This window comes from Eubalaena glacialis, chromosome 15 (genome assembly GCF_028564815.1).
Source record: "Eubalaena glacialis isolate mEubGla1 chromosome 15, mEubGla1.1.hap2.+ XY, whole genome shotgun sequence".
NCBI lineage: Eukaryota > Metazoa > Chordata > Mammalia > Artiodactyla > Balaenidae > Eubalaena > Eubalaena glacialis.
Window position 1 is genome coordinate 67,165,413 of NC_083730.1, and position 136,075 is coordinate 67,301,487.

The window sequence follows — 136,075 nt, forward strand, 5'->3', positions numbered from 1 at the left end:
CCTCCCGACCCCACTTCCCTCCTGCAGCAATGTACCCCACCTGCTGCTTCCCAAGCCCTGTGGGCTTCATTCATTCCTTGTCACAAGGGTTGCATGGCACATGGTACGCACAGGGGAGAGAGTGGCACTGCAGCAACTTGGCGTTCAGGCTGCCCAACAGGGAAGCAGAATTTCTCTTGCAAGAGCAGCAGCCCCACCCGAATTTGAGCTGCTGATATTGGCTGCCAACATTGGTTCCTCACTCTAGGGACAGGCAAGCACTTCACACACATGGGCTTGCTACTCTTCAACACCACATCTGAGAGGGGGGTGTTACTACCCCATTTTATAGATGAGAAAACTGAGGCTCAAAGAGGTTAAGGTCACCTGCCCAAGGTTACACAGCAGAGCTTGACCCAGGCCCCCCGACAGGCAAGAGCTCGGTGCAGCCTCTTGAAACAGCCAGCATCTGAAGAAAGGCCCCTGACGTGCACATTCTCTCCAGTTAAGGCCCTGCCTTGTGACAGGGCCCTTCCCTCACTAGCCCCCTCCCCTCACTTTGTAATCCCACAGCCCCAGGCAGAGCCAGGCACCCTGAGCCCAAAAGAGGCCACAACCCCTGATGGTCATTCAAGCCACAGTTGCCGACACTGAGGAGGAAGGAGATGGGCACAGGCTAGTGAACAGCACACAGGGGGCCCAGCAGACCAAGGTCAAGGGGGGAGATGAGAGAATGCTCACAGCAGGGCTGGACAGGGCTGGGAGCGGTGCAGGCTGCTTCAAGAGGTCCTGCCCTGGCTGGCGGGGCCACGCGGTGCCCTCTGCCTGGCACGCCATTCCTCAGCATCATCAGCTCCAGCGCCTCTCCAGGCCCGGCCGTTTTTCACTCATTTTTCTCACTCCCTGTTTCCCTCTCCATCCCTGCACCATCCGTGATGACCCTATTGATCATCCACGGTTCACTGCTGCAGCTGGTGCCTAGGACTGTGATCAGTAGCGATTTGGTTCACGTGTGAATTAATAGCTGAGACCCAAAGGCCAGACTTTGGGTGGGAGGCAGGGTGAGGCCAGGCAGGGGAGCAGCAGGTACAAACTCCTGAAGGGAGAGAAGGCTTTTTGAGGCACCCAGAGGAGGCTGGCAGGGCAGGTGCCAAGCACAGGGGACTGTGGGGGCGTGATGAGAGTCAAGAGGTGGGGAACGTCGCCAGCCCAGGCCAGCTTCCAGGGTCTTGAACAAATTTGTGCGGGAGACGTGCAGAGGAGCCCAGTCCACCGATCACCCAGGGGAGGCAAGACAGCCCTGGAGCCCAGCTGAAGGTGTGGCACTGTCCCTAGGCAGACAGGCCAGGAGGGGTGAAAGGTTTACTGTTACATTGGCCAAGACATTCTTCTAAGTGGGAGAAGCAAGATCCAGAACAGTGTGGACGATGTAATCACATTTCTGGTTTTCAGAAATTATATATGTGTTTCCATTCCTATATGTGGTTGTTAAATTCCTAAAGAAAGCCAGGGCAAGAGACCCATGGGAGGAGGAGGTGGGGAGGGGTGGGGAGTGAGTCTTCACATTTAACTCAAGGTGCTCCTGTATTGTTGGAATTGTTACATCACGTCTATGTATTATTTTTATTTTTTAGAAAAATAGGGAATTCCCCGGTGGTCCAATGGTTAAGACTCTGAGCTTCCACTGAAGGGGGCGTGGGTTCGATCCCTGGTTGGGGAACTAAGATCCCACATGCCGCGTGGCACGGCCAAAAAAAATTAATAAAAAAAAGGAAAGAAAGAAAGAAAAATAATCAGGAATTAAAGAAAAAAAAAATCTCAGTGAAGCCTCCCTTTCTTGGGAAGCTTTGCCTGCCCCCTACTTGCTTGCAAACTCCCCCAGGCCTGGGCCTCCCGCTCCTGATCACCCCCCACCTTGCTCTTCAGTTTCCTGGTTGCCTCCACCATTAGACTGGCAGGGTCTGTTGTGGGGTCTGTCTGCAGGAAGCTGCGGCCCCTGCACCTGGCCCAGGGGAATGGACGGATGAAGGAGGGGGCCCTTTTGTCACTCTGAGTTGGGGAGGGTGTAAACCAAGGCTGGCAGGTCTGTTTCTGGGGGAAGCCCATAGGGAGGCAATTGACCAGGATCCAAATCCTGGCCGTGCCACTGACCAGCTGGCTGTCCTAGAACTGATATCCATCAGCCTTAGTTTTCCCACCTGTGAAATGGCGCTGATAGCAGTGTCTACTCACTTGGCTTGGGTGGGCAAGCAGAAGCCCAGCAGAACCTCCAACCAAGGAGTGGGAAGAGGTGGGCAGAAGGAGGAGGGGGCAGGAGTGGAGAAGGCCGGCCCCTCCTGAATCCCAGCTGGGGGCAGTGTCCTGGGGGCTCTGCTGGGTCACCAGAGGGATGGTGGTAGACCAAGGCTGCACAGGGTGGGGAGCGCTTGGAATTTCCAAATTCCAGCTTTGCAGTTTTCTTTGGGGAGCCTCCTCCCTCACCAGGGCCTAGTGGGGCTTCCTGTGCAGTAGGGGAGGGGCCACCTCCCTCGTGGCCTGGATACCAGGAAGCCCCTGGGCTGGGGCAGCAGGCTCTGGTCACAGTCACGAGGGAGGCTGGGCCCAACGGCCCTTATCTTGCCTGACCTTGTGGGGCTGACCACTCCCTCCATCTGGAAAATGTGGCCCCCTGCCCTCTCGGAGGCCTCTTTCTCCTTAAATCCCAATGATCCTGGGGTGGGGCCTCAGCGCCCAATTCTACCCCTTGGCCCACCACCCTGGGGTGCCTTCACTGGCCCCAGCCCGCGCCACCTGCCAGACGCCTCCCCCTGGAGACCCTGGGGCATCTCTGACTCAGCAGAGTCTGTACCTGCCCAGCTGCCCCCCCTCCCCCGGCGTCCCGCACACAGAGGGCCCTGTTGCCCAAGCCCTAACTGCTGGCCACTCCCAGGCACTCCAGCCCTCCCCCACCAGCTCTACCAATTTGAATTCCTGACTATCCCTCCCTCTGGCCTCCTCCCTAGACCCAGGCCCTGCCCCCAGGCTGGGGGAAGGAATCCTCCAGATAGATAAGGGCAAGGGGCAAAGGGACACACCTGGGCTCAGACCCCCTGCTCTGCCACCAACTTGCTGAACGACCTTGATGAATGACCTCCCATCTCTGAGCCCGAGTTTCTCCATCTGTAAAAAGGGGAAATAATTATACCCCCTGGATAAGGTGGCCTCGAGCATACATAAGCTGAGGCACATGGTGAGGGCTCCATACAGGCCAGTTCTCATTGGGAAGTGCGGCCACCAGGAGCCCCAGGCCAACCCTTTCTTAAGGCGGCGTCCAGTTTGATGTCTGCTCCACGCCATGTCGCCAGGTCGGGATGCCTGCATGGAGGGCTCGAGGAGGACCCAGTCTAATAGGGGAAGCAGCAGAGTTAATGAGTAATTCCAGGCCATGCGGACTGTGCCTGGAGGCTGTCCATGCACCTGGGAGGGGCAGCCGAATCCAGTGGGGGCAGGTGGGATGGGGAAGGTGGGGAAGATGGCCCCAAGACGCAATGGAGGGCGCTTGTGAAGGACATCTGGAGTGAGCTGGCTGAAGGGGCCGGGCAGCTTGGAAGGCCCATTTTAGAAAAGAGAAAACTGAGCAGGAGGGTCCAAGCCTCCAGGTGAGCCCCCTCTGACCAAAGCACCCTGACCAAGGGGATGTGGCCCATGGGGTCCCTCAGGCTGAGGTCAGTGTCCTGGATGTCCAGCCAGGCAGGCACAGCACATCAGGTGGTCAGTTACCAGAGGATCAAAAGGGAATTTCCCTGAGGGCCCAGAGCACAATGGGGCCCGTAGCCAGGTATCAGAGGCCAGGGCTTTTGAGAGAGGGGGAGCCTCTGTTCTGTTCATGGGTCCCAGAACAGACGCATGACAGACCCCCCCCAGCCACCGGAACTGGGACAGACTGGTGGGGTCTGCCATGGATCCGTTCCTGTGGGACTAGCTGGGGTGTCCCTGGTGTCACCACAGTCCCAGGAACCCTCCGTGCCCAGGGTCTGGAGCCAGCCTCACCTGGCGATATTGTCGGTTTCACAAGACCTGAGTTGGCCCAGCGGGATCTGCCTTAGGGGGAACCCCTGACCCCCCGCCAGCCCCAACCCTGCTTCCAAATCCGACCTCCAGGGGGTGAGACAGGGAGACAGGGTGTTGACCAAAAGGTGAAATGAGCTTCAAATGGGCCTCGGAGGTGTCTCTGAGTTTTTATGTTGTGACCTCCATGCTGTGTTGCTCTTATGAACACAGATTTCATATAAGGACTCTGGAATTGATCAGTTAACATTATGTTTTTTGTTTTTTTAATTATTCTGAACATAATAATTTAATATTTTCTTGAGAAGTCAGAATTGACATTTTGGATATCAACTTTTTTTTTTTTTATTTTTAGCATCTTTATTGGAGTATAATTGCTTTACAATGGTGTGTTAGTTTCTGCTTTATAACAAAGTGAATCAGCTATACATACACATATATCCCCATATCTCTTCCCTCCTGCATCTCCCTCCCTCCTACCCTAACATTATGTTTTGAATATGCACATTGGCAGAGGGCAGTCACTGAGAGAAAGAGAGAGAGGATGGGCTGGTCCCAGGGGCCCTCAGCAGGATGGGGTTCTCCACAGCAGGTGAGCCTCCGGAAGGGCTGGAGGAGCCACACGGCCATCTTCAGGCTGGTTTGTGGGTGCAGCTCTTGTCTACTTGTCGGTGAAGGGGGGTAAATCAGGCCGACATTGTGGGGAGCGAGAATGGGACATGAGGTCCCTGACGAGAAATGACTGGGGGGAGGGCTGGCGAGGTGCTGGGCCCTGGCCAGAGGCCCCCAGGCAGAAGTGGCTGGCGCCAGGACAGGCTCAGTGACCCTCGCTCCAGAACTCTCCGGACTCTCCGGATACTGCCCGTTTGCCCACTCCATAGCTCCCTCTGCCCTCTGGCCAGCTGAGCTTCCATCCTTCCATTCCCCATCCCTTCCTGGGCAGGCCTGGACAGGCTTTGGGCCTCCAGGTCGTCTGGTCAGTCGGGAGGGGCCCCGGCCAGGCATCTGCTCTTCTTCAGCTGCTCACCTTGCTGCACCTGTGTGGCCTCCCCCTGCCCCTGCTCAAAGCCTTCAGGACCTCAGGGCCCCAGGGGGAAGAGAGGTGGGCCCAGAACTATCTGCCCTGCTACCGACCCACACCCCCATCACCTGTGCCCTCACCAGCTTCTTTGGTCTTCCTTTGGGTCCTGACTCTGGGCCACGTGCTCAGTACATATGACCTGCTCAAATCAACCCTCCTGCCCCAGCCCTGCCACAGATGAGGAAACTGAGGCTCAGAGAGGCCTCCCAGCTGTCCACTGGCAGGCTAGGGTTCAGACCCAGGTGGCTGCTCAGTGGCCTCCCCCAGCCTGCCAAGCCCTGCGTTTCTTTACTCATTCACTGACACTTCCCATGGCCTTGGGGACACTGGGGTTGGCCAGTCTCCCCAAGGATGGAAGAAGGATGGCTCCTGTGGGTACATGGGGGACCCCCCAGGGTGCTCTGGGGAGAGGGCAGGGAGAGAACAGGGCTGGGCGGGGCCTGAGTCCCAAGCCTACAGCGTCAGAGACTTTTCCTGCTGCCCTGACCCAGGGGCGCAGTCCCTGCGGAGCAGCCCTCGGTGCGCGCAGGCTGCCCCCTGGTGGCGGCGTGAGAAAGCGCCCGGGGACTGACTTTGAAACCCTTCCAGGAGAGGGGGCCCTCGCCAGCAGGTGGGCACCTGTCCCCATCCCCTCCTCCCCAGCCCGTGCCACTGCTCCCTGAGTTTCCCCAAATGTCCAATCGCTCATTATTCCCATGAGTCGGGGCCTTTGCTGTTCCCTCCGCCTAGGATGACTCCCTCCTCACCTGCCCCAGTGCCCGCGATCAGAATTAGAGCCTTCCTCTGCTTCCCGGGGTCCATGTCTGACTCTATTCCAGGGGGTGGGGAGGCCCAGTACGTGATGTGAACCCCCGGAGCCCTGCACAGGAGCCACACACAGAGGATGATGAAAAATTGCTAGCTCTGGGCTTCCCTGGTGGCGCGGTGGTTAAGAATCTGCCTGCCAATGCAGGGGACACAGGTTCGAGCCCTGGTCTGGGAAGATCCCACGTGCCGCAGAGCAACTAAGCCGTGAGCCACAACTACTGAGCCTGCCCTCTAGAGCCCGAGAGCCACAACTACTGAAGCCCACGCACCTGGAGCCTGTGCTCCGCAACAAGAGAAACCACTGCAATGAGAAGCCGGCTCACTGCAACGAAGAGTAGCCCCCGCTCTCCACAACTAGAGAAAGTGTATTTATTGAGGATCTGCTATGTGCCGAGCAATGAACAAGCCAAAGAGCTCCCTGCCTTTATGGGGCTTACATTCCAGCTGGGGTGGGGTGGCTGTAGGGATGGAACACGGACAGTGGAAAAACCACAGGTGACATACCAGGTGTGGCTAAGGGCAACGGAGAAAAACAGGCAGGGTGGGGCAGGAGGGAGGGGTGGGGTGTCACTTCCTGGCCATGACACAGACTACTCTGCAGCTATCAGAAAAAAGGTGAGAGATGCTGGCCAATGGTCAGGAGAGGAGGTTAAGTAAAAACTGATGGGACAATATGGCTAGCATAATTCTCCTTGGGTTACATTTGTGGTTCCCGTGGAATGACAGCTACTGTGTTTAATTTTGAAAGTGCTGGATTAAGTTTCTATCCTCTTGCTAAACACTCGTTGCTCTTCCAGTAGGTGGGGACCATACTTGTGCCCCCCCTAAGACTGTGGGAAGCCCACTGAGCCCCCAACCTGAGCCCAGGCCCCGGGAGGGGCTGGGTAGTTCTCTCTTGCAAAAACAGCTTTCTTGTTCCTCATGGGCCTCAGGTTGTATTCTGGGTTGTGAGCTCACAAAGATCTGATGATGTGAAAGATTGTGAAAGCTGAGAGACGTTTGCACACCCGTGTTCACAGCACCATAATTCACAAGGGCCCAAAAAGTGGAAGCAACCCCGATGTATGAATGGATAAACAAAATGTGGTCCATCTATACAATGGAATGATTCAGCCTTAAGAAGGAACAAAACTGTGACACCTACTACAACATGGATGAAACTTGAGGACATTATGCTCAGTGAAATAAGCCAGACACCAAAAGACAATTTACTGTGCAAGTCCACTTACACAACCTCCCTGGAGTAGTCAAATTCATACAGACAGAAAGTAGATTAGAGGTTACCGGGGGCTGAGGGAGGGGGTGGGAAGCTGTCGTGTAGTGGGTGCAGAGTTTCAGTTTTGCAAGATGAAAAGACATTCTGGAGATGGGTTGCACAACACTGTGAATGTACTTAGCATTACGGAACCATACACTTAAAAATGGTCGAGATGGTAAATTTGATGGTATGTATATTTCATCCCAATTTTAAAAAAAAGAAATTGTGAGCCAGTCTGGGTTGCCCCTCCAGCCAGCCGAGGAGACTCTGTGCCAGCCTTCTCACTGGAAAGCCAGGTGGTTGTGCGGGAGAGGGGGTGGTCATGGCCCTCAGTGGACAGTTTCCTCCCAGGCTGAGACCTGAAGCTTCCGCTCACAAGTGGTGAGTGTGTGCATGCACCACATGGCCTCCACGCTGGTTCCTGTGTTCTCTGAGGATAAGGCAGGTTGGGTTGAGGCATCCCCTGGGCCTGCCCCTCCCTGTTCCCACCTCAGCCCGGGGGACAGCACAGTGGAAACTTCTGGACCCGATTCACCAACTCCCCAGAGAACCTGCTCTTGGCTCCAATCCTTCTGGCCGGATGCTTCCAATCGGTTCCCACTGCCCCCAGGGAAGGTCGTGCCCTTTCTTTGACAGCAGTGGGGACATGGGGAAAAGTGGAGCATCAAATAGAAGCAGAGAAGAATGAAGACCACCCTTGGTCCCCACCTTCTGGAGTGGGAGCCCCCAGAGGACCATGGGAGGAAGCAGCTCGTCAGCCCTGTGACCTGAGACAAGGGGACCCTCTGAGTCTCAGTGACTCTTCTGTAAATGGGGTGAATGTGGACACGCCCTCCCAGGGAGGCCCCTTAGAAGTGAGAAGCGCTGGGGAAAGATACAGAGGGGGACCTCCAGCTGGGAGGCATTGACCCCACCCTCCACAAAGGGCTGACCCCAGGGACACAGTCCGCCTGCAGGGACACCCTGTGGGGCCCTGCTTCTCAGCCCTGGCTCTTCGCTGGACCCTCTGCGGCCCTGCCAGCCGACACTGAGCTGAGCCTCCCTAAAGGGTTTGCACCCTCCCCCACCAGCCAGGGAAACATGTCTGCAGAGAGGGAGGAGAGGCGGGCTTGGTTCCTTCATTTTGCTTTCACTTCTAAAATATCCTTTTTCTTTTTTCTATGAACATTTTAATGAGGAGTTGAACGAAAGATGGAAAAAATAACATTCTGATCGCTTTTTTTTTTTTTTTTTTTTTAAGAGGCAGGCTTTTCTTGAGACTTTCATACAAGGCAATGGGTGAGTAAGGCTAAACTCCTAAAGAAAACGCGTACTGATGATGGAGCAGAAGAAGGCACTTCTCCAAAAACCTGCTGGTTACCAGCCTGTCAGCCTCTTGGGGGCTACTTGCTCTGCTTTCTTTTGGAAACAGGTCCATTCAGACCTAAGCCCTGCTGCCCTTGAGGCCAGGAGGACTGGGACGGCCGAGTGTTCCGAGCATTGGTGCATGGAGCAGGCGCTGTGCACAAAGTGAGGAGGGCTTGGTGGTGGGTCCGCATGTGGGGCGCAGGCGGCCAGAGGCCACCACCCCAGCGGGGAGCTGCACTCACTCTCCCTGGAGGGACATGTGATCCAGCAGGTGGACTGGGACCAGGCCTCTGTGGCCACCCGACTCCCCATAGTAGAATCCCTTGTCATCCACAGGCCCATAGACAGTGACCACATCCCCCACCCTCAGTGACAGCTTGGCCTTCACCAGGCCCCCTGCCAGCCCATCCCTGGGGTCATAGTCCAGAGCCGCCACCATGGTCTTTGGAGTCCACAGTGAGGGCCTTCTGGGACTCCCCTGCGGCAGGGGGAAGGAGCTCTGGGGGCCTCCAAGCCCCCCAAAGTCATCAAGGTGGACCACGGAGGGCAGGTACCCTTGCCCTGGCAAATGCCACCTCCGACCAGTCCACTCCGTGCCCGTGTCCACCTTGGCCACCAGGTGCCCGGGGATGTTGCCCACTTGCCCATTGTGTTCGCCACGATAGAAGCCGTGGGGGTCCTGAGAGCCCCACGCTCTCAGCAACTGCCCTTTCCGGAAGGCCAGCTCCTCCTCTGCAGCCTCGGGGGTGGCAGACATCACCAGGGGGACGTAATCGGAGAGGGCCACAAAGACCTTGGCTGGAGGGTCCACCCTCGTTCCCAGCGGTGGGGCGCCACCCCTGGACATCCTGATGATCCTGCTGGACGGAGCGGGACACAGCGCCAAGCCGGGCTCCTGGAACCAGCCCTCTCTCTTGCCCCCCAGAGTCTGACCTGGCCCGCTCTGTCTCCTGAGCTCCTTCCTCTGCTCTCGCCCCTCTGTGCCCCATAGACTGAAGCGCCCTGCCTCCTCCTGCAGAATGTCACAGAAGTCAGACACGTGTCGCTGGCTGGTACCCAGCTGGGGAGGGGTGAATGCTGGGGCATCTTGCTTTTGTCTGAGGACCTTCTCAAGGGCAGCCTTCTCCTGACACGGCTCTTTCCTGGGTCCACACTCAGGGGATGGACAGATGACTCCTGCAGCAGGGCTTTGGCTGGTGTCCACGTGCCGGTACTGGTTCTCTTCCCCCCGAGACTGGCCCTGGGGCAGAGGCGGCCTGTGGTTCCGGGGACTCTTCTGGAAGAGCTGGTCCTTTCTGGAGAGCTCCCGGGCCTCTGTGGGCCTCTGGGCTTGGCTGCCTGACCCTGCACTTGGAAATTCTCCGTCTGAACTCAGTCTGGGCGTCGGGGACTGCCTCCTTGGGGGTTCTTCAGGGAATGCTTCTAGAAACTTGGCCTGGGGCTCCCCGCAGCTTCCGGGGCTGTGGGGACTGGCCTTGGCCCTCGGGGGAGCCAGCACCAGCCTCTGAGGGCAGGTGGGGAAGGTCACTCTGCCGGTGGACGGGTCCCCGCAGGTGCAGCTAAAGGGAGACATCTCTGGCAATCGGAGACAGGTGACGCAGTTGTGAGGGATCTGAGCTGGCACCGAATCCAGGGATTCTCCACAGAACGACATGGTTCTTACCGAGATCTTCTGGCACATCAGTGGCAGCTGGAGCTGGGAAAATTCCAACAGGATGCTCCCGGCGGTGGCATCGGCCACCTCTGCCACCTTGAGCCCGTCGGCATACACAGCATAGCCGGTGACCTGAACTCCGTTGGAGGACCCAGCTGAGTCGATGGTCACGGGGAGCCAGCTGACCACCAGGAGGCCCGTTGAGGCGTGGCGCTCCACCAGCACGTCCAGCGGAGGGTCAGGGGGGCCCGCCAAGGGTGTGTTGAAGGTGATGGTGGAGGACATTGTTTCCCAGCGCACCGGCAGCGAGTCCCACGGTGGGTGCACCTCCACCCTCGCCTGGTACCTCGTGCCGGGATGCAGGTGGTGGAAGGTGTAGCAGCTCACGCCCGCTAGGGTCAGGGCACGCTCCAGGTCATCCAGGTACACCATGTGGGGGTGGCTGCTGCCAACCCAGGTGATCTCGGCTGACGTGGCTGCAACACTCTTCAGGTAAAGTTGCGTAGGGGCCACACAAAAGACACTGTTGGTCCCCAGAAGAGGTCTGGAGAAGCCCCGCTTGCCCATGCTCTGCTGAGAGCCCAGCTGCCCATCTTCCATCTTGGCATTTGAGATTCCTATTGCCACTTCGGGCTTGAAGCCCACCCTCACGGTCACGTGTGGCCCCCTGTCCACTGTCCCCTGGGCTTTCCCAGGTACTAAGCTGTGACCAGTGTCTTCCTTTGAATCTTTGCCCTGCCCAGCCGGGAGTCGAGTGGGGCCAAGGTCAGGGAACTCATGGGGCAGGCAGCCCAGGACGTCACTATCTGGAATCTGCTCCACCAGGTTGGACGGCACCAGCCCCTGCCGGCCGTCCTCAAGCTCCCCTTTGTAGAAGCCGTCCTCATCCATGTCCCCAAAGACATACACGTAATCCCCAGCTGTGAGCAGCAGTTCGCTCTCGGGGTGCTCGTTGGGCCCTTCAAATGGGTTGTAGCTATACCGAGCCAGGAAGACCTTGAACATGGGAGTGGTGGGGGCCTCCGAACCCCCCACTTCCAGGGTCGAGGACACGTTATAGGGCTCCAGATCCTCCACCTCGCTGGCTGTGTCCACGTCCAAGGTAGGGCAGGATGGCACAGGGGCCCACATGGACTCCACCTCAGAGGAGGAGTTCGACTGGGAGCTGATTTTCTTGGCCTGGGGCCTGGAGTCCAGAGGTCGGCTGCTTGGGACTCTATCTGGCACTTTGGGGGCACTGGCTGCCTCCCCGAGGGCAACTGGGTTCTCCAGCAGGGAGTCTTCCTTCTTCTCCTGTTTGGCTCTGCTAGGCTGAGATGATGCTTGGTCCTCAGGCCCTAGCTGCAACTTGGTTCTTCCACTGCTTCTCACTTGGGACTCCGGGGCTGGCGGGGCCTCCCAGGGTTCCTGGGGAGGGTGACCAGGCTGACACTGCAGTGCCCGCCTCTCCTCCCAGGCCGTCTGGAGATCACACAGGGCCTTCTGCTGGTCGTGCTGCAGCTGTTGCTGCCTGTCCTGCCCTCGTGCCGCCTGCTGCAACAGCTGCCCCGCCAGCAAGCCGGCGACGTTGCGCTCCCGGCACGCGAGGCCCAGCTGCCCGCGCACGTCTTTGTTCTCGGCCGCCACCTTTCCCGTCCAGTCGGCCTGGGCCTGCAGCCGCGCGTTCTCCTTCGCCAGCCAGGCGCCCTCGCGGAGCGCCGCCTGCAGCCTCGCCTCGGCCTCCTCGCCGCGTCGCCGCGCCGCCGCCGCCTGCGCGCCCAGCTCCGCGCACTCTCGCCGCTGCGCGCTCAGCTCGCGCTCCAGCGCCTGTACTTGGCTCCGCGCCTCCTCGCATGGCGCGCTCTGCCCGCCCGCCTCCGCCCGGGCGCTGCTGGTGGCCTGCTGCAGGGTCAACTGCCTCTGCAGGCGCAGCGCCTCCCGCTGGGACTCGCGTTGCAGCCGGTCCAGGTCGCTGATGTTGAGCCACTGGGCGCAGGCGGCGCCCCCCGCAGCGAGCGGGGCGCTGCCGAGGCCCGAGGCGATGCGCGCCTGCAGCAGGTGGCACTCCTGCCGCAGCTCTTCGATCTGCTTGTCCTTGGCCAGCAGCACGCTAGCCTGCTCCGACAAGTCCCGCGCACGCTGGCGGGCGAAGGCCTGGCACAGCTCCAGGCCCGCGCGGCTCTCGCCGGGCACAGGCGCGCTCACAGCACGCTGGTTGGTCTCCTGCAGCTTGCGGGCCCGGTCCTCCAGGCGCCGCGCGAGGCCAGTCAGCTCGGCGTGCTTCACCTTGAGCCGCTTCACCTTCTCGTCCGCCTTGTCGGAGAAGCCCGCGCGCCGCAGCTGCAGGTTCTCTTCGCGCAGGCCGGAGCAGCGGCGCGCCAGCACCTGCAGCGCCTCGGACAGCTCCGAGTTCTGCTTCAGCAGCTCGCGGTAGTCCGGGCCCGGCGGCAGGGGGTTCAGGGCTTCGCAGGGCTGACTCCCGGACTCTTCCCCTCCTCGCGGGTCGCTAGGTCTCCTGCGCTCCGATAGTGGCGGCGGGGGGCTCAGGGACCCCGGGATGGAGGCGTCTGGAGAGGAGGATTCAGGGGCCTTGGGGCGACTCAGGGTGCTGTCGAGCGAGAGGGAACGCGCTGGTGCCAAGGAATCGAGGGAGCTGGCGCGCGCGGGGAGCACGCTGTCCGGGGAGTTGGAGCACGCCGCGGGCACCCGGTCGAGGGAGCGGGAGCGCGCGCGGGCGCCCGCGCTCAGGCCGTCAAGGGGTTCTAGTCGACATGAGGACTTGGCGGCGGCCTCAGGGGGTGGCTCTTCTGAAGAATGTGCGGCCTGGGGGTCGGGGATGCCGGACAAGGCGGGGTGCCAGCGGAAGTGCTCCAGAATGTACTTGAGGAAGAGCTGGCGCTCCACGTCGAGTGCCGCCTGCAGGTGGCGGATGCGCGAGGCCTGCTCTCCGTCCGTTTCCCAGCGGAGCTGCGCCAGCACTTCCTGCAGGCGACAGCGGCACTGTGCTGCGGCGTCTTCGGGCGCCCCCGCGCGGCCGCAGTAGCCGCGGTTCACCAGCTCCTCTGCCAGCTGGCGCTGCAGCTCCCGGGCCTCGCGCACCACGCCATCGCGCTCGCGATGCAGCAGCTGCTGCAGCTGCCGCATCTCGGCCTCCTTCCAGCGCAGCAGCTGCCGGATCTCGGCCTCGCGCTCCCGCAGCACCTCCTCCTGCAGCTGCCGCAGCTCCCGGCTGCGCTGCGCCTCCCACTTGGAGCGCAGGTGATCAACCAGCTGTTGCCGCTCCTGCTCGGCCTCCTCCCGCAGCTGTCGCGCTTGGGCAGCGAAGCGCCGCCGCTCCTCCCGCCCGCGCGCCCGCTCCGCCTCCAGCTCGGCCCGTAGCTTCTCCAGCTCCCGCCTCTGCTCCTCCAGCGCCGCCGCCGCCGGGCCCGGAGTAGCCGGCTTCTTGGGTGTCACGCGGCCGCCTCCAGAAGGGCTGGGCGAGTCCTTGGTCATGGTGGTCGCGGCCGGGCAAGACGCCTGACCTCGCCTGGCCCAGGCCGCCGCTCGCCAACGGCTGCTGCCTTGGCCGCGGCCAACCGTCCCACGCGCCCCTTCCGGGGTCCCTGAGGGTTCCGCGCGCCCCTTCCGCCTCTGGGCGCGTTCTCCCACCCTCTGCAGTGGGCGCGGCTAGCCCGTGCTCCTCTCCCGGCTGCCTATGTTGGCGCTGGGCTCTAGACACCCAGGCTGGACACAGCCCCTGTCCTTCCCAGGATGCCCACGAGTCTCGCTGGCCCCAGGCCTCTCCCTGATCCTGGCACCATATCCCTTACGACCCACCCCGGCCCTCTTCCAGGCACTGGACAATCCCTTTCAGGCCAAGGAACCCATGGGAAGCCTGAGCTGCTTCTCTGGGCCTAGAGAAAGGGGGCTCAGTGTTTGGCTCAAGATCACCAATGGATTCAGGTGGTGTGGTGGCTGGAAACTGCAACAGGATACGCCCAAACTTGGGGGTGTGACCTGGGCTCACTCAGAGGAGGGGGCATCTGGCTCCTGCACCTCCACTGTGCCTACCCATCCAAGGACCCCTTCCGAGGACTTGCGTGCATTATCTGTTTAAACCTCCTATCCCCATTTTACAGAGAAGTCTCAAGCCCATGCCCTGGGCATGGTGCCAGCCGAGACAGGGGACAAGTGCTCCTTTGAGGACCATAGCCCTGGCCTGTGATTTCTTGGTTCATTTTCACAATCATCCCGCAAGGACGCTCGGAGAGATAAGGGCTTCCCCACAGTCACACGGCCCAGAAGTAGCGAAGTTGGAATTCAAACCTGCAAAATTCTGCCTCCAGATTCCATGGGCACTCTGATGCCATCTGGTCAATCTCAGGGTCGCAGGTGGGAGGACCCCTACCCAGTCTTTCTCTCAGTGGGGAGCCTTACATTTCACATGTGCAGAAGGATAAGAGGGTCAAGTGGAACCCGGAGGCGGGGACGGCCAGTTGGAGAGGCAGGGAGGGAGGTGAAGGATGGGGCCACCATGAGGGCCCAACCTGCCCTTTGGTCAGGCTCAGGAGTGCCCGGGGCTACCTGCTTTCCCAAAAAGTAAAGCCAAAGGCCTGTATGGGCCCTGCTGGGTCCCCACACCACCTCCCTGGATACAGCAAGGCCAGAGAACTTTCCATGGCTCTCCAAGGGGCAGTGTGTCAGATGGTTAGGGCTGGTGGGACTTTGGAAGCAAATAGTCCTTAAGCTTTTTGAGCTGCTCCCATGTTCTCGTCTGTAAAATGGGCTAATAATGCAGTTCCCTCCCTTGCTGTGTGACCTCCCAGAGTTTCCTGACCTCTCTGAGCATCCATTTCCTCTGTGAGGTTTCAAGGAGGTAAGAGTATACAGTGCCCAGAGCAAGGCTCTCTAGCAGCTCACTGATTTTAATTCTAGTCCCTCTTTCACAGCTAGGGAAACTGAGGTCTGCAAGGTAGGAATTTGGCTGAAGTCAGGCAGGGCCTCCATGGTGGAGGCAGCCCAGGTACTCTCTGAGTTCCCTGGGACTCACTCCATATACCTCAGGGCAGGTGGGAAGCCTCAGAGTCTGGGGCGTCCATCCAGGCTTTGCCACTTTTTGGCTGAGGGACCACTGATGACTTCACCTCTCAGCCTCTTCACAATGTGTATATTGGTAGCACCAGCCTCGCAGGGTTGGAGGCACACCAGGACTCTGTTGGCCGAGGGCTGGGTGTATAGTAGGAGCTGCACTGAGGTCTGTGCAAGTTCCTGTCTCCCCATCTAGGGCTTGGCCTGGACCTTCACAAGCTTCTTCCAGGAGTCTGAAGAATTCCCCTGGCTCAAAGGCCTCTGGGCCTTTGCATGTGTTGTTTCCCCTGCTGGGATACCAACCTGGCCCGACACAAAAATAACATGTGCCATGCTCCATGCTAATGCTTGCCATTCGGTATTTATTTATTTATTTATTTGCCATACCACCATGAGGCTTGCAGGATCTTAGTTCCCCAATCAGGGATTGAACCTGCGCCCTCGGCAGTGAAAGCATGGTGTCCTAGCCACTGTACCGCCAGGGAATTCCCTGCCATACAGTATTCAAACCACCCATTTGACAGATGAGAAGTCCCAAGCCCCAGTGGGTTAAGAGTTCTGCTCAAGGTGATAGGCTGATTAGTGGGTCCCACACAACCCTGGTTTTGTCCACTCACTTATTACTAACCTTATCTTATCCTTTGGCTTCTGCTTAGCAGTTCCTCCTCCAGGAAGCCTTCCCTGACTCTCCAGGCTGGGCTTGGGCGACCCAGGACTCTGCAGCTCAGATCACACCACATGGTGCCTCTCCTTTTGGAGCAGGGACGCGTCTAATACACATGTGTGTCTCTGCCCAGAGGGGGCTCAGAGGAGGGGTAAGAAAGTCCCTCCCCAGAAAGGAGGTACCCAGGGCCAGGCAGGCAGGCAGGGTATGAAGAGCACATCCTCACCTGGCCACCTGGCCTGTCTGCCTCCCCCATTCAGGTACCACCTGGCAGCAAGGGTGAGGACCCCAGGCTCAAGGCTGCCCACTGGGGCCTTGGGCAGAGGCATCAGGCTGGGCCGGGAGTGAGGCTCAGGTCTCAGGAGAGGTGTTGGCAGGATCGTAAGCTGTGGAACATGCGCGCGCCTGCACACACGCGCGTGCGCACACACACACACACACACACACAGGGCTTCCCTTAGCCTGGCCACCTGTGTGGTTGGGAGCCTGGGACCCCTACTTAAGTCTGGCTCTTCCCTGCCCTTCCTGTTGTGGTACTACGTAGCTCCTGGGAAATGTGGATGGACATCTGGTACCCGGCCATTTGCATCCAGTCTTTAATGCTGTGATCCCATTAGCAACACCTCTGCTTCTCAGGGTATGGTGCCAACCTGGCCCGGTGGCACCTGGGCCCTCTCACAGCTCAGGCTCTGCTGCTCTGAGGATGGCTGTCTAGCCACGAGCCACCCACAGGACCCTCAGAGTGAATTTCCCCCCCCTCCCAGCCTCTCTTCTGTGACTGACCTTCCTGGGTTGCTCCTGGTGCAAGACAGACAGACGGCCCTCTCACTTACACAGTACTTTCCCCAGGTAGGCAGGTAGAGGACCTTGAACCCATCTCACAGGTGGGAAAACCGAGGCTCAGAGAAGCACTTTCTGTGTTCATTCAGCACTTGGCTCTATGGGCTCCACCCTTTTTGTTGTACTCATGTTTTTCTTTGTTGTTGTTGTTGTTTGTTTTGTTTTCTTTTCGGGGGCCACGCTGCGAGGCTTGTGGGATCTCAGTTTCCTGACCAGGGATTGAACCCAGGCCCTGGGCAGTGAAAGCATGGAGTCCTAACCACTAAGCCTCCAGGGAACTCCTAATACTCAAGTTTTTCAAACTAGGTTCCCTTGAACCCTGATGCGCCATGGGAGATGCCATTGGGCAGTGGCAAGTGGCAAGAACACAGGGAATTTTGGTTCCAGATGTTCTCTGTGAGAGGAGAGGTGGATGGGGGGAAGGGGGGAGGTGAGACACGGGGACAGTCCAGGTGGTCTTGGAGCCACGGGGAGCATGTCTTCACGGGACCCTCAGCACTGCTCTGTTTGACAGAGGCCGAGGCCCTGAGGCTCAGCGGGAGCAGGTGGGCAGCTGTGGCAAAGCTGGACAGTCGCCTCGGGGCACTGGGCAGGGCGCCACATCCTGGACGTCCTGCTGCAGCCCCAAGCAGGGCCGCCAACAGTCAGGGCAGGAGGGCAGGCTGCAACCGAGGAGGCGGACCCCAGCCTGAGTCCCCGGGAGCCCCACAGCGCCATCCAAGGCCCATCGGAGGCATTCTGGAATGTGGTTGAGTGGATGAGCAAACTGCTGCCCCGGTGCCCGGCTCCTGCCATCCCACACTTGTCACGTTGTGCACTGATTGTCCAGTGACCTGCCTGCCACCCCCATGGACTCTGAGCTCGGGGAACTTGACTGCTTTCTCTGGTCTCAGCTTTCTTCCTTAAAACATGAATGGGATAGATTATATGGGTAGTTTTCAAACTGGGCTCCTTTAGGTTCTGGGGCTCCTGGAAAATACTGTAGGGGTGGGAAGGATATGCCAGAGCTGAAGGGGAGACAGTGCCCCTACAGGACACGGCCACTCATTCGTGTCATTTGTCAGGTTCTAAGGAGGACTTTGGTTGAATAGTGTTTTTTAATAGTGTTTAAAGAGGTATGCTGGGAATTCCCTGGCGGTCCAGTGGTTAGGACTCAGCGGTGCTGCCACTGCAGGGGGCACGCGTTCGAGCCCTGGTCGGGGAACTAAGATCCCACAAGCCTCATGGCGCAGCCAAAAAAAAAAGAAAAAAAAGGTGTGCTGCTGGCAACAAGTTTGAGAACCTCTGGGTTAGAGACCCCCCTGTCTATTATGGGCACAGACACCACTGCCCCAACACCCCATGATTCCACTGATCCTGAGAGGGGGCACGTGCCCCTCACATCTGGCTTCGCCCCCACATCACCAGCCCTGTGCTCCATGTGTGACCTCTGGGTCGTGTGGGGTCCTGGGATGCTGATCCGCATCCCTCCTCTGCCACCCACGCCCTGCGTTTTGCAGAGCTTGAGGCCTTGGTGAGGGCCCTGGGCTCCATCCTGAGAGCCCCCTGGAGGGTTTTAAGCCCCCAACCTCTGTGGCCACAGTAGCCCCAGCTTTCCAGCCCACTTCTCTTATGTGTGAGTCATCAATGTGTTTTCTGTCTGTCCTCTGATACCTCCTCAACGTCTAGAACAGTGCCCAGTACATGGTCCACGCTCAGTGAATACGCGACTAAAGACGGAGGCAGGCTGACCAGATGTGGCCTCTGTCCTCGCGGAGTTTACAGTCCAAGGGCAGACACAGGCGTTAAACACAAATATGGCAAAGGAACGTAGTGAACTCGGAGTGTGGGCCAGTGCTGCGGGCTGAAGGTGGTGCTAACGGGGAGAAGACCCCAGCTGAGCTGAGGCAGGAGAGCAAGGGCTGCCCAGAGCTGAGACTGGATCTCGGGCGGAGAGACCTGCCAAGCCCCCGGCCCCTCTCAGTCTGTCATGGTCCTTGTGTGCCTGAGGAGGGACTGGGGCTCAGAGGGGAAGGGTCACTCAGCTGCAGCCCACCCAGGGCTTCCTGCTCCAGGTCGTGGGAGGCCTGGCATCCCCAGCACCAGCCCTTCCTGGATGGATATATTCTCTGCCTCCACTCCTGGGCCCTGCTGCCTGTTCTGACCAGTCCATGCCCTCCCGGGCGGGCAGGGACAGCGTGTGCCAGCTTCCAGCTCTCCGGCTGGGGCTCCCTGGCCTGCTGGGCTGGCCTCTCACCTGGCAGCCTCAGCTTCACTCCCCACACGTGCACCCCCGTGGGTGGCCAGCCCACCCCACCTGCACATGACAGGCCTGACGCCTGAGGTCCCACCACAGCTGGGGAGGCTGGCACTGTCCTCTTCAGAGGAGGAAACTGCTTTGGTCCATGCGACTCAAGCCTGGGCTCTGAACTGGGGCCGTCAGAGCCTGCCCATGGGCTCCAGCCACCCGGGTGCCATCGTAATCCCCAAGCCGCTGCCTCCCGAGGACCCCGAGGGGCTGCCAGCAGCATCTTGCCTTGCAGCTCCCCGCTGTTGCCAGGACAGACCCATCCTCCGTCTTCTGCATCTGCATTCCTTTCCACTCTGGGCCTATTCCGACCACCCTTCTCTCTCCATAGCCTGAAGCTCGAGGCCTTGTCCATCTCCCACTGACACTAGTGGCAAGACCTTTCGTCCAGTCATTTGGCCATTGCTCTAGGTCAGGGGACGGTCTTTGCTTCATCAAAGGAGCACCCAGTCTGGCTGAGCACCCAGTCTGGTCTGGGCAGAGGGTGGGGGGCAGGTGTCGTGTTAATTTCTTCATTCACTAAACAGAAATCCTCCAATGGGGTTTGTGAAGGAAGGGAGGAAGGAAGGATGGAAGGAAGGAGGGAGAGTAGGGGGGCATAGCAGGAAAGGAGGGAAAGAGGGAGCCCTTTGGGTTGGCTGAGTCTCCCAGCCCTTACTTTACCCCACACAGTCCAGGAGCAGACTTGGACTGGACCCTTAGATGGCCAGGGAGCTGAGAAAAGCTTGATTGACCCCTTGAGCCTCAGTTTCTTCCTCTCGATGGGGCTGGTAACAGTTCTGACCTCAGAGGATGGTTGGAGGCGTCAAAGGAAGGCTTGTGCGTCAGCACCGGCAGGACCCAGCACACTGCAGGCCATCAAGTTCCCCAAGCAGGGTGGCAAGTCATGTGCTGAGGCCTGACTGGCACTTGCAGAGGGACAAGGCGGTGTTGGGGGAGGAAAGGACAAAGGCACCTTGGGCAGTGGGGGCAGCGTGGGCAGAGGCCAGGGCACAGGCTGTGGGCAGGTAGGGATGCGGGACTCGAGGGTTTGGGCCGGCAGAGGGAGGTCAAGGCAGAGCCTCACCACATGGACCACACCCGGGTCTACTCCTGGAGCCCTCTTCCCAGCTGGGCGAGGCAGGGCAAGCTACTTCTCTCAGAGTCTCAGCTTCCTCCCCTGTGAGACAGAACATCTAAGCGCACAGCCCTGCTGTGCCAATGAGCTCAGTGGAGGGTGTAAATGTCCGGCCCAGGGTCTGGCATCCCTTCGGCCCTATGGAGTGTGAATACCATTGCCAAGTCCCTGCCTTGCCAGAGGCACTTCCTTCTTGATGCAATGCCTCCTCCTGTTCCTGGCCCCTCCCCTGTCCTCTGAAGGGCCCCTGTCTGAGCCTGCGTGCCTCAAGAAACCCTCACACCTCTGTCATTTTCCTTGGTGCCTCCCCAGGGTGTGACAAGCCCCTTGAGGCAGGGACCTGTATCTCCTCCCTGAACCTAGAGGTGAGCACCCAGGACCTGTGCTGATTGGAGAAAGGAGCAGCAGGTGGTGAGTTTGAGCAGAAGGGCCTGGAACCCAGAAGGAGGAGGGAGAGGAGGAAGAGGTCACTCTTTTTTTTTTTTTTAATTAATTAATTAATTAATTAATTAATTATATTTTTGGCTGCATTGGATCTTCATTGCTGCGCGCGGGCTTTCTCTAGTTGTGGTGAGGAGGGGCTACTCTTCGTTACGGTGCACGGGCTTCTCATTGTGGTGGCTTCTCTTGTTGAGGAGCACAGGCTTTAGGCACCCGGGCTTCAGTAGTTGTGGCACATGGGCTTAGTTGCTCTGCAGCATGTGGGATCTTCCTGGATCAGGGCTCGAACCCGTGTCCCCTGCACTGACAGGCGGATTCTTAACCACTGCGCCACCAGGGAAGTCCCGAAGAGGTCACTCTTTTTTATTTATTTATTTATTTATTTATTATTGGCTGCGTTGGGTCTTCGTTTCTGTGCGTGGGCTTTCTCTATTTGCGGCGAGCGGGGGCCACTCTTCATCGCGGTGCACGGGCCTCTCACTGTTGCAGCCTCTCTTGTTGCGGAGCACAGGCTCCAAACGCGCAGGCTCAGTACCTGTGGCTCACGGGCCTAGTCGCTCCGCGGCATGTGGGATCTTCCCAGACCAGGGCTCGAACCCGTGTCCCCTGCATTTGGCAGGCAGACTCCCAACCACTGCGCCACCAGGGAAGCCCCACCGAAGAGGTCACTCTTGATTGGAGGCTCGGGAAGGTAGCACAGAAAGGTCAGGTCTGGATGAACAGGATGGCTGAGTGGAGGGGAGCTGGTGTGACCAGAAGCCAGGACTGCTGTGTGGAACAATGAAGGTTTAAGACCCAGAGAAGGGTCCCAAAGTCCAGGCAGCTTTCCCACCGGGACTGTGTGCTTGTTTATGGCCTTCTGCTGCCCAGGGCCTGTGCCCACTTGCAAAGTGGGTGCCAGGGAGCCATCTTGCCATGGGGGTGAGGATACAGGAGATGCTGCAGCAAAGGTTAGTTCTTGGCACTCGGCCTCTTCCAATCCCACCCCTCTATTCCTGGTTTAGCACGTCAAGGTGAAGGGTATGCACTGCACTTCCTCAGCTGGCTTGGGATTTCTTCAGGGCAGGGTCCCCTTCCCTCTGAGGAAACAGTTCCCAATAGAACTGTGTTCTTTCATTGACCTGGGCCCACTAAGCACCAGGCCCAGTGCACAGGAGGACCATAGAGTCATTTCCCAGGCCAGGCTCCCAGGTCCTCTGCGGCTCTAGGGAGTAACTGATGGAGTCCCTCATACATTTGCCAAATGTGTCTTGTTGTTGTTGTTTTTATTTATTTATTTGGTTGCGCCAGGTCTTAGTTGCAGCATTTGGGCTCCTTAGTTGTGGCATGCGAACCCTTAGTTGTGGCATGCATGTGGGATCTAGTTCCCTCACCATGGATCAAACCCGGGTCCCCTGCATTGGGAGCGTGGAGTCCTAACCACTGTGCCACCAAGGAAGTCCCTTGTTTTTTGTTTTGTTTTTTGTTTTTGGCCACGCTGTACAGCATGCAGGATCTTAGTTCCCCAACTAGGGATCGAACCTGCGCCCCCTGCAGTGGAAACAGGGAGTCTTAACCACTGGACCGCTAGGGAAGTCCCACATTTGCCAAATGTTTAGGAGCACCCACTGTGTGACAGCCCTGGGGGGAGATAAAGGACAGGCAGGGTCCTCATTGCATGAGGCTTATCATCTAGTTTCTCCCCCACTCTCTCCCCGTGTTAAGCCTGGGCTCTCAGGTCTCTGGGTGGGAGGCCGGCTCTATTCCAGGCTATCCATCTCCAGTGCTCTTTTCCTCTGTCTTCTAGTGGGAAACCAACTGCTCTTAGAATGGAGAAAAACTCCTTCACAAGGCCTGAATGATCTGAAGCTGCACCCTCCACTTTGCCTGCACTGCCACCGAGGTCCAAACCACCATCACCTCTTTGCCTGGATGGCCACAAACAGCTTGTACATGGCCCTGCTCCCCTTCTTACCCCCTACCTACCTCATCCTCCATTCTCCAACCAGTCTTCTCCTTACACGCATGCATCTGACCATGGGCTTGCCCTTCCGTCCTCAGAGCTGCTCCTCCCCACCCTTCAGGTCCCAGTGGTGTCTGTGGAGCCAGCAGCCCCGTCTGGAACAGAATCGGGCTCTGCTCCTTGTGGGTTGCATGACCTTGGGCAAACCCTTGGCCTCCACTATGCTTCTGTTTCCTGCGAAATGGGGCTGTTTGTGGTGAGTGTTAGCTATAATTACACTATTTCCTCAGTGAGGCTCCCTGACCCCCCCCGCCCCGCCCATGAGAAAAGCAGGTTCCCACAGTCACTTTCCCATCACCTCGGCGCTGATTGGTGCCTGAAATAATCCTGCCCCTTCACCCATCTCCCGCGGCCAGTATCACTGTGCACCTACTATGTGCCAGGCCGTGTTTCCCAGTGCCACCGCACTGGGCGCCCCGCAAAGACAGGGTCCCCGCCGGTCCCTGCGCCCCGGCGCCGTGCCCACACCGCGCCCGCACACAGTAGGCGCCTCGCCCGCCCGCCCGCGCCGCCGCCCCTCCCCCGCTCCAGGAAGTGCGGGGGCTCCGGCGCCGGCCGCCGCGATGCATTCTGGGCCAGCAGCAGCACCAGAGCCAAGATGGCGGCCAGCAGGAGGCTGATGAAGGTAAAGACCATTCTCCGGCGCCGGCGGGCGGACGGGGAGCGGCGGCGGCCGGGGCCGCGCGGCCGCCCGGACCCCTCGGGGCGCCGCCGCCGCCCCCTGCCCCGCGTGGTGCCGCCGCCCAGGGCCGTGCGATGAGGGGGCTAAGGCGGCCGCTAGGCCGCAGCCCAGGAGGGAGCGCCAGGCCGCGCCGCCCCGGCTCTTCGTCGTCCGTCCGGCTGCCCCGCCCGGCCCGCGGGCTCCCTCCGCGCGGCGGCGGAGGCAGCGGGGGGCCCACCGGGCGCCTGCGGGAGGCCCGAGCGCCGAGCCCGCGCCGCGGAGCTGCCCCGCCCTGGGCCATAGCGCACCGGGCTGGAAGCCGCCGGGCCGGGCGGGCGGGCGGGGGGCTCGGGGCGGGGGCCGGCGGGCGAAAGTTAGGCCGGGCTGCCGCGGGCGATCGGGGTGCGCGGGGACCGGCAGACTGTCGCTGCGACTGCCGGCACACTGTCGCTGCGACTGCAGAGTCACACAGCGGCAAGTTCGGCCACGGGCTGCAGGAGAGCGGGAGGGCGGGGGGCGGCCGGCCGCGGCGCGGGCCCCCTGCCCGGTCCTCGTCATCCGCGCTTCGGGCCCTGCTGGAGCAAAGTGCCGTTTTGGGGGTGGGGGTGGGTGTCAAAACCGACCAAAGTTTATAAAAATAACTTGGTACTTTGTATCTTGAACGCGGCGGGGTGCATTCTTGCTCGCTGGCTCCCCGGGTGAGGAGCACAGATGCCACCCGGGCCCAGTCCTTTCTCGAGTGTGTTTGCCGGCGTCCCCCAGAGCCGATCTCGCCTAGGTTTGCGAGTCGGCCGCCCTGCCGGTGGTGCTGCCGGGCTGCACCGGGCCGAAAATCAAAAGGGCCCAGGAGCTGGCTTCCTGGGGGGAGATAAAGGGCTGGGGTTCCTCCTGGGCAGAGCAGTGCTCCGGAGAGCCAGACGTTGAGTTTGGAGTCCCAGCCTCCGGGCCCTCCCTCCCTGGGAACGTTTCCTTTCTTTTGTTCCCTAAGGACTAGACACGACTTTGAACTTCATAAGACGATTGGAAGTGGGCACAAAAGAAGAGTCAGCAGAGTCCAGACTTCTCTCTTCTCTGTCAGTGACACCACCGTCCACACAGTTGTCCGGAGGGGAAGACTGTTATTCATTTATTTCCCTGCTCTACTTCCCAGAGGCAGTCATCCTTGATGCCTTTCGGATTTTACTTTAAAGGTTTCTTGAGTTCCTGATTTCTTCTCTAATCTTACTGAGATTACTTGAATCCATACCCTCACCTCTCAGGTGCCTTTCTGAGTTCTCTCCTTCTCTGACTCGCCTTCTTGGCCACCACAGTTCTTTTTCTAAAGCAGATATTTAATCCTTTCATGCTCCTGTCCTAACCTCTGTGATTTTATTGTCCTCGGAAGTTAATCCTAACTTCCTGGCAGCAACACCCTTAGGCTGCTGGAAAGTAATCTGTTCAGCCACACCTCCTGCTCCTTGGTTCGCTCTCACTCTTGCACCTAATCACCGTAACTGCCATTTTCCTTAGCCTTGACTTTGTGCAGCTCCGTACTTCATGTTCATGATGGTGTCTAATCCTCCCTGTGAAGTAGACCCTATTATTCCCATTTTGTAGGTGAGAAAATGGAATGCAGGGAGAATCGCTGGCTTGCCCCAGTTTTCTAGCTAGGGAGAGAGTGAGCCATGATGTGACTAGTTCTGTCTGACCCGAGAGCCCCTGGCCCTTAGGTGGCCTTTGCACATGCTGTTTGCTCTCCCCGAGAAAAGCTGCCTTCCCCTTGCCTTTCATCCCCTTCCAGGGAAGTCCTGGGTTCTACTCTGAGGCCTCGCCTCCCCCATCAGAATGAGTTGTTTCCGCCTTTGTGTGACCACAGCACTTTCTTTATGTTTCTTTTTGAGCACTTGTCACAATCGGATTTGTGTTAGACTTGCCTTTCCTACCAGGGTCTGAGTTCCTCAAGGGCAGGGATCTTGACCTAATTCATCCTGGTGTCCCTTAGTCTAGGCCAGTTGACCCAGTTTGGGGCTCCCAGGCTCCCAGGGGTCTGAGAGGGGAGTTACTATGGTTTTTCAATTATTTTTGTGTTTCAAAAAAATTAGAACTTAGGAAAAAATATATAACATTAACTGAGTACTTGTTAAGTGCTAGATCATTTACGTAAGTTTTTTTTATGTTTTCAATAACTCTTAAAGGTAGTGTGTTGTCACCTTTATTTTACCAACCAGAAGGTTGTGAGGCTTAGCAGACCATCCTGGGGAGAGATGAGATGCTACATCTCCCTGGCTCCATATCCCAAGTTCCACACCCCTTGTCACATGGCCTCCTTTCTTATTCCAAGGATGCAGGGAGGAGTATGTTGATTCCTGACTCTTGGCTGGAGATTCTTTCAGTTTAGTAGGAGATGCTCGATACAAGATGGTAATCATTGGCTCTGAGAGTCAGTGTTTAGGCCTGGTTAATTTTTAAAAAAATTTATTGAATCAGGTTGATCAGTACATGGGCTGGATAATAAAAGGGATTTTCAGTGGTGAAAAGTAAACATGTTGAATAATCAAATGGATTACATCTTAAAGAACTGGAAATTTCCTCAAAAACCATTTTCTGAGACACTTGGAGTCAAAGATTTCTTTGTAACAATGGACTATCTGCAATAGTGTAAAATACATTATTAAAAGTAGAGTGGTTTGCATATATCAGACTGAGAAGTTATTTTAGGCAAAGTGAATATGATAAAGTCTTTAATTTAAAAAGCAATTGCCAAAAGGATTAGCCTTTTTCAGAACACTTTTTAGGAATTACAATGTTAATAAAACATTAAATACATTTTAATTTGCAAGCAGCTAATTCAGCATTGATGGCAACCACCAGATTGTAACCATTGCTTCAGTCAGGAGGGGAAATAGCTACAAAAGTGAAACCTGTAGGTGTGGCTGAGGGAAATTGATTGCAGTCTGTTCATTTCTTTTTAGCCTCTCAATTGCACACTTCTCCTGGAAGGGCCCTGCAGCTGGGTATCTTCCCAGAAGGGCTTTTCTCAGTGGGGAAATTTGTAGATTTAAAAGAGGAATGACATTTTATTAGTTATGGCATAACTCTTGAGATAAGGAATTGAGATTTGTAGCAACCTGTTAATGCTGTTTAAATACTGCTCACTCAGAGCTCCATATTGGTGTACTTTCAGCCCATAATCACATGTGAATGAGTAGGAGGAGTTGCTAAATAACAGTTCATTCCTTGGAATTCATTGTACTAAGCAGTGAACTAGTTTGCTCTTGAGTGCAGGTGTAGTACTCCCTGAGGTTGGGTAATGAACACAAGGAACGGTGAGTGTGTCTGGTGGGTGTGTTGTGCGTGAGGGGAGTTTTACAGATGGTGTCAGTGTTCTGAATCCACTGGGTTTTTGGGACTTGAGGAAAGCACAGCATTTTTTACCCTAAATTCATGCATCACAGTGAGTTGGGACTATTTTAGCCTCCCTTAATGATATTCTTTGTAAATGTTTCTCTCTTAAGAGATAATTGGGACAGGTCCTGGGAAAGAGAGTATGCTCATTATTGAAATATTGGAACCTTTTCTTGAGGTGTACACGAGAACAAAAACACTTGTCTCAGGGTACTTAGACCTATTCTGATTTTGCTACAACTCTAAGTTAAGAGGCTGTTGATTTAGTGTTTTATTACATCAGGTCACTTGAAAGTATTCTCACTCTTGGAAAGTATCACTAAATGTTCAAGAGATAACTTCTCTTTTCTTTGATGCAACAGTAAGTTGGGAATTAAAGCTTAGTTAGAACCACAAAGCCATCCCTCCTGGGCCTGGACTCTGGTCATCCCCCACACACACACACCCCCCCCCCCGCCCCTTCTCAGGAGTTTCCTTTGAATGGCGCAGGACCTGCAGGCCTCCGGGTCTGAGCCCTGCCTGTGCCCCCACGTCTGTCTTGCCTCCCTTAGTTAATGGGCCACTTGTCTACTCCATCACTAAGGAAGAACCTGGGGGAACCTGCCTCACCCCTTCCTTCCACATTGAGCCACTTGCCAGATTCTGCTGAACTAGGCCTTTATCTCCCTTCTCCGCCTGTCTTTTCTGCGTCTCCGCTGCCATGCCCTTCATGCAGGCCGTCCCTGTTGTGGTGAACACCTGCCTGGGATCGCTCAGTGGGTTCTTTGTGCTTGTCCCCAGTCAGCTCCTCACTCCCACGTCATCCCTAAGCGGCAGTGCATTGCAGAGAAGTGCTCACGCCCAGGCCTTGCCCCCAGAAACCAGATCCAGGTTCGGTAGGGCAGGACCCGCACTCCTCAGCGTGTCCTGTCCGGGGTTGGGCTCATCAGTCTCATCTCCCCCGCTTGCCCTGGGATCCCCTGGGCCCGCGAGCTCTGCACTCCCCGGTCTCCGGTGGCCACCCGACTCGTCTCTCTGCAGCAGGGCGACTCCTTGACTCAGCTCCGTGGGGGGTCTCCTCTGGGCTGTGCCCTCAAGGAGCTGAAGGAGGGAGAAGAACGGCCCAGCCTAGAACAAAGGTCCTGGGCTGCCCGTGTGTGCTGGACGCCTGCCAGCTGAGGAGTGAGGAGGGGCGGGTAAGCCCCTCTGGTGGGAGGAGGCCGAACTTGGTCTGGCTCTTCACTCTGAGCAGGGCTTTGGTAGCTGACCGGGCAGCTGGTGAGGGTGAGGAGCTTTCATCCTTCAGAACAGGTGTAGTAACCCCTGGCCATGTGCTTCTGACCTTGCTCGGTCCCCTCCTTGAATTTTAGGGAGGCCACCCCTGTGGCGCTTTCCAGAAGCACTGGGAACTGACCTGGTTTTACCCTCCTCAGCGTGCCCAGCGCGCCTGGCCCTCCAGGACAAGCCCGCCCTCCCTCCCTCCCTCGGCTCGGCCGCTGGCAGAGCTGCCTCTCCACGAGGGGCCTCACGAGGCCAGCGCGGGTGGATTTCAGGACAGGTGGCAGAGAGACGCTGTGCCTTTCAGTTGAGGATCCAATGGAGCCCCAGGTGTGGCGTCCAGAAGCGGCCACTCGCTGGTGAGGGCTCTGCTGGCATGTGTCTCCTGTCCGGACTCATCCTGTGTGTTCTCGAGGGCTTGGGTGAGTCTCACCCTCGCCCGGGAGAAAGGGGGAGGGAAGGGCCTTCCATTCAGGGCAGAGCTATTGAGAGTGGAATACTGCAGAGCGATTAAGAGCTCAGGTGCTGGAGCGTGTGTCCTGACCCGCCGCGTCTTAGTTGAGTGAACCCAGGCAAGTTGCTTAACCTCTCTGTGCATTAGTCATGTCATCTGTGTGAAGACTGAGTTACTACATATCAAGCACTCAGAAGAGCTCCTGGCATGTACTAAGTGTGGGTGTCAGCACGGGAGCCAGGAGAGTGGCCTGGTGGGAGGGAGGGAGGGAGGGATTGGAGGAGATGGTGCTGCCCTCGGGGGTCGTGGGTTGGGGCAGGGAGGACAGGAAGCCCCCCTCTCCACACGCCCTCCCGCCTCTTGAAGTCACCTGTTCCTTAGGGTTAGTGAGAGGTTCCCTGAGACAGCTGTGCGAACGTGTCTTTGTTTAAAGATGTTTACTTTTTCCAGCAAAATGACACAGCTCTTGAATTCAAAATCAGTGTCTCAGAATCTCACCTGTGTGTTTTCCTGTGCTGAGTGTGTGGGCCAATGAGGCTGCTGAGCTGGGCTGGCGGTCCCGTCAAGGACGCTGTGCCTTTGGTCTCCTGCTCCAGCTCCTCCAGGCCCTGGCCGCAGTCTCTAGCGTCCAGAGCTGCAGGGCCCTGACAGGCGGGAGGCTGAGGCCCGGCCACCACCCACCGGCCACCACCCACGGGTGGGGCCAGCCAGGTGCTCCCTGCTCTCAGGGTTTCTCTCCTGCTTTTCACACGGCTACCTTGGGCTTGTAAGAAGGGACGGGATGGAGAGTAGAGTTTGTCTCAGGTTAGGTGGTGGTGGGGTTTGTGCTGTTTTGAACAGTTCCAGGCCTGTATCAGTTGGAGTTTTCAGTACTCCTTATCTTGCCAGATTTTGTTTCTGCTTCTCACTAGCGAGTTCAACAAAGGGGTGAAGTGTGCCGGACAGCCCCTGGCCCAGTGGACACATGTGCAGCCAAAGCAGGGACTGGCATCAGGTCCAGTGCTTCTGCTGGTGCTCCCTGTCTGAGCGGGCTGGGCAGTGGCTATAGCTCCAAAGTCAGATGGCCCCTGAGCCCTTCCTGAGATGGTCTGTAAAGGTGTGCGCCCCCACCCCCCGCCCGCCCCACGTGCCAGTCATTGGGAAACTCAGCACAGGAAAGCCACTTTACAGGTGGATCCGCTGCGTGGTCCACCTGACTGTCCCCGTCCCCATCCCGGGGTACTGAACTCCAGAGTGTGTGATGCAGGTCAGAGTGCCAGGCCCACCCCCGTTCAGTTGGAGGCACACGCGCATCCCGGAGTGAGGCCACCGTGCAGAGTGGGCCAGAGCGTGTGGGCAGCGCTGAGTGTCCCCTGCAGCCATGTCCTGTTAGCATGACTGTGCGTGGGCGGCTTGCTCCCTGGAGCAGCATGCTGTGGTTGAGTTCTCCAAGACCTGGTTCAGATCTTCATCTCTGCCGCGGGCTCATCTGTGTCCTCGCCCTGAGCCTCAGTGTCTTGATTACTCCAAAGGGACAGTGACACTCCCTCATAGAGTGAGGACCATCGCTGAGTGTGTCCATCGTGGCAGTAACTGAGTGTGACATAGCTGGCACGCCACTGGCTCGCTGTGGAGACGTGGTGGTGGGGGCCCCTTGGCTGAGCAGTCACTGAAATAAAAGAGACTCATGTCCTGGAGCTTTGAAGCCTTATGTTTAGATTTACAGTGTATTGAATTACATTAAGGTCATAATTGAGTGTCATTGCCACTGGTTCCTTTGTGCAAGCTTGGAAAGTGCATTTCTGTCAAAATGAGTCACTTTGATACAGTCCCACAAGCAGGAAGTAGCTCTTTCAAATTATTAACGTCCCACCAGTTGCATGGCTGGTATTTGACAGGGATCTCGTACTTTCCCTTGAACGTTGGGCTCTACCTGCTGGGTTTCATTTTGCCTGGATGGGAGAGCCTAGAAGTGTTCCTGGCACAGAAGAAACAGTCGCGGGGTGACTCGCCGTAAATGGAGGGCTCAGGTGAAGGCTGCGTGTGTTCGTCCTTTTGTCATCGAGAGTCTGGGAAAGTTCAGTTCCAGGGCCGCCAGCCCCCAGGATCCTGACCAGGGAATGGGAACCCCCGCCCCCCTTGCCCACCGCTCTGTGGCTGGACATCCACGGAACAATGGCTCTGGCTCGGGCTCTAGTCCTGGCCCTGCCCTGTCCAAGGTCTGTCTGTGACTGGGCCCTTCTCAGCCTCTCTCCAGCCTTCCCTCCTGTCACATAAAGCTGACGGGTCGGCCTGGCCCCCCTCAGGGGCATCGTGAGGCTCTGGTCTCTGCTTCTCACTCGGGGTCTGGCTCCTGCTGTTCACGTGGCTAGGTGGGGTGTGCGCCTCTTGCACAAAGGCCCGCATCTTCCCTAGCATGCCTCCTCCTGTTCTGTTTTGTTGGGATTTTGAAGGTGACAATGCCCTGTGGAGGGGAGTGTGATGCGCCATTGGCAGGCCCCTGTCTTATGCTTCTTTGTCTTTTTCTTTTTAATTGGATCAAGTCATTTCTGAAAGCTTTGTGCTAACAACTGTAAACATCTTCATTTCTCATTTAAGGCCCCGTGAGCTCTGGTCATAGGCTGTCAACACCAATGTCATATCATGTGTATGTCCTGTTATATAGAACAGATAGAGTATGTACGTTGGTGCCCTGACACTCTTAGATTTTAAGAAGTGTGGTGACACAGTTGTGGAGGGGAATGAACCGAACCCTAATTGAGTACCTCCTGCCAGCTTCAGCACCATCCAGTATTTCTTGTAATTCTCAGCAGGGCCCTGTGGAGTAAGCTTCCTACCGTAAGACTAGACTCCTAGACTCGAGCTTCAGGTGGTGTGAAGGGTGGGGCTGGGTTGAGCCCGGGCCTGTCTGACTCCAGAGTCCTCTGCTCTTCCTGGTCCACTGATGATTTGTTGAAGCAACCACCTGCCAAATCAAAATATTGTTTCTGTGTATTATATATAAAATAAATGTTGAAGAGAATGGTTGGGGATTGAAATATTCTGCTTTTATCGCCCATAGGAAGGTTCAGCAGAGAAGGTTCAACAGTAGAATAAGCAATATAAGTCACAGACAGCATGCACCTTCTAAGAAAAAGTTCAGACTGGTTTCCGGGTTTCTGTCGGCGCAGACTTGTTGCTGTCAGAGGGACTTCTCGCCTTGCTTCTGTGTGCCTGGCCCGGTGGGAGGCCTTTGCTCTGGTAGGAGCTTGTTTGCAGATGTGGAAGTGACACTGAGTTAGTCAGGGACTTGGTCTCTTCTTTGCTGGAAGGCTGGGTTGTTCTCAAGGAGGGGTGCCCCTCACTGTGGCCTGGGACCCCTGGCCCAGGTGCCTGGTGCTCTCTGGAGGTTCTCAGTCTGTGGGTCCACGGGAGTCAGGCTCCCCTCACTCCCCCTTGCGCCTGGGACCAACACCCTGGCCGAGTCGCCAGAATTAGTAGCCTTTCCAGCCAAGCTCTGTTCCTGTTGCTTCCCTAACCACCCGGGGGTTCCTTCCTTCTACGGCTCTGCTTGCATCTCCCACGGGGACACCTATTCTCCTCTCCGCCCCAGGGTCCATCCTCCCCCTCCCTCAGGGCTGGCGTCAGCCTCTCCCGTGAAGCTGTTGGCCTCTGCTGTAGGCCTCCCCCATACCCCCGCAGGTCCCCAGAGCAGCTCCGCTCTCTTAACCCAGCTTCAACAGCCAGGAAGACCTTCAGCTTTACTTTCTGTAGTTCTTTAGGGGCGCATTGTGCCTTTTTCCATTTAGCAAATAGGAAATTACACCATGATGTTAAAAATGCCTTTTTTAAAAACTGTACCAGCGTCCCCTACCTTGACACTTGCCGTCCATAGCATTGATTTGACATCTGAAGCAGCCGTGACTCAGACAGCTGATTTTTCCTCTGTACGTCTGTCTGGATTTCATTTTTCATTTTTCTTTTTTGTTGTTGAAGTATGGTTGATTTACCGTTTTGTGTTTCAGGTGTACAGCACAGTGATGCAGTTATACATACACATATATATATGTTCTTTTCCAGATTCTTTTCTCTTATAGGTTTTTATAAAATACTGAGTATAGTTCCCTGTGTTATACAATAGGTCTTTGTTGGTTATCTGTTTTACACATAGTATGTCTGGATTTCTTAAAGAGGACCATGGCCTCACACTGATTAGGAACCACTGGCCCCTGAGGGCTTCTCAGTGTGTGAGGATTACCCAGGGAGATTGTAAACAGTCGAATATCAAAGAAGGAAAGAAACAGAGACTTTGTTAATTCTTCCCCAGCTCAGATGTGTACACTGCATTGTGAGAAGAGGGTGTGCTGTGTATAATGTGTCCTGCTCCCCGTCTCTGCTCAGGGACCAGCGAGTCTCCTGCTGGGGCCGGGCCGTGTCCCCTGCTGGTGCCCGCGGGGCTGTCGGGCAGTGGTCGCTTGTGCCCGATGCCACGCTTTGGCCTGGAGTGTCGGCGATGTGCCGAGGTCCCCCTCTGGGCTTTGAGGAGTGCAGCCCTCTCTCTCCCTCGCCACTCACCCTGCCCAGGAAGCCCGCTCCCCACCAGGAGGGGGACGTGTGAGTGTCTGGTTCTCCTTCCCCGGTGTCTCTCTCGGCCTGTCAGCATCATCCCATCCACCTGAAGCAGCTGACCCGACTGCTCTCGCAGAACTGTCACAGAGCTTTGTGGGGCATGTTTTGTCAGTCCCTGTGGTTCTTGGCTTTGGTCTTCCCAACTCTGTTCTGGAGCTGGGCCCCTCTTTCTCCCACCATCCGTCGGACGTTCCAACTCTGAATCGATGTGGCCTCCTTGCCATTCCTTCCCCCGTTCTTCATCTTCAGTTACAGGCTGCAGTCACACTGGAGGGTTTGTCAGGCCTTCAGATGAACCCGTCTATTTTTTTTTTTCTATAAATTTATTTAATTTATTTATTTTTGGCTGCATTGGGTCTTTGTTGCTGCACGTGGGCTTTCTCTTGGTTGTGGTCCGCGGGCTTCTCATTGTGGTGGCTTCTCTTGTCGCAGAGCACAGGCTCTAGGCGCGTGGGCTTCAGTAGTTGTGGCTCGTGGGCTCTAGAGCGCAGGCTCAGTAGTTGTGGCGCACAGGTTTAGTTGCTCCGCGGCATGTGGGATCTTCCCAGATCAGGGTTCGAACCCGTGCCCCCTGCATTGGCAGGCGGATTCTTAACTGCTGCGCCACCAGGGAAACCCCCGTCTCTTCTCTGAATGACTTGAGTCGGTCTTCAGCTTGTTCTCGGTGGAGGTGTGATTGGCATTTCGGGCTGAACAGTTCATGTCTGCGGGACTGTCTTGTGCAACTCAGGACTTTCAGCGTCCCGGCCCCCAAGAGTGTCAGTGGTTCTCAGCAGCTCGGCTCTGGAGGGCGTTGGGAAGCTGGGCGGAGCAGTGTCACAGGCCTGGCATCTAGTGGGCAGGGCTTAGTGCCGCCCTGTTGAGAAACTCCCAGGGGCTGCCTGGCATTCCCTGGAGATGACAGGACCGGATGGCCAGCTTGTTTGTCTTGGTTTCTCTTACTTCTGCCTTATACCCACTTCTTGTTGGTTAGAACTGTGCAAAGGCGCCTGCCTCGTCATCTTTGCTGAGCGTCACTTGACAGCGATGTGACTTGAGCTTACCCGGTAACCGTGCTCTGGGTTTCCCAAGCCTCCTAGCTCTGCTGTCACAGCATCACCGTCTTCTCCTGCGGGTGGGGTGGGCAGGGCGGGGGGCAGGGGTGCTGTCCTCCTCACACCGAGCGGCTCCCGTCTTTGTTCCTGTGTCTCTTGATATCAGAGCATGATAGTTGCCCGCCCTGCACCCCTGCCAACACGCCCACTCCTCCTCCCTGTTTCTTGAGCAAGGTTGTTTCTCACTGCCGTGTTACGGTGGACAGTCCTACCTGCCACGTTTTTGTAATTTCCTTTGAAATGTACTTTCTTGTGTTTATTACCCGTACCTCGTGTTGTTAGCGTGTGGATTTCTGAAGCTGTAAAGTATATTTATAGATTATTTTAAAATTTATTTTGTCCTATGAATATTGAATCTATTCTCTGTTGTTTCTTCTTTCTTACTTTTTTTTTTTTTTTTTTTAATTTTTTGGCCTTGCTGCACGGCATGCGGGATGCAGGATCTTCCCAACCAGGGATTGAACCCGTGCCCCCTGCAGTGGTAGCATGGAGTCTTAACCACTGGACCACCAGGGAAGTCCCTGTTTCTTCTTTTTTGACTGTCTAATTTCACAATTCTGTTTGGAATTTTTTCCTATCTGTATTTGGTTTAAACATTTTTTAGCTTGGTAGGACTCAGCGCTACGGGACGTGGTCTCTTCTGTTTCTAGACAAGAATCTTACTCTAGTGCCTTGAGCCAAGGCCCGGAAGGTCACAGCACATAGAGAGCCCTGTTTACCCCAGAGCCTCGCCCCTCTCCAATCCCCTGCTTCCCATCTGATCACTCACCGGATCACTAAGCAGATATTGTATTTGCGTGTGACCATGGGCTCCTGGGCTTCCTGACCCCTGCCGTGCGCCTCCTCTTTTGGAGCTTACGTTTTGTTTGGGGAGTGGACCAGAGTGGGAGTGTGGGTGTGAGATTTGTTTCTTCCCCTTCCTGAATCTGCCCAGGCTTCATAATCCCCAGGGGAGCCTTTCCGATGAGCCCTGGGCATTATTAGTAGTAGGAGGACCAGCTGACAGCTGGCAGGTCAGGTGGTCTCTCAGGTTCCATGCTTCCCCTCCTGCGGGCTCAGGAAGAGGGGCCAGGCCACCCCTTCCCCCACTGCTGGGGCCATGGCCACTAGCATCTTCCTTATGGAAGCTGAGCATTGTTTAGAAATGGAACTCATCCTCTCACTGTGCAGCTTGCTAAAAATCCCCATTTTTCTCCACCCTACACCTGCTAGACCAGAGTTTCTGGGCCTGGGGCCCAGGCCGACGATTGTGGTGGGCAGCTAGGGCTGGCAAGCAGCAGTCTTCCCTGTGGGAAGAGACTCAGCCTGGCCCCTGCCACCAAGCAGCAGCGTGTCCCACCTGTCTCCTCTGTGCGGTCACTTGACGTGCTGTCCTCCTCATCCTGCCCCGTGCCAGGCACACCTGTAACATCGGCTCAGCCCCCTTTCTCGGGACTCTCCTTCCTTATCTCGTATCCCCCAAGGTGCCTTGTACACTAGCCGTTTGATGGGAATGTGGGGCGCAGAGGATGGGGGTGCTGGTTCAGAGCCTCCGTGGCATCCTGCGCCATGGCACCAAACATGAAGGGGCTTCCTGGTTCTAGAGGACTGCGTGGGCCGGACCAGCGAGGAGGAAGCCCGGGCTGTGGGACGCCATCCTGTGGGCCCCGTGGAGGAGGCAGGGCTGGGCCGGGTGGTGCTGTGGGGTCGCAGAGAGAGGCATCCAGGAGATGCGGAGGACGCTGTTGTGTCGTGGACGAGAGCCGGGTCGGGGCGTGGTGGGGGAGCGCCTCACTCTAGGCTCTGAGGATGGAGGAGCATGGGGGACCTGGGTGGGCGGGTGGGTGTGCAGTGGGTGGCTTGGGCCATAACGCCTGTTGGATGGTCACTCGAGTTGTCGGGGAAGCGGTGGGAAGTGTCAGGCTAGTGCAGGGTTGAAAAACAAGTGACAGACAATTCTAGGCTAGAGACGGGACAGGGCCCTGCTGTCGCCTGGCCGGCCGTGCTTTCTGGATGAAGTGGCGTTTGTATGATAACAACCCCTCATATATTTGCAAGGCGTTCTCTTGCTCATAGCATGGTTCCCCCTCCTTGTCTACATCTTTGGGTCTCAATGCCCTTCTTTTGCAGCAGAGGAAACCTAGGCTTAGTGAAGGTTTCCATCCTCCCCCACCCCCCCCCACCCCCAGCCTGGGTCGTCGTGCCCCAGTCATGTGCCCTGTGGAGGGAGAGCCCTTCTGAAACTGCACTCCGGCGTTGGGTGGAAAACTGTGGGTTTGTTTGCTTCTCTTCCCCAGTTCCATTCACCTTTACACGGAGGCAGCGCTTCATAGATCTGGGTTGGAAAGAGTCAGGTCTGCAGCACCTGGCCTGTGCCCCTGCTGCGTGGGGACAGCCCATAGGGGAGGGGATTGTCCACTGGGGCTGTGGGTTCACCGAGGTGGGTGCTTGTCTTGGTCTGGGGTACGGGTCAAGGGGGCCACCGCGGCTCCAGGCCTTTTAACCAGGCCAGGGCATCCAGCCACGCTCTGAGATGGCCTTGGTGGCGGTGGCGGCACTCGGTTTAATTTGAGGGAGTCAGGAGGGATCTAACGTGTGGTGCTTTCCCCTATTTGACACCCCTTTATGCTTTGTCAATCAACAGGAGCTTGAAGAAATCCGCAAATGTGGGATGAAAAACTTCCGTAACATCCAGGTTGATGAAGCTAATTTATTGACTTGGCAAGGGCTTATTGTTCCTGTGAGTATTGAACACCTCCACTTCTTACCAGATTATTCTTTACGCTGATGTGTGTGCTGCGGGCTTCTCTCTCTGCTCCCAAGGCGGCTCTGACTCTAGGCGGCCAGCAGGTGCCCGAGGCGGCTGTCGCGGAGGCTCACAGGGCAGGGCCGTGAAGGGGAGCCCATGTGGGCTCTGGTCTCCTGACATTCTGGGGTCCGAGCCTTCCAGGCCTGTGGGGGTCGGCCCGGAAATGACGTGTGTCTGTGCTCCTGCTCTTCCCTGGCTTCTCTCTGCCTGGCCGCGTTTGTCCAGACGGGCCGCTTTCTCCGACCTCTCTTGGGAGGTAGCGGGTGTTTCCATCCATGTCTTCTCTTTGCTCTCCTGCCTGGGTTTGTGTCTGTGTCTCTAACCCTCTGGACACCTGTGTTCCAGGTTTTATTCTTGGGACCCTCCAGTCTGTGCCTCCCATTGGTCTCAAGTCCCTTTGCCTAGTGGCCCCCAGTGTTTCTCTGGGGCATCTGCCCCCACGCCCCACTCCCTGTCGCCCAGACTTCCTTTGGGCGCTCGGGCCCCCTCCTCACCGCGGCTTCCTGTGGCCTCCCTGCCCTCTGGATTCCGCATCTGCTCTTTCTGCAGCTCTTCATCTCCCCCTCCAGAGGCTTGTCCCGTGCTGACTCCAGCTGAGTGGGGAAACTGACCCCAGTTTCCCTGCCCTCCCAGAACTGCTTCTGGCAGCACCTGGCCCATGTCCTCAGCCTCGGCTCGGCAGGTCCAGCCCTGGCCCTGAGGTCCTCACTCCTGTCCTGCCACTTCCTCTCAACTCTTAGCCATGGCTCTTGTCCAGCCTCTCGCTCTGTTTTGTCTCTTGGGGACCTTGCTTCTTCCAGTGTCAGGTCACTGGGTTCTTGCTGGACGTGGAGGGGTGCGTCTTGGCCTCTGCTCCTGCCCGCTTGCCGGAGGCAGCCTTACTTGGACGTCATGTGCCTTCCGTGTCCCCGGCTTGCGACAGAGACCCTCTGTGCCAGTGACCCCCGTTCCTTCCTGTTCTTCCCACCCCCCGCCGCCTCCTTTCATCCCCCCTGCCCTGTGCCTCACCCCCTCCCCCCGCGCCCCCCACCCCCGCCGCCGCCCGGTGTAAAATCTCTCGTTACAAAGAGATGGGTCACTTTGCCAGAGCCGAGCAGAGAGCATGCTGACTGGAGATGCTTCCTTCTTGACACTGGTTCTAGGTCATGCTTCTTTAACAGTCCCTGGAACTTGAACAGCAAATATTGGATTTGTAGTTTATTTTTATAATCGTTTGGATAACTAAGGAAAGATATGCTTTGTAGTGTTTCAGTGCACACCGAAAATTATAAACCTGGCAGCGTCCCGCCTAGTTTTGCCCCCAGCCCTTGCCCACTGTGGGGACCTATTAGATGTTGAATGGAAGGATGCCCAAGACCATCTGACCCCTGGCACTTTCCTAATTGAGATTTTGTTTCCTACTGATAAAATAGGTGAATAGTTAAGATGTGGATCTTCTGAAAAATGATAAGAACGACCGGGACAGTTTTAAGCGGTCAGGCTGGTCAGCCTACCGTGGGAGCTCAGTGGCCGGCTCCAAGGGTAGGTGGCTGTCTGGCAGGCACCTCCCTGGCGTCGCATCGGCAGAGCCTGTGGAACGGGCGACTTCTCGTTGAGCCCCGGGTGGAGATGGCTGGTAGAGTCCCAGTGGCCTGGGCCAAGGCTCCAGGCAGTGTCTGGAGCATCTGGGGAAGCTGTGCCTGGAGACAGGGCTATGGCCAGGGCTCCTCTCGCCCTGCTTACGCTGCCCCTTCCTACTTCTCTGGCTTCCTTCCTGTGAACACGGCCTGGTCCCCTGGGTTGGCGTGAGGAGAGTGTCAAGGAAGCAGTTGGCAACTACTCTGTCCAGGGTCCCCACTAGTACCCCACACCTGGGCCTCGGGTCTTCCTGCTCTGTAGGGGCTGGGTCAGCAGGGGGTCTTCTCCCCAAACTCACCTGGGGTCCATCCAGCTGGAGTGAAAGCAGGGCCAGGCTGATAAAGATGTGGCCCCCGGGAAGTGGGCCTTTACAGCAGGGTGCTTGCTGGTCCTGGGGAAGCCACCTGGCAAATCCACCCTGGTTGCAGTTCAGAGAGTGGGCAGGCCCAGACCCCAGGGGGTGACGGCGGGGGCACTTCATCGTTACCATGACAGTTCAGGTTGATTCCCTTTAAACACTTGTTTTTATATAACATTTTTCCATTTAAAATTCAGATGTAAGGTCTAAGGAAGAAAAGAATCCCATAATCCCATTATGAAGAATCAGTTTAGTGAGTTTTTGGCACCTCCCCTTCAGGAACAGGGGCCTAGTGGTGAACCTTCTTCAGGCTTCTCTCCCAGTGGGCGTGTCCACCCCTAACTGGGTGCTCACACCCCCTTTAATGGGCTAGTTGCTAATGTCATAATGATGTCATAATTTTATCATTATTTGGTCGTTGCCTTGAAACTCTTCATGAACATAAGTTTTACTAACTATCCAATAGCCCATGTTTTATAAGTTATAGGTGTACAATATAGTCATCTTTGTTTATTTTAGATTCTGATCTTAAGATACAGTATTCTGTATTATATATTCCATTAGGATCAGGGTTGTACTATGTGTAAGGAAAAACCATCTGTAGGGCTATATATGTTGTCAAATTATTTTCCAGAAAGGTTGTGCTAGTTTATACTCCTACGGGTGCTGTCTGCACAAGTGCCCACACATGTCCTTGGCTGTCGTGGAGGTTGCTGAGCATTTTTAAAGGGGGTTTTGAGTGGCACGTACTTCAGCACCCAGCCTGTGGGGTCCCGCTGCCCAAGGGGAGGGCCCCAGCCCTGCGCCTGACTGGAGGGGCGGTGATCTTGGGCCAGCTACACAGTTAGTCCAAGTGTCCTCACCGCTAAAAAGAGCGCTTCCCTTCTGGCTGTTGTAAAAGTTCAGTAAGTGCACATGTTAAATGCTTAGTCTCACCCCGGGGGCTCTCTGGAACGCTCTTTGTCCATATCTAACAGAGGGTCCATGAAACAACACGCAGAAAGAAATTCTTGTCAGTTTGATAGGTGCAGAAGTTCTCAGCTTGATTTGTGTCTTTGTCCCATTTGGGCTGTTGTATAACAAAATACTAGACAGCTGAGCTTATAAGCAACAGAAATTTATTTCTCACAGTCCTGGAAGCTGGAGGTCTGAGATCAGTGCTAGTTGGGTGAGGGCCCTCTTCTCACGAGTCACAGGCTGTTCCTCGCATGGCAGAAGGGGCACCAGTCCCATTTGTGAGGGCTCTGCCCTGGTGGTCTAATCCCCTCCCAGAGGCCCCACCTCCCCACACCATCACCTTGGGGGGGTAGGTTTTTTTTTTTTTCTGGCTGTGTTGGGTCTTCGTTGCTGCACGCAGGCTTTCTCTGGTTGTGGTGAGTGGGGGCTACTCTTCGTTGCGGTGCGTGGACTTCTCATTGTGGTGCCTTCTCTTGTTGTGGAGCACGGGCTCTAGGTGTGCGGGCTTCAGTATTTGTGGCTCACGGGCTTAGTTGCTTTGCGGCATGTAGGATCTTCCCTGACCAGGGCTTGAACCCGTGTCCCCTGCATTGGCAGGCAGACTCTTAGCCACTGCGCCACCAGGGAAGTCTGGGGCGGTAGGTTTTGACATAGGAATTTGGGGGGACACAAACATTTGGACCATAGTAATTTGCATTTAAAATTTTGTTTTTGCAGTTGAAGGTTTTTTCACTTATTTATTGACTGTTTATGTCTCTACAGTCTATTATCTAATAAGGTTTTAGTATGTTTGTCGAATTGCAGGAATTCTGTGTATTAATCCTTTGTGTCTGGGACAAATAATTTTTAGCTTAGTGTTTTCTTTTAAATTTTGTTTATTCAAAATTCCTAATTTTAAAGTTTCTCTTTTAAAAAATTTAAAAATTTTGCTTCATCAAATTTTTTATTGTGGTAAAATATATATGACATAAAATTTGCCATTATAGTACTTTTTAAAGTTTTTTTTTTTTTAATTTTATTTCTTTATTTATTTTTGGCTGTGTTGGGTCTTCGTTTCTGTGCGAGGGCTTTCTCCAGTTGCGGCGAGCGGGGGCCACTCTTCATCGCGGTGCGCGGGCCTCTCACTGTCGCGGCCTCTCTTGTTGCGGAGCACAGGCTCCAGACGCGCAGGCTCAGTAGTTGTGGCTCACGGGCCTAGTTGCTCCGTGGCATGTGGGATCTTCCCAGACCAGGGCTCGAACCCGTGTCCCCTGCTTTGGCAGGCAGATTCTCAACCACTGCGCCACCAGGGAAGCCCTATAGTACTTTTTTTTTTTTTTTTTTTTAAATTTTTGCTATTTTATTTTATTTTATTTTATTTATTTATTTATGGCTGTGTTGGGTCTTCGTTTCTGTGCGAGGGCTTTCTCTAATTGTGGCAAGTGGGGGCCACTCTTCATCGCGGTGCGCGGGCCTCTCACTATCGCGGCCTCTCTTGTTGCCGAGCACAGGCTCCAGATGCGCAGGCTCAGTAATTGTGGCTCACGGGCCTAGTTGCTCCGCGGCATGTGGGATCTTCCCAGACCAGGGCTCGAACCCGTGTCCCCTGCATTGGCAGGCAGATTCTCAACCACTGCGCCACCAGGGAAGCCCTATAGTACTTTTTAAGTGTACAATTCAGTGACATTAATTACAGTCAAAATGTTTTGCAGCCATCATCAATCACTGTATTTCCAAAACTTATCACTCAAACAGAAATTCTGTAGCCATGAAGTAATAACTCTCCGCTCTCCTGTCCCCCAACCCCTAGTACTCCCTAATCTACTCTCTATGTCAGTGAATTTGCTTATTGTAGATATTTCACATAAATGAATCATATAAAATTTGTCCTTTTTTATCTGGCTTATTTCACTCAGCATAATTTTTTCAAGGTTCATGTACATCATACCATGTATCAGAACATCATTTTTATGGATGAATAATTTTCTTTTGTATGTCTACACCACCTTTTTTTTTTTTTTTGGCCTCACCTTGCAGCATGCAGGACCTTAGTTTCCTGATCAGGGATCGAACCCGTGCACCCTGCAGTGGGAGTGTGGAGTCTTAACCCCTGGACCGCAAGGGATGTCCCAGTGTACACCACCTTTTGTTTATCCATCTGTTGATGGGCGCTAGGGTCGTTTGCACCTTTGGCTGTTGTGGGTGATGCTGCTGTGAACGTTGGTATGCAGGTATCTGCCTGAGTCCCCATCTTCAGTTTTTCGGGGTATATATGTAGAAGTGGAATTTGTGGATCACATGGTAACTCTGTGTTTAACTCTTTGAGGAACTGCCAGACTGATTTCCACAGTGGCTGCACCATCTTACATTCCCACCAGCAGTGCACAAGGATTCCAGTTTTTCCACATCCTCACCAACAATTATTTTCCTTTTTTTTTTTTAAGTTATAACCATTCTAGTAGATGTGAATTGGTATCTCATGGTGGTTTTGATTTGCATTTTCCTCATGATTAAGGATGTTGAGCATTGTTTCATGTTTTTATTGGCCATTTGTATATCTTTGGGGGAATGTCTAAAGTTCTTTAACCCCCCCTTTTTAAAAAAATTTTATTTATATATTTATTTATTTATTTTTGGCTGCATTGGGTCTTCATTGCTGCTCGCGAGCTTTCTCTGGTTATGGAGAGCGGGGGCTACTCTTCATTGCAGTGCACGGGCTTCTCATTGTGGTGGCTTCTCTTTGTTGTGGAGCATAGGCTCTAGGCGCGTGGGCTTCAGTAGTTGTGGCACACAGCCTCAGTAGTTGTGGCTCGCAGGCTCTAGAGCACAGGCTCAGTAGTTGTGGCGCACGGGCTTAGTTGCTCTGCGGCATGTGGGATCTTCCTGGAGGGCTCGAACCTGTGTACCCTGCATTGGCAGGTGGATTCTTAACCACTGCACCACCAGAGAAATCCTTTAAAGACTTTTTTTTTAAGAGCAGTGTTAGGTTTGCAGCAAAATTAAGAGGAAGGACAGATATTTCAGGTATACGCCTCCCCCCCTCCCCCACATAGTCTCCCCCATTATCAACATCCCCCACCAGAGCCGGGCATTTGTTATAACTGATGAACCTATGTTGCCACACCATAATCACCTAATGTTGGCACACCATAATCACCTAAAGGGCACAGTTTACATCGGAGTCACTCTTGGTGTTGTACATTCTGTGAGTTTGAACAATGTATAATGACACATATCCACCATTAGAGTATCATATAGAGTAGTTTCACTGCCTCAGATCCTACGTGCTCTGTTTGTTCAATCCTTCCCCCCTCCTGGCAAGTACTGATTTTTTTTTTTAACTGTATTCATAGTTTGGACATTCAAGACTGTCGTATGGTTGGAATCATACAGCAGCTTTTCAGACTGGCTTCTTTCGTTTAGTAATGTGCAATTAAGATTTCGTCGTGTTTTGATAGCTCATTTCTTTTTAGCACCAAATAATATTCTGTTGTCTGAATGTACACAGTTTGTTTATCCATTCACCTCCTGAAGGACATTTTGATTGCTTCCAAATTTTGGCAGTTCTGAATAAAGCTGCTATACACATTCTGAGTTGGGTTGTTTGTCTCTTTGTCTTTGAGTTAAAGGAGTTCGTTATATATTCTACATATTAAACCCTTACTAGATATATAATTTGCAGATATTTTCTCCCATTCAGTTGGTTGTCTTTTTACTCTCTTGACTGTGTCCTTTGATGCATGAAGTTTTTAATATTCATGAAGTCCATTTTATCTATTTTTTCTACTGTTGCCTGTGCTTTCAGTGCCATATTTGAGAAACCGTTGCCAAATCCACGGTCATGCAGGTTTTGCCCTGTTTTCTTCTGAGAATTTTTATAGTCTTAACTCTTGAACTTAGCTCTGTTCCATTTTGAGTTTTTTAAAATGGTATAGGGTAAGGGTCCAACTTCATTCTATTGCATGTGGATGTACAATTTTCCCAGGACCACTTGTCGAAAAGACTGCTTTTTCCCATTGAATGATTCTGGCATCCTTGTCAAAAATTAATAGAGCTAGATAACTAATAAGGATCTACAGTGTAGCACAGGGAACTCTACTCAGTACTCTGTAATGGCCCGTATGGGGAAGGAATCTAAAAAAGAGTGGATATACATATAACTGATTCACTTTGCTGTACAGCAGAAACTAACACAACATTGTTAATCAACTATACTCCAATAAAAATTTAAAAAAATAATAGAACATATATGTGAGGGTTTAATTCTGGACTCTCAATTCTGTTCCTTTTTATATTTATTTATTTACTTATTTGGTTGCACTGGGTCTTAGTTGCGGCAGGTGGGCTCCTTAGTTGCAGCTCGCAGGCTCCTTAGTTGCAGCACGTGGGCTCCTTTAGTTGAGGCAAGTGGGCTCCTTAGTTGCGGCTCCAGGGCTCCTTAGTTGTGGCTCATGGGCTCTTTAGTTGCGGCATGCATGTGGTATCTAGTTCCCTGACCAGGGGTCAAACCCGGGCCCCCTGCATTGGGAACATGGAGTCTTATCCACTGCGCCACCAGGGATGTCCTTCAGTTCTGTTGTGTTGGTCTGAATGTCTGTCCTTATGCCAGTACCACACTGTTTTGATTACTGTAGCTTTGTAGTAAGTTTTTGAAATCAGGAAATGTGAGTTCTCCAACTGTGATCTTTTTCAAGATTGTTTTGACTATTCAGGGCCCCTGTGTAACTGAGCAGGACCCTATGGGGCCTTCCCGGAACAGACCCCTCCCCCATATCCTCTGCTTTAGCTCCTCCCTGAAGTACCTAGATAAAAGTATCTGATGTACATTTCTTGAGTTGTTTTACAGTTGCTAAAACCACCACCAAATGGAAGAAATTAACTACTTGATGACCATGAGTAGGTAGCTCCCAGACCTACTGGCGCCTAAGGATTGATAATGTTAACCCCTGTGACACTACCCTGTTACCTCACCATCAACCAATCAGAATTGTGCACAAGCTGATTACATACCCTGGGACTTCCCTCCCTCACCTGGCCTTTAAAAATGCTTTCCTGAAACCCATTGGGGAGTTCGGGTGTTTTGAGCACTAGCTGCCCTGGACTCCTTGCTTGGCATCCTGCACTTTCCTTCACCACAACTCATTGTCAGTAGATTGGTTTTACTGAGCGTGGGCAAACACACCTAAGTTTGGTTCAGTAACACCTTGAGATCCCATATGAATTTTAGGATGGGTTTTTCCATTTGAAAAAAAAATTATTGAGGTTTTGCTAGAGATTATATTGAATCTTTAGATCACTCTGTGTAGTATTGTCATCTTTATAATAGTAAGACTTGCAGTCCAGGAACCCAAGATGTCTTTCCATTTATTTAGGTTTTCTTTAACTTCTTTCAGCAGTGTTTTGTAATTTTTGGTGTACAAGTTTTACACCTCTCTATTTTTCAGCTCAGGATGAAAAAACAAAACCAAAACAAAATCATAGCCTGGGTCACTTGAAACAACAGAATTCAATTTTCTCACAGTTCTGGAGGCCAGAAGTCCCAGATCAAAGTCTGGCAGTAATCAGTAATCAAAAACCTCCCAACAAAGTAAAGTTCTGAATTGGATGACTTTTCTTGGTGAACTCTACCAAACATTTAAAAAATTCGGTTGGTTTCTGATGAGGACTCCTCCATAGCCTTCTTGTTGTGTCCTCATGTGGCCTTTTCTCATTGCACGGGGAGAGAGAGCAAGGGTGCTCTCTTTTTTTTTTTGGCCGCGCCACGCAGCCTGCAGGATCTTAGTTCCCCGACCAGGGATTGAACCTGTGCCCTCAGCAGTGAAAGCATGGAGTCTTAACCACTGGACCACCAGGGGAGTCCTGGGAGCTCTCTTCTTTTTAGGATACTAATGCTGTCAGATCAGGACTCTACCCTGTGACATCATTTAACCTTAATTACTTCCTTACTCTGTAGCCACACTGGGGTTAGGGCTTCAATATAAGAATTCGGAGGGGACATAGACATTCAGTCTGTAACAGCCACCTCGGTTAAATTTATTCCTAGATATTTTACTCTTTTCAGTGTTACTGTAAGTGGAATTGTTTCCTTAATTTCCTTTTCGGATTCATTTTTGTTCACTGTTAGTGTACAGAAATGCAACTGATATTGGCGTGTTGATTTTGTATCCAGGAACGTTGCTAAATTCATTTTTTTTAACAGTTTGTGTATGAGTAATCTTTAGTTTTCTGCATATGAGTTCAGTTCATCTCTGAATAGAGGTAGTTTTGTTTCTCCCTTTCCAATCTGGATGCCTTTTATTTCTTTTTCTTGCCTGATTGCCCTGGCTAGAACTACCAAATATTGTATTGAATACAAGTGGCAAAAGTGGGCATCCTTGGGACTTCCCTGGTGGTCCAGTGGTAAAGAATCTGCCTTCCAATGCAGGGGACGCGGGTTCGATCCGTGGTCGGGGAACTAAGATCCCACATGCCGTGGGGCAGCTAAGCCCGCGTGCCACAACTACTGAGCCCACGCACCTCGACTAGAGAGCCTGCGTGCTGCAAACTACAGAGCCCACGTGCCGCAACAAAAGATCCCGCGTGCCACAACTAAGACCTGACGCAGCCAAAAAAAAAAAGTGGGCATCCTTGGGAATACCCTGGCAGTCCAGTGATTAGGACTCGGGGCTTTCACTGCCGGGGCCCAAGTTTGATCCTTGGTTGGGGAACTAAGATCCCGCAAGCTGTACAGTGCAGCCAAAAAATAAAAATAAAAAATGTCGGCATCCTTGTCTTGTTACTAATTTTAGGAGAAAAGCTTTCAGACTTTCACCATTCAGTGTGACGTTGGCTGTAGGTTTTTCATGTTGGCTGTAGTCTTTTTTCATGTTGAAATTTCTTTCTGTTCCTAGTTTATTGAGTGTTTTCATCACAAAAGTGTCTTAGATTTTGTCAAATGCTTTTCTGCATCAATTGAGATCTTTTTTCCTTCTTCATTCTATTAACATGGTGTGTTGATTGATTTTTGTATGTTGAACTATCCTTGCATACCTGGGATAAATCCTACTTGGTCATGGTGTATGATCCTTTTAATATGCTGCTGAATTTCAGTTTGCTAGTATTTTGTTGAGGATTTTTGCATCAAAATTCATATACTTTTCTAATAGTGTCTTTGACTCTGATATCAGGGTTATGCTAGACTTGTAGAATGAGTTAGAAAGTGTTCCCACCTCTTCAGTTTTTTGGAAGAGTTCAGGAATGATTGGTGTTAATTTTTTTAATGTTTGGTAGAATTCACCAAGAAAAGCCATCCAATTCAGAACTTTACTTTGTTGAGAGGTTTTTGATTACTGGATTACTGATTCAGTTTCTTTACTACTTATAGGTCTATTTAGATTTTTTCTCAATTCAGTTTTGGTAGATTGTGTGTTTCTATGAATTTGTCCATTTCATCTAGGTTATCCAATTTTTTGGTGTACAACTGTTCATAGTATTCTCTTGTAATCCCTTTTTATTTCTATAATAAATGTAATGTTCCCACTTTCATTTCTGATTTTAGTAATATGGATTTCCTCTCTTTTTTCCTTAGTCTAGCTAAAAGTTTGTCACTTTTGTTGATCTCTTCAAAGAACCAACTTGTTTTCATTGATTTTTTTTTTCTCTATTTTTTTCGTGCACTGTTTATCTCCTCTGTAATTGTTACTACTTACTTTTTTCTTCTGGTTTTGGGTTCAGTTTGTTCTCTTCTCATTTTTTAAGGTATTCAGTTAGATTATTGATTTGAGATCCTTCTTTTTTGTTGTAGGCATTTACAGCTGTAAATTTTCCTCTGGGCACTACTTTTGCTGCATCCTTAAGTTTTGATGTCTTGTGTTTATCATCTCAAGGTATTTTCTAATTTCCCATGTGATTTCCTTTTTGACCAATTGGTTGTTTAAGAGTGTTTAATTTCCTCATACTTGTGAGTTTTCCAGCTTTCCTTCCATTATTGATTTCTAGTTGTATTCCATAGTGGTCAGAAAGATATTTGTTGATCTTCTGTCTTGTTCTGGTATTGAAAGTGGGGTATTGAAATCTCCAACTATTATTTTATAACATATTTCTCCCTTCAGTGCCATCAATTTTTGCTTCATGTGTTTTGGTTCATAATTTGTTAGTTGCATATAGATGTATAATTGTCATATCTTCTTGATGGATTGAACCTTTTACCAATATATAATGTCCTTTGTGTCTTGTACTTTTTCCATCATTTACTTCTAACCTCTTTGTGTCTTTGTATGTAAAGTGAATCTCTTATAGGCAGCATATGGGTGGATTGTGTTTTCTTATCCATTCTGGCAATTTCCGTCTTTTAAGTGGAGAGTTTATTCCATTCACATTTCAAGTAATTACTGATAAGAAAGTATTTGCTTCTGTTATCTATTTGTTTTCTGGATGTCATGTGTGCATTTTGTTCCTAAATTCTTCCATTATTGCCTTTTTTGGGTATTTAGTTGATTTTTTTGTAGCGTATTATTTTGATTCCATTCTTCTTTTCTTTTCTGTATGCCTGTTAGTTATTTTCTTAGAGGTTACCTTGGGGATTACAATTAACATCTTAATCTTTTAACAACCTGCTTTGAATAATACCAACTTAATTTCAGTAGTTACAAACACTCTGGTCCTATATATTTCCATTCCCCAGCCCCTCTTACATTGTTACTGTCGCAAAGAGAAGTTACAAACCCAAAGTATAATAACTAATAATGTTGGGTTTTATATTATCTTGTATAGTTTCTTAACCATTTTTTAAAATTTATTTTTATGATTTCAAGTTACTGTCTAGTATCTTTTTGTTTAGCCTGAAGACTCCCTTTTGTATTTCCTTTACAGAACATCTACTAGTGATGAATTCATTCCCTCTTTCTCTTTTAGATTTTTTTTATCTGGGAATATCTTAATTATGCCTTCTTTTTTTTTTTTTTTTTTAATTTTTTTCTGGCCATGCCACACAGCATGTGGGATCTTAGTTCCTTGACCAGGGCTCGAACCCGCTCCCCCTGCAGTGGGAGTGTGGAGTCTTAACCACTGTACCACCAGGGAAGTCCCTCACCTTCTTCTCCTTCTTCTTCTTTTTTAAAAAAATTATTTATTTATTTATTTATTTTTGGCTGCATTGGGTCTTCGTTGCTCCACGCAGGCTTTCTCTAGTTGCATTGAGTAGGGGCTACTCCTCGTTGTGGTGCTAGGGCTCCTCATTGCGGTGGCTTCTCTTGTTGTGGAGCAGGGCTCTAGGTGCACAGGCTTTAGTAGTTGTGGCACACGGGCTCAGTAGTTGTGGCTCACGGGCTCTAGAGCGCAGGCTCAGTAGTTGTGGCATACAGGCTTAGTTGCTCCAAGGCATGTGGGATCTTCCCGGACCAGGGCTCAAACATGTGTCCCCTGCATTGACAGGCGGATTCTTAACCAGTGCACTGCCAGGGAAGTCCCTCGCCTTCATTTTTGAGAGATAGTTTTTGCTGACAGTCTTTTCCTTTTAGCACCTTGAATGTGTCCTCCCACTGCCTTCTGGCCTCCATGGTTTCTGGTTAGAAATCAGTTGTTTGCTGCTTTCAAGTTACTTCTCTTGCTGCTTTCAAGATTATCTCTTTGTCCTTTGATGATTTGACTATATATCTTGGTATGATTTCTCTGAGTTGATCCTGCTTGCAGTTCATTGAGCTTCTTGGATGTGTAGATTCATATCTTTTATGGAATTTTGAATGTTTGGGGTCATTATTTTTTTAAATATTCTTTCTGCCCCTTTTCTCCTTCTTATCCGTTTGTGGGCCCCCATAATATGTGTGTTGGTGTGCTAGGTGATGTCCCATATGTCCCTACGCTCTGTTCACTTTTCTTCATTCTTCTGCTCCTTAGACGGGATAATTTCAATTATCCTAACTTCAAGTTTGCTGAGTCCTTCTTTTGCTTGCTCAAGTCTACTACTGAATTGCCCTAGTGAGTTTTTCATTTCAGTAATTGTACTATTCTCCAGAATTTTTGTTGAGTCCCTTTTTATAATTTCTGTGTCTTTATTGGTGTTCTCATTTTGTTTAGACATTATTTTCCTGGCTTTGTTCAGTTTTTTTTGTTTTTTTTTTTTTTTGGCTGTGTCGGGTCTTAGTTGTGGCGTGCTGGCTCTTCGTTGTGGTGAGCGGGCTTCTCTCTAGTTGTGGTGTGTGGGTTTTCTCTTCTGTAGTTGTAGTGCGTGGGCTCTGTAGTTTGCAGCACTCGGGCTCTCTAGTTGAGGCTTGCGGGCTCAGGAGTTGTGTGCGGGCTTAGTTGCCCTACAGCATGTGGGATCTTAGTTCCCCGACCAGGGATCGAACCCACATCCCCTGCATTGGAAGGCAGATTCTTTACCACTGGACCACCAGGGAAGTCCCTGGTTTTGTTTAGTTTTTTGCCCATGATTTTTTTTACCTCTTTGAGCATTTTTTTTGGGGGGGGTTTTGGGGGTTTTTTGGCCACACAGCTTGCAGGATCTTAGTTCCCCAACCAGGGATCAAATCCGGGCCCATGGCAGTGAAAGCGCCGAGTCCCAATCACTGGACTGCCAGGGAATTCCCTCTTTGAGCATTTTTAAGACAGTTGATTTTAATTCTTTGTCTGGTAAGTCTAATGTCTGGGCTTACTCAGAGATAGTTTTTGTCAGGTTTTTTTTTCCTTTAAATAGGCCATACTTTTCTGTTTCTTTGTATGCTTTGTGATTTTGTTGTTGTTGTTGAAAATTGGACATTTGAATATTATAATGCGGAAATCAGATTCTCCCCCTCCCTGCAGGGTTTGCTGTTCTTGAGTGTTGAAGGCTTCGCTTTTGTTCCACCAGTGTTTTGACTGAAATTTCCTTGAATGCCAGGAGCTTAAAAAAAGTCTCTCAGTCTTTGCAGATTGGCTCTGTGCTAGGGTACTTCTTGAACATGTAGCCAGGCCAGTTACATTTCTGCCTTCTTCACTTCCTGCTTTCCTTGAGCCTATGGTTAGGGGGTGGTGAAAGCTTCAGATCTTCTCAGTTCTTTTCTTAGCGTGTATCCTGTCCTAGGCATATGTGTGACTTTTTCAGCTCCCCAGTGTACCTGGGTACTTATGAATGCCCTGGTATCCCTGGGTTTCTCTGTGGCTTTTCCTCCTTGGCTTTATGCAATCTGTTGTGTCTCACCTGCCATCCTTTGCTATAGGCAGCTGTGAGTTTTTCATGGCTTTACAGTCTTTTATTTATTTATTTATTTATTTGGCTGCTCCGGGTCTTAGTTGTAGCACGTGGGATCTTTGTTGCGGCATACAGGATCTTTAGTTGCAGCATGCAGGATCTAGTTCCCTGACCAGGGATCGAACCTGGGCCCTCTGCATTTGGAGTGCTGAGTCTTAACCACTGGACCATCAGGGAAGTCCCCTACAGTCTTCTTGAGCAGTTCCTGTGCTTTTCTGTGGGTTCTGAGCAAGGCAAAACAGATGAGCACCTGTGTCAGCCCTCCGGGTAGCCCTGGACCGGTTAGAACAGACAGTAATTTGTGAATAAGGTCTGCTCTGCTTCTCTGGAATGGAGGGCTTGGGTCCCACATGGTGGTCAGAGGTGGCCATCATTCACCCATCTTCAAGATGCCTGTCGCCCAGCCAGGGAGGGGCCAGGCTAAGGGCAAGTAAAGTCGACACAAAGCTTTCCTACTGTGTTTTAGTTGCCTTTTTCTTGATTCTGCATTCACAGCCAAAGGTTGCTGTAAACCTTTGACTGTTTTCCAGAGTTCTGACAAAGTTGATTCTGACAGTTTCTGCAGTATTTTTTTTGTTTGTTTCTATGGAGGGATGGGAGTTTGGAGCTGCCTGCTTTGCCATTTTGCTGATGTCACACCCTAAATTTTTCTCTTTTAATCAGGAATGAGTGGATTTCATTAAAGGCCATATTACTGTCAATTAGGTTTTGTGGTGTGGGTTTTCAAAGTGGCCTGTTAATTAAGCCCCTCATTGCTTTCTGGATTAATTCCCCCTTCATTACAATGGACTGTTTTTAAATGTTCCAGTGTATTAAATTTCCTAGTCTTTAGTGTGTTTGCATCTGTGGTCATATGTGAGATTGGATTGTGTTTTCTGTGTTTAGTGGATTTTGATAGATGGTTATACTGACTTCATGTATCAAGAAGTAGAAATTTCATTCTTTTTTCTGTGTTCTGATTTGCTAATTTTTGCTTTTATGGTAATTTCTGCTTTTATGTTATGTCTTTTGTTTTCCTTGGTATTTGTTTGCTCTTTGCTCTTTTTTTTAAATTTATTTTTAATTTATTTATTTTAATTTATTTGTTTTTGGCTGCATTGGGTCTTCGTTGCTGCGCGTGGGCTTTCTCTAGTTGCGGTGAGCGGGGGGGTTACTCTTTGTTGCAGTATGCAGGCTTCTTATTGCGGTGGCTTCTCGTTGAGGAGCACGGGCTCTAGGCGCGCAGGTTCAGTAGTTGTGGTGCGTGGGCTCAGTAGTTGTGGCTCGCGGTCTCTAGAGCACAGGCTCAGTAGTTGTGGCACATGGGCTTAGTTGCTCTGTGGCAGGTGTGATCTTACTGGATCTGGGCTCGAACCCATGTCCCCTGCATTGGCAGGCAGATTCTTAACCACTGCACCACCAGGGAAGTCCCTCTTTGTTCTTTTCTAACTTGATGATTTGAGTGCTTAGTTCTTTGCGGGGGGGGTGTTCATCCCCAGTTGAGAGTTCCTTTCTTGCCTGGGCTGCTCCCTACCCATGTCATTGTCACCCTGGACTTACAGGGGTGCTGCTGCTGGTTTTACCTTTTATTGAGAAGGTAAGACATGCACACGTGACAACGTTTCAACAACAACAGTGTCTTTCTTCTGTCTGTGTCTCTGTCCCTCATTTGTAAAAGGAGCTGGTAAATGCCTGCCTCTCGTCAGTGTGTAGTCAGACTGCCCTGGATTTCTTTGCCTTTGGGCTTCAGAAGCACAGACTTGGGAGTCAGCTTTGTACTCCTGAGGCCTTGCATCTCCAAAGCTGTGTCAATAATTGTTTTTAAAATGAAATTGAGTTTCGTGGAGAGGCCTCGTACCGCCCTGGTGGTCACTCCACCAGCCTGTTGGGAGAGGACGCAGTCTCTCTGCCATCACAGTCTCTGGCCTCTGCACTAGCCCCGAGGCTCACGCACCAGGTTCTGCTGAGCAGAGTGTTTTTGGGAATGAGCCTCAGGTACACCGATCACATCCCATTGCAGAAGCTGCAACTGCCTTTGCCTCCATGCAGGCCATTCCGTCTCACAGCTTCTTTGAGCTGTGCCCTGGCATGCCCTGTGCCCTCGCATGCCCTGGCTCCCCCACCTGGGCTCGGGCCTCAGCCTCTTTCAAGGAGCTTTTGCTCCCCTGTCCTGGGGCTGGGCTGCTCAAAGCCGACAGTTGTTGAGGTAAATACCTGCTTGTTAACTTTCAGAGAGAGAGCCCTCCTCTTCTGCTCGTGAAGCCGTGTGTGCCCTTTCCAACTGGCTCATCCTCCTGCACCTGCGTCTTCCTGACGCTCTCCATTCCGTGGTCTCAGTGAATCACTCCCTCCTCTCTGTTCCCTCCACTCACCATTCATAGTAGTGAGGTCGCTTTTGACTGCAAGTAAGGAAACCCCCCACTTAGCGTGGCTTTGAAAAGGGAAAGTTGCTGCCCCTGACAGAGTCCTGTGTCAGGGGCTCTGGGCTGGCCATCCAGCGGCTCGGCGAGGGGAGAGCACAGACTTGCCTGGGCTTCACGGTTTTCCGGAAGGAAGAGACCGTCTCTTCTTTTCTCTCTCTCTCCTTGAACTTTTTATTTTGAGATAATTGTAGATTTTCATGCAATTGTAGGAAATAACACAGAGATTCCCCAGTAGCCTTCACCTGTTGTGCAACTGTAGTGCAGTGCTATAACCAGGAAGTGGACCCTGATCAGTCCGCCAACCCCATTCAGACTTCTCCAGCGGTGACACGTGTGTGTGTGTAGTTTGGTGTGACCAAAAACAAAGACGCCCATCCCCGGGGCCCGCCACAGACCCCTCACTCCTCATTATCCAGAACCAGGACACGTGGCCACCCCTGGTCTGTCACTGGCCGAGGTGTGGGCAGTACCATGATGGACTGTGCTGTCCGAAAGGAGTATACTGCAAGCCACAGCCATGCTTCTAAATTTTCCAGAACTCCCATTAAAGATGAAAATGAGGGAATTCCCCAGCGGTCCAGTGGTTGGGACTCAGCGCTTTCACTGCTGAAGGCCCGAGGAGGGTGTGGGTTGGATCCCTGGTCGGGGAACTAACATCGAAGGAAGGAAGGGAGGGAGGGAGGGAGGAAGGGAGGGAAGGAAAGAGGGAAGAAGGGAGGGAGGAAGGAAGGAAGGAAGGGAATGAAACAGGTGGAATTCACTTTGTAAGTATTTTACTTAATACAGTATATTAAAAATATTCTTCTACATGTAATCAATATAAATAATTATTAACAAAATAGTTTATTCTTTTTGTTTGCACAGAGTCTCAAATCCAGGTGGTATTTTACGCTTATAGCACATCTAAATTCGGAAGAGTCCTGTTTCAAGTACACAATAGGCACTTGGGCTGGTGGCCACCATATTGGACGGGACAGGTGTAGACCAGTCAGGATTTACCCCTGGTTCACAATGAGGGGGCAGCGTGGACGGAAACAAAACTGGGATTTTGCCAGCAAGGAGACGGCGGGGAGCAGCCGTTGGCTGGACAGTCCGTTGGGGTCAGCTGTGGTCCAGACCCCCTCTCTTTGGGGCTCCTCAGAGGGCTAATTCTGCTTTATAACTGGTGGTGTGGGTGTCATCTCAGCGAGTTCTGGTTCAGGCAGAGACCTTTATCTGTTTCCCTCCCACTTCCTGTCCCTAGCACTGTGCATTACACAGAGTAGGCGGCCCACAAAACAGTCTGTAAGTTATTGAATTTGTAGTTCTCAGAGAGCCTTGGAAACTACATTTTGGTGTGTGCAGGTGGATTATTCGTGCAGGGTTGTCTCTGTTTCTTGTTCATTAGATGCCAGTAGCCACCTTTGTCATTGGGACAACCTCAGGCATTTCTAAACCTCTCCAGGAGGGACAACACTGTCCTCAGTCGAAAACCCTGTTTCTGATTTAGCTTTGATTTCCTTTTTAACAGTTTCATTGAGAGTCACAAACCCGGCATTTCGTGCATTTAAAGTGTACAATTATTCAATGGCTGTTAGTATATTTGCAGAGTTGTTTCTCCATCACCACAATTTTAGAACATTTTTTATTACTCCTCAAAGAAACCTCCCCTTGTTAGCATCACCCCCAGTCCCCCAGGCGTAGGCAACCACAGATCTACTTTGTAGATTTAGCTATCCTGTATATTTCATATAAATGGAATCATATAATACATGACCTTTTGTGTCTGGCTTCTTTCCTTAGCATAATATTTTCAAGGTTTATCCATGTTGTAGCATGTATTCATACTTCATTCGTTTTTATTGCCAAATAATATTCTGTTGTAATGGCTATATTATAGTTTACTTATCCATTCACCAGTTGATAGGTATTTGGGTTGTTTCCACTCTTTGGCTATTATGAATGATGTTGCTATGAACATTCGTGAACAGGATTTTATGTCGACATGTGTTTTCATTTCTTTAGGATATTTAGCAGTGGGGTTGTGGGTCCTGTGGTCGCTTTATGTTTTTGGTAAGGAAGCGTTTGGGTCCAGATACTTCACAAGTGCAGCAAGTTCTCGCCCGGCAACGGGGAGGGAGTAAGGAAATTGTGCCGCGTCTGATGGTGGAATACGCTGCAGCCCTAGCGAAGGCCTGGGCGCGCCGAGGGCGGGCGAGGGGGTGCTGCCAGCAGCAAACCGCATGCGTGTGTGTGCAGGAGCGCCGCGTGCCAGGGTGCTGGCCCACACCGCATGTTTTCTACAACAGACAAGGAATTCTCCGACGTTAGTAGCTCTGCGGCTGGGTCTTAGAAAGCGAAGTGTAATCTTCCCTCCGTGTGGGCGGGCACAGGCTGTGCGGCCAAGAGCACCGCCCTCCCAGAATCCGGGTCCCTTGACCAAGGAGCGTGCTGACCGCTGTGCGCCGCAGGCGGTGTCGTGGACGCGCTCAGCCCTTATCCTGGGGCGGAATGTCTAGTACTACTTTTTTGGTGTGAATGTTATATTTCTATGAGAAATAACAATAAAGCTACTTCTTTTCTTGAAGGGAAGGTGAATCATGCCGTGAAAGGTGCCCATGAGTTCAGAGGAGGGAAGTTCCTGTGGAATTCCGTTTTATTGGAGACAGCAATTTTTTTTTTTTTTTGAAATATTCAGCGTGCTTTACTGGGTTTTTAAGAAATCATTTTGAAACTTAGTGACCAACCTAATTTCTTTAGTTTTTTTCTTTGTAATTTATTTTACGGAAGTGTAGTTGATTTGCAATGTTGTGTTAGTTTCTGGTGTACAGTAAAGTGATTCAGTTATATACATGTATATATTCTTTTTCATATTCTTTTCCATTATGGTTTAGAGATTGTGATTTTAAATTTAGGTGTAATTCAGAGGGTAGTTTGGTCATGAAAGATTGGAAAATCCGTTCTAAAAATACTTCCACAAATGTTTATTTTCAAAGAGAAAACGATGGAATTTTTTAATGTCAGAGTATTCATTGATAAAGAGCTGTACTGTGAAAAGTCCTACGAACCCTATTGTTGGAAACAGTACAAAGAGGTCATCTTCAAAAAGCAAAGTTAGCAGACGATGACTCTGCTCACTGCGCAGACTTGGTAATTCAGGCAACCACGAAGAGATAAGAGAGAATGAACACTTAACAGTTACAGAGGGTGAGAAGACATAGTCTGTGCTCAGAGGCCAGGAGCTTTTCCTGCCTTTCGACCAGGCCCTCTAGTGGACTGTGAAGGTTAGAGCGCAGGGAAGCCCACCTTCCCGTCCCTGTGTAACTGGACCCCGGGGCAAGCAGCCTGAGGGTGGGTCTGGGCCAGGCCTGGGTAGACATCCTCAGGGCAGCCACGCCGGGCTGTGTTCCTTGTGGGTGAAGGGTTACCCCGCGGAAAGGACACTGCTGAGGGGTCTCCACTGGCCGACACACGTGGTCGATCATCAGTGGATCCATCCAGGAGCTGCCTGTCCACATCAGTCCAGCCACGAGTCCCGTGTGGTGTCAGATCGCCAGCTGAGCATGCGCCACGGGGACTTGGTGTGGCTGCTGTCCAGGTCAGGGAGTGGCTGCTAGAGAGCTGTGTGGTGTCCTCCCTGAGCCCCAGGGAGAGCTGCCACAATGGTGACACAAAACTGTGACTGATGTACGATGGTGGAAGGACTCTGGGTCTTCAGTGGATTAAGAGATGCGTGGGGTGCGGTGGGGTCTTGGGGTTCCTGAAGGTTGCCCTGGGGAGGAAAGACCCGTCTTGCCTGCAGGCCAGGAGTGGACCCGTGGGGGAAAGGCCCAAGGCGTTTGGAGGAGCCTCCTCTTGGTCTTAGTTTCTCCAAAGTGGCTTTGTGCCTGGGGAGGGTGGGGTGAGAGCCGGGAGGGGCGGGGGGGAGCCAAGGTTTGCACTGTCCTTGCGGGTAGCCCTCCACGGCTTGTGGTGAGGACCGTCTGAGGCAAATTCCTGAAATTTTGAATACTATTTTTCTACCACAAAGCCGTGTTTTCTCATTGAGGCCCCTTCTAGTTTCTGAGTTGCCTTTACACAGAATAAGTTTAGCTCTAATGTGTGGAAAACTCACGTGTGGCACTTAGGCCTTTATCCACAGGGTAGGTCCTGTGTTGAATTTTTGCACACCCCCTTCCACACAAATCCCTGGGGTTTTGGAGCCACTCCTTTGGTCACCCCGAGCCCTGGACGGGGACAGAGTCTCTGAGGAGTTAAGACACGTTCCCTGGGTGGCGAGAGGCTCGGCCTGTCGTGTCTCCCGTAGCGAGAGAGCTGCTTCTCCTGACTTTTTGCCCGTGTGCAGCATGCAACGTGGGTGGCTCCTACCTCAGAGTCACCCCCACATGACGGATGTTGGGGAATGTCCCGGGCTTGCCTGGCTGGCCTGGCTCGTCCTTGTCTCCAGCTTCTGGCACGTGGCCCAGCATGCGGCGGGCCCCAGGTGGTTGGTCAGTCCTGGGTGATGGTTGAACACATCTGGTGGGTCTCAGCAGCCAGGGTCATCCAGGAAGGCTCTTTCCGTGGCTGAAGCAGGTCCCTTCTTAAAACCCCAAAGCAAAATCTCCGCGTCCCCTTGGGCTCCTTGGTAATGGTGAGTCTAGCTCTCCTAGGTAGTGAGCAGTCAGGACAAGGCCTGGGAGGAGTCCGCTGCCACTTTAACTTCTGGACAGTGTTCTAGACAATTCTGTGTTCCCTAAAGAACGGATTAGGGAAGGTTTTGTTGGGGTGAAAATGATTTCCCGGTCCAGCCATGGCCCACCCCCTCCCGGGTGTGCGTGGGTCTGTCTCCTCACCCAGGTGCAGCACCTGCGGTGTTGACATCTCCTCCCTCACCTGCCCCTGAGGCACCACCTTCCTGACGCGCTTCCCGTAGGTTCATCTTCCGACCACAGATCCAGCTGCTCGATTGTGTGGTTCAGACCCCTAAACTCGGCCCCAGCCTCCTGTCTTGCTCCATGCTGTCCCCTCCAAGCCCCTGCCGTCCTAGTTTTTAGTCCTCTCTGCTGGGAAGGCCTCTCCCACCCCTCAGCCTTCCCTAATTTTACCCTTCTTGGGTGGGGATAGACCAGGGGACAGTGTGGGGACCTGGCGTGTGCCAGCCTCACTCCCCAGCAGAGGAATCGTATTTGCTGGAGAATATCTTGTTACGCTGGGGCTTGAGGAGGCAGCGCTGTGCATTCCTGGGCACTCAGTGAAGCTGGGCCTCCTTTGAGTGGGCTGGGACCCCGGAGAGCTGGAGTCCGGGGCCGGGAGGCCACAGACTGGAGGGCTGGCTCACCTCTGGACGTGGAGGCAGAGCTGGAGAGAGGCTGACCTCTTTCTCTTGAGGCATCTCTCAGAGGCTCCTGGGCCATCAGTGTGCAGGCCCTGAGGGATAGATCTCTGAGTGGCCCTAAGGACACAGGGGTGGGGCATGGTTCTGGCCCTGCCTGGCGACCAGCTAGGGGCCAGCTCAGCTCCTCAGGGGCCAGCCGTCCAGCTGAGTGCTGGCTTTATTCTGGAGTTGTGGCCACCTCTTTGGCCTTTCAGCACTGGGTTGGGTTGTTATTTACCCCTGGTGTAACTCATCATACCTTCAAAAAAGATAAAGAGATATTTGCAAAAGACATTATCTGAAAAAGGGCTGTTAACCCCAAATACACAAAGAACTCTTAAAACTCAATAACAAGAAAACAAAGAACCTGATTTTAAAATGGGCCAGGGACTTCCCTCGTGGCGCCGTGGTTAAGAATACACCTGCCAATGCAGGGGACACGGGTTCGAGCCCTGGTCCGGGAAGATCCCACATGCCACGGAGCAACTAAGCCCGTGTGCCACAACTACTGAAGTCCATGCACCTAGAGCCCGTGCTCCGCAACAAGAGAAGCCACCACAATGAGAAGCCCATGCACCGCAAAGAAGAACAGCCTCCGCTCACCGCAACTAGAGAAAGCCCGCGTGCAGCAACAAAGACCCAACGCAGTCAAAAATAAATAAATAAATTTATTAATAATAATAATAAAATGGGCCAAAAATCTGAACAGACTTCTTACAAAGAAGACATACAGATAGCAAATAAGGATATGAAAAGGTAGTCAACACCATATCATTAAGGAATTGCAAATTAAAACTACGGGATACAACTACACACCTGTCAGATTGGTGGAAATCCAGAATGCTGACAACACCAAATGCTGGCGAGGATGTGGAGCAACAGGAACTCTCATCAGTGCTGGTGGGAATGCAGAACGGTGGAGCCACTTTGGAAGATAGATCGGTGATTTTTTACAAAACTAAGCATACCCTTAACCTACAATCGTGCTCCTTAGTATTTACCCAAAGGAGATGAAAATATATGTCCACACAGAAACCTGCACACGGATGTGGATAGCAGCTTTATTCATAATTGCCAAAAGCAACCAGGCTGACCTTCAGGAAGTGAATGGATAAACTGTACATCGAGACAATGGATTAATATTCAGTGACAAAAAGAAGTGATCTAACAAGCCACAGAGGAACCTTAAATGCATATTACTAAGTGAAAGGAGCCAGTCTGAAAGGGCTGCATACTGCATGATTCCAACCATAGGGTATAATACTTTATAAAACCCATTCAATGTCCAGCACCGAGAGTGAGCCCTGCTGTAGACTGTGGACTGTGGGTGATGATGTGTTGGTGTCGGTTCATCACCTGTAACACGTGTACCACTCTGGTGAGGGAGGCTGTGTGTGTGTAGGAGTTCTGTACTGTCCTCTCAGTTTTGCTGTAAACCTAAAACTACTCAAAAAAAATAAAGTCTATTAAAAAAAAAAAAAGGTAAAGAAGCCAGGGCGTCCATCTCAGACCCTTTCACAGTTTAGCAGACATGTTGCTCTAGAAATACAGATTGATTGTTGTTCTCCTGAAGGTGACAAGGCTTCAGTTGATACAACCTCTTGAAACAAATTAATTTTTCCAGTGAACAATTAGAACATTCCTGTCTCAGCTACAGGTTCACTCCGCCCTCTTTCCTTTCCCTCCAGGACAACCCTCCGTATGATAAAGGGGCCTTCAGAATTGAAATCAACTTTCCAGCAGAGTACCCATTCAAACCACCGAAGATCACATTTAAAACGAAGATCTATCACCCGAACATTGACGAAAAGGGGCAGGTCTGTCTGCCGGTAATTAGTGCTGAAAACTGGAAGCCAGCAACCAAAACTGACCAAGGTAAGGCGTCTCCTCGTGTCTTCTGGGGACACTGCTGCGGGCAGGGCCTTCTAGGTCCCTTCTGACACCACGTCGCACGGAGTCCAGAGAAATCCTATAGCACTGACCACCGTGTCCACAGAAGGCTGCCGTGGTCCCGCTGTCCCATGGGCTTGGCGCATCTCAGCTAAGCTTCAACCCACGCAGGTGTTCTTGTGCTCGCAGCCCAAGGGGGACCCGCGCAGACAGACCAGCCCAGCGCTCGCTCCCAGTGCAGGGAGGGGTGTGACCCTGTCCCTGGGAGTGTTCGTGAGGATTGTGGGCTGCCTGCGGGGGGGGGAATGTGGCCTCACACAGCAGTTAGCACGTGGACTCAGGCTGGAAGGGGGAAGGGAGGGTGTTGAGGGCCTGCGGGCTTGAGCCGGAGCCACGTGGCAGGCCACAGGATGCTAGGGCTCACTGGGGTGTCTTGGGAGGGCACGGCCAGACTTGAGGGCAGTGTGCCCACGTGAAAGCACACGGTCAGCCTTAGCGGGCCTGGAACTCCCTGTGTGTCCCTGGGTCTGGGTGCCCTCATTTTTCTGGGAAAAGTACTTGATTGACTACTGTGGTCACCCCTCTCTTTTCCCCGGCAGGTGACTAAACTTTGTTATAGACTGTGTCTAGTTTTTATCCTTAATTCTAGAATTTTCTTTTGCAATCCTAACCTCATATTTTTGGTGGCTTTCTTGTAAGTAACTCCCTGAACCACTTATGGTCTTTTTAGATTAAGGAGAATGGATGAGGCTGGAATTTGAGAGGCTGCAGGTGTTGGGTTTTTTTTTTGGTGACTGATATAAACAGTCATTTTCCAGTGGAACCCCTGAAAGACTCACTGAAACAGTCACCATGAAAGGCATCCACCAGGCTCCCACAGCTGAGCTGCAGAAAGCAGTGGGTACCAAGCGTGGAGTCACAGTGGAGGGGTCTCCAGGGGGCTTGGTGCTTGGTCGTGCACAAGCTGATGTCTGTAAAAGATTGACAGAGTTGTTCGTAAGCACACAAACTCCTAGCTCTGTGTGGGAGCCTGCAGTTGCTGCATTTGCTCAGGCGGCCAGACCACAGAGAGTTACGGGTCTCCTCCCTCACCTGAGAATTGGGCGCAGGTACCTGTGCTCTGCCCCTCTCACGGGGCAGGCTGCCCAAGAGGGCCGTGGCAGCACCGGTCCTGTTTTCAGCTTCAGGTCTCGGTGAGCAGCCAACATGCTCTGCTTTTCCAGGTTGTGGGTGCTTTTTTCAAATAGTCAGATAAACCTGAGAGGTTTTTCATTCTTTTGTACTTGTTGACTTAGGTTTTGAAGATAAAACTTTTATCTTAAACACGGTGCTGTTCTACATGCAGCACCGGGCAGAATTGCTATTTTGTGATGGGAGACAGGGTTTCTCTCTAGATCATTCTGTAGATTCGTCCGGCATGGCCTTGAGCTTATCCTCACACACTTCAGGAATGTTGTCCCTGGCACTTGACACCGTGTCCCCCGTGTTTCAGTTACCTGTTACTGTATTACAAACCATCTCAAAACTTAGTGGCTTAAATTAACAACAGTTTACTATTTCTCATTCTGTAGGTTGACTGGGCTCAGCTGGGTGATTCTATAGCTGGTCATTCCTGGGGTCACTCATGGTTCACTATAACTCAGCATTCACAGCAACTTTTTAGTGGATAACTACTGCAAATAATGAGAAGCAGCAGTATATGGAATGTCCAGAATAGGCAGATCTATAGTCAGAAAGGAGGTTAGTGTTTGTCTGGGGCTGGGGGAGGGGTCTAAGGAGAGTGGGTATTCTTTTGGGGATGATGAAAACGTTCTGGAGTTAGATTGTGGTGGTGTCACACGATTTTGTGAATACACTAAAAACAACTGAATTGTATACTTCTCAGAAAGTTTATTTTTTGGTATGTGAATTAAATCTCAATTTTAAAAAAGAAAGTAAAGAAGCATTAAAAATTGGGCAAAAATAGGAGAAAAGTCAAGAAACAAGGCAAACCTGTATCATACAGAAAGGTGGTAGGAGTTGGCAATAATAACAATAACCAGAAGAAGGGATGTAAAAACAGAGTTTTCCTCAGCAGTGTGTCTGGTTCTGGTACATATCTAGCAACAGAGCAAGGGCTTTGTTTGGTGGTGAAAGAGATTCGCCATATGAAATACAGTCAGTAAGGAAGCCTGTATAATACTGACCTCTATACGAACCAAACAACACAGCAACAAAATTATATAAACAGAAAAGTCAGATTCATAAATCAAATGTTTCAGTCCCCGCATACCCATTTGCTGTCTTATAACAAATCAAGTAGATAAACTTTAGAAGGAGGACTCACATACAATAAACAGGATAAGATTAATAAACTTACCCTTCATAGTACAATCCATGGAAGACCATTGCATTGTACGCCTTCATGTATGGGGGAAGGTATGGGTCACATTTTACTCTGTGGGAATGGAGCCCACTGGGTCCCCATGAAAAGGGGCAAGTTACAGATACGGTTTACATCCTCCATCACAAACTGTCAGAAAGAACAAAAACAAGGAAATTTTCTAGACTTTAGTCTCTGATCATATACAGTGAGAAAGGAGGTAAGTTTTGATAATGTTTTTAAGCCCCTACATTTTGGAGGGGGAAAGATCCTTCTGAGTAGCATTTGGGTCAAGGAAGAGATCAAGAAGCCAGGGCTCGATCATTTGTAAAACATAATGAGTGTGCCCCCCTGTATGTGAAAGTGATGGATGGGGCCGTGATTGTGGTTTGGAAAGCGTGGTAGCTGTCGGTGTTCTCACTGTGGAAACAAACGAGCTCAGCTGGGTTTTCTTACAGTTTAGCTCCCACAGGAATAGAGAAAGAATGAAGCATTCATCAGAACTACTAAGTTAACTTGAAAATATTTAAAGCAAGTTCTCCGAAAAGAATTAGACAAACTGCAAACTTGCAAAGTGAATTATCTTTTGAAAAGCACGTCTTAAGGATGAATGTATTTGATGCTAATACATTCGGTATTAAGATGATCATAGTGAGAAGCAGACAGCCTGAGTCTCCATAATGGAGGAAAACTTGAAAACTCATCAGTATCAACTCTGCTACAGAACCATTTCTAATCCTGTAAAAAGATGGGAAGCCGCCTTATAAATGTGCTATAGGGCAAATGTGGTTCAGGTTTCCCAAAAGTTAAGAACAGCAGTCTCACGGCTGACCGTGGTGTGGAGAGTTTTGGAGGGCAGTGGGGCTGGGGTGCCTCAGAGATGCTGAGAAAGAGCCACTCGAAAGAGTGTTTGTTCCGGTGGTTGCTTCCTCTGGCCGGGAAGGAGGCAGCATAGGTGCTTATTTCATGTTTATGGATGCGTGCCTTCAGTTTATGGCAAGTGAAAGTGATTTACCATAAGAGTTACTAATAGTTAACTTTCCTTTAAAAAATATTTTTGATGTGATTTAAAGAAATATATTAAGTAAATAATCACTTAAGCTCCATGTGGATTTGTGACAGACAAGGAGAAGTTGGAACAAAAAGCTTTTTTAACCCATTCCTTGTGATGCTGGGGTGAAGAGCGTGGGCTCCCAATAAAGGCAGCTGGCATCGGCAGTCCAGAGGAGAGGGGCCTTTTTGCTAGGACAGTGGGGGTGCTGGTCCTGATGGGGGTTGGGGGGAGTCAGAGGACGTGTGTGGGAAGCCTGGTGGCTGCATGCACCCCACTTCTGAGGAGGCCAGGGGTTCCTGGACCTTCTGTACTTCCCCCTCCCCCACCCTCCACTCCCTCCTGGCCCTCCTCTCCAGGGCTCGCCGTCTAGCACATCTGGGCCTGACTGCCCTTTGGGGGAGCATTGTGGAATCCACTCTGAGCCATCCGTGTGACTTCCACCTCTGGAATGGACCATGCAGTGCTGATGAGGGCTACAGCCTCCCAGTGGTTAATGCAGGGTGGCCGAGTGAACCTTTCTCGGCCGTTCAGAAGCTGCTAGGGGTCTTTCAGGGTGGGCTCATTATCCATTTACACGGTGCAGGCCTGTCACACACCCTGAACCGAGTGTAGTACTGGGCACATTGCCCAGTCCCTGCCCTGGAGAAGCTTCACCTGCATGAGAGTGGGGGTGTCAGTGCTGGGCCTGGGTCTCCAAAGTTCAGGAGAGGGGTGAGAGCGACTGGGGACTGGGACATCCCCAGTGTGTCAGTACAGGAAGGCTTCCTGGAGGAGGAGGAGGAGGAAGTGGCATCACTCTGTACGGTTAGTTATCTACTGTAGCGCTGGCTGTTTGTCCTCCATCACTTTCTTCTCATCACGGGAATGATGGGTTGAGTGCTGGTGGTTAGAATTTTGCATGAATGGGAGGCCGCTCTGTCTGAGAAGCATATAGATGTTTAATCAGAGCTGTGTTTCTTGCCATGCCCCTTCCAAGGGCCTTCTAACCAGCGGTGCCTTGTCGTTTTCTTGGCAGTCATCCAGTCCCTCATAGCACTGGTGAACGACCCCCAGCCCGAGCACCCGCTCCGGGCTGACCTAGCTGAAGAATACTCTAAGGACCGTAAAAAATTCTGTAAGAACGCTGAAGAGTTTACAAAGAAATATGGGGAAAAGCGACCTGTGGACTAAAATCTGCCGCGATTGATTCCAGCAAGTGTGAGCAGAGACGCCGAGCAGTGCATTCAGACACCCCACGAAGCAGGACTCTATGGAAAATTGACATGTGCCACCGCCTGGCGTCTGCTTGTGGCAGTTACTAACTTTCTACAGTTTTCTTAATCAAAAGTGGTCTAGGTAACCTGTAAAGAAAGGATTAAAAATTTAAGATGTTCTAGTTCTGCTTTCTTTGTTTTAAAAATCACTGCTTCAGTCTACTTTAAAAGAATGGTGTTTCTTTTGCTGTCCAAATTTATCCAAAATTTTCAATTTAAATTTAGCCCATAAGGTTAAAAAAAAGTTGTGGTTCCCCTCTTCCCCTGCCCTTGCAACTCCCACTTTCTTGCATTTAGTTTGTTTTTCACTCACTTCCCCAAACCCAGGCCCCGCCTCCCGCCGGGAGGGGCAGTGGAGGCCTCTGCGGCTCCTCTGCTCCCTTCCTTGGCGCGCGGCCTGGTGTGGGAGTCGGTTAACATTCTCTTGACTCTGATTTATAATATCCTTTTAAAAAAATTAAAAAACAAGCAAACAACCATCTCCACTCCCACCCCCTCCCAAAAACAAAGCTGTGGAAAGGGAGGCCTAGCTCTGCTGTAAAACTCTGGCTAATGTTACCCCAGTAATGCTGACCAGATTGGCAGACCCTGCTGTCCGTGTCATGATGAACTCCACCTGGGCCGGCCTGCTTAGGGAGAACCCCCCCAGCACCAGGTCTGCGGCAGCCCCCAGGGGTATGCCAGCCAGAGCACTGTGCACTTGTGGGAGGAATTTTTCACCAGAGAGGCTCCCGAGGCCACAGGTTGCCACTCCTCCCTGCAGCTGTTCTAGAAGATGTCCAGGTCCCTGCGGACAGTGCTAAAGCCAGAGTGTCTACTTGAAATTCCACGCTCACCTGTCACCGACGTGTCCACCCGACGTAGCTCAGAGCTCACCCTCTGCATCCTCAGTGCAGCAGCCCCACCGCGGCCCTTCCTCAGCACGTTTGACCCTCTGGCAGACTTCTCTGTCACTGGCACCAGCCTGGGGTCGCCGGCGCCCCACTGGCCTTTCCTCTGGAGCATCCAGCCGGCCCAGCCCAGGAACAGGACGGCCTCCCCCTCCCTCTGGACTCATGGCCTTCGCGGAGTCAGGCTCCACATGAAGCTCACTCAGTAATATCCTTTACATGTTTTATATTGTTTTGACTGCCTTTTTTTGTAGAAATAAAAATTGACCTTAGAATTTATCATCAGATGAACTTGTAAGGATTTGAATGTTAATGTCTTTTCATAGCAAGTGGGACTGTCCCTGAAATAGTAGAGTCCTTGTCACTGACACCCAGGGGAAGCCAGTGGTCCAAGCACTGTGTGTCACCACCTCCACTTCTGCCACTGGTGGCTTCCCTTCTGGGCGCTCCAGGGGCTAGATCCTGTGGAGAAGATGACTTAAACTTGGCTCTCTGTTTTAATTTTAGTTCTATAACTTGAGGTCTTTCCAGGCTTGCAGACCTGAGGTGGCTTGTGTGCAGAGGTGGGGTGATGGTGGGTGAGGCCGCATACGTGCAGCCTGCGGCGGGTCTCATGAACGCAACTTCTTTAGTCCCAGGTACGCAAGAGGCACGTTCTGGAGCCTCCCGTGCGTCCGGGCTGGTGAGGGCGCCGGCCAGCACATCCACGTCTGTCTCTTCATTAGCAGAAGGGTGATGATGGACTTTATTTCACTCACACGCAGATTTGTAATAAAATGCCAAATTCTGTCAGAAGCTATCCAGATAAGCCACCATTTGTTCTCGTCGCTTCTCTGAATCCAGAAATATTGCCATTCCTGGGAACTGTCCCATTGCTTCGTATTTCTACCAGCGTAGCTCTGCACGCCCATCGCCCCCTCCCTTCTCTGCTCACCACCAGGAGGACGTCCACCATGGTCGAAGCCGGCGGCCCCTCAGGGACTTGCATCCCCTGGCATCACAGCCAGGGTTCGCCCATCAGCAGGGGCCTGGCCTCCGAGAGCGGGGTGGTGGGCGGTCCCTCCCTCCAGCTGGGCTCCTGCTCCACCAGCGGGCACTCCCCGAGCCCTCGGGCAGGCATGAAGCGTGCCAGCAGGCAGCCTTGCTGCTCCGGGGCCAGACAGCTGGATCCCCCAGAGCAGGGGAGGGCTGTGATCACCACACCTCCGATGGGCCCTGTGGGAATTCACGCTCCTGCCCCGTCCCCCCGCCCCTCCCCCTATGGCGGGGACTAGGCTTTCTAAGATGCTGCGATCTACTCTGCTGCCCTTAATAAAAATGCTCTCGGACACTCGTCTGGTCGTGTGGGTCTCTTCCTTGGGGTGGGCAGTGCCAGTGGCCTGGGGTCTTGGGCAGGTTCTTCTGGCTTTCTCCCCAGGCCTGGCCTCCAGGAGAGGTGCACAGAGGTGTTCTGGCCATGCTGAGGGAAGCAGAAAGGGCTGCAGAGACACCCTTGGGTGTCTGGGGAGGGGAGAGTGACCTCTGTATACGTGTCACCTCAGCCACATTTAACGGAGGAGCAGACTGGGGCCCTGCGGAGGGTGCTGTCTGGAAGAAGGTTAGGGAGCTGGTGAGGGTGTGCCCGAGGGAGGGGCTGGGCCACTTCCTTGAATAGCTCCAGCTCAAACCCACCTCCGAGTCTCCTGACTGCGACTGCAACCCTAGTGCTGACTCAGCACCAGGCCAGCCAAGGCCCTGACACTTATTGTCAGCTGAGTCCTCTGCTTGGTGTCTGACACCAGCTGAGACCCTGACAGCTAGGCCTGCAGTCCGAGAGGGAACTTCCTGGGGTAAGTTTCTGGGGCACCAGAAAGCAAGGAGGCTGGGGGCCTTCCTTGATCATCAGTGGGGACTCTGCTCGTCCTAGCCCTGTCCTAACTCTCAGGACAGACCCGCGGGCACCATTACCCTGCTTTCACAGAGGAGGAAAGTGACTCGGTCGAGGGCCCCTGGCCTGTGCTCTTACAGCCTGGCTCCAGTGCCCTCGCCTCCCACGACTGGCTCCCTTTGAGCCCAGACACAGCCACAGACCCTCCCTAAAGTCTGTGAGACCCTCTCAACTCCCTCCACTCGGTGGCCACCGTCCTCTCGCCTTCCTCACTCTGTTCATTGTTCAGCTCGAGATACGCAATGACTGCATCACCTTGGCCTGGCTTCTGGCGTCCTCCTGCCCCCTGGGGCTCCTCTGGCCAGGGCCCTGGACTTCCCAGTGCCAAGTCCACAGGGGGTGGCCTCAGCCCTGCTCTCGCTGTCTTCCCTTGGCAGCATGTCCGTGCCGCACCCTGTAGGGCTGCACCTGAGCCTCAGTCCTCCTGCCGGTCTGCACTGGCTCCTCCTCACCTGCTTCCCTCATGCACGAGGGGGAACGGCACACCTGCCCCAGGAGCAGAGCTGAAGGTCGGATCTTGCACAGCACAGTGCCTGGCCCAGGCCGCACTTGGTAGACGGCTGTTACCTGGGTGCTGGCAGCCTGGTCTCCTGGGGGTGTTGTGCGGGCTGTCACCAGAGTGGAAGTCTCAACATCACAGAGGCTTTGTCCCCATGCTTTGCTGTGTATTCCCACCCCCCCACTGCAGCCTGGTCACACGACTGTCCCTGTGTGTGTACCAGACCCTGAGCTCCTTGCAGGCTGTGTCCCAGCTCCCAGCCCCGGCCTGGCATGGAGCAGATCCTCCGTGCCTGATGAATTGGTGGCTAACAGTAAACCCCGAGCCTGGGCCGTCCTGGGCACAGCAGGTTTTATGTGAAAAATACCCCATCTCCCTGGTGGGATGCCAGTGACCAGCCTCGAAATGGGCCCTCTGCCTTCTTGTCCCCTTCTCTCTGTTCTTCAGTGCCCATGGCCTAGGGCTGGTCTGGGCCCTCATCTCTGCTGCTCCCTCTCTGGCTCCCTGGGTGACAGTGGCCACTCCCACAGCTTCCTCCAGCATCTGTGCAGACCCCCCAGTCTCTCCCTTGTCACCCACACCTCTCTCCTGGGCCCCAGAGCCATACAGCCAGCCGCCTCCTCTCAGAACAACAGACCCGCCTCGAGGGAGGTGCCTCTGTGCTTGCTGCCCAGCTCCAGCCAGCAGCTTGTGGGAGCACGGCCAGACTCCAGCGGGCAGGGGCGAGGAGGCCAGGGCCACACTCACAGCCATTCCAGTTCACAGCCCTGGACGAAATGGGGGAGGAAAGGGCCTGCAGCTGGAGAAGTCAAGGTCAGAGGAAGGGTAGGGGTAGAGGATGGAGCCAGAAAAAGGGGGCTGAAGCCACCAGTCAAGGGGATGGGGCCCTACCCTCACCCCTTTAGAAAGTGCAGAGCTCTTCTGGCCCTGGTTCCATGCTTGGTACAGACTAAGGCCCAGTGCATGTTGAGTAAATGAACAGGCAGCTTCACAGCTCTGCTCCCCCACTCCCATCTCTAGGTCTGCAAAATGGGGGCACCGGTGCCTGCACACAGGCATGATGATGTGAGATTACATGAGACAAGAAGGACCACATGGGCTTCCATCTGCTCCCGGCATTGCCTTGATCCAGGCCACAGGAGCCCCGGTCACAGGGCATCTACACATCACCAGGGGTGCCATTTCCGTAGAAGACCATCCCTCCTGGAAAAACGTAAACACACTCCTGCAAGTTTTCAGGACCTCCTCAGACCCATCCCCTAGGATGGCAAAGGGCTGCTTACTTCGAACAGGTGATGTCTTTAAAGTCAAAACTGAGATTATAATATGCCTCCCAAAAAGTAGCCTAGTGAGACATTCTTCCAACCCCTCACTCCCCTCCTCCTACCCACCCCCACCAAAAGAAAAGAATGAAGAGAGCCTAAGCATGAGCAGCGCCAAAGGTGGAGGCACTGCAGATCTTTTCTGGAACAGTGACCTCGGTGGGCCCCGAAGGAGTTTCGTGTCCTTCTTGGGTCTGGGAAGGTTTCCCGGCCACAGTCTATAAACGCCCAAGTTTACAGGACACGTTACTTTATTAATAACAGCCATCTCTGCCCCATGCACCCAAACAAGGAAGATGCTTACACGGCACTGTGACACCCCCCCCCACCACCCAATGCTTGGCAGGCCCCAGGCCCAGAGGTCACGGCTGCCACCTGCAGCCAGAGGGCTTGCAAAAACTCTGCCGCCACTCTGAACCATGAGGACCTGGGCACAGAGGTGGCAGCATCCAGCCCAGGAAGTCACAGCCTGCTCTGGGACCCAGTTCCCTTCCTGGGCACCAAGGGACGTTAATGCTTGGCTGTCTGCCAGGGTCACAGTGGGGAGGGCTCCAGAAAGGTTTCCAGAGTGGCTTCGCTGGGGGTCCCCTCTCCGGGCCTCTTGGAGTCTAGCTCGTGGAGGGCGCAGAGCTGCACGCCGTCCTGGGCAAGCTGAGCCCACAGCACCGGTGCCGTGAGGACACGCAGCTCGTGTAGGCGCTCCCAGGAGCAGGAAAAGGCATCAGGACCCTCACCGCTGCCCCCAGCCGGAGGCACACTCGGATAGCCGGGGTGTGCCATCAGCTCGGCTGTCACTGCGCGTCCAGTGGGTATACCCTCCAGGGCCCTAGCCAGTGCCCCTGACACGTGGTGAGTGGACATGTGCCGGCCACAGGTGCTCAGGCCCACGAAGACATCGGTCCACCTGTAGATACCGGGGCATCAGTGGCACGACTGCAGGGCCGCAATGGGCAGGGGTAGGCCGGGGGCGGGACGGATCTGGGGTGGGGACAACACTGGTCGAAGATGAGAAACGGACACAGCTGGCCAAGGTGAACGGCCAGCTGGACACACTGGGACTTGGGCCCGGCAGGGGGCAGGGGGCCTTACCGCAGGCCGTGGCGGGCAAAGGGGCCCATGGCGGCGCGGGCGTCTTGCTCCACGGAGCAGGCGAAGGCGCGCGCTGGGGCCTCGAGCCACGTGCAGCCGCCCACCCCGCGCTCCATCGGCAGCCTAGTGAAGCGCACCCCGCAGGCCTGCAGCGCCTCGGCGAACACCTGGCACACTCCTGCGGGCGGGGCAGAGTCAGGGAGAGGCACGTGCAGCACCCCCCCACCCCGGCCTGGGAGCACCAACCCACGCACCTGGGAGCACGTGCACGTGCTGGTGCCCGTCCACGTGAGTAGGGTCCCTGCCCAGTAATTCCCGGAAACGGCTCAGCTGGGCCTCCAGCTCTCCTCGAACCTGGAGTAAGAAGGTGACCGGTACATTGAACGTCCGGAAGCAGCTACCCAGGAGGACCCCGTCCATGTGGTCCCCTGTGATCGCCCCTGTGTTTGAACCAGGAAGGCATCCAGAGCGCAATTCTGCGCACGGTACCCTCGGGGCGGAGCTTTGGGGGAGTCACCAAGAGCATCTTCCTGAAGCCGCACCTCCGCACCTGGGGCAAGACCACCTCTCCGGCCGCCACCGCCTCCCGGAATCCCATCTTGCCGAGGAAGAAGCCTTCGGGGCCGAGCAGCGACGAGGCGCCGTGGCGGGCCGGGCCCACGGGGCGGCCCTCGGATAGGTTGGCGTGGAGGCCCGTGGGGATTCGGTGCCTGCGGGCGGAGCGCGAGCGGGAGCACCGGAGGCGCGGGGCGGCGGCCCCCAAGCCCGCCCGGACCCTGCAGGGGGCCGCTGCTCACCTGCGGGCCAGCTCAGCCGCGCTCTCGGCGGCCGCGCCGTTGACCAGCAGGGACACGCTGGTCACAGCCCCCGCCAGGAAGGCTTCTACGATGCCCTCGTCGCGCCGCGGGCAGTAACCAAAGTCATCTGCCGTGACCACCAGCCGCACACGGGGCCGGGCCATGGTCCCTCCACCAGCTGTTCGGGACCGTGGGGCTACGGCCGGACAGTCCAGGCCCCGCCCCAGACGCGGCCCGAGGCCCCGCCCCGACGCACGCGCCCGGCGCGCCCGCGCTTTGGCCTTTGTTCTCGCCACCTGCTGGTTCCGGGGATCCCTGCAACCGCCAGCCACCCAAAGTGCCCCGCCCCACCCGGACCGCGGCCCGGTTTATGGCAACGCGAAACTTGCAGTGACTGCAGAAATGTTTAATATGAAAAACGGAAAAATCAAACCTGAAGAAAAAAAATCTCTTACCCTCCCCCAAGATCACCACCGTTCACTTTCCGGGTACTGTCTCCCGGTATTTTCTCTAAGCAAATAAATACACCCAAGTTTTCTGCTCCTTCACCACAAAATTTTTGGGTTGTTTTGAGAAGACAATGATCACATCAGTGTTATCTCATTCTTGTAGTGTTTCATTTTTTTGATAGTGACTGAACTTTTTCATGTTTTTATTAGTTATTTGTATTTCTTCTTTTTCAAATTGCCTATTTGTCTTTTGCTGATTTTCTAAGATGAGGCTTTTTCTTGATTTGTAAAAGCTCTGAACAATAAGAACATGAAAGAAAGCATGTACACCAATGGCTTTGTTTCAGAAAGCATGAGTCCCAGCTTCCATCTCTTGAGCTCTGTGCCAGGCTACAACTTTTACACTCATGACCTCTTTTTTTCCTCTGTGATCTAGAAAACCTTTCCTTACCAATGACTTTACAAATAATCACCATGGTTGACAGCCAGGGTTTTCATTGTGATGTGGCTGTCTTGATTTTCCCAGTGGAAAGTGCAGTATTTGTATCCAGCCTATGAGGTTGGTCATGTCATTCCTGTTTTACAGATGAGGAAACTGAGGCTGGGAGGGGTAGTGTCTTGCCCTGCGTGACTCTGTGGGGAGCAGTGGAGCTGGAACTGACCTCCGGAGCTCTGGCCTGCCTCTGGTCTGCTCTGGTCCTCTATGCCCTGCTTGCCCCCAGGTCAGGGGCCAAGAAGACAGAGCCGAACTGGAAAATAACAGATAATACCCACCTCCGTGGGGACGTTTGTAAGAATTGGAGGCCTCAAAGAGCCCTTCACCAAGTTTTTGGCATAAGGACTATTGTGTTCAATAGTGGTGATTAAAGTGTGGGATCTCAGCCACTGGGAAGCTGGTCCTGGAAAGGCCAGAGGCCCTGAGGGTCCGCTATTGGAAGGAGGAAATTCACATTTATTGAGCACCTACTGGTATTAGAAAGATCATAGGTTAGGGGTGAGTGCCGTAGTTCCTATCTCCAAGGAGCGCGATCTGACAGTCAGATAACAACACGGTGTGGCAGAGTCTGGGATGGGGTGTGCCGTAATTCTGTTGGGGGGATGGGCCCTCTGGGAAGGCTTCTCCGAGGAGGTGACACCTGGGGGTGGGGGGGTTTGCATTAGGAAGGCCTCCGGGGCAGAGAGGGAAAGGAGGGAGAGGAGGTAAAGATTTACAGGGTCTTATCAGGGTGCGGGTGTGTTGTAGGAAGATTTGATGTACTCTCCAAACCCATGTGGAAGGACGCTCAGCTCCACTTACAGAGAAGGAGCAGGTGATTAAAGAAGTTGAGTCACACCGGCAGGAAAGAGCAAAGCTAGGAGTTGAAGCTCGTCTGTGACTTAGAGCCGGGACTCCTCCCACTGCCCTGGGGACAGACCCTGGGGTGTCCACATTGGGCGAGGGGAGGACCCTGGAAAGGAGCAGTCCGCGAGCAGGAGCCCAGGACAACTCAGCGACCAAGAGGGTAGCCGAGGAAGGTGCTTGTGTCACCGGGAGAGGCCGTGGCTTTGTCCCTTAGGCTCCCCTCGAAACCGGACCGAGCCGGTCAGCAGCAGCGGCAGCTTCCCTCCCTCTGCGAATGTGGGCGGGGCAAAAGCGGCAAGGTGGGGGAGGAGCCGCGTGGGCCCCGCCCAACTATTGTGCCGCGGGAGCGGGCGGTGAACGGCGCGGCGCGAGCCAATCAGGACGCGGCATGCAAATGAGCAGGCCCGCCGGCGGCCCCGAGCGGCGCGGACGCCAGGATTCCAGCGCGGACCGCACCGGAGCGTGTGCCCAGCGGGCGCGGACTTGGTGAGCGGGTCGCCGGGGCCGGGTCGCCCGGGACCGGGGCACCAGGGCCAGGAGGACGGAGGGCGGACGCACTGGGCCCAGAGATGGACGGAGACTGGATGCGCACTCCCTCGGGGGCCCCAGCCCCGACTACTCTGGACACGGACGGTGCTGAGATGCCCACGGGGCTCCGAGCAGAGGACCGGCCGGACATGTGAAGGACGTGGGGTGCGGGGAGCCAGAGACCAGCGGCCCACGGACGGAGGGAGACGCAGACCCACGGAGGGCTGAGGGCACCCTCACACCATCTCCCCGCCCGGTGCAGAAAGGAATCTGCGGCTGCATCGCGGAACCAACGAGAGAGGAAGAGGGCAGCGGGCCCGGCCACCTGCACCATGACCAGCTGTCGCCACCATTCGGGATACTTGGCGGACGACGAGGCTGGCCACACCACCTACGTGGCCCGGGTAAGTGTGCCCAGCAGGGCCCAACTCTGAGCCTCCAACATGTTCCCCACCAGTTCTGGCGCCCCAGATCACAGCCCCCTTTCTCACTTCCTACTGATGTCCTCTCTGGACCTCTTAGTGACCTGTTGCCTTGACCACTCCTAGTTACCCCTGCTGGGCCCTACCTAGTCACCTTGGTCTCCGTCTCATTCCCTGTATCCCCCTGATCTCGGACTGGGAGGGGCATGGTGGAGTAGGACCCCAGAGTGGGAGCATAGAGTCTACTCGGGGCCTACGGCTCGAGGGGCAGAAGCAGCCATGGGGCGCACAGGGCTCAGGACCACAGGTAGTCTGTACAGACCAGCAGTGGGGACGGGGCTCAAGGGGTTTTGTGATTCATGTCCTGGGTGAGGGCAGAAGTGGGCTTTTAGACTCCCCAGCCAGGTCTTGGGTATGTGAAATGTACGTGTCAGGGAAGCTTCAGGGCAACCCTGAACAGATCCCCACTTTACAAGAGAGGAAGTCGGACCTCAAGAGGGGCCTTAGTGCCCACAGTCACATGGCCTGAAGCTGGCAGAGCCAGGGTCCAAATCCAGGGCTGCCTGGCTCCAAAACCTAGTTCCTGGGACTTCCCTGGCAGTCCAGTTGTTAAGACTCCACGCTTCCACAGCAGGGGGCACGGGTTCAATCCCTGGTTGGGGAACTAAGATCCTGCATGCTGCGTGGCACGGCCAAAAAAAAAAACAAACAGTTTCTTCCACTGCCCACTTCCCACCCAGTTCCTGGTGCCCTAGGAGGACCCCAGGGGACCCCTCCCCCCATGGGGCATCACTGCCCACTGTGATATGCCTGTCTGCTCAGGTCCAGCCACCTAAGAAGTCACTGTTCCCGGAAATGGGGCAAGCCTCCAAGCTGGGCCACACACCACACCCCACTTCGATGCATGGCCCCTCAGGCAGTTCAGGGCTCCGCAGCCACCGCCGAAACCCCAAGGGCCCTCGACCCTTTAGGAGCTTCCTGGATTTCCTTGTCGAGGGTCAGGTGCTGGACAGCCTGCAGACGGTGGTGGAGGAGGCAACTGAGCGCATGGCCACCGTAAAGACAGAGGCTGGGGTGCCGCTGGTGGAGGTGGAGGACCCGATGGAGGTGCCAAGGGGTGGGCGTCGGGCGCGGGCCCGGCCCACCCTCAGTACCGTGCACCAGCACTGCACCCGGCCAAGCCTCTGCATGGGGCGCCCCAACAATTACCCGTCCTGCTCCAGCTCCATGTCCGACTCCCACAGCAGCTTCACGGCCAACTGGCCGGGCTCCCATAGCTGGGACAGCGACCTGGGTGCCCGCAGCTTGGGTGCACTGCCACCCATGAAGGACAAACTCCTGCTGGAGAAGAACCTCAAACGGCTGCTGCATCTGGAGAACAGAAGGGTAAGGTCTGGGGCTGCAGCCTAGGTGGGGCGGGGGTGGACCCCAGCCCAGAGCCCAGGGCCAGGCCTGGCTTGGCTGCCCCTGGACGCCTCTGAGAGTCCTCCTCTCTCTGCAGAAAGGCCTGGGGCAGTCCTGCCCCCACGGGGACTCCCTGCCATGGGACTCACTGGGCAGCCAGACCAGCAGCCAGTGGACCCTAGAGCAGCCCCTGTCCTGGTTCTCAGGCCTGCTGGGCTCGAGCTCAGGCACTCCCGAAGCGTCAGAGCTGGGGCCAGCAGAGCGGGAGCTGATCTTCCTCAAGCGAGAGCTGAACAAGGAGATGAAGTCTTTGCTGAGTCAGCCAGGGTCCTTTGACCTGCCCGGCTACTGTGCGCTCCGAGAGCCCCATCGGACCCTGGACTTCCTGGCTGAGCACCACCTGTTCCCCGCCCTGCAGGACGTGGTCAGCCAGGCTGTGGACAAGCTCAGTGGTGCCTGCCGCCGAGACGGCTGCCCTCTCTTCCCGTCGGAATGGGAGCCCTCCCCAGAGTCCAGCTCCAAGCTGGCCACACCCACTGATGGGAAGGAGCCCTACGATTTGCTGCCCACCACAGCCTCCAGCCCCAGGATGGAGCACAGAAAGAGCATCAAGTACAGGGGACGCGGCAAGGCCAAGGAAGGTGGCTCCCCGGTGTCTAACACCCAAGTGGCCACCAGGTTCCGGCTTGAGGTGACACCCACAGAAGAACCCAAGGTCCCTTCACCCCACCCCAGGCAGGAGGGGCTTGACCAGGACCCCAAAGTACGGAGACTACCCATGCCCACTTCTGGGCCCCTGAGCTCCAGCCAGAGGGCCCAGCCCTGGCGGAGCCTGCACCTTACCCTGCCCGCCACCGGGATTGTGGTGAAAGTGCCCTCCCGACAGACCCATGTCACCACCCCGGTCTCAGCTCCGCTGGCCTCCTCCCTCCCGTCCTCCTCCCACCGCCTCCCCAGGTTCTCACCCCACACCTCCGTGGTAAGGGGCTTCTTGCCATCTCCTGCTGTGCCGTATCCGGAGGTGACCTCCTCAAGGTTGGGGCCAGGGGTCTTAGGGACGGGTTTGCAGTGGAAGGGCTCCTACCGCCACCGCTCCTAGCGGCCACTGTCACTAGCAGGTGCCCAGGGTCCAGGTCTCTTGCCCTGTCCTGGTGAAAACCGCCTGAGTAGGAGATGAGCTGATGAGGGGACCAGGAATCCTGGCCTAGCTACTACCACGAGTTGTCAAAGATGAATAAAGGCTATTTTTTATTCTGGGTATTTTTTTAACGTTTGCATGTGAATCTCAGAGGCCCTCCCATGTGTGGAGGGTCCTGTCCCTCGTGGACAGTGGCCTGAGCCCAGAGTAGGGCCCTGTGTCTGAGGTCTAGCCCCCTCTGGTCCTGCTGCCCAGGACAGGACTCTCCAGTGTGTCTGCCCCGCCGAGAGGGAGTTGCTTGGGAAGGGTGCGGAGAGGACTTGGTGGCTTCACCCTGGCGGCTCCCCAGCGTGGCCCCTGACCCTGCTTTCACCCATCGAAGCCCAGGCGTGCTTCCCTCCTCTGAACCCTGGCCTGGGCGAGGGTTGTGCAGGCTCCCTTTTGGCTGACACAGTGACTGATGTCACTGGCCTTGCCCCGGGCCTGACTGGTGTGGCTGGCATGACAACAGGGTGGTAAGTGGGAGGTGGGCCAGCACGCAGGACCCCAGCTCAGCTCTCCATCGGGCCAGCAGAGCAGATGTGGTGAGGCCGCACCCCGAGTGGACTGAGCGCGGCGCCGCGTGGGTGACGCGGAGGATGCTCTGGGGGGGAGGGCACCCAGGGTGGCAGGCAGGAGTGGATGACGTGTCTCCCTTTCCCTCCCTGCTGCCGCACAGAGCCCCAGTTACAAGTTCACCAAGAAGAAGACGCTGCCCTCCATCCTGTCCAAGTCCACCACCATGTCCCGCCTCTCCAACCCCTGGCACGAGGAGCTCGTTGACTACCTGAAGGGCCAGGCTGTGTCCTTGCTTGCCTGCAAGTACAGGTTTGAGAAGAACCTCACTGGGCAGCTGGGCTTCATCTCCTTCCCCATCACCGAGGCACTCCTGGACCTTTTCCTGGGCTTCAGGAAGGTGAAGGGCTCGCGCATCCGTCTGTCCTCCACGATCGACTGGAGCTGCCTGCTGTGCAGGCTGGAGGAGGCCGAGTTTAGCCAGTGGTCACCCCAGCGGGCATCCCGGCCCCCTTCCCGGCACACCTCCCAGCACAGCACCCCCCAGTGCAGCATGCGGACACCCAACGCGCTGTCCGAGCTGGCCGCCAGGACCCACAGGGTCCAGGTCAAGCCCACAGGGTCCCGCCTCAACATGAGGTCCCCGGGCCCCCAGCCGCTCGCCTCACAGGAGTGCCCGGCAGCCGCGGAGCAGGAGCCCGCCAGACCGCCAGAGCCCAAGCTGTTCCTGTCCTCCGCCAACACCGGCGTGGCCTCCCATCAGTCCAACCAGACAATGGACATGGAGGACCACCAGAGCATCGAGGAGGAGGAGGAGGACAAGGAGGAGGATGGAGAGGAGGAGGAAGAGGACGAGAATGACTTTGGAGATGAGGGTGAGCCCCAGAGCTCCCCGGAGCCTCAAGAGGAGGCCGTGGTCAGCACCACGGCGGCAGGCTCAGGTGTGGGCCATGGTGACTGCCCATGGGGCCCCTGAAGTGCACCGAGTGCTCCATGCCCCACTCCTCCTGCTTCTCCCGCCCCAGCGGCCACTGCCCTCGCAGCCATCCCGCCCCGAGCAGAGGTCAAAACAGCTGGTGCCCACGAAGAGCTCTGCTGAGCCTCTCAGGGGAGCCAACGGGAGAAATAAAGCTTGTGTTGATGGAACACTGTTTTCCTGTCAGAGATCTCAGCCATCCTTCCGACCACCTGGCCCCGAGGAGCATCTCTGGAGAGCTGGGCCAGGCCTCCACGGCAGCTGCCGGTGCCCTGAGCCCCGTGACCTCCTGGGCTCTGCTGCTGGCTCTTCTGCACTCCAGTCTGCACCTTCCTGCCTCTTCAAGCCTCTTAGGACTCATGGTCCCCACCCCATGGCCCCTATGCATCACACTCCCACTTCCCGAGGGCTCCTCCTCTGCCAGGGCGTATCCACCCTCTCCTGATGCTCCCACCGCTACCTGTCTTCCTAATTTGTATTTCTCAGCTCGTGCTCCTGAGGTCACACAGGGGCTGCTGGTAGGTCAAGCCATGGATTGGCTGACCCAGCTGGCCGTGTGACTATACCTTCCGCAGAGGCCCTGGGCAAGGCAGCTCTCTCTCTTGAAGGGTCTGTGGGGTCGGCTGGTGCTGTGGTCAGAGGTTCTCACGTCCAGGGTTCTTCTGGAGCTTCTGGCCATCCGGTGCCCCCAGCTCCTCCCCTCTGCCTTCCTCGGGCAGCCTGTTTGTTCCCCTTCAGGCATCTTCACCCAGGGAGCAGCTCCACCCCCACCCCCACCCTGCTCCTATGGCAGAGAGAAGATGCTCAGCCTCTCTGAGCAGGCCGCCATTTCGGGGAGGCTGGTGGATCTCTCATGCCTCCCCTGGAGCCCGCCAGGTGCGCGGAGGCCAGACCTGCTCGGCCCGGCCTGACCGTGCTCAGTGGCCCACAGATGAGGACACAGCAACTATAGAGCTTCCTCTGGAACCAGGCAGGGAGGACCCCGCGATTCGGGGAGGAGGACCTGCTCCTCTGACTGGCAGAGGGGCCAGGGCCCTAGGTGGGGAGTCAGGGACCCATTTTTCCACAGAGCTCTTGTGACAAGGATCCTTCAGAGCACATGCTCGGTGCTAATGCCTATCCCCCGAGGCCACCACTGCCGCCATGTCGGGCCACAACAGCCGCTTTGTACATTACTGCCATATCACTTGGCTACAGTTGATTGGCCCTACTGGTGCATCCAATACCCGCTGGCTTCCAGGTCCTGCTGCCCAGTCCTCAAGGGAAAAGAGTGTATGTCCCCACCCCAGCCTCAGAGGCACACATCTAGGCCCTGGGGTGGGAGCAGCCCCTTTGGGCACCACTGGCACATGATGCTAGAGACAGCTCCCCTTAGCTCCTGTTTCAGGCACCATGTTGTTGCCATGTAACAAACCAAGATTTAAGTGGCTTCAAACAAAATCATCATTTGTAATGATTCTGAGGGGGTTCTACAGGCTCAGCTGGCAGTGGTGTAGCCAGAGCGGCTGGGGTGGGAGTGCTGCTTTCGGCTGGGGATTGGGCTGAGGCTAGGACATCCCTCGTGGCCACTCCCCTTCCATCATCTCTCTCCCCATTGCCCCTGGCCATTCAAGGGTCTGCCTGGGCAGGGGCTGGCTTCCTAGAGGGAGGAAGCAAGAACCACCAGTGAGTGCTCTGGCAGCCTGTGCTCGGAAGTCCCCAAACAGCACTTCTGTGGCATTCTTGTGGTCAAAGCCAATTACGATGCGTGCCCAGATCCAAGTGAAGGGGGAAGGGACTCCACGACTTGGGAGAGGAGCAGGTGTGCTCACAGGGGTGGGAGGCATTGTTAGCAGATGTATTTGGAGACTAACACCTCTCCATCCTCCTTGGCTGACTGCACCTTGAGCAGTGCCTGGAACTGAGTTGAGTCAATCACATCCCCTCTTGAGAATCTGAACCTGGAGACAAACTGTGGTCTCCAGGTGGAGGGCCCCGAGCATCTGCCCATGAGGTGAGCAGGAAAAAGGAACAGCTAGGAGAAGCCATGAGGCTCCAGAGACTCAGGGAGAGCCGTGTTGGCTTCCCGACTCCAGCCCTGGGGTCTCTGCTGCTCTTGGAACCCTTTCTTTGCCTATCAGGGAGATTACTCGCTGTGTCCTTACCATTGTCTGCTCCCAGTGCAATGAGAAGCTGTTGGCAGCTTTCAGCAGGCACCTGGCATGATTCGATTTATACTTTTTTAAAAAAAGTTTTTATTGAATTTGTTACAATATCGCTTCTGTTTTATGTTTTGGTTTTTTGGCCCCAAGGCATGTGGGATCTTAGCTCCCTGACCAGGGATCAAACCTGCACCCCCTCATTGGAAGGCAAAGTCTTAACCACTGGACTGCCAGGGAAGTGCCTTGATTTATGCTTTTTAAGACAGAAATCACTTTCCTGGGTGGAGAATGTCTTGGAGGGGCCCGAGTAGCAGGGAAATCTTCTAGGAGGGGTGGTAGATATCTGAAGGGGAGATGGAGTGGCTTGGATTAGGGTGGTGACGGGGAATGCAGGAGAGATGCCTTCCAATCTGTTTTGGAGTCAGAGCCATCAAGACATGCTGGGGTAGATGTGAGGAGTGTGGTAAAGAGAGGAATCAAAGATGAATCCCAGGTTTGGGGCTTGAACAACTTGTAAATGGAGGTGCCGTTCCTGAGACTTGGAAGCCTGGGGGAGGAGCAGTGTGAGGGAGACCGGGGAGTCCTGCTTGGGGCATATTAGGTTCGAGATGCTTGTTGGTGTGTCTGAGAAGACACACCCAGATTGTACTCTAGCTCCTCTGCCCTGGGTCGGCAGCCCCTCAAGGGCGCGGTCTACCAAATCCAGGGCAGACCGTAAGCATTTTTTTAAAAGACACACATTTATTTATTTATTTTTGGCTGCGTTAGGTCTTCATTGCTGCATGTGGTCTTTCTCTAGTTGCGTCGAGCGGGGGCTACTCTTCATTGCGGTGCGCGGGCTTCTCATTGTGGTGGCTTCCCTTGTTGCAGAGCATGGGCTCTAGGTGCACGGCCTTCAGTAGTTGTGGCATGTGGGCTCAGTAATTGTGGCTCGCAGGCTCTAGAGTGCAGGCTCAGCAGTTGTGGTGCACTGGACTTACTTAGTTGCTCCTCAGCATGTGGGATCTTCCCGGACCAGGGCTTGAACCCGTGTCCCCTGCGTTGGCAGGCAGATTCTTAACCACTGCGCCACCAGGGAAGTTACCGTAAGCATTTTAGACACTCTAAGCACTGAAAAGATCAAGACACCTTGACCCATACAGAATTCAAAATAAAGACAATGTTAAACATGAAAACCGGGACTTCCCTGACTGTCCAGTTGTTAAGACTCTGTGCTTCCACCGCAGGGGGCCCGGGTTCTATCCCTGGTCGGGCAACTAAGATCCCACAAGCCCCATGGCCCCAGGGGTGGGGGTAGGGAGACATGAAAACCAAAAAATAACCCGTTGCTGTAATTAAAATGGCTCTACCCTGGATTTTCTGAATGCAAAATTCTGGATGATTTAATTAAACACGAATTTTTCTCCCTGCTTTGCTGGTGCACCAAGTGCAGCGGTGGTCAGCCTATTGAGTAACATATCCCAGAGCCGGTTCCTGGGCTGGGCTGAACTGATGGGCCTGGAGTGAATTCAATGTAAGAATGTTCCACGAATGAATAAATAAACAGTGGTTTAAGTTTCCCCCCTTATACCGACTGAGCTGACAGCCCTCTGAGAAGGCAGTGAGTCCCAAGCCTGGGACACACAGTCACCCAGGCTTGGTTCCCAGTCGCTTGGTCTCCCAGGGCTCCAGGTTCCCAAGACAGCTCAGGGGCTTTCTGGTGACCACCTGCCACTACCCTCTACATCACAGCTCCCTGCTGCCCTCTGCTGCCCAGTGGCCTAGGGACCATGAGAAGCTCTGGAAGGGGTCAATGAGTGGCTCAGGGAATTCAGAAACCCCAGGGTCCAGGGACTGAGGTGACTCAATGTCAGAGAGTGGGCAATGACCGAGCGACTGGGGGATTAGTTAATCCCGGGGTCCAGGGACTGAAGGACCAGGTGACTGAGTATCTGAGATGCGTCCACTTGTGAGCACATAATCTAGGGGTCGAGGGAGAGACCATGACTGAGCGCTCGGGGGTCTAGGATCAAGGGGCTTCGTGAACTGGCGAACCGAGTGTCCCGGGACCTGGCGGGCGCTGGAGGGGCGCCCTCGGCTCTGCCCGCATTCTCTCCGCTCGACGCTACCCCGGCCTTCCCTTGCTACTCATTAGTGAGTCCTCGGAAGCGTGGACCAATCAAAACCCTCCTCGTGTCTCCAGTCCCCTCCCAGCCGCCGCTCTGGAAAGCTGTGGGCGGGTCCTTTCCACGCGGACCCAATGGAAGTGCAGGCGGAGCGCCGTGAGGGCTGGCGATTGGCTGCCGTGGCGGGCCCTGTCAGAGCCGGATTGGCCGGCGGCGGAGACGGAAGCGACCAGGGCCCGAGTTGCCGGAGCCCGGCCGGGGCGATGTGGAGCGCAGGCCGCGGCCGAGCTGCCGGCCCGGCGGTGCTGGGGCTGCTGCTGGCGATCTCGGTCCCGGGCAGCTGTGCCGTCAAGACCGGCGCGGGGCTCGTGACCTGCGGGTCGGTGCTGAAGCTGCTCAACACGCAGCACCGGGTGCGGCTGCACTCGCACGACATCAAATACGGATCCGGTGCGCGGGCCGGGGCTGGGGTCTGACGGCGGGGTTCTGCGGGCCAGGGGGCTGGGAGTCATCAGGGGCTGGAGTAGTTGGGGGCCGAGGGGCACAAGCCGGCGGTTCGAGGGGATCTTCGGGATGCCGTTCGGAGCTGCGGGCCAAGGGACTTGGAGTGCGGCCGGAGGCGGGCGGGGGCTGGGGGAGCCGTTGGATCCCATGGTTGAGGTTGTCCGGGAAAGCTGATGGTGTCCGGGTCGAGGGTCGGAGTTCCCGCGTTGACAGCGACCCCGGGGGTTGGATGTCGACCCCCAGGCAGCGGCCAGCAGTCGGTGACCGGCGTGGAGGCGTCTGACGACGCCAACAGCTACTGGCGGATCCGCGGCGGCTCGGAGGGCGGGTGTCCGCGCGGGTCCCCCGTGCGCTGCGGGCAGGCTGTGCGGCTGACGCACGTGCCCACCGGTAAGAACCTGCACACGCACCACTTCCCGTCGCCGCTGTCCCACAACCAGGTGAGCCCCTGGAGTGTGTGCGAGGGGCCCGGCACCTGCTCGGAGCCCCAGCTTCCTGGGTGAAACGGGAATTTCAAGTCAGAAGTGTTTGCCGAGCGCCCCCTCTGGGGATACAGAGGTGACTACGCCAGGGTCCTGCCCCCTGGAGCCCTCAGCCCAGCGGGGACACAGACAGGAAGAGCTGTCCGTCTGGATAGCTCCACTCCTGGGGGCGAGTTGGACACAGGAGGGGGATCCGCATGGCCGTTGGGGTGGGGAATGGGAACCCCGCGGGGAGGAGGAACTGGGGCTGGGCCTGGAAGGATGAGTAGGAGTCCGCCAGGCCGCAGAGAGGAGAAGGGTGTCTTTCCAGGCCTGGGGAAGAGCCTGTGAGCGGAGTTCATTGAAACTGGGTGGGAGGTGGTACTGGAACAGAGGGTGCTTTGGGGAGGTTATCAGAAGGAAAGGATGAGATAATAGAACCTTGGCTGTCAGCCTGAAGGGTGGACTTGATGCTGAGTGAGGGTCAGAGAGGTTAGGACAGGAGAAACCCAGAGGAGGAAGGAGGGGGATGTCTTGGTTCTGTGGGGGCCACTGGTCACCGTCCAGGCAGATGAGGTGGGGTGTGCATGTGTTTGAAGAGCTGGTGTTGGGGGGCCCTTCTGTATGCTGGGGGTGGGGGTGGTGGTGCCCCAGTTTGCAGCTGTGGAAGCTGAGGCTCAGAGAGGTGCAGGGAAGGACCTGGGTGTGAGTGCAGCTGCCAGGCAAGTGCCCATGGGGGACTCAGTGTGCCCTTTGTCATGCGTGACCACTGTTCTCCCACACCACCCCCGCCCCCACAGGAGGTGAGCGCCTTTGGGGAGGACGGCGAGGGTGATGACCTGGACCTGTGGACGGTGCGCTGCTCGGGGCAGCACTGGGAGCGGGAGGCCGCCGTGCGCTTCCAGCACGTGGGCACTTCCGTGTTCCTGTCGGTCACCGGCGAGCAGTACGGGAGCCCCATCCGGGGGCAGCTCGAGGTGCACGGCATGCCCAACGCCAACACCCACAATAGGTGGAAGGCCGTGGAAGGCATCTTCATCAAGCCCAGCGTGGAGGCCTCTGCAGGCCACGATGAACTCTGAGTGCTGTGGACCTGCAGGTGGAGGGCAGCAGGGTGGGTCATATGCAGGGCCACTCTTGGGGGAGACTTTGAGTTTGTAGGAGTTCTCAAGTGCCTTTATGATTAAAGAATATTGGCCTGTGGTTGCATTTTGCTGTGAGCCTGGGGGCAACCAGGAGCTGCCAGCTGGTCCAGTTCAGCATCTCTTCCTCGGTGCAAATCCTCTGTCCCACAGCTGGCAGCTGAACCCGTCCAAACCTCTCTGATGCTCTTCTGTGCACTCCCAACACTGCCCAGGGCCATCACAGCTCCCTCTCCACCCTCAGATGGTCCAATGGCCCCAGTGACCCCAGTTCCCCAGCCCCTGAGCTTCATGAACCTTCCTGATGAGGGCTGGGGCCTCAGCGAGGTAGCAGGAGCCCCACTCCCTACCAGCTGGGATGGGCACAAGCTCTCCAGTCCCTCATCCCTTGAGGTGCGCCCCCTCCTCCTGGCACCCCTCCCCTGGCAGTTGTGACAGTCTGGACACTTGCCTTTGACCAAGCACTGGGTCAGGACTCTGCTCATCTGCTGGAAATTCGCATCGCAGGATCCCTCTCGGTGCAGATGGCACCCCACACACGCAGCCGGCCCAGACGTGTGGCATCTCAGGCCCCACTATAACCTTCCAAAGTCCAGAGGCCCTAACAAAACTTCAAAAGATATTGCAAGGGAAGATAACCACAGAGAACTGCCAGCTGCAGACATCTGAGAAGGCTTCCTGGAAGAAGAGGCACAATTTAAGGCGGCAAAGCATTGCAATTTAAAGAAAGGAGCAATAAATAGGCGGGCCCTGATAAAGGAAGGTAATAGCTATTTTGCTGGTGCGTGGGTGACCTCTAGAGGTTATGGCGGAGATTACAGTCAGAGAGGCTTGGGGAGCTGCCACTTTCCTGCAGGAGAATAAAAGAGCCGAAGGAGAGGCTGGGGGTGGCAACTGGTTGGAAGGGTCTTGGAGGCGGGTGAGCAGAGCACCTTACTTCTGAGAAATCAATTGACCTTAGGGGGTGGGAGAAAAGCTCTAGCCAATTGTGAGACGTGAGGGGAGGAGGGTCATAATTAGGCCCTTTACGCCCCTGCCCCCTCCCCCATGAGGTCCTGCTCTGCTCAAACCTCTTGAGCATCGTCTACAAGTCTCCACTTCTCTCCCATCACTCACCTGACCTGAGACAGGAGTGCAAGCAGGTGGTTGGGAAGTGATCCCAGAAAACACTGGGGCAGAGGAGTGGGGCTCAGAGGAGCAGGCAAGGCAGCTGGTGAAGGTTGCATTACTGAGCAAGTCACCCCTGTGGGCAACTAGGGCTTCATCCCACTGGGGAGCACTGGGCCCCCACGTAGAACATGCATCAAAGTTGTCCCAACCAAGGGGCAAGAAAGTGAGGGTACTTATCCAACCAGCATATCTTCTCTCATTGGCTGAGGGCTGCTGGGCAGGTGGGAGGATTACTCTGCAGCACTTCCCACTTGCCCTGTATTCTACAGCCAGAATGAAGCCCTCAGGCAGAGCCGCAGGTGCCAGCAGGGAACATCCTTTAGGGAGAGGTGAGTGCCAAGGGGGTGTAGGCGGGGCACCAAAAGTGTGGCGCACACTGCAAATCTAAGGGGCACTCCTCTGGTCCACCCCTGGCCCCTCTGGGCTGTAAGAGCCCACTTCTGCCTCTGTTACCTCCCTACCACCACACATACAAAAGTGAGGAGTGTTAATTAAGAGCAGACTCCAACAGTACACAGCATGTAAGAATCCTTGGGAAATCAAGGCCAAAGCTGTGGGAGCAGGTGAGAGGGCTGCAGGCAGAATGCAGTACAAGACCAAAAATTAAAACCGCAGCAGCAGCCGAGCTCTCATTTATTGAAAACTAAGTGCCAGGCACTGGGCCAACGATTTACAGAGCATCTCATTTGCTCCTGGCAACAACCCTATGAAGCATAGCACATTCAATTGTCATCTTAATTTTGCAGAGGAGGCAACCGAGGTTGCTAAAGATTCAAACCCAGCTCTGCCTGCCTCCAAAACATTTGCTCTCAGCCACTGGACTGAGAGAATAAAAGAGGAGGGGGCCCAGATGCACAGTAGCCTAAGCACCACCCGCTCCAACACACACTGCAGCTCTATGAGGGCCAGGCGGGCGGTGTACATCCTTCCGGGTCATCAGCCCTGCGGAAGCATTTAATGAATGCTTATCCTCAGTCACGCAGGGACCCAAGCGACGCCCCCTTCCCCCTGCCTCCCACAGATCCACAAGCCTCCAGGGGCTCCAAGACCGGGTCCCGCAGCCCAGGTCCACCCTTGGGCTTCAGACAAATCTCACTTGGGTCAAGTCGGGCGATGCGGTGGGGTTGGGTGGGGAGGTGGCTACCCCAGCCAGGAAGCCCACCGCAGCCGAACATGCCATCCGAGAGGCACAGGGAGCAATTTCAGTTTGCAAAACGGGGCAGCCTGTGGCCCGGCTGGTGCAGGCTTGACCGCGGGTCCGGACATTTTCCTCCGGTCGTAGCCCCCTCCCCAGCGGGCTTGGCCGCGCGGCCGGCGCCCCCCACTGGGCTTCCAAGAGCGCACGCCCGCTCGGCGAGAAAACTCACCGAGACTAGAGCTGCGAAAAGGCGGGCAAAGTTCCCTTTGATAAGTTATGAATGGGGAGAAAGTGTTTGTAGAACTCATTGTTAAAACCGCGGAGCCTCAGCCTCTGCCCGCGCCGGGCCAATCCGGGCCCGCAGGCTATTTTGAAATCTCTCCGGCCTCAGCCAATGGGCGTGCAGAAGGCGAAGCCCCCGCCGGCGCCGGCCAATGAGCGCGGCGCTATGCTAAGGAGCCGGGGGCTGGGCCGCCGCCTGTCAGCGAGTTAAAGATGGAGCCGGCGGCGGGAGGGCGCCACGAGGTGCGGGGTGGTCCTGGGGGGCAGCGCGGGCTGACGGCCGCCGGGACCTCTCCCCGCAACCTCCCGAGTCCTGCCCCGGCCCGGGGCGGGAAGGGCGTCCCGCCGCGTGAGTAGCTGGGTCCGAGGTGGGGGCGCGGGAAGGGCGGCCCTACCCGGCGGGCGGTGTGGAGGGGCGCAGCCCAGACCCCGGGCACCCCATCCGGGCAGGGGACCCTAGAGGGGCGGGAAGCTCCCCATTCCTCTTCTCCGCTCTGGGCCGCCGGGCAGGGAATCTGTTGGGACAGAATGCGGAGCCCAACTTGGGGGCCAGGAGCCAGGGGCCAAGGATGGGGGCCTGAGCCGGCAGGGGCGCGTCGGCCCGGAGTGGGACCACCCTTCTTCTCCCGGAGCCTCAGGCCGCGGGAGGGCGCAGGGTCGTCGGGCTATATCCACTCCCGCCGCAGGCGCGAGTGGGTTTCGGACCGCGGTGGAGCGCGGGCCCCTCTCCTTTGTGTGTGCGCCCTTTCCCGGGCGCGCTCCCGCTTAGGGTGTGGAGCTGCCCCTCAGTCTGGGGTCGCAACCCCGCGGCAATCTGGAGGGTGCTGGGGAGGGTCCGGCCCCTCTGGGGTCTTGAGGACTCCGAGGACCGCAGCGCCGCTGAAATCCCCTCCCCGCCCTGCTGTCTAGGAATGGGCCCCTAGCCCCACCCACCCACGGTTGAGCTTCCCGCTCTTCGTGTATTGGGGGTGGTGGGGCTCCCTCCTGCTGGCCGCAGGTGCTCTGACGAGGTTGCACTACTGTGCTTTGAGGAGCAGTGCAATGATATTGTCAAAGCGTCTGGGACCAGCCTTGGGGACCCCTTCCCCCACACTGCCACTTTCCCTCCCCAGGCCTGGCTCCTGGACCTGCAGGCCCTCCCCTCCCCCTTGCCCAGCTCCGGTCCCTTCTCCATGGAAACTTAAGATCCTGGCCAGGCCTGGGCCTCTGGGGTCAGAGGGCACCCTTTCCCCAGGCAGAGGCCCCGCCGCAGGCCCCAGTGGGCCTGCATTCCAGGTCTCAGATCCCCACCTACCACTGGGAGAGGCACTGGCAGGCCTGCCTGACACTCTTTCCCTGTTGCACTACTGTGGGCCACTGGGAAGCAGTGCAATGATGAAAGGGCATCGGTCAGGCCCAGCCCACCACCCACAGTGCCTGGGGGGTGGGGGGGAGTCTTGCTGCCTCACTCCACTAACCAGCAGTAAGGCGCAGGTGCGGAGCTGGTCTGGACTCTCCATCGGAGGATCAGGTGAGGGCAGAGCTGGGGGGTCCTCCGCCAACCTGTCCATCTGGGTCATGGCTGGACGGGGGGAAGGGGCAGAGGCCTCCGACTCAGAAAAGCTATGGTTTGAAGAGGATCTTTACAACCAGCTCCCAGGTAAGTCTGAGGGCTCAAGGTTTGGTCAGGGCCCTGTGGAGAAAGAGGCCCATTGCTTTGCACAGAGGGTCTGCCCGGGCCTGGCTCAGAGCCAGCTCAACAACCTTGACTACGTGGAGGTGCCCTGGGCCCAGCCCTCCTGGAAGGCCTGGGGAGGGCCAAGCTCTGGAGAGAATGTTCTCCTGGGTTCTCAGCAGGAGCAGCACTAGCTGGGCGGACAGTGGACTCGGGATACAAAGCCTGCAGCTCCAACCATGCCCACTTGTTCTCTTACAGGGACATGTGCTGCCCTGAGCCTGCAGGAGAGACTGTGAGGTGCCTGGCATGCCCACCCTCACAGCTGGAATCGGGGGGAGTGGAGCCCAACTGCCAAGAAGCCTGGCCCCAGGTGTGCTTGCAGGGTCACCTCCAGCATCAGGACCAGACACAAAAGATTTTGATGTGCCCAGTGACAGCCACTCAAGCCTGTCTCCTTGAGAGGAGGCCCAGGTCTCGGATGGGCATTTGGGAGTACCCCTCACCAATGGTTGAGCACAGAGGGACCCTGCTTCACCCCCTCCCTGGGCGTAGAAGCCCTGGCATCCCGGGGAGGATGAGGGGAAATGACACATGCTCCTCTGTCTCCTAGGCCTGACCCCTTGGGGTTCCTCCATCCCAAGGTCACCTGACTTAGGCCCATGGCTGGAGGTGGCCACCTCTTGCCCTCGTGCAGATTCTGTACCCATTGGCCAAAGACCCCCACGCAGCTGTCTCCTGCCCTTGGCTGCGAGAGGCTTGTGAACTCAGGGCTCTGCTCAAATGTCCCCTCCTATGGGAAGCCTTCCCTGGGCTCCAAGACATCCAATGTTCCTCCACCAGAGCATGTTAGATCACATTTTTCTCCCTGTGGCTGAAGCCCTCTTTAAACGGGGAGCCCCTGAAGGCAGGGAGCATGTAGTTTTTTCTTTCTTGGCAGTGCCTGGCACAATACACTTTAAAAATCCAAATAAACAAAAAAAGTGTAAAGTATTATAAGCATAACATGATGGGGGTGTTAATCAGGGGTCTGCCTGACCTCTCAGAGGATGCTTGTCCTGTTTTTAAAAAGGTACCTACTATGTATTTTAAAGTCAAATCTGATTTTGTAAGTCATATGGGCCCCGCCTCACATCGGGGGCCACCTGCCCAGGGCAGGTGGCAGAATGGTGGCAGAGATTTGGATGCAGGTGTTTCTGAGTCTGCCTGCACCTGTAGGCGAGATGCACAGGCCAGACCTTCTCCCTCCTTGGTTGTGTCCATCTTGATCTGTGACATCAAAGCAAGAGGAAGTGAATGCCACCTCCTGTGTTGGGGAGAGCTGGGGCTGGCCGTTTGGTGGTAGGAGGTGAAAAAATCTCAGGTGCACTCCATGGATCACAGGGCTGATGGGGGGGCGGGTTAGGAGGGGACCTGAACTAAGCAGTCCAGGGTGCACCCCCTCATCAGCGGCTGGGGTGGATGGTGGGGTCGGCCACTGACCAAGTAGGAGAGGGAAAAGAGAAGCAGATTTCCGGGTGGGAGGGAAGAAGCTGCGTGCCAATCCGGATGTGCTGAGCGTGAGATGCCCAGGAAACGTCCCCCGGGGACACTTAGATGTGGGTCTGTAACTCAAGGGACTTGGGGTTAGTTAAGTCAGTTCTGGGTTGGGACTAAGAAGTGGGTAAGATGTCCAAGAAGGTATGGTGAAGACAGGACCCTCATGAGGAGAGGAGACAGGATAGAAGCGGGAGAGGAAGTCAGAAGAGCGTGAAAAGTCCGGGGCTAGAGGAGTTGGGGGCAGAAAGAACTCCTGGGACCTTGTCTACAGACGGTGAGGAGGAGGGGAGCAGCCAGGATGGGAGGTACTGGAGGCCGGCCGGAGGCCGAGGGCCTTAAAGAAGTGAGAGTTGGCGTGGCCACGGGCGGGACCCCGGGGTGTGGGCCTCCGCCAGGTGTAGCTGTGTCCCGCCGTCCGCCCCGTCGAAGCGTGAGGGCGCATGCGCAGAGCGGCGGGCATTGTCACGTGCGGCCGTCTCGCGCGGATTGGCCCGCCGTCCCCCGAGACTGGCCGGAGCTGTCCGTGCGGCGGCGCGCGCGGAGGGAGCCTGTGTTGGCGCGGCGGAAGGGGGACAGCGGTACGTCCCCGGGCCTGGCCCTCTGGGGCCGACCCCTCCTCTCCCTGACCTGGGCGGGTGGGGTGGGCGCGCCCGGACCCCGGTGGCCCCGCCTGGATGGTGACCCGAGCTCTGGCCCTCGGGCGTCTCCCTCCTCCCCTCCTGGGGCGGGTGGAGTGGGCGCGTCCGGACCCCCGGGGCCCCGCCCCGACGGCCGCTCCGCCCCCAGGCAGCCGGGCAGCCGAAGCCCTCGAGAATGGAGGTTCTGGACGAGTTCGACAGCGAGTTCCCCCAGAGTGTGACCTTCTGCCAGCTCATCTCCGAGGAGGACTTCGAGAGGCAGGCGGCGACCTACACTGAGCGCGCGCTGCGCCTCCTCTTCCGCAGCCTCGACCGCAACCCGGCGCTGGCCGAGAGGGTGGTGCGCAAGGGCAAGCAGGCGGAGTGCGAGCGGCGCGGGCTCCTGTCCTTCCTCTGGGTGCGGGCCCGGGAGGGCGGGGCTCCGGGGTTCCGAGGTGGGGGCGGGGGCGCCGGTGTCCGCCCTGCTTGAGCTGCTGGGAGGGGTCTTTAAGGAGGTGGCCCCAGCCAGGCGGCGCACGCGTCCGGCTTCCTCCTCCCTGCCTCTCCCGCTGTCGTCGCAGGCCAAGGTCTTGTGTGCTGTCCAGGGGGAGCTGAACTGTTGCAACAGCATGGGCGCCCTGGAGATGCACCAGCGCCTGGAGCAGCTCAAGAGGCGCATCCACCGCGTGTACTTCTACTCCCAGGGTGAGGCTCCATCCGCGCTGGGCTTGAGCGGCCTGGCTGACCTGACTCACACCTCCCCAGTGGTCCACAGAAGGCTATCTACGCTTGGTCTGTCAATCAGGACCCGTCGAGGCCCGCACACTGTTTGGGTGGGAGGCAAATTCGTGTACACCCCGGGCCCCGCGAGAGTGAAATGAGAGGCGGCCTCATTAGTGGCCACACAGGGTGGCAGGTGGGGATTCTGGTCTGTCTTTTGAAGTTCGTTTTGACGCGGGATACCCTCACCTTTCCCCGATGCTATGGACTAAAGAACTGTGTTGTCCTTTGGGGGACCCACTCGATGGGTTTGTATCTGTTGTCTGGGTCCGCTGGTGTGTTTGCTCTTCCTCCTCTGCCTGTTGTTTCTTGGATAGTCGTTCTAAAGCCTTGATGAGGTTTGGATTTGGTCCTTGGGAGTGTCCGTGTTCAGGGATGGATGGTGGTGTTGGGCTTCTTTGTCTCGCCTCACATCGGGGGGGCCCAGCTTACCTGGGGGAGGGGTCCCACGGCACCATTTCATCAAACAGCTGGACCCACAGCATGTGTAGCTCTTATCGTGGCCTCCCAAGATGTTGGTGTTGTATTATTTATCCCTGTTTTACAGAAGAGAAAATGGAGGCCCGGGGAGGTTGTCCGGCATGTGTAGGCCACACAGGTGTGGTGGAGCTGGACTGAGACTCAGGGCAGGCGCTCAGCCTCCAGCCAGTGCTCCCTGGCAGTGCTTATCTCACTCTAGATGAGCCGTCTGAGGGGCTGCAGGAGGGACTTGTTAACTCCTACTTTGCTGGTGGGACCTAGCTTTGAACAGTAGAAAGACCCAGACTCATCAGAACAGGAGAGAGGAGGTGCAGGCCCTAGGTTCCTCCCGGAGCCCACCTCTGCAAGACTTCCTCCCCGTGCACCCTTTGCGCACCCCCAGGATGACCCGGGGCTGCGTGTAGTCGGTGGGCTCACTCTCTGGGGACTGGACACCCCACTGGGGTGCTGGCAGACTCCGGGGCTTTGTGCCATGCCTGGGAGGGTGGGTGGCAGGCCAACCTGCTCGGGCCAAGCCCAGCCCTCCTTGGTGGTGACACTCCATCACTTCCTGTGAGATTCTGCCCTGGAAGGCAGACAGCCCGGCGTGGCTCCTGCCTGGGCCTTGTATAGTTCGAGCTTCCCGCTCCACTCGTGAGACAGAGACAAAAGTACTGTTTCCCTGTGGGGCGGTTTTGGGGCCAGTGAGGTGGCACGTGTTCGTGCCCGTCAGTAGTGGTGCCCTTTGTGGGCCTGCCTCCCTCCTTGTTGGAGGGACTGTGTTTGGCGCTCCCCTAACCTGTTCGGGCCTTGGGGTAGGTGCTCACCGACACCTTCTGTCCCAGATGCCAAGAAGAAGAGAAGCAAGCCAAAACCGAAGAAACCAGAACCCATCCTCTTACGGGACCGGTCGACCTCCCCGTGCCTGCTGCCACCGCCTGCCACCACCATGGCCTCCATGGTGGCCCCATCAACCCCTGTCTACACTCTTCCCAGGGTCTTTGGCCCCTTCCCTCCGCTGCCCAGCACGTCGGTCAGTGGCCCTGGGAGGGGCAGCCTCTAACCCCCTGCTCAGAAGCACCCCAGCGATGCCCGGGCCCACAGCAGTGGTTCCCAGAACTTTCTCTGCAGGCAGCAGTAGATAGGTGAAAGGGGGCTGCTCTGCTCACAGAGTCGGGTTGGGGGAGGCACAGGGCTCCGCCTGCCTGGCCTCAGTGCACTTGGTGCAATCCCGGGGCTCCCAGGGGATGCCTGAAGCCTGCCTCTCCCCGTGGGTGTCATTCTCCAGGCCGCCCTCTAAGTGCCTCTGCAGTGCCCTTCCGACTCGCCTACCCTTCCTTACTCCCGCTTATCCGTCACATGTCCCCCAGGCGGGGCTGGGATCTCCTCTGTTGGCTCCCAGCCCCCATGCCGGGCCCCATCCCCCTAACACCAAGCTCCAGGTGGCACTGAGGATGAGCCTGATGTGTTTGCTGATTGACTGGAAGGCACATCATTCTCATAGTTCTTGGAGAACGTGTTTCTCTTCACGATGAGGATCCCACACTTGTCCTAAAGTTTCTTTTGTTTGCTGCAGATGGAGCAATTGGAAGTTTCGAGGTCTGAAGCAAAATTGAACTGGACTGGCCTGTCATCGAACCCGAAGAGGTGAGAGGATTTATCCCGGGCCCGAGGCAAATGAGACGGGAGGGTTTGGGGGAGCCTGCTGTGTGCCAGCTGGGCTGTGATTCCCTCCCCTCTCGTAGTGGATCCATCCCGCAATCCTGAGTGGCCCTTCCCCTCCTAGTCCCGGGGAGGAGTCAGGGCTCAGAGGTCTGCCTGTGTACGGAGCCCCCGTGCCCCCCGAGGCTGGGGAGGCACCCCCCGCCCCGGAGGAGCCCAGAGCTGAGTGTGTCCCCCGCCCCGCCCTGTCTTGCAGCCGCGAAGTCGATCTGACCCCCTTGGTCCTCAATCCTGGAGGCTTCCAGTTCTCGTACTTGGCCAGGAACAATGCGCACAATTTCCACTGCCCTGGCTTCCCCTGGTAAGTGTGCCCCCGAACCATCTGGCCTCTGAGCAGCATGCATGAGGGCTGGAAGGATATTCAGTGTGATGGTCGCTCCCACTTCCAGGAGGGACCCTAATGTCAGCAGGGGTGCTGGAAAGTTGCTCCCCATTCCTAGTGTTTGTGATGGTGGGAAACCAGAAACAAACAGCCCAGAGGCCAACAGAAGGGAACGATTCAATCAGCTGTGGGCAGCCCCGTGCTTTATCTACATGCGTGTTTTGCAAAGCAGGGATTTACTGAATATGGGTTTTTTATTACTGTTTTTGTCAAGTGTTTCCCATGTCACTGAGTGTTTAGATTGGCTGCTTCATTGCATCAGATGACTTTTTTTTTTTTAACAGCTTTATTGAGGTATTATTCACATGGTATGATTCACCCATTTAACATATACAATTCCTGGGACTTCCCTGGCAGTCCAGTGGTTAGGACTCCGTGCTTCCACTGCAGGGGGCCCAGGTTCCATCCCTGATTGGGGAACTAAGATCCCACAAGCTGCACGGTGTGGCCAAAAAAGATTAAATAAATAAATAAACACACAATTCTATGGTCTTTGGTATATTCACAGTTATGAATGCATCACCACAATTAATTTTAGCACACTTTCCTCACCCCAGAAACCCATAGCCCTCACTCTTCCACTCTTCCCTCTTCAGCACTTTCTGTCTCTATAGATTTGCTTGTTCTGGACGTTTGCTATAAATGGTATCATAAGATATGTGGTCTTTGTATCTGGCTCCTTTCAGTTGGTTAATGTTTTTGCGGTTCATCCATGTTGTAGCAGCACTCATTCTTCTTAAAATTTTCAAATAGATTTTATTTTTTAGAGTAGTTTAGGGTTTACAGTAAAACTGAGCTGAAAGTACAGAGAGTTCCATATCCCTCTGCCCTCCCCCCACAGCCTCCCCCACGATCAACATCCGCCAGAGAGTGGGACCTTTAATACAAACTATGACCTACATTGACGTGTCATTATGTAAAGTCCGTGGTTCACATTAGGGTCACTCCTGGTGACGTACATCTTATGGTTTTGGACAAATGTATAATGACACATATCCACTATTACAGTGTTGTATGGAATAGTTTCCCTGCCCTGAAAGTCCTCTGTGCTCTCCCTTTTCAGCCCTCCCTCTCCCTCAGCCCTAGGCAACCACTAACCTACTTTCTGTCGCTACAGGTTTGTCAGTTTGGACATTTTATATAAATGAAACCATACCATAAATTGGTCTTTTGTGACTGGTTTTTCTCAGTTAGCATAACATTGGCAAAGTTCACCCATGTTGTAGCATGTGTCAGTACTGCATTTCTTCTTCTTTTTAATTTCTTCTTTCTTTTTAAATTTAATTAATTAATTTATTTTTGGCTGCGTTGGGTATTCGTTGCTGCACACGGGCTTTCTCCAGTTGTGGTGAGCGGGGCTACTCTTTGTTGTGGTGCATGTCCTCATTGCGGTGGCTTCTCTTGTTGCAGAGCACAGGCTCTAGGCACGCAGGCTCAGTAGTTGTGGTTCGCAGGCTCTAGGGTGCAGGCTCAGTAGTTTTGGCGCATGGGCTTAGTTGCTCCGCGGCATGTGGGATCTTCCTGGACCAGGGATCGAACCCGTGTCCCCTGCATTGGCAGGAGGATTCTTAACCACTGTGCCACCAGGGAAGTCCTCGATGGTCTCCTTTTAAGCACAAAAATTAAGGCTTAGTCCTGTCAAAAGGCAATCTGTCAAAACGTATCAGGAGCCATGGCAGTTCTCAAATTCTTCAGTCTAGTATTTTTCATCCTGGAACCTGGCGCCAAGGAGAGGATTGAGGGAAAGAAAAAACGATTGTGTATAAAAATGTTTATGGCAGCGTCAGTTAGAAAGAGCGAGACTGGAAACAGGTCAAATGTGCATTCACATCATTATGGAATACTATGCAGAAATTAAAATGTTCAGCGTGATTACACACAAATGTGTAGACCCATGAATTGTGTCTAAGTGGAAGCAAGAGGCTCTCAGGTAGAAGGAGGCGGCGTGAAGAGGCGTGAAGGTGACTGGCTGCCGGTGACAGAGCAGGGGGTGGCCAGTGATGAGGTGACAAAGCCAAGCTTAGCAGTAAAGCATTTAGCACCGTCAGGGCCTCGAGAACAGCGGGGCCACAGTGGGGCCAGGTCACCACAGGTCTTTGGTATATCCACAGTTATGAACGCATCACCACAATTAATTTTAGCACACTTTCCTCACCCCAGAAAGATCTGTCGAGAGATCTTCTGGCTTTTTCTAGGCATGGTTTAATAAAGTTATGATTCAATCAGACAATGCCAATTTAAAATCTTGCCTTTGGCACTTAACATTAAAGCCCTGGGGAGCTGTCCACTTCTTGACAGCCTTTTGAATGCCAGCTTCCTTGGCCATGTGACAGACGTCCAGCATGTGCGGTACCCTCACTCAGCGTGTGTGTGTGCGTGCGTGTGTGTCTATGTATGTGGTGGGTGGGCATAAATATGTTATCTCCCGCTTCCAGGAAGAAAACGGGTGAAGGTCAGCATGCCCTTCTTGCACCTGCTGCTTCTGGGGGTTTTGTTTGTTTGGTTTTGGTTTCTTGTTTGTTTGTTTTGGCCCCGCTGCACAGCTTGTGGGATCTTAGTTCCCTGACCAGGGATTGAGCCTGGGCCCTTGGCAGTGAGATGTGGAGTCCTAACCACTGGACCGCCAGGGAATTCCCTGGCATCACTATCTTTATGTGCTAAGCTGTCCCTGAATCTCAGATGAATTTCCAGAAGTGAAATTACAAGGGAAAGGGTAGGAACAGTTTTCAAAAGCACTACCATTTTTCAGATTCTAAAACAGGATCTAGTTATTGTAGACAGTTTGAAAACTACCCAAAAAAGACCAATCACTCTCACTCCCAAGGTCAGAAATAACCACTGTTGGCACATATCCCTGTTTCACTGTAGGTGTTCCCCATGGACACGAGTGTACGTGCACAGGTAGTAGTTTGTTACGTAATCAGGAGCATCCTGTGAGCAGCTTTGCAGCCAGTTCTGGAACATGTTGCTTCCCTGTCATTAAAAATACCTAGAAATTCGGGCTTCCCTGGTGGCGCAGTGGTTGAGAATCTGCCTGCCAATGCAGGGGACACGGGTTCGAGCCCTGGTCTGGGAAGATCCCACATGCTGCGGAGCAACTAAGCCTGTGCGCCACAACTACTGAGCCTGCGCGTCTCTGGAGCCTGTGCTCCGCAACAAGAGAGGCCATGACAGTGAGAGGCCCGCGCACTGCGATGAGGAGTGGCCCCCGCTTGCTGCAACTGGAGGAAGCCCTCGCACAGAAATGACCCAACACAGCCAAAAAATAAATAAATTAATAAATTAATTCTTAACCAATATTTAAAGAAAAAAAAAAACCTAGAAATTCACCAGTAATCATAGATGCAGAATACCCACCCCATTGTGTGGATGGAGCATCATTTACTCAACTACCCTTGCTTGTTGAAATATTTCATTAATGGGGACAATTTTTAGCCTCCTGTTATGTATTGCTTTCTAAGTGAGCTGTGCTGTCTTGGCACTATCCCCCAAAATGGGTTATTTTAAATTGTTTTCTAAAAGTTTACAAAAGCACAACATACTCTATGGAAAAAAGGTCACAATATAGAAATGAATACATGAAATATGAGTCTGAATACATTGGTTAATTTTTAAAATCAAATCAGGATCATACTGCACGTACTTCTCAGCAACTTGTTCTTTCCATTACTGTACCATTGGGGTGTCTTTACTTGCTGGGATGTACAGACCAACTTCGTTCCTTAAACAACTGCGGAATAGTCCACTGCATGCCTGTACCATGGTTGTTTTAGCTGTTCCCTGATGGACGTTTGGATTGTCTCCAGGTTTACACAATCACAAACATTGCTGCAATGAACAGCCTTGAGCAAACATCCATGGGAGGGATTTCCAGCAGCAGAAATGTATCGAGAGCCATCCCACAGCCTGGGTTTTGTCGTGTGTTCCTCTGATGGCCCTGTGTGCCGTGTCCCCCTCATGGACCCATGTCTTGCGTGTCTCCTGAACAGGACCTCAGCCTGTAGTGGTTCTGCCAGCACCGAGGAGATGCTATCCCCATCTGTGAAGGCCTCCATCTTCACCCCGCCTGTCCTGCTCAAGTTCCAGCCTGTGCCCAGACCCAAAGATGACTCAGAGAATGACCCTGGCAGCGCAGAGTCCACGCCCCACCAGAGGGACCCATAACCTCTTCTGTACAGACCACGGCAGGAGAATGAATAAAGTTCCCCTGGTGGTGCCTTCCTCGTGCCACGCCCCCCAGGGGCTGTGCAGTCCCACGGGCTCTCTGCAGCCCCAAGAGGTGGTCAGGGTAGTGCAAGCCTGAGGCTTTTTGGCCTGAGACTGCACACAGTAGGTGGTCAGGTCAGTGAAGTCCCCTCACTTGCACCTAACCTGGGAACTCAGTCCTGTGTACTTTGGAAGAGTGATGAGTGCGGGGAGTGTGCTGCCCCTCCCTGCAGTGACTCTGTGGCCCCCACTTGACCCCACTGAGTTGCAAGACTACTGGTTTTTGCTACACCTGGCTCCTAAACACAAGGCTTATCTGGGTGCAAGTTCAGAAACAGTGGTCTGTTCCCTCCTGGGAGGAAAATGAGCTGGCGTGTCAGTTTCCAATTTGGCGCCTCCCTAAAGAGTTTAAAAGACACGTGACTCTGATTACCTCACATGCTGACCTTAGAATCAAACCTGCATGTGAGACATGAGTCCTCACAAAGTGCCCAATGATGCTGGCCATTAGCAGATGTCGGTTGAGCCCTGTGGATGCCCTGCACCTTGCTTGCGACGAGATAATAGACCAAGCAGTTGGGGTCCTGGCCCTTAAGGAGCTTATGTCCCATCCATGTATGTGTGGTAAGCCAGTACATAGATAAATTAGTACAGGATTACAAATTGTGATAAGCCCTTGTGGGAGCTGAGATCGAGATGTATGGGGTGACTGGGTGGACAGTGGTACCTTGAGGAGAGTGGACACTAGGGGTAGAAGGGGTGGAGAATTATGCTTTTACCAGACATGTTAAATTTGATTGAGTCGGTGCCCAGGTAGAGGTCAGGAGTCAGAAGTGCTGGCCATTTCGTGTTCGGAGACAAGGGATACAGGTGTTTAAAGCCATGAGCCTGGGCAAGGTCACCCAGTGCTTGAGTGTAGAGGGAGGTCCAGGGCTTGGCCGGGGCACACAAACGTGGTGGTCCAGCGGAGGGAAGGGTCGGTCAGAAGAGACCGAAGGGATCATCAGGGCTTTGGACCTTCAGGCTTCATGGCCACCGGCCCCTGGGTCGCCCAGGAGAGGGGCCTGCAGGCGGTGGGGACCAAATGGGCGGTGAGTGGGCAGACAGCGAATGTGTACGTCGCTTTGGAGGTTTCGGCCTGGCGGGGAGCGGTGATGGGCCGAGGCTGGGGGTTCTTGGGGCTCCAGGCCTAAGACCTGAGAAACCAGGACGGGTTTGGGCGGGGATGGCGTTGAGCCGGGGCCGGCCGGGCGAGGCGGTCCAGCTAGGGGCCCCCGGGAAGACGGGGTTTCGAGGCGGAGGCAGCTCAGCCCCCACGTGGCCGAGCCAACCGCGAGCTGAGCCCAGGGACCCAGGGAGCCGCCTGCGCCGGCCGGGCATGCGCTTGAGCGCCAGGGACCACAGTTCCCGGCGTGCCCAGCGCCCGCTTCCGGGGCGGGTCCGAGAGACCCGGAAGTAGTTACGGAGCTCGGCCGAGAGGGCGCGGTGTGAGTAGTGTGCCGTTGTTTTTCCTCGCTCGCTGCTCCTGCCGCCGCCGCCATGGGGAAGCGACAGCACCAGAAGGACAAGATGTAAGTTGAGCCGCCGCCGGGAGCGGGCCTGTCCGCACTCTGCGCCGCGCCGAGTCCCTCTCGACGTCGCTTCCCCGGAAGCTTCCGCCGTCCCCCGGCGGGGCGGTTCCCCCAGGCGCGGGTTTCCCGGGGTCCCGTCCCCTCGGCCCCTCCGCTTGCCAGCTCTGACCCCGCCGGCTTTCCCCGGGTGCGGTTCTCGCTCCCCAGCCTGCTCACGGGCTACAGCACCTTCCAATTAAAACAAACCCACCTGGCACCACCAGCTGCCACCGAGTTTCTTTGATTTTTTTTTATGACAAGAAGAGGAAGATCTGTGTCGACCGGCTGTTTTCTGCTTTCCCTTTGAAACCACTCCAGTCGAGCTCTGCCCGCTGCACTGCTCTTGTCGTGATCCTGTAACTTCCGTGCGTCTCCATCCGGGGGTCAGTCAGTTCTCAGTCCTCGTTTTGTTGGGCTTCTCAGCAGCGTAGGACGCGGCTGACCGCCTCTCTCCCTCTGAAGCCCTTGTACGGTGCCTGGGACACCACACTCTTTGTTTTCAGGCTACCTCAGGGGTCTTTCTTTGTTGGTCTCCTCTGCTGGATCCTCCTCCCCCCGTTCCGGACCTCCTACGTCTCCTCCCCCAGGTTTCCTCTCCATTTACATCCTGCCCCGGGGGATCTCTCCAGTCTTGCTTAGGACACCTCCACTTGGAGATCCGATGGGCTTCTCGAATTCAGTGTGCCCCACGGGGAAGCAACTCTTGATTTTCAGCACCTAAGCCTGTTCCTCCCCCATTTTCCCATCTCAGTGGTCACAGCGCTCTCCGCTCGCTGGGGTCAGAAGCCCGGGAGTTTCCCTCAGCTCCCTCTGCCTCCTGTCCATCAGTACGTCCTGCTGGCTCTTCCAGGAATTGACCGCTTCTCACTCGTCCACCAGTTCTCCCACAGGTGGAGTTGATGCCAGCTCCTTCTTGGACCTTTGTAGTCGCCCTCAGATTGGTTTTCTGCTGCCTATTGCTTGACCCTCTGCACACAGCAGCCAGAGTGATGCTTTGAGGACTTATGCTGGATCAGGGTCCTTCCATCCCGCCTGAAGCAAATCCAGAGTCCTCCCACGGCTCGCGAGGCCCCTTGTGATACGACCGCCGCCCGCGTCTCCATCATCAGTGGCCCCGTGCCCCCATGTGCACTCTTTTTCAGTGGCTTTGCCCTTCTTTGGGAACACACTAGCTTTTCTTGCCTCAGGGCTTTTATACGTGATTAGTCGGCTTGGTCCCTCTGCCAGGAAAGCTCTCTCCCCAGGTCTTCATGTGGCCAGCTGCTTCTCATTGTTAACCCTGCTATTTGGAGCAGGACCGTTTGGGTTTGCTTACGAGTTTGCGTATCCCCGTGTCCTGTTGTGTTTTTCACTATGTGCCTGACACATAGTACGTGTTAAATAAGCATTTTCCGAATGAGTGAAATGATTTCGGTCATCAACTTCTTACTTCCAGAGACTATTCTTTTTATAAAGGGGTGGTAGTAAGATTATCTCTCTCTCCAGGTACATTACCTGTGCTGAATACACTCACTTCTATGGTGGCAAGAAACCAGGTAAGGCGTGAAATCCTTCTGTTCCTTTTGGTGTGTGTGTGGGTATAATTAAGGAATGATGTCTTCACAATGCAGTAAGTGTAAAAATGAACAATTAATAAGAACATGGAAACTGTAGTAGACAAATGGGCTGAGGACACAGTTCACAAAAGAGGAAATACACTAAACATAAGAGAAAATGTTTAATATTGGTGGTGATTTTTTTTAACATAGGTTACAATAATATTTTCTCTGTCAAGTTAATAAAGAATACAATGAACGGGGACTTCCTTGGTGGCACAGTGGTTGAGAATCTGCCTGCCAATGCAAAGGACATGGGTTCGAGCCCTGGTCCGGGAAGATCCCACATGCCGTGGAGCAACTAAGCCTGTGCACCACAACTACTGAGCCTGCGCTCTAGAGCCCAGGAGCCACAACTGCTGAGACCCCACGTGTCACAGCTGTTGAAGCCCACGTGCCTAGAGCCTGTGCTCCGCAACAAAGACAAGCCACCACTATGAGAAGCCCGCTCACTGCATCGAAGAGTAGCCCCTGCTCGCTGCAACTAGAGAAAGCCCGTGTGCAGCAACAAAGACCCAACGCAGCCAAAAATACATAAATTAAAAAAAAAAAAAAGAAGAAGAATGCAAGAAACAATAATACCTAAAGCTCTCAAGGCTGCAGTCAAAAGAGCACTGTCACGGTCACTGGTGGGAGCAAAACTGGCCCAGCCTCTTGGAAAGCAAAGCTAAGAGGGAGACCCACAGCAGGGGTGTTAGTTAGGGTTGTGGCAGAAACCCACCTGCGGTATGTACTTTTTCCTCTAAGCTCTTTCTTGATGTACCCCACGTTTTGGTTCTGTCTAGAGAAAGGTTTTAGTACACAGCAATTTTTGCACTGGGTAATTTACATCAGCGTTTTCTTTTGTTTCTTTTTTCTTTTTTTTTTATCTTTGCAGGTTTTACTTTATTATTTTTATCGACGTATCGTTGACCTATAACACTGAGTGACTTCCAGGTGCACAATGCAGTGGTCTGATATTTCTGTACGTTGCAAAACAAAACCCAAAATAGGTCTGGTTACTGTATGTCATCACACACAATTTATTATTATTATTTACTTATTAAAATTTATTTTATTTATTTATTTTTGATTGCGTTGGGTCTTCGTTGCTGCACGTGGGCTTTTTCTAGTTGTGGCGAGCAGGGGCTATTCTTTGTTGCAGTGCGTGGGCTTCTCATTGCAGTGGCTTCTCTTGTTGAGGAGCACGGGCTTCAGTAGTAGTGGCGCACGGGCTCAGTAGTTGTCGCTTGCGGGCTGTAGAGCACAGGCTCGGTAGTTGTGACGCACGGGCTTCATTGCTCCGCGGCATGTGGGATCTTCCTGGACAAGGCCTCAAACCTGTGTCCCCTGCATTGGTAGGCGGATTCTTAACCACTGAGCCACCAGGGAAGCCCCACACACAATTTTTAAAATATCATTGACTACAGTCCCCATGCTGTGCGTTTCATCCCCGTGACTTACGTGCACTTTTTCTTAAAACGTAGTTGACTTGTTGGTAGAGCACATTTGTGAAATTTTGTACAGAGTAAGTTTTCTGTCCTTTATTTTCATTTTGCACAGATATCGCACAAACAGATTTTCGTCGTCTACCTTTTGACCACTGCAGGTAAGAGTTTGGAGAGTTTAACCTTTCCCTCATGATTGTTCTCGGGTACTCAACTGTTTGACAGTGAATCTGATCCCTGGAGATGCAGGTGTAGCTTCTGTCTGCGTTCTCCCACCCAGATCTTCCGTGGACTGGAAGAAGGGACCCAGCAATGGAAAGAAATGATGATGGTTTTCTGCTTGTTCTGTGTCTCCATTTATGTGCATTGTCTTTTAACCTTGTTCTTACCTACAGAGGTAGGTAGGCTCTGTCATCAAGCCTGCCTTACAGTTGAGAGAACCAGTGCTTCGAAGAGTGAGCTCCCTCTCCCAGGTGTCCCATCCAGGAAGTGGTCTGACTCTGAGCCCAGGGCTTTCATGCTTTCCTTTTGGTCCAGAGTCTGAGTAGTAACAGCAGCCCTGATAGTCATGATACTGTGGCCCCTCCCCCTTCCCTGAGAATGCAGGTCACTGTGGGGGCGGGGAGGGACCCAGCTGCACAGCCACTTGGATGTCTCTTCCCACCCTCGTTAGACTAATGAACCCCAACACGTTGGGGCTTGGGGGAGTGGGCAGGTCTGGTGGTCCCCATGGGCCTGAGTTTCCCCAAGTTTGAGCCATGGTCAGCTCTGTCCTGGACACACGTGTCTACACAGCATTCTCCCCACCTTGCCCTCCTCTCGCTCCGACCAAAGTTCTGATTCCATAGGTCAGGGAGAGCCTTGAGAGCTGACCAAGCTCTCCTGGTGATCCCAGCACTGTGGTGAGGCAGGTCAGCTGATACCACGGGGCAGTGAGGGGGCAGGGGAGGCTGGGGGCACAGCCGCTGAATCTGCCCAGGGCTCCCAGGAGGCTCCCCATGTGGTGAGTGAGGGCTTCACCTGTTTCACTTGCTCAGGAAGTATGAACAAGTGAGGCCCAGACATCATCAGCTGCATTTCTCACCACCGCCACCAGTTTTGTCATCAGCCTCCTGGAAGTGTAGTCTTGTAAATTGGTTCTATGGAAATCTTTGGTTCCCAGTTCTTCCAAGAGGTCTCTGCTCTGTGTCTCGCCTGTTTTGTAACTACCTTGGGTTCTGGGTAACACGCGCTTTGAGAATGTGCCCTTCAGGCCCTGTTGGGAGAAGATGCATGTTCACTGTCTTGCTGTTTGGAGCTTGCCTTGTTGTTGGGTCCTGCTCTGGTCGGTCCCCAGCAGTACTACTGGGTTAGAGTAGAAGGTTGGGCCAGAGGGGGCGGTGGTGCGGTCTCCCCACAAGGGCTCCCTGGGGCAGCATCCGGGGAGGTGACCCCAATGCTGCCAGGCTGTCCAGGTCCTGGTGCCTGACCTGTGCTGACCGAACTCGTAGGTGAATGATGTACAAACAAGCCAGGTCAGCCAGGGCTCTTGATGACTAGTGATGGAGACCCCAGGCCAGAAGAAAAGGTTATTGGCTCAAGGAAGTCCACCGGATACCATCCTCCTCCACCTGTGGGCTCTGCTTTTCCTACACGGACCCTCTACGAGGCAGGAAGTGGCCTTCGACACCCATATCCCTGCATTGGAACTTACCCAGGGCTCCCGGGCGTCAGGTCTTGTCTGAGTCACTTATCCACTCCTTGGAAACATGGCGGGAACGGAGCCTGCTGTGCAGCCAGGAGCAGGCAGGGCTCCTCCAGACCATGGTAACCCCCCCAGAGTCTCCTGGGCTGGGAGGGGGCAGTGCTCAGCAGTGACCCTGTCCTTTCTCAGTCTCTCTCTACAGCCCTTTGTCTACCCAGTCTGCACCCCCGAAGGCGTCGTCTTTGACTTGCTGTGAGTTTTCCCTTGACTTCTGACTAACAAATGTGGTGAGATTGTTGGCACCCACCCAGGAAGGGGCTGTGGGGCCAGCTGGAGTGTTTGGGCTCCAGGCAGTGCTGAGCCTGGACACGCCGAGGTCCTGGCAGCCTCGGGAGCCCTGGATGGGCCTCAGGCACGAGGCGGCAGTGCTGCTGTGACCTCTGCCTGGAGGGGCGTTGGCCTCTCCCCCGTGTGGGGGTCCCTAGTGCTCTAATTTGCATCCCGTACCTGTTAGAGTGTTAATGAGCTGAGTAGCTTTCACTTCATGAAGGCAGAGCCATAGTTGAGGCGCATACTTTTCTAGTGCTTCCCTTTGAAGCTTTATGCTGTTTTATGTCCCAACGTAAGCCAGCTTCTGTAATTGTCTTATAGTTCAGACTCATTTTAGAAGATTTGGAAAATACTTCAAAGGAAAAGGGAAAATTGGTCATAATTGCACTGTCCAGGGAAAGCACTGTCAATATCTGTAGTGCTCTTTTTCTGGGAGTGTATTTGTGGTAACCTGTTTGAGATCATACTGTTGAAGATAGTTCAGGATCCATTTTTCACTCAGATGAGAGCTTTTTTCCCCTATGTCATTCAGAATTCTCTGCAAGTGTGATTTTTGATGCTGGCCCAGTATCTCATTGTATGTACATCTTTTTCTGTTAATGTTATTTATCCACGTTTATGCGTAACTGGAGTAAAAACCCTGAACGTACTTTGAAGCCCATGTAGCCAGAAATATTCCCCCGTTTCCTCTGATGAGGCAAAAAGTGAAGTGGAGTATAGCCCCTTCCCAGCTCCCCCCGGAGGCAGGCCCCCTGCACTGTGGCCCTGTTGCCAGGCTGCACCCGCCCTCCCGCTGACGCGCACTGTCCTCTTCCCTTCAGGAACATTGTCCCTTGGCTTAAGAAGTATGGGACCAACCCCAGCAACGGAGAGGTAGGTGGCTGTGCAGGAGCTTTGGTGATGCCGGTGAACACCAGGTGTCAGGTACAGGAATGTGGTGGAGGACCCACACCGGTCCTTTCTGGAGTGTTCCCCACTTGTGTGCACGTGAGCAGGCATCTGTCTTACCTCGGTCGTGGACGCAGTCGCTCGGTGATCCCACTGCCCCTTGCTTCCACCCCCGAGGTGTCGGTGCGTCCGGCCCTGCCTGCGTCCGTGATGGCTGCGTGTGCCCTCCTGTGGTGGCACAGTTCTGGGGGGCATTTGGAGTTCTGCTGTTGCAGATGGTGGTCACACATGCGGTGTACCCCTGGGACTGCTGGACGCTGGGGGCTGCGTTTTAGGCTTGGTAGCTCCTGGCAAGTTGCCCCCTGGAGGAGTCGCACTGTTCCAGACTCCCAACAGCGGCGTGTCAGGGGAGATGCGTGTCCCAGACCCTCGGCAGCTCTAAGAGTCACCTGTCTCTTTGGGTGATGTAGCTTGTGGGCACCAGCGTTCTGTGACGTGCACTCTGTGGAGAGTTAGGTTAAGCAGCTGTTGATGTGTCACATGTACAGGTGCAGGAGAGAATCTGGAGTCGAGTTCCAGCATACTTCCCTGCTGGACACCCCCCGCCCCTCCGCATGCCTTGTTGTAAAGCCCCGGGGCGCCCACGTTCTGCTCCTCCCGCTGCTCTCTGTTCACTTCTCAGCTCGCCTTCCCTCTGCCACATTTATTCGGTTGCACCCATTCACTCACAGAAAGGGGTTAGCCGTGCAGCACGGGGCCTGGCGCTGTGAGCAGAGTGGGACGGGATGCTGACCAGAGGAGGATGGGGGACCTGGGGACGTCTGTGGAGCAGTGCCATGGAAGCTGTGACCTGGGGACGAGGGGAGATGGTGGCAGGTAGTCTGAGTTACATCAGGGCGGTCTTGCCAGCCCTGGAGGGAGCCTGGCTTCGTTCTGGACGGGCTGGAGGCCAGATGGGTTAAGCCGTAGCGAGCTGTGATCTGGCCTGTTTGGAAGCCTGGCTCTGGCTGCTGTGTCGGGACCAGACCTCAGGGAGGTGAGGGTGGAAGCAGGGAGGCAGCAGGGGCCGTGTACTTTCTGGGCAAGAGGTGCTGGGTGAGCCTGGGCTAGGGTGCAGGCTGAGGAGGTGCACTGCAGGGGCTAGAGGTGGGCAAGCAGGGAGGGCGGGGCCTTCTGCAGACCCTGGGAGCCAGGTTGGCTCCCCCAGGGTGTCAGCCTGATGGAAGTCCGGCCTGCGTTGGGGGAGTGGCGGGCAGTGTGGTGACTGGCACTGCAGAGCTGGGAGCTGGGCTGGGTGGTGGTCAGAGCCCTGTCTGCCGGGATGAGGCCTGGTCAGCTCTGTGACAGACCCTGGGGGCCCTGTGGAGAGTGGAGGCTGTCATTGTCATCGTCTTTGGGGAGGCCCAAGAGGACCCGGGTGCGCTGAGGCTAGGGGGAGGGAGGGAGGCAGACGAGGGGTGTGAGCAGGGTCCTGGCCACCAGCCTCGGACGTGTGAAGAGTCGTGGGTTCAGTCTTTGCTCAGCTGTGCACTTGTTACCTGTGTTCTGGAGGCGGATGTGTACTCCGGGGCCCTGGGCGGTGGCCTTGTTTTCGGGATGCACTGCCTCCCCTGGGATCAGGCTGCAGCTGTGTCGAGGCTGGAGCTCGCTCCTCTGTGGGTGGGGGCTGCGCTTTGCCGTCGCCCCCCAGCCCCCCGTGTTTCCTGGTCCACGTCTGGCCCCCTGTCTTCGGTCTCCTCGGTTACTGTGGACAGCCGCTCCCCGGGTGCTCCCCAGCCCCACAGCACGCCAATCGCCTGCCCCCAGCCATCGCCTCTGCTGCGGGTGTCCTGTCAGGGAGTCTGTGGTGCATCCTCAAGCGGGGCCCGTGCCCCGTGCCCCTCCCGGCCTGTGCCCAGAGTCCCCGCGGCCATGGCCCTGAGGACCGTCCCTGTGGTGTCAGCTGCCGTGAGCTCCTGTCACCTCCCAGGGCCCCAGGAGGAGGGTGCTGCATGTGGGTCTCCCTGGGCTGGCTGTGCCTGGGGCGGGCACCCACCATCTGTCCACAGGTGTGTGTGGGGGGGTGGTTGGCTAACGAAGGCAGGGCCGAGGTGGCTGTCGGGGAGCGGGCACGGGGCAGGGCGCGGGGACTGTGCCAGGGGAGGGAGGACGTGGGGCAGAACCGGGTTCGGCCCTGGCGGAAGGATGCCTGGCATCTCCTCCGGGTGGCCCTTGGAGCTGGCCGGCGCTGCAGGGCCTGTGCCTCCCCATCCAGGGTCTCCGCTGCCCCCTCGCTTCCTCTGACGGAGGCCTCCCCACTGGGCGGCTTTCCTCCGGCTGCTGGACTTTGCTTTATTGTCCAGGTTCCTGGAGGAGAGGTGAGCCGCAGACGAAGTCCAGAAGTTTTGAGAAAGGATCCCATCCCATCCCCTCTTGGCATTTGCGTGTATTGACTCCTCTTCCCCCACGTTGTAGTGCCTGGTGTTTCTTGGGTCGTCACACAGCAGAACAGCAGGGCAAACGCCTGGGTCCCCACTGCCCAGCTGAGGAGATATTGATTTGGCCAAAAAGTTTGTTCGGGTGCCTCTGCCCTTCTTCATGTGAGTTACTTGTTATTATTAATTACCCTTCTTTCAGAAACTGGACGGGAGGTGTCTGATCAAGCTGAACTTTGCAAAGAACAGTGAAGGTGAGTAATCCTTTACAGCCAGTTCTAGGATTGGCCCGCAGGACCCGAGGCCCCCCCCCTCACCAAGTTTTTGTTCCTTTCTGATTAGGCTGGAGGCTTGCTTTTGACTTCTCAAAGGTTAATAATTTTTTCTTAAAGGTCCAGATAGTTTAAAGCTGGGGTGGAGGTGAAACCTCAGGCTTGGGGCACTTCTTCCCGCAAGGGCACTTGGGCCATGTGGGCCGCCGGTGGCCTTTGTGGGTCCAGCTGGGCCCCACGGGAGACAGGCCCTACCTGGCCGTGGCTCTGGTCCAGTCATCGTTGGAGACAAGCTGCTCAGGCTGCGGCCCAGGGCGGGCGGCCGGGCAGTGGGTGTGGGGGGTCTGACGGATTTGCCAGATGGCTCTTGGGCTGGTTTCCGCTCGGCACTGGTCATAAAGCTCCAGTCCAGTCCTGGGGTCCTGCTCTGCACCCCTCCACACCCTCCACTGTTCTCGCTGGCCAGACGCCTGCGCCGAGGCAACCTCCGTGGACACCGACCTTGTCCTCGGTTCTCTGTGGGCCTGGCGCCGTGCCCTGGGCGCGTGCGGGTGCCGTGGTTGAGGTCGGTGTCGGGGCTCGCTGGGCGGGTGTGTTCCGGGAGATGCTGGAGCAGCTGAGGCTGGCCTGGCTCCCAGCAGGTGCCAGATGGCAGTGAACGAGCAAGCAGGCCTTGGTGGCCAGGAGCACAGCGCCCCATGGATGGTCCCTGGGTGCCGTGTGGCTCCGTGCTCTGAGAGCGGGTGATTCGGGGAGGCCCTCGGTGTGTCTCCTTCACAAGTGTTTACTGAGCGCCTGCTGTGTGCAGAGAGCAAGACAGGCCAGGTGTCTCCCGGAACAAAAGGGAGGGAGGAAATTGGAAATGAGATCACTGTAGTGCGTCAGGTGCTGTGTGTACCAGGTCAGAGGTAAAGCAGGGTGAGAGAGGGTCACAGGACGACTCGCTGACAGGGTTTGCGTGTAAATCTGGGGGGAGGGGGAGGAAGGGCAGGGGAGGGGAGCCCTGTGGGGATGTGGAGAGAGCATTCCGGGCAGCGGGCTCAGCCTGTGCAAAGGCCCCGAGGCACAGCCAGGAGTCCAGTGTTGCTGCATCAGGGTGAGTGGAGCGGGAAGCAGGGTCTGTGGTCTAGAGTCAGGTGGGATGGGGTGCAGAGCAGTCATGTGGGGCCGGGGTGGCCATGGGAGAACTCAGAGATTCCAGCAAGAAAGATCTGACCTAACTTTGCCTTTTTTAAAGTTTTTACTAACTTTGATCTAGAGATTGCCTTTTTTTGGCTTTGTTTTGTCTTTTAGTTGAAAAATTTTTTTTTAATTATTTATTTATTTTTGTTCATTTATTTTTGGCTGTGTTGGGTCTTCGTTTCTGTGCGAGGGCTTTCTCTAGTTGCAGCGAGCGGGGGCCACTCTTCATCGCGTTGCGCGGGCCTCTCACTATCGCGGCCTCTACTGTTGCGGAGCACAAGCTCCAGACGCGCAGGCTCAGTAGTTGTGGCTCATGGGTCTAGTTGCTCCGTGGCATGTGGGATCTTCCCAGACCAGGGCTCGAACCCGTGTCCCCTGCATTGGCAGGCAGATTCTCAACCACTGCGGCACCAGGGAAGCCCGAAAATTTTTTTTTAAATTAATTTATTTTTGGCTGCGTTGGGTCTTCGTTGCTGCGCGTGGGCTTTCTCTAGTTGCGGCGAGCAGGGGCTGCTCTTCGTTGCAATGTTCGGGCTTCTCCTTGCAGAGCACGGGCTCTAGGTGCACGGGCTTCTGTAGTTGTGGCATGCGGGCTTAGTAGTTGTGGCTCGCGGGCTCTAGAGCGCAGGCTCAACAGCTGTGGCACACCGGCTTAGTTGCTCCGCGGCACGTGGGATCTTCCTGGACCAGGGATCGAACCTGTGTCCCCTGCATTGGCAGGCAGATTGTTAACCACTGCGCCACCAGGGAAGTCCTTCTTTTTTTTTTTTTTTTTTTTTTTTTTTAAAAAGAAAGCATTATTTATTTTCTTTCTATTTTTTTTGCTAATTAATTTATTTTTGGCTGCATTGGGTCTTCATTGCCACACGTGGGCTTTCTCTAGTTGCAGCAAGCAGGGGCTACTCTTCATTGCGGTGGGTGTGCTTCTCACTGCTGTGGCTTCTCGTTGCGGAGCATGGGCTCTAGGTGTGCAGGCTTCAGTAGTAGTGGCACATGGGCTCAGTAGTTGTGGCTCACGGGCTCTAGAGCACAGGCTCACTAGTTGTGGCACACGGGCTTAGTTGCTCCGTGGCGTGTGGGATCTTCCTGGACCAGAGCTCGAACCCGTGTCCCCTGCATTGGCAGGTGGATTCTTAACCACTGCTCCACCAGGGAAGTCCCTAGTTGAAATTTTCAGGGATGTGAAAGTAGAGAGAATTAGGGACTTCCCTGGCAGTCCATGGTTGGGACTCTGCGCTTCCACTGTGGGGGGGGCCCGGGTTTGATCTGTGGTCTGGGAACTAGGATCCCGTGGTGCAGCCAAAAAAAAAAAGAAAGAAAGAAAGTAGAATTAGTGTGTGACTCCCTGCCCCGTATCCATCCCCAGCTTCAGCTCCCATCCATTGTCAACGTGTCTGATTTTACCTGTGCTTGCATTCTGCACCTACTCAGGTGATTTTAAGCAGATCCCTGACATCATACTATCTCCTGCTTAAGTACTTCAGTGTGCATCTCTAAAAGCTAAAGATTTAAGAAATAATAACCACAATACCATTGTCACATCTAAAAAGTTAGTAGGAATGCCGTAGTATCATTGACCATCCAGCTATTGGTCAAGTTTCCAGAATGCTCTCATAATTATTTTTTGTAGTTTTGAAATTAGGGATTTTTAGAGTCCATACAACTCAAGGTCTCTCATCTCTAAGTGTTCCCCTTTCTGCAGTGTTCTTGCTGGGACTTGAACAGGCTCCCTGGCTGCGGGCGGGTGTTGGTGGGGCAGGGCACGGAGGGCAGCCGGGGCTGGTTGCAGTAACCCAGGGGAGGGACGCAGGATGTACGGGGATGGGGCAGGGTCTGAAGGACGGGCTACTGGTGGGTGGGCAGGGGTGACGGACGCCCCAGGTGGAGAGGGAGGCCAGGTGGGCTGGGGGCTGACAAGGCCGACTTTGCTGAGGAAAGCCCTGCAGGGGTTGGGTCTTGCAGGATGAATGGGAATTCATGCTCTTGGAGGAGGAGCTTGAGCTATGGGCTGTCCCTCGGGTCCGCCCTGGGCGTGCTGACGCAGGGTTCCGCCTCTCCCGCTCTCTGACCTTGGGTGTGTGCCTCCTCTCCAGGGAAGTACCACTGCCCTGTGCTGTTCACCGTGTTCACCAACAACAGCCACATCGTGGCCATCAGGACCACCGGCAATGTCTACGCCCACGAGGTGGGTCCTTGGGGAGCCCTAGGCCGGCTCATGGGCTGAGAGCCACTGGCGCAGCCAGGAGATGGCGGGGCCTGCTCGTGCCCTCCAGACTGGACCGGGGCAGTTCTTCCCACTGAGCAGGTCCTTGTTCCCTGGTGCCCCCCACAGGCATCGGCAAAGACCCTGGAGGGACCTCAGCTCCTAGTGCCGCCCCAGGGGAGCACATGTTGGGGGGGGGGGTCCCGATTTCCACACCTGTACTGCTCTGGGCCTGCTTTGGGCTGGGTGCAGATGGCAGGGCTGTGGCCCCGCGATGCGGGAAACCCTCCCTAAGCCTTTTTCACGCCCATCCCTGGAGGTTGGCCTCGCAGGGCTCTGGGGTCACGGATTTGGGTGGCTCATTGGGAGACAGATGTGTGACAACAGCAACCTGTCTGGGGCGCAGGAAGCCCCGCCCCTTGGTGGCACACACCTGTCCCCCCACCTTGGTCCTTTCCCTACCTCTGGGTGGGCTCTGGGCTGCCAGGTCGGGGGGCAGGCAACGTGACAGCGGACTTTCTCCTGGCTTTAGGCGGTGGAGCAGCTAAACATCAAGGCCAAGAACTTCCGAGACCTGCTGACCGACGAGCCCTTCTCCCGGCAGGACATCATCACCCTGCAGGTGGGTGTCCCCTTCCCTGCCTGCCCGGGGACCACCCGCCCAGGACCTTGGCTCCTCCTGCCTCAGTGGTCTCGCGGCCCCCTGCCTGCGTAGCTCCCAGCTGTCCCGGCTGTTGGCAGAGCCCCTCCCGTCCTCCCTGCCCTCAGTCACCCTGTGCCTCCACACAGGCAGTCTCCTCAGTCCGGGGCTCACCGCTCCCCTCCGAGGCCGCCCCTGCCGTGTCAGGGCCCTCGTCTCTGCCCCCAGAGCCACCTCCACGTCCAGGCAGCCCCGTTGCAGACCTGAGGGCTGGGGCTGGTGTGCTCGGGACCCAGGGGCGAGTGTAGGGTGTGCCTGTAGGTGTCAGAGCCCCGAGTGAGTTCATGAGAACCCGGCCCTAGAAAATCAGTGTGTCTAGATCGTCCCGTGGCTCATCCCGTTCTAATCAGAGGCCAGTGCATGGCTCTCCCCAGTGGTGGGCTCGCTGTCCCCAGGGCAGACCGTGGGGTCAGTCTGGCAGCCGGGCTGAAGGGGGGCGGCCTGCAGGAGGCCTGGAGGTGGGCACCCCACGTCCCGTGCCAACAGCTAAGGGTGCTCAGCTGTGTGTGGGGAGACGGGGACGCAGCTGGCTGAGCAGCCATCTGTGCCACTGTCCCCGCCCCACCCCTGCTCGTCACCCTGCGCAGGGCAGAGTCCCTGTTGACCTGCGGTGCCCCTGCAGCCCCCAGCCTCTCCCCTCCAGCCTGGTCCCTCTGCTGGTCCACCCGTCCTTTGCTGCCCAGCAGCCGCACGGCCCAGGACGGGTCTGGCTGTGGTGCCAGGCTCACTACCACATGTGTTCTTTTTGCCATAGGACCCCACCAGTTTGGACAAATTCAATGTCTCCAACTTCTTTCATGTTAAGAATAACATGAAAATAATAGACCCAGGTATGTATGGCCAAGGCTGGCCCAGGTGCCAGGGACTTGGGTAGAAGAGCCTGGGCGAAACCCCCCACCTCCCTGGGGCTTGAGCATCTGGGAGTCTCACCCAGGTTTTCACAGGTCTTGCATTTCCTGAGCCTATGCTCCATTGTTCTGTGCTGGGGTTGGCAGACCACCCTGGCCCATGCCTGCCATCGGGGGCCAGACATGTCGGTGCCAGCCGGACCATCACCATGGTGCCCAGCCTGGCCATCTCCCCGCCACCTCCGCCCCGTCTGGACTTGGCTCTAGGTCTCTCAGAGCTGCTTCCTCTCCCACGTGCTCGGGGGCCTGGGTGGGCCTTCTCCTCAGAGATTCTCTGTGTCCCACCACAGGGATGGCCCATTCGTGCCGGCCGCTGGGTGGGTATGGAGGTCCCATGAAGGGTGGTGAGTGCTCGTGGCCACTTGGTCCTGTGATGCGAGGCTGTGACCCCTGGGGCTGGGGCCAGTCTGGGGACAGGGCAGTGGCCTCGCTCTTTCTTCCCCCACTGGCTCCTCCCTGGGTGGTTGTGACCAGGAGGCTGTGACGGTGACAGAGGCTCTGGTCACTTCAGACTCGTGTCCCGGCTGGGGCTCTCAGCGGCTCTGGCCTCCTGTCCCCGTCACAACATCTGGGGATGCTGCTGGGTCTCGGCTGCTCAGGGTGACTGTGCTGTTTTGTAGATGAAGAAAAGGCCAAGCAGGACCCATCTTATTATTTGAAAAACACGAACACGGAGACCCGAGAGACGCTGCAGGAGCTCTACAAGGAGTTCAAAGGGGACGAGATGCTGGCGGCCACCATGAAGGTCCCCGAGAAGACAAAGGTGGACAGGCTGAACGCTGTGAGTAGGCAGCGGGCCTCGCCGCTGCCCTCTCTGCCACTCGGGGCGCTTCTGGGGATGGGGCTACACTGAGGCTGGCCCAGCAAGGCTGGGGCCACGGACAGGTGTGGCCGGCCCGGAGCACATGTGCTGGGTGGACAGCTGCCCGGTAGCTTCAGTGGTTCCTCGCCCCACAGCTGCCTGGGGTATGGGCAGAGTCACTGCCCTGCGAAGCTGGTTACTCGGTGCCCAGAGCAACCTCAGGGGTGCCAAGCTGCTGGGGGGAGGGAGCCAGTGGTACTGGGGGTACCTGGCACCCGCCCTCACCTTCTCGTCCCACACAGCCCATGGTTGGTCCTGGGACCCCCAGTCGGCAGTGAGGGCACCAGGATTTGCACCCTGGCTTGTCAAGCCCCAAAGCTGCCCCTCCCCTATTCAGGCAGGACCTGATGAGCTGGGGCTGGGGGACCCTGGGGGGGGGGAACTCTGAGGTGCCCCCCTAAAGAACTGTCCAGAAAACTAAGCATGCTAAAAGAAGAAAGTTTGTTGTTTATAATTTAATCCCACCTCTAAGACGATGGTTCTTAGCATTTTGGTGTATTCCTTTCTCATGGGAAGAAACTTTTCTGTCCTACTGTTTAGAAGGAAAAAACCGTTTATTGAGGCTTATTTTTTCCTGTAGGGACTTGACACATTTAAAAAGAAGCTCAAGTTCTTGGTGCTCTGAACCCCAGAGATGCCCAGGCTCTGCCTGGTGTGTTTTTCTGGGTTTCACTTAATGTGAGAGCTTTGGCAGCCAGGCCTTCAGCCCAGTTGAGGCCCGTGGGCTGCTGGCTCACTGTGCTCCCGCTCCCTGGGCCCTTGGGGAGAGGCCAGTGCAGGCTGGGCTGTCCTGTCCGCCTTGGTAGGCCCCTGCGGGCGCCTGTGGGTGGTGGTCAGGGACACCTTCCTGGAGGAGAGGCACCGAGCAGGGCCTGAGCAGCAGGGTGGCCTCCCGGGGCTGAGGAGCCACCGTGGTTTCTCGGCAGGCCCACTATTCCACCGGGAAGGTCAGCGCCTCCTTCACCTCCACTGCCATGGTTCCCGAGACCACGCATGAAGCAGGTAGTGGCCTTTGTCTCCACCGCCAGCGTTAACAGCGGCCAAGGGTGGGGCGCCCTCGTCCGTTGCTCTGCTCTGCTGCTCTGTCGCGCCTGGGCTTTGTGGGCTCACGGGCAACTCAGGAGTGGCCAGGCACGGCCCCTTTTGAAGGTGGGCTTGTGCTTGGGATAGGGGCGGCTGTCCAGGGGACTCCCTGGTGGTGGGAGGCCCTCCCCATGCTGGGGCCACCCCACCTCAGGCTCCAGCCCAAGTCCCACCTTGGTGTTGCCCCCAAGCCCCCTTCCTCTCCTGTTCTTGGCTGGTCGGGCCCCCTCCCCCTCCCCCTCCCCCCAGCCCTCCCCTCCCCACATTGAGGAGCCGTCAGGCCCCGCTGCTCCGCCCTCCCCGATGCCCCTGGGGGCTCCGGGCCGCGGGCAGGCAGGCAGCTCAGGCCTTTGCTTGCAGCCGCCATTGACGAGGACGTGCTGCGCTACCAGTTCGTGAAGAAGAAGGGCTACGTGCGGCTGCACACCAACTTGGGCGACCTCAACCTGGAGCTGCACTGCGACCTGGTGGGTGAGGTGGCCGCCTGCGAGTGCCTGGTTGCTGGGCCTTGCAAGTCCTTCCTCACTGTCAGGGCCGCCTTCCACTGCCCAAGGGCCCTGGGGGTCCTCGGGACCCTTCCCTGGCCGCCACATGCCTCAGGGGAGCACTTTGCCTTTTTTGTAGACGCCAAAAACCTGTGAGAACTTCATCAAGCTTTGCAAGAAGCAGTACTACGATGGCACCCTCTTCCACAGGTCCATCCGCAACTTCGTGGTGAGTGCCGTGCACTGGCCCCCCAGTGCCCACGTGCGGAGTCCTGCAGTGACCCATGTGTACCCGGGGGCCAGCTGGCCACACCAGGCCTCTCGGGGGTGAACCGGGAGGGCCCCATTCTCACCAGGAGCAGCTGGGGGAGGGGGGGCAGGGGGGCTGAGGCTCATGGGTGCGGCTCCTCACTGGCTGGTTCTTCCTGCAGATACAGGGGGGTGACCCCACGGGCACAGGCACAGGTAGGTGCTCGTGCTGGGCCCCTGGGAGCTCTGGCTGCACAGCAGGCTCTGAGGGCAGGGGCGTGGGGACTCTGCTAGCCCCACGTGCTGTCTGTTTCCTCGTTCCAAGGTGGTTGTGAGGCCTCAGCCACAGATGAAGGGTGGGGGCACGTTACCTCCCGCTGGGCCTCCAGGGCCACCCCCTCTGTCCACAGACCAAGGGGGCCCACAGTGGGCGGAGGTTGGGCCCCACCCTGGACGCTGCCCCTGCAGAGCCCCCCTTAGCCTGCCAGCTGCCTGGGCCAGCTCATCCCTCACCCTGTGTGGTGTGAGCAGGAACCACCCGTCTCCTTGGCACTTTACTCCCTGTTCTGCGGGCCAGCCCTAACCAGGGGCTCTAAGGGCCCTGGGGCTGCAGGGATGTCCTGCGGGGAGTTGGTGATGAGGACCCCAGGGATTGCGCACAGGTTTTTGAGCTGGGCCACGTCCCAAGAGCTGCGCTCAGCTGGGACCTGGTCATTCTTGCTGCCACATGCCCCCTCCTCCTCCAGGGGGGGAGTCATACTGGGGAAAGCCCTTCCGAGACGAGTTCCGGCCCAACCTCTCGCACACGGGCCGCGGCGTCCTCAGCATGGCCAACTCGGGGCCCAACACCAACAAGTCTCAGTTGTGAGTCAATGTGCGGCCATGGGAGGGGCCCGGGGAGGGGGTGGCTCCTGCAGATTCTCCGTCAGCCTCGCCCTACATGTTGTGCTCCCCCCCCACCGAATCCAGAAAGTGTGGGGACATGCGCAGACCTGCCTGAGCGCTGGGCGTGTGCACCTGCACGTAAAACGAGTCATCCGGCAACCCCGTGCCTCGTGGTGGTGCCTGCAACAGGCCAGGGCGGCATGAGATGTGGGTGTGGATGTGGATGCCCGGCCGGGGGGCGGAGACCCAGTGAGGGGTCGGGAATTCTGCTGTGTTTCGGCGGCGTTAGATGCCCAGGACACCCACCTTGGTCCTAGTAGGTCTAAGTTTTGGTGCTGAGAGGGTGAAAACAGGCTAGACGTACAGTCTTGGGCGGCCTGTGTCTAAGTGTCGTGGGGGCCACCGGGAGCAGTGGAAGGTGGGGGGCGGCGCAGGGGAGCTGCGGGGCCGCAGAGGAGAGTGTTTTCCCAGGAGCCGCACGCTGCCTGCGGAGGTTGGTTTGGGCCACATGGCCACTGATGGCGCGTCGAGGACGGTTTGGGTGGCGGCTCGCATGCACGTTTGCTGGCTTCACCTGCAGAGCCACCTGGCTTGGTGGAATGGGGCCCCAGGTGGAGTGTTTCTCTCCCGCTCAGCCTTCTCTAGGAGCTTTATGAGTTCATCTACGTTTCTTCATTTATGATTCTTAAAAATCCTTAATTTTTTTACCTGTGTTCCAGATATTTTCCCCAGACTTTAAAAATTTCGTGGGAAGGTGGCACATGTTTTTACATCTCTCCTGTGGCATTTCCACTTGTGCTTAAGGAGTCCCCAGTGCCATCGTGCGTGTGTCTCGGGGAAGTTGTGGAAGGCTTTGGTTTTGAGATCTCGCTTGTCCGTGGTGATTGTGTGTGGCATGGGCACAGCGTTTGTTTCCTCCCAGTTGTGCTGGTGTCACTCAGAGCAGTCCCCTCCCCAGGTGGATGGCAGCCTTGCGACTGAACAGTCAGGATGCCCGTCACAGTCTGTCAGGTGGCTAGTTGGCCCCCCGGCCATCGCGGGCACCGGTGGAGCAGGGAGGGGCCCCCGAAGGGCGGAACACGCCCTCCTACCTGATGGGTGGTCCCCTGTCTTAGGTGACTCCTTCCCAGTGATTTCCCTGCTCATCCTCCAGCAGAGCCCCTGAGAGAGCTTCCCACAGAGAAGGCACTTCCCGCCAGCCATGAGGGCCTCGGGTCGTCCTCCTCGTGCCCCGGCACTCGGCACCTTCCTGTGGGAATTGGCTCTCGCTCTGTTTGTTGTTCCTTCCGCCAACGTTACACTTAACCTGCTCACACCAGCTCCGCACTGGGCTCTGCAGTGAGTTCCAGAAGGAGGTCCACCCTCACTGTCTGTTTGCACGTTGCTTTGGCTTTGATTGCTTATTCTCTAATCTGGACTTTATTCTAATTGGAGCGACATGACGTGTGTTTTATTTATTTATTTATTTATTTAAAAAAATTTTTTTCCGACGTGTGCTTTAGAACAACGGACGTGCGTGGGGTAGTTTCCATCTAAGGATGTGCCTTGACTTCTCCTGTGGATGTCTTCTATCTTCTAATGCGATTTTACAGTTTCTTCACTTGGGTCCTTTGCCTTCCTGGATAAAGCTATTTCTTAAGGATTTTGTAGTTTGTGATATTTTTGTAAACAGAATTTTTTTTCCCTAATTCTTGGTGGTTATTGTTCATGTAGAGAAAAACTATTATTTAGGCACTTTATCAAATTCTCTTATATTTCCAGTAGTTGTTTACTGAAACTGTCTTAGGCTTCGTAGACATTTCACGTTATCAGCTTGAGGGGATGTCCTCTCCTTCCTGGTGCAGACGTGGTCCCCTCATCGTCGGGCTGTGCGGGGGAGGACATGGGCTCTGTTGTGTCATCCGATCAGGTTTGCTGTTGGGCCTACTTTTTCAGGCGAGGTTGCTGAGTTTGCAGACGCTTTCCTGTAGCGTCTGTCACTGTAGCGTATGCTGTTTTTCTCCCGGAGGCTGTGGGCCAGCCTTGCTGCTGTGTCCGTGTGTCTGTCCTGGCCAAGATTGTAGACTGCTGCTCCCTCCACATGGGGGCCGGCCTGGGTCATCTGCACTGGTTTGATGGGGTCCAAGTACCGTGGGCGCTGCCCACGGGGCGAGGTGGCCGGTGCCTTCTGGGGGGACAGCTGAGCAGCTCTGGAGGCGAGGCAGCTGTTGTGACCTCGCTGGGCAGGGACGGCCGCAGAGCGTCCTGCTGACCCTTAGGTGGGCTTTGCTGCTCCGGCCAAGCACTGTGTCCATGCATGCCCCTCTGTCCCCATCCCTGACCACATCTGTGTCCGTTTTTCCTCAGGGCTTACAAGGGTTGTCTGCTCTCACTTTCTCTGTAGTTATTTTCAGTTTCTACCTCGAATTGCTTCTTCCTGGTTTCTGTTCTCTCCTTTCTTATTTTCGTGTCTCTCCCCCTGCAGGCCTCGGCCTGTGCGTCCCCCGCCCACTGCTTGCTGGTGGCTGGTGGTTCCGTCTGTCTTGTCCTGGCAGGGCTATGTGGCGTTTCTTAGCCCCACGGGGCTGGGTGGGTGCTCTGCGTGCTGTTGGCAGGGCTGGTGGTGTCACCTTTTTTTATTATTTCCGACTCTGCTTAAATAGCCAGTAAAACTGCTGCTGGATTGGTGGCGGTTTTCTCTTTTTATTTCTAATATTATTGGTGTTTTGTCTTTTCAAAGAGCTAACTTTAGACTTTATTTCCTTTCTGTTATGTTTTGGTCTCCCTTTTGTTGTTTTTCTGTTTTTCTCCTGTTACTTCAGGTTTATTCCATTCTCTCTTGAGTTTAACTGTTGTTAGAAGTGAGAATAGGAGACCTGCCTGGCGGCCGGAGGTTGGGGATGCACAATTCTGCGATTTTTTTTTTTAAACTTTGGGTTTATTTATTTATTTATGGCTGTGTTGGGTCTTCGTTTCTGTGCGAGGGCTTTCTCTAGTTGCGGCAAGCGGGGGCCACTCTTCATCGCGGTGCGCGGGCCTCTCATTATCGCGGCCTCTCGTGTTGCGGAGCACAGGCTCCAGACGCGCAGGCTCAGTAATCGTGGCTCATGGGCCTAGTTGCTCCGCGGCATGTGGGATCTTCCCAGATCAGGGCTCGAACCCGTGTCCCCTGCGTTGGCAGGCAGATTCTCAACCACTGCGCCACCAGGGAAGCCCCAATTCTGCGATTTTTGACGTTTGGCAGTCCGATGGGCTTGGAAGGCATGCGCTCCCTGGGCGGCTGCTGACGCGTGTTGATGGAGCTCGGTCCCGCACGGGCTGTGGGGATGTGGGGGCATCGCTGCACTTCTCTGGGGACTGTTCCATGTTGCGACCATCGCCACACTTCCTGCCTCTATCCCTTCTGTCTGCTTCCGTCCTTCTGCTTTTAGCCTTGTAGATTCTTGAAGTCTTAAAGCAGTATCTTACACAGCACACACCTAGATCTTGGTTTATTTTAATTCAGCCTGACAGTCCTAAGTGTGTATTTAACTTTCCAGTCACTTTGCTGCTTCTGGTGATCTTAATTTGTTTTCTACTTAGCCTTTTCTTCTATTTCTTTTTGTTTCCTTCTTTTCGCTCTCTCCTGGTTTGGAACTTAAACGTTTTCCTTGTGGCCTCACGTCACGAAGTACATCCGTCTAATGTCTGAAGATACTGGTTAGCGCCCTTCCCCCCCTCCCTCTCAGTCAACCCGCCGGCTCTCACATCCGTGTCCTCGGGGAGTTTAATTTACTGTTAAAGAAAATTAATTAATTAATTAATTTATTTTTGGCTGTGTTGGGTCTTCGTTGCTGCATGCGGGCTTTCTCTCTAGTTGCGGCGAGCGGGGGCTACTCTTTGTTGCGGTGCGCGGGCTTCTCATTGCGGTGGCTTCTCTTGTTGCGGAGCACGGGCTCTAGGCGTGCAGGCTTCAGTAGTTGTGGCACGTGGGCTTCAGTAGCTGTGACTTCTGGGCTCTAGAGCGCAGGCTCAGTAGTTGTGGCGCATGGGTTTAGTTGCTCCGTGGCATGTGGGATCCTCCCGGACCAGGGCTTGAACCCGTGTCCCCTGCATTGGCAGATGGATTCTCAACCACTGCATCACCAGGGAAGCCCCCTAATTTGCCCATTTTTATACCAAATTAGACATGAAGATTTTTGAGGTCGGCCCTTGTGTCCCTTTCCCGCGTGTGTCTGTGTCCGGACCCCTTCCTGCTCGTCGCCTCCTTTCTTCCGGGCTACAGTCTGTGGTCCTGTAGTCAGTCTCTTGATGGGACGGGCTCTGGGCACAGCGTCGGCCCAGGAGGAGGTTGGCGGCGGTCAGGCCTGGAGGCAGAGCCCCTGCCCCTTCCTGGGCGGCCTGGTAGGGGGCCGAGGCAGGCGGGTGGGGGGGGGGCGCAGGCTCTCCCTGACTATCCCTCTTTCCCCAGCTTCATCACCTTCCGCTCCTGCGCTTACCTGGACAAGAAGCACACCATCTTCGGGCGGTAAGGAGCTGCACGTGAGGTCTACCTTCCCCTGGGCTGGGCCTGCTCCCACTTGCCCCGTCTGTGTCTCTGCACAAGTGGGGGCTTGGGGCTTCTCTTGGGGAGGGATGGGGGTGGGCAGGGAGTTTGGCCCTCTGGACCTGAGACCCGCCCCAGTGGCCTACCCAGCGCCCTGCCTGACCCCCTCAGGCTCTCCCTTGAATGGTCCCGAATCTCAAAGCTGGGCTACATCCTGTCTCTCTCCCCATCTCCTGTCTGGGGCTTGGCACCCATCCTGTGAAAGCCCAGATGGTATTTCCAGCTCTGTGGCTTCATGGTCTCTGTCACACCCCCGCTCTGGTCGTAGCACAAAATCAGCTACAGACATTATGAGCGTGGACGGGTCCCGATCAATCTTTGTTGACAGAGCTGGCAGCCAGCTGGACTTGGCCACCAGCCGGGCCCGGGGACCCCGCCCCTCATCTCTGGGTCCTACTGGCTTGTTCTGGAGCCACTCTGTGCCCCTGGCCTGCGCAGGGACATGGCCTTTGGGGGTGCCCTGCCCTGGGCACATTCTCAGGCGCCCCATCGCTCTGCTGCAGGGTTGTTGGAGGCTTTGACACACTGACGGCCATGGAGAATGTGGAGAGTGACCCCAAAACTGACCGCCCTAAGGTATGTGCCTGGGAGCATGGGGGCTGCTCCTCAGGCTTGGCACTGGGCGGGCCCTAGGCGGGCTGGGGGCCTGCGCCGGCTCTGCTCACCCCCTCCCGCCCCCACCAGGAGGAGATTCGCATGGACTCCACCACAGTGTTTGTGGACCCCTACGAGGAAGCCGATGCCAAGGTGAGGGGGACACTCGGGGCCTGTTCTGTCCCCAGGAGCCCCACCTGGCCCAAGGGCTCCAAGCCAGACACTCCCCTGCCTGCCACAGATCGCTGAGGAGCGGAAGAAGACGCGGCTGGAGGCAGCGGCCCTGGAGAGCACAGCCAAGACCAGCCAGCCCCAGCAGGGGAGCCAGGGCCCCCAGACGTACCGCCAGGGGGTGGGCAAGTACATCAGCCCGGTGGTCACGTGAGTCTCCACGGTGCTCTCCCTGCACTTACCGCCGGGGGGTGGGCAGCCGGGGGCACGGGATTGTGCCATGAGCTGGCTGCCGGGGGTGCCTTGGTGCAGGGTGAAGGAGGGGGGTCGGGGCTCCCAGCTCGGGGCCTGGTACCCACATGGCAGCTCTCGTCTGCTGCTTCTCTCCCCAGGAAACGGGTAGCAGAGGAAGAACCCTCCACCAGTGCAGCTGTCCCCGTGGCCAAGAAAAAGCCCAGCCGAGGTTTTGGGGACTTCAGCTCGTGGTAGCAGCAGGCTGGCCGCTCTGGATTCTGGTAGGGGCTTGGACTGTGTCCCTGAGTTGTCTGCCCTTTGAGCTGCGACTCAATAAAGCTCTGGTTTATTGGCCTGGGTCCTCTTTCCTGGCCTTGGGAGTCCACGGGCCACCTCGTCTCTCCCTGGGTAGGATGGCCTGGCCCTGTCTCCACGTCTGCCCCTCTGCCCCTCTGCCTCAGTCAGGAGGGCGAAGCCAGCTGGCTCCCGCTGTTCCTGGCAAAGGGCGAGCAGAGGCCCTGGGAGCTGGTGTCCCCCACTGCCAACTCCTCTCCAGCCTCAGGGCCTGGCCTTGTGCTCACACGACCTGGGGACCTGCTCGGGGGTGTCTCTATTGAAGATCTTCAAAGCCTGCCCTTTCCGCGCCCTCCATCCTGCAGTCCTCCTGACTGTGACACTGCTCCCTCGGCTTCCAGGAGCTCCCGTGGAGGAAGGAGCTGCCTCCTCCCAGGACCCGTCTGCTCCCGCTGCGAGGCCAACAGGGTCATCGCTACCCTCCCCTACTCTCAGCACCTGTGTCCTCGGGTCAGCACGGCCACCACCCCCTTGGGCTCTGGTCCGTTTCTCGCCTTTCCTGCCTCACCCGAAACCTCACGTCAGTGAGTGCCAACAGCTCTTATTTCTAGAAGGTACTGTGGCTCTTTCCGCGTCTCTGCTTCTGAGCCCTGGGCCTGTCTCACCTGCCTCCTCCGAGCCTCACGTGCAGGTCCCCACGGATGGCGGCGCCTTCCCTGCACACGGACCCGCCGTGCAGCCCGTCCTCCGAGGCCCCTGCCCATGACCGTCAGCTGGGACCTGGACTCTATGGTGACCTTCCCACTCCCCCGATGCCTTGGGCCAGGCTGCTGTCCCTCACGTCTTCCCAACCCTCTCACCATTGAGGGGCTTACACACCCGTGCTGTCTGTCTCCGGGAGCTGGGGTCACGGGGAGGAGGTGGCCGGGCCTGGTGACGGCCAGCGTAAGTGCCCTTGTGGGCCACGCGGGGATGCTTGCCTAGGGCTCCTGGACCCCCGGATTGGGGGCTCCGCCCTCAGCAGCTCCTTGGCTACCCCGTCAGGCCGCGAGACCCGTGATGCTGCTAACTAGGAAACATTGGATGTTGGAAGCTTTATTTTTAAACCTCACAGACAGACAGAGGACAGAGAGCCGGACGTGGGGCCAGAGGAAGCCTGTGCACGTGAGCTTGGCAGTCCTGCTTGAGGGGCAAACCTTCGGGCTGGCCTGGGCTTCTGTCCATCCGTCTGTCTGGCAGCTGTGCCCAACTACCCTGAGGGAAGGCCGGCCACCCTGGGCTGCAGCCCCGCGGCGCCACCCACAGCAGAGGACAGGCCTGCCCAGAGCCTTTGACAAATGAGGGTTTACATTTCTGTAGGTCGTTTTGAGCTTAAATTTTAGTTTTCTAGATATTAAAAACATTCAGATTTTGTTAAGTCTCTGGTGAGATTATCAGGTAAATTAAAGGACTTTTTAAACAATTCCCATTTCTGATCCCTCCTAATATCTGACAGATGCCATCAAGAATAAGCGTTAAGGTATAAAAATACTATATATATATGTACTGTGCAGAAGACATTACATAGTTTAACTTAAATGCATTTATAATCCTGGCATCACCTCCCACTCTTCGCAAGGGAAAAAATATCTTAAATAAATAAAAGTCACAGGGTGATATTTACTGTTTAGGAATTTAAAAGGGTGGTGCATTCCAGCACTTGACCAGCACATCTGGTTGTGGTCTCGTGAGTGTCTGTCCTTGAAGCTGCTCACAGTCAGTTCATTTGGTTTCAAAAGGAGCTCGGATTTTGCAGAAGACTAACAAGAAAAGTGTTAAGAGTCTTTGTTGGTGTCAGCTACAAAAATACAAAAGTCATCATGGACCACTGGTAAAAACACTTCAATGCCACCACAGAGACGGCACAAAACCAAAGTGCTCAGAGCAGAGGAGCGGTAACTGTGCCCAGAACATACAAAAGCTCTAAATATAAGTTGAGTGTATACAGAGGAATTTTAGGAGGTTCCTCAGCGTCAGCAAGCATCTTTTGGAGAAGAAGCTGGGCCACAGGCTGAAGCTTGGGGAGGAGGCCCGGCTGAGGAGCCGCTGGCTCAGGTGGGGTCTCAGGGATTCGTACTCACGTCTCAGGGAAGGTGCTGGCCGGGCCTTCACGGGGCACTGAGGACCAGGCCTGGGGCCCAGCTTGGGAGGCGGCAGAGTGCCTGCAGTGGAGGCTTGCGCCGTGCCAAGCACTTCCTTGGCAACTTGAGATGCATCCAGGCCCGCTGGGCACCCTCGTGGACAACCCAGCACCCAGGGCAGGCAGGACACTCCCCACAATCCAGGCTGCAGGTCCAGCAGAGATGGTGTCAAAGGGAAGCCCAGGTGAGTGGCTGGGGGTCAGGGGAGGGCCACCCACCAACTGGCAGCCAGTCCCTCTCTGTCCCTAGCCAGCTCGCACTAACCTCGTCTGAAGGAGTTTGGGAGCCGGCCTGTGCCCTCCTCTCTTCCGCCCTCCCTCAGCCCTCTCTCTGACCCTCGGCACTGGGGTCCCGGGAGTCTCATGCCCCGGTGACCACACTGAAGGCCCCCAGACGCCCAGTGGCAGGCTGGGCCCACTGGCCAGAGCCAGGTAGAACACTGAACACGAAAACTGTTTTGGGGATGCCTTTTGGCCTCCATTCTCTGCAAAGCGGCCAAAACCCGTGGGTGGTGCCCACTCCCTGCATAAGCCCGGGTGAGTCGGAACTTGAACCTGTGGCAGAAACGCAGGACTCGGGAGGCTGCTGGGCCCTGCCTGTGTTGGCCCACAGGACAACCAGGGAGGCACGGGGACCTGCTGAACAAACCAAACATCTTCACTACAAAGTTTAAACCTTGTCTTCCGACTATAACCGGAATTTCCAAAAAAATTTTAAAACTATCTGGCAAATGTTAAATTTGGAAGCTTAGCCTGCTCTGGCCTCTTTCAAATATGCAAAAAATAATTCTTTTTCTTCAAGTACATCAGAGTAGAAAAGGAAACCCGATTTCCCTTGGTCCAGCGCGTTCCACTCAACTCCATGGACCAGCCGCCCAGTGCCTGACCTGGAGCCCCCGTGGGCCTGTGCCTGCACACCGGCCCGAGACTGTCTCTGCTAACTACTCGTTCACTTGCCTGTGAGATAAGGAAGCTACTGGCTTAAATAAACAGCATGTTCCATTAGACACACTTCTCTATTTATAGCTTATCTAAAATGTTATCACTGGTGGCCTCGGTTTTTGAACAAGGCTAAAAAACACCCTTGGTGCATAGATTCATAGATTTCTGAGAGATTCCTAAATAAGCACTGCCCTCACAGCTCATCTGCGAGAAGAATAACCAACATGTTGTTCCGCGAATCGGGGAGAAGTGGTTACCGTACCTTCTATCCAAACAAGAGGGAAAGCTGGCTCTCCGAAGAGACCTCCCTGTGGGCTTTGGGGCTTCAGTCTGGTTTTCTATCAAACACGAAAGAGCAGAGCCAAACTATCTTAAAGGCATTGGTTAAAGAAGGTGTTAACTGGATGGATAAGTCACCAGTTGGTTAGGTCTTTTCTCTACATCTTGAGAAATTAGAAAAAGGTCATTGAAACTTTTCAGAAATAACCGTGTTATTGAAGACACAGATCGGAGGGACGCCTTACCCAGGGGATTGGCCTGGAGAGGCCGCCTGTGAGGCTCGAGTTCAAGAAACACTGCCATCAGATGTGCCTATGTTTCCATTACATTTACCATCTCTTTCACAAAATCGTATTCAAAAGAGAACAGGAAGTTTTCACTTTACTCCCAACCATTGTCTTTGATCATGTGAGCAAGCTCAATGATAAATTTTCCTTCCTTATATTTCTGACTGCTCTCAAAGGCGTGTTCCTTGAAAAGAGAGAGACAAGGTTTCAGGACAGAATCGGTTTTGTTTTTCAACTTCATTTTACACTTCGCAAAGAAAATAACTGCAGTATCATGTCTCCCCAGACGCCCCTTGCGCCGTGCGGTCCAGGGCCGGGGAGGGGTGGCTATCTGGGTGACCAGCCCTCAGGAGCAGGGCAGGTCTGGCCTGGACTCGCAGAGTGATGGTGAAACTTGTCGGGAACTACTGATTCAAGTTTGTTACTGAGCACCGACCACGTGCGGGGCAGTTTGGGAAGGGAAGCCAAGCAAAGGCCTCCTTCCCGGGACTCCAGGTACAGGGGAGTGAAGTCCTCAGGGTCACAGATGGTGGAGAGGGGAAGGCCCTTCTCGGGGGCAAGGGATGCAATGGCTCAGACACAGGCCCCCGCCCGCCCCGTGCTGGAGTATGGGAGTGGGTGGTGTGTGGGACAGGACCAGGGCACAGGGCCCAGGCGGGTCCTGGGGGTGGGGCCCCGAGCGCTGCAGAGGGGTCTGCTGTGAGCGCAACTGCAGGGTCACGTCCAGTCTCCCACCTCCCACCTGGCTGGTGACCATCCCTCCCTCCCCCAGTCCATGGACTCTGAAAGATGCGGTTTTAAAACGTGTTCCTTGACTGGCAGCACCTATCCCGCTTCCTGGCATGTTTTGTTTCCACTGGGAACGTGTTCTTTATTACAGCGGACCCGTGGTCACTCACGTATTTCCACCCGAGTGTGGTTTTGCAGTTCTCACAGTAGATGTCCGCCACGGCGTGCAGGCCGGTAAGAAGGACCCGCTCCTCCGCAGGGCCGCAGCCCACGTTCACCCTGTGGGGAGGAGGTGCTGGGACCCTCATGGGGCCCCGGGCCCACAGTTCCGCCCCCACCAGCTGTTCCCAGGACACAGGGTGTCCTTCCTGACTCCCCTCCTGTCCCTGCCTCCCCCCACCTTTGATGAGAAGGAACAACTTCTTGCCTCCCCCGAGAATCCAGGATGGGACAGGCTGTGGGGAGGGGCCCACAGTCCTGCTGTCTCGGTGGAAATCAAGATCTACCCCAGTAGGAAACAAACCACACCCAGCCTGGGAAAAAAGCATCTGCTTTCCCGAGCCCTCGACGGCAGCGAGCACTGGCGGGCTCTCGGAAGCAGCACGCGGGGCCTGGTGGCAGATGCGGCACTGGTGAGGCCACGGCAGCGATACTCACACTGAGTTGAAGAGGTAGGCTCGTCCCTGACTTCCCTGAAAGGACTGCAAAGAAGAAAGAGGGGTTAAAGGCTTTGTCGTGGTCAGATGGAAGTGACGCCATTCATCACCAGCTGGAACGCGAGGCCACGTCAGGGCGGCTCCACCCAGAGGGCCTCTGTGCTTGATTATTTTAAAGAACAGCTTACTACTGGCTTTGGGGTCCTTTGAAAGAAGCACCTCAAATTCCTTTTGGACACTAACAACCCACTCCCCCCACTGTGTGGCCAGAGCAGCACCTGAGCTACATGGCCGATCTGGAGGCCCCGGAGCAGCTCTGCCTCCGAAGCCGGTGCTGAGGGGCTGCCCTTCCACTGAAGCTTCTGGACGCACAGAGGGGCCACAGAAGCAGCGATGGCACAGACACCACCTTATCTGACGGTTTTCCCTTAAGATGATGGACCCAGGACTTCCCTGGTGGTCCAGTGGTTAGGACTCTGCACTTCCACTACACGAGGTACGGGTTCCATCCCTGGTCAGGGAACTAAGATCCTGCAAGCCGCACGTGTGTCCCCCCCAAAATAAGGACCCTGTCACTTCCTTACCACAAGTACAGAGATGTTCTTCTAACTGCCTGAAACAAGAGGCCTAAGCATGGATTCCGGAAACTTCCTGATGACTTTGTTTTCAAAGGAGCAGAAGGCTCCTGCCAGGGAGGCGGACTTAGAGGACAGGTGGGGGTCGCGACCCACAAGCGCGGGGAGGGAGGACAGTCACTGTCTCCCCGAGGGATTGTTTTAAATGTTCCCAAGTGGCTGGTTATAAACATGACAAACTGCTAGTCAAGAGTTCAAGGCAATGAGGTGGGTCCTGCCCTCTTCGCCCCCAGGGGCTGCTCGTGGCCCGCACAGCGCCGCAGCCCTGGCAGAGCTTCCCTCCCAGGCTCTTTCCTGAAAGATCCCATTTCCCCCAAGGCAGCCTCTTCTCTTCTTAACCATTCTGAGTTTTTAAACTTTCTTAATTCCCTTATTATGAAACTATTTCCACAGATTTTCCAGGCTTCCTTTGTACTGTCCATGTCCTCTGGCTTTACATGAATTTAACTGCTCTGACAAGTCACTGACATCTTACTGTGGGATCTTCAGAGGCCCGTGGCCTGGCCCCCAAAACCCACCACTCGGCAAAGACCACGGCCAAGACCACGACGTAGCTGCCCTCACTCACACACACAATTTCCCTCAGTGCCGCCCACAGGGCTCCAGACATTCTGGGCCCAGCAAACCCAGGAAGCCATGGGGTGGTTCAGTATTTGTCTACACTTAGGCTCAGTGATCATGGCTGAGGGCAGCCTGCCGAGTTCTTGACCAGACACTTGCCTTGGAGATCAGCTCATCGTGATTGGCCAGGTGGGCCCTGCAGTGGACACAACTGTACGTTCGGTGGCAGTTTGGCAGATACGCTTGGAAAGTTTTGGACCTTGTCATCTTCACCATCTCCGCTGGGCACTCCTGGCTCAGCTCAGGGCTGGCACGGGAGGAGCTGCAGCTCTGCTGGGCTCTCTGACAGAAGAAACACTGGAACATGCACGCAAGAGCCGTTGTTGTTTGGAGGGCGTGTGGCTCTGTCCACACAGCTGGGGTGAGAGAAAAACGCCACAACCTGTCAACAAGTCAACACAGAGCAGAGGGTCACAGAGAGAATGAAACACAAAAAGTGTGTTTAGGAAGCCTGTTGTAAAGAAGGGAAGGGCAGGCCTAGACGTTAAAGATCTAATACTTAAATAGTAATATGAGTACATAAAAATACTAATAGCTAATCACGGCTTAGCCATTCTAAATTTAGTTGGAAGTGGCAGGTGAACTACTTTTACACATAAATAATTTGAGAAAGCTTTTGCCCAAATACATCTTATATCGTGTGGCTTCAGCAAACGTGAAAGAAACAGCAGCCAACACGACTCCCATCTGAGTGAGGCCAGCAGCACTGGATACATCTTGTCCCAAACAAAGGAATTGGCGACTCAAAGCACCATGACATTTATGAATACGTGTGATGGATCTGGTATTAATCTCTGAGAAATTACGTATCAGTCCAGAAGTAAACCCTCACATATATAGTCAAGTGATTTTCAACAAGGGTGTCACAACCATTCAATGTGGAAAGACCAGTCTTTTCAACAAATAGTGCGGGAAAACAAGATATTGACATGTGAAAGAATGAAGTTGGACCCCTGCCTCACACCATATACAAAAATGCACTCAAAATGGATCAAGGAACTAAACGTAAAAACTAAAACTATAAGACCCTTAGAAGAAAATGTAGGGAACAATCTTCATGATGTTGGATTTGGCAGTGACTTCTTGGATCTGATAGCAAAAGCACAGATGTGTGTGGATTTACAGAAGGTAAAGTGAGAGGAAAATGGGGCAGAGGCACTATGTGAGGATATGAGGTGATTCCAGAACTGAAGAAAGACACCAATCCACAGACAAGTCCAACAATCCCAAGCAAGATAAATAAAAAAGCCACACCTGATCACATAATAGTGAAACTGCAGAACACCAAAGAAAAAAGAAAAAAAGTCTTAGAAGCATCCAGAAGGGAAGGGAAAATTACCTTTCAACAGCAACTTCCCAAGTAAAACAGTGGAACCCAGAAGGCAGTAGGGGAAGGTACCTGTAAAGTCCTGAAAGATAATAACTGCTATCCCAGAATTCTACATGCAGTGAAAATATCTTTCAAGAATTCGGGAAATGGGGGCTTCCCTGGTGGCGCAGTGGTTAAGAATCCGCCTGCCAATGCAGGGGACACGGGTTCGAGCCCTGGTCCGGGAAGATCCCACATGCCGCAGAGCAACTAGGCCCGTGTGCCACAACTACTGAGCCTGCGGTCTAGAGCCTGCAAGCCACAACTACTGAAGCCCACATGCCTAGAGCCCGTGCTCCGCAACAAGAGAAGCCACCTCAGTGAGAAGCCCACACACTGGAATGAAGAGCAGCCCCTGGTTGACGCAACTAGAGAAAGCCTGCGCGCAGCAACGAAGACCCAACACAGCCAAAAATAAATAAATAAATAAAAAGAATTCAGGAAATGACATTTGTGGACAACTAAAAAGTTTGACTTCTGCAAAATATCTCTAAAGGAAATTCAAGGATATGATTCAGACAGAAAAACAAAACAAAAAACCCCACTAAAGTCTAAACTTCAGACTCTAAAAGAAGGCAGAATGGTGAGTAAAGAAAACGGTCCATGTGCAGGTGGGCAGAGCAGCAGCGTCTCACGGAACTTTGAAGAGATCCGCTCATGATATGTGAGCAGGAGAAGCCAGGGTGAAGGCGCAGACCAACGACTCCCAGAGTCTGGGTACTGTCCAAAAAAGAAGACCCACATATGGATTAAATGTAGATTCTGGTACATTAAGGATAAATGTTGTAATTTCTGATGAAACTTCTGTAAGAACAAAGAGCAGGTGTATAACTTCCAAACCTGTAAAGGGAGGTGAGGAAGGGAGGAAAAACACCATGGGAAGAACAGGAAGCACAACGACAGAAGGAAGATTTAAACCCAAATATTTCAATGCGTATGTTAAATATAAATGAACTAAATGTTAGGGTTGAAGGTTTCAACTAGACAGAAAACAAACTTTATCTAGATGCTACTTATGAGACACACACCTTAAACAAGGACGCAGAAAGGATAAAAAGATATGGCTAGAACCTTGGTGGTGGCAACACAGACCTATGAATCATAATTATTTGCTAACAGTATATTTGTTTTATGGATATCTTGTATGTATGTGATTCACACAAAGAAGTTAAAATAGAAAAATGCAAATCAAAACCACAATGAGATATCACCTCACACCTGTCAGAATGGCTATCATCAAAAAGAACACAAATAACAAATGTTGGTGAGGATGTGGAGAAAAGGGAGCCCTCCTACACTGTTGGTGGGAATGTAAATTGGTGCAGCCACTATTGCGAACAGTATGAAGGTTCCTTAAAAACTAAAAACAGAGCTACCATATGATCCAGCAATCCCACTCCTGGGCAAATATCCGAAGAAAACCATACTTTGAAAAGATACATGCACCCCAATGTCCATTGCAACACTATTTACAATAGGCAAGATACAGAAGCAACCTAAGTGTCCATCGACAGATAAATGGATAAAGAAGATGTGGTATATTTCTACAATGAAATATTACTCAGCCATAAAAAAGAATGAAATAATGCCACTTGCAGCAACATGGACTGACTTAGAGATGATCATACTAAGTGAAGTAAGTCAGACAGAGAAAGATAAATATTATATGATACCACTTAACAGGTACAATCTAAAAACTGATACAAATGAACTAATTTACAAAACAGAAACAGACTCACAGACTTAGAAAACAAACTTATGGTTCCCAAAGGGGAAAGGTAGGGCAGGGGGTTGGGGGGGAGGGATAAATTAGAAGCTTGGGATTAATTTACACACACTACTATATATAAATAGAGAACCAACAAGGACCTGCTGTATAGCACAGAGAACTCTACTAAATATTCTGTAATCTTTCCCATATAGGGAAAAATATCTGAAAAAGAATGAATATATGTATATATGTATAACTGAATCACTTTGCTGTATACCTGAAACTAACACAACATTGTAGATCAACTATATTTCAATAAAAATTAACAAGAAAAAGAAGTAGCAAAAGGACAGAAAAAGATATTTAAGTAATAAAGTAAAGGGACTTCCCTGGTGGTCCAGTGGGTAAGACTCCGCACTCCCAATGCAGGGGGCCCGGGTTCGATCCCTGGTCAGGGAACTAGATCCTGCATGCCGCAACTAAGAAGCCCGCATGCCGCAACAAAGACCCAGCGCAGCCAAAATAAATAATAAATAAAAACAAATACTGAAAAATAATAATAAAGTAAAAACTATATTAAATATATTTATATTTTGCTTACATAGTAACATTTTTAAATTTTTAAAAATTAATTATTTTTGGCTGCATTGGGTCTCTGTTGCTGCGCGCAAGCTTTCTCTAGTTGCCATGAGCAGGGGCTACTCTTCGTTGTGGTACGTGGGCTTCTCACTGCAGTGGCTTCCCTTATTGCAGAGCACGGGCTCTAGGTGTGCAGGCTTCAGTAGTTGTGGCACGCGGGCTTCAGTAGTTGTGGCGCACGGGCTTAGTTGCTCCGGGGTATGTGGGATCTTCCTGGACCAGGGATCGAACCCATGTCCCCTGCACTGGCAGGCGGATTCTTAACCACTGTGCCACCAGTAAGTCCCTACATAGTAACATTTAATAGAAAAACTTTATGAGATAAAACAGCAGGGAGATAAACAGCAAGCGTAAATCTTGTTACCTAATAACACAGTCTCAAAATATGTAAGTCAAAAATTGAAAAAACCTTAAGAGATAAATTTATAATCAATAGGACTAGTAATTGTAGTATATAAATAGTTTACATAGTAATTTATATATTTATAGTATATTTAGTATATATAAATACATAGTATATATTTGTATAAAATATAGTATGTATTTTACTGCATCTTTCACTAACTGGTAGAACACCACAAACTAGGGCAGATATACAGGATTTGCACATTGTGATGAAGAAACTGGAACTAAAATACATGTAGAAAACTATCTAAGAACCACAGACTCATTTACTGCACACACACATTTACAAAAGTTGACCACATAGCACATCTCAACAAATTCAAGGACTGAAACCACAGTATATTCTCTGACCACAATACAATTAAATTAGAAATCAATAATAAAGTATAACTAGAAAAATCCTCATATGTTTATAATTTAGGAAATGTACTTCTATATACCCATGTGTCTAAGAATAATGGAAATTAGAAAATATTTTGAACTAAACAATAACAAAATAGGTACTTACCAGAACTTAAAGGGAAATGTAGACTCTTAATAGAAAATAAGCAGGTGGAATTAATGAGCTAAACACCCATCTTTAAGAAGTTTGAGAACAGGAAAACAACCCCAAAAAAATATAAGGAGGGAAAGAAATAGGAAAAAAATATTGAAACAGAAAAGGAAAACTTGGATCCATTAGGGGGGATTGACAAGGCAAATGTGCGTTCTCGGAAAAGACTAATGACCTCTGACAGCAGAGCCAGCCATCAGAAATGCAAACGGGTAGCGCCTTCTGGGGGCAAGACTCATGGGGAAGAGGTGCTGTGGTCAATTTAAGTCAATATATTGGAAAATGTAAACCACACAGATAAATTCCTGGAAAACGTTAAGTTAAAAATATGATTCAAGAAGAAATAGAAAACCAGAATAATCCTATAAACATTAAGGAAATCAAATCACTGGTAAAAAGTCTCCTCCCCCAATATGCACACATATCAATGCAAATCAAATACACCTACAGGCAAGGAGCTTCCCTGGAGAGCTCCACCATACTTCAAGGAAGAATTCATTTCAATCCAACACAAACTCTTTCAGGAAAGAGAAAGGGGAAGCACTCTCCAACCATCTGATGTAGCTTAAACTGACACCAAACCTGGGTCAGGGCAGTACAAGAATGGAATTCAGGGGAGTTCCCTGGTGACCTAGTGGTTAGGATTCTGGGCTTTCACTGCTGTGGCCCGGGTTCAACCTCTGGTCAGGGAACAGATCCTGAAAGCCCCGCGGTGCAGGGGAAAAAAAAAAAAAGGGAATTCACTGTAAGTTTCTTCAAAGAAACCAAGATGCAAACATCCTAAGTAATATGACCAAACAGGGTCTAGCAGTATTTTAAAGGATGGTACAATATAATTAAGGTGATTTTTATCACAGGAATGCAAGATAATTTAATATCAGAAAAATTTACCACCAATTGTTCTGTTTATCTCAATAGATGCAAAAAAAAAAAAAAAGCATTCAACAAAAATTTAACATCCATTCACAATTTAAAAAACATTCCACACAAACTAAGATTGTAAGAGAACTTCCTTACCTTTTACGAGGCATCTACCAAACAAATAAAAAAATCCCAAAACCACTCACAGCAAGCATCATGCTTAATGGTAAAACTTAGAAAACACTATCTTTGACATCAGGAATAAACCAGGATGCTCTCTATACCGCCACTTCATTCAACGGTACCAGAAGTCCCAGCCAGCTGGTAAGTCAAGAAAAGGCTTATAAGGGAAAACATACTCTCATACAACAGTGTAACAATAAAGTATCTAAGAGCACATTTAAAGACCGGAAACACCTTTACAGAGAACATTAGAAAACTCTGAGGGGTATAATAAAAACCTAAATCAATGGAGAGCTAAATCATGACCAGGACTGGAAGATACTGTAAATATACGAATCGTCCCCAAAGTAATCGTTAAATGCAATTCAAATCGCAATCCAGGAGGGTGTATGTGTGTGTACAAATGAGCCAGAGAGCCAGTGAGACAAAGAGAGAGCTTTGAGTTTAGAACTTATCTTACAAGTGTCTGTAGGGGAGGGAAAGTTTTCCTTGACCCTCTTAGGGTCCCTGGCTGGGTCTGAAAATGAAACTAACAGAGTAACAG

At 54.4% G+C, this 136,075-nt stretch overlaps 8 protein-coding genes and 1 non-coding gene across 11 annotated transcripts in view; 5 read left to right on the plus strand and 4 right to left on the minus strand.

Annotated features, from left to right (window-relative positions):
- Positions 1 to 8,595: 8,595 nt before the first annotated feature.
- On the minus strand, positions 8,596 to 13,644 carry LOC133075555 (RIMS-binding protein 3A-like). Its single transcript, XM_061169856.1, is given in 1 exon segment — positions 8,596 to 13,644. A coding segment is annotated over 1 exon segment (5,049 nt).
- A 9,496-nt stretch (positions 13,645 to 23,140) lies between these two features.
- On the plus strand, positions 23,141 to 67,432 carry UBE2L3 (ubiquitin conjugating enzyme E2 L3). The gene is made up of 4 exons (XM_061169857.1): positions 23,141 to 23,195; positions 36,631 to 36,726; positions 60,338 to 60,524; positions 64,971 to 67,432. Exons 1-4 carry the CDS (start codon positions 23,169 to 23,171, stop codon positions 65,123 to 65,125), a joined length of 465 nt encoding a protein of 154 aa, XP_061025840.1. The 5' UTR covers positions 23,141 to 23,168; the 3' UTR covers positions 65,126 to 67,432.
- TRNAW-CCA (transfer RNA tryptophan (anticodon CCA)) lies at positions 51,017 to 51,089 on the minus strand. Its single transcript has one exon. It is a non-coding gene; the product is annotated as a tRNA-Trp (tRNA).
- A 2,659-nt stretch (positions 67,433 to 70,091) lies between the features above and the next one.
- Positions 70,092 to 71,955, minus strand: YDJC (YdjC chitooligosaccharide deacetylase homolog). Its single transcript, XM_061169896.1, has 5 exons — positions 71,733 to 71,955; positions 71,486 to 71,645; positions 71,190 to 71,289; positions 70,936 to 71,113; positions 70,092 to 70,750 (listed from the first exon to the last, which is right to left on the minus strand). Exons 1-5 carry the CDS (start codon positions 71,894 to 71,896, stop codon positions 70,381 to 70,383), a joined length of 972 nt encoding a protein of 323 aa, XP_061025879.1. The 5' UTR covers positions 71,897 to 71,955; the 3' UTR covers positions 70,092 to 70,380.
- A 2,135-nt stretch (positions 71,956 to 74,090) lies between these two features.
- Positions 74,091 to 78,645, plus strand: CCDC116 (coiled-coil domain containing 116). The gene is made up of 4 exons (XM_061170054.1): positions 74,091 to 74,455; positions 75,296 to 75,859; positions 75,975 to 76,568; positions 77,734 to 78,645. Exons 1-4 carry the CDS (start codon positions 74,384 to 74,386, stop codon positions 78,544 to 78,546), a joined length of 2,043 nt encoding a protein of 680 aa, XP_061026037.1. The 5' UTR covers positions 74,091 to 74,383; the 3' UTR covers positions 78,547 to 78,645.
- Positions 78,646 to 83,007: 4,362 nt separating this feature from the next.
- On the plus strand, positions 83,008 to 84,960 carry SDF2L1 (stromal cell derived factor 2 like 1). The gene is made up of 3 exons (XM_061169817.1): positions 83,008 to 83,242; positions 83,540 to 83,736; positions 84,558 to 84,960. Exons 1-3 carry the CDS (start codon positions 83,056 to 83,058, stop codon positions 84,837 to 84,839), a joined length of 666 nt encoding a protein of 221 aa, XP_061025800.1. The 5' UTR covers positions 83,008 to 83,055; the 3' UTR covers positions 84,840 to 84,960.
- Positions 84,961 to 90,980: 6,020 nt separating this feature from the next.
- LOC133075148 (uncharacterized) lies at positions 90,981 to 98,860 on the plus strand. The gene is made up of 7 exons (XM_061169247.1): positions 90,981 to 91,260; positions 91,473 to 91,717; positions 91,881 to 92,004; positions 93,384 to 93,571; positions 94,115 to 94,185; positions 94,457 to 94,561; positions 98,632 to 98,860. Exons 1-7 carry the CDS (start codon positions 90,981 to 90,983, stop codon positions 98,804 to 98,806), a joined length of 1,188 nt encoding a protein of 395 aa, XP_061025230.1. The 3' UTR covers positions 98,807 to 98,860.
- Positions 98,861 to 100,290: 1,430 nt separating this feature from the next.
- PPIL2 (peptidylprolyl isomerase like 2) lies at positions 100,291 to 124,944 on the plus strand. 2 transcript variants are annotated; one of them, XM_061170379.1, is made up of 21 exons: positions 100,291 to 100,419; positions 101,944 to 101,993; positions 103,596 to 103,641; positions 105,354 to 105,416; positions 106,316 to 106,367; positions 108,999 to 109,050; positions 112,344 to 112,435; positions 112,986 to 113,075; positions 113,908 to 113,983; positions 114,682 to 114,842; positions 115,850 to 115,925; positions 116,367 to 116,473; positions 116,631 to 116,720; positions 116,923 to 116,956; positions 117,487 to 117,604; positions 122,055 to 122,111; positions 122,693 to 122,765; positions 122,874 to 122,936; positions 123,025 to 123,164; positions 123,347 to 123,469; positions 123,884 to 124,944. In XM_061170379.1, exons 1-20 carry the CDS (start codon positions 100,388 to 100,390, stop codon positions 123,441 to 123,443), a joined length of 1,569 nt encoding a protein of 522 aa, XP_061026362.1. In that variant the 5' UTR covers positions 100,291 to 100,387; the 3' UTR covers positions 123,444 to 123,469; positions 123,884 to 124,944. The 2 variants fall into 2 exon arrangements, with proteins under 2 accessions (XP_061026362.1, XP_061026363.1); XM_061170380.1 differs by lacking the exon at positions 123,884 to 124,944 and having other exon boundaries at positions 123,347 to 123,542.
- A 1,381-nt stretch (positions 124,945 to 126,325) lies between these two features.
- YPEL1 (yippee like 1) overlaps positions 126,326 to 136,075 on the minus strand; it is a 15,414-nt gene continuing 5,664 nt past the window's right edge. The window contains exons 3-6 of one of the 2 annotated variants that reach the window (XM_061170382.1): positions 129,910 to 130,192; positions 128,556 to 128,599; positions 128,069 to 128,177; positions 126,326 to 127,353 (exon numbers count right to left, since the gene is read on the minus strand). In XM_061170382.1, the coding sequence (XP_061026365.1) occupies positions 127,264 to 127,353; positions 128,069 to 128,177; positions 128,556 to 128,599; positions 129,910 to 130,192 (526 nt within the window). In that variant the 3' untranslated portion in view covers positions 126,326 to 127,263. Of the gene's footprint in view, positions 127,354 to 127,922; positions 128,178 to 128,555; positions 128,600 to 129,909; positions 130,193 to 136,075 lie in introns of those variants that run through there. The other variant, XM_061170381.1, reaches the window with a different exon arrangement.

What these genes read in the sequence shown, in the direction of transcription:
- SDF2L1 (XM_061169817.1), top strand. Translation starts at nt 83,056, where the DNA reads ATGTGGAGCGCAGGCCGCGGCCGAGCTGCCGGCCCGGCGGTGCTGGGG. An exon ending in CGACATCAAATACGGATCCG is followed by an intron (nt 83,243 to 83,539) that starts GTGCGCGGGCCG and finishes GTCGACCCCCAG; the next exon opens with GCAGCGGCCAGCAGTCGGTG. An exon ending in CGCCGCTGTCCCACAACCAG is followed by an intron (nt 83,737 to 84,557) that starts GTGAGCCCCTGG and finishes CCGCCCCCACAG; the next exon opens with GAGGTGAGCGCCTTTGGGGA.
- PPIL2 (XM_061170379.1), top strand. Translation starts at nt 100,388, where the DNA reads ATGGGGAAGCGACAGCACCAGAAGGACAAGAT. An exon ending in AACACCAACAAGTCTCAGTT is followed by an intron (nt 117,605 to 122,054) that starts GTGAGTCAATGT and finishes CTCTTTCCCCAG; the next exon opens with CTTCATCACCTTCCGCTCCT. An exon ending in ACGAGGAAGCCGATGCCAAG is followed by an intron (nt 122,937 to 123,024) that starts GTGAGGGGGACA and finishes TGCCTGCCACAG; the next exon opens with ATCGCTGAGGAGCGGAAGAA.
- UBE2L3 (XM_061169857.1), top strand. Translation starts at nt 23,169, where the DNA reads ATGGCGGCCAGCAGGAGGCTGATGAAG. An exon ending in CCAGCAGGAGGCTGATGAAG is followed by an intron (nt 23,196 to 36,630) that starts GTAAAGACCATT and finishes GTCAATCAACAG; the next exon opens with GAGCTTGAAGAAATCCGCAA. An exon ending in GGCAAGGGCTTATTGTTCCT is followed by an intron (nt 36,727 to 60,337) that starts GTGAGTATTGAA and finishes CTTTCCCTCCAG; the next exon opens with GACAACCCTCCGTATGATAA.
- LOC133075148 (XM_061169247.1), top strand. Translation starts at nt 90,981, where the DNA reads ATGGGAGGTACTGGAGGCCGGCCGGAGGCCGAGGGCCTTAAAGAAGTG. An exon ending in GCGGCGGAAGGGGGACAGCG is followed by an intron (nt 91,261 to 91,472) that starts GTACGTCCCCGG and finishes GCCCCCAGGCAG; the next exon opens with CCGGGCAGCCGAAGCCCTCG. An exon ending in GGCTCCTGTCCTTCCTCTGG is followed by an intron (nt 91,718 to 91,880) that starts GTGCGGGCCCGG and finishes CTGTCGTCGCAG; the next exon opens with GCCAAGGTCTTGTGTGCTGT.
- YDJC (XM_061169896.1), bottom strand. Translation starts at nt 71,896, where the DNA reads ATGGCCCGGCCCCGTGTGCGGCTGGTGGTCACGGCAGATGACTTTGGT. An exon ending in GCACGTGCACGTGCTCCCAG is followed by an intron (nt 71,114 to 71,189) that starts GTGCGTGGGTTG and finishes CCCCGCCCGCAG; the next exon opens with GAGTGTGCCAGGTGTTCGCC. An exon ending in TTTGCCCGCCACGGCCTGCG is followed by an intron (nt 70,751 to 70,935) that starts GTAAGGCCCCCT and finishes CGGTATCTACAG; the next exon opens with GTGGACCGATGTCTTCGTGG.
- CCDC116 (XM_061170054.1), top strand. Translation starts at nt 74,384, where the DNA reads ATGACCAGCTGTCGCCACCATTCGGGATACTTGGCGGACGACGAGGCT. An exon ending in TGCATCTGGAGAACAGAAGG is followed by an intron (nt 75,860 to 75,974) that starts GTAAGGTCTGGG and finishes CTCTCTCTGCAG; the next exon opens with AAAGGCCTGGGGCAGTCCTG. An exon ending in CCACCAGGTTCCGGCTTGAG is followed by an intron (nt 76,569 to 77,733) that starts GTGACACCCACA and finishes GCTGCCGCACAG; the next exon opens with AGCCCCAGTTACAAGTTCAC.